We start from the raw sequence: 144,179 nt of genomic DNA, 5'->3' as shown, positions 1-144,179 counted from the left end.
CGAGCTTAGTTTTATTGCATTCCTCCCAACATCTGTGTAGTGCAAAACAAAAGCATTTTCATACGACATACACTTGTGCTTCTAGCATTACCGTATTGTTTTGCACAGAGCGACTCAGTGCGCAGATTGTACTACATACGTCCTCGCAATGCTGCTGTACGTTGAAGCCAATGCAGTTTTTGTACACTATTTTTCTTAAATGTTTTCTTGACTGAGGTTTTTAGCGCACGAAAAGGGACGAAAGACAAAACGAAAAACCTCAGTTATGGAATACCAACACGCCCTAACCTACGCTCTTTCATGTTTTCTTGAGTCAGTTAAGGAACGCATTGTAAACCAATAAGTTTTTGTTAAAAATATAGCATAAAACATTGCAACTTTTACTCTCACATCACATATGTGAAAACATAAATATAATGGCTCTCTCTCTCGCGCGTGCGTGTGTGTATGTGTACGAATGCGTGCGACACCAGTTAGTGCGACACACATGGCACACTTGAATGTTGTACATGTGTGCCTCCCTGTGGTTTCTTGCGCTAAAACTCACGTTTGTGTGATGCACCAAAACAAAGCTCACATCACAACCTTGGGCAAAGAGCAGGGACGCTAACCGGAAGCCAAACATCAGTTTGCTACCCTGCGCTGGTCAGGGAAGGGGATGCAAGGTGGTGGATCCGCACGATTCTGGGTAGTGCAGTGGCTAATTGCGCGATCAAATACATGACAGTAAACAGTCTGAAAAGCAACATTGAGGCATTCTGCTTTTATTAAAGGGCTGGCTATCCAACTTCAAACCTGAAGTGTATGTAGTCAAGGCAAGTTCCAAAATACGCACTAGGAAATATTGTGTGTAGGGGGGGGGGTGCTGCTTTCTGCCCCCTCCCCACCTTCATCATCACTTCTCCTGCTGGGTCTCTTCTGGAACGGTGAAAAGGAAGGCACGCACCATAGATGTGATGGCCAATGCATGCACAGGGAAGCACCGGATGCACTTCAAAAATTCCCGCCTCTTGGTTTACGGCATTATGTCATCGCCAATAGCCAACACATGTACAGGACGTATGCCAGATTATGTTTGAACTATATCAACACTGTTGCAGTCGGCTGATGTGCCCGTCAGGTTTGTCATGGGTTACAGGATGGCATGGTGACGGGGACAGCAGGGTCAGCAGCCAGGCTCAAAGAACCTGATTCAACAGCATTTACATGAACTCGTGCCTCTCGAGTCGTGAACGCGTCCGGTTAATCGCTGCTGGATCCGAACCAACGATCCTACCCGTCCGCATTTACATGTGTGCAATTCCAATGTGTCAGGCTGGGCCAAATGATCCCGTGCAGTCGACGCTCGCTCCGCCCGACTGGCTAGCATTTACATGAGTGCGACAGGCACATCTTAGTCCAACAAGCGGACTTTAGCTGTTCCCATCGGTTTCATGTAAACAGCCCTATTGTCACCATCCGTCATATTGTCAGATTCTGTAATGGCATTTTAGACTATCAGATACCTTAGCATCCCTCTGAGCTGACAAGAGAGACATTTATTATAATAGAAAAGCTGAAAGGTAGGCCCTAATGAAAGTTCTCACCTGCTAATCAGCTTTCGGGAATGGGAGTAGGAATAGACACAAGTGTTGAATTTTCGCAGGAGATTGATGATGAGAGGAATTGAACAACCAAAACTCTTCAAAACCTAAAATCCAGACCAGTTTCATTCAAGAATTGGATGACAGCCTGTAGAATATCATGCTGATGACAATTAAGTGTCTGGCCAAGGTCCCAACCTTTCCAGGCATAGGCTGATTGGTGAACTCGGACAACTGTGCCAATGATTGTCTTTGCACAGCTTATCGCGGGCAGATGCACAAGACATGTTCTGTAGTCTCAAGGCGTATCGCACTCCGCGCAGTCGAAACTGCCTGCAAGGCCAATGAAGTGCAAGTAGCACCGAACAACTGTCATACCCAGTTGCAACCAGTGCAGCAAGCTTGCGTTGCTTATTTTGATTGTGAACGGTAACTTAATTCACTTGTACGTCCGGGTCGAGTCTGTGAAGGTGGCCATGACGGTGACTTGCCAATGACCAGTACATTCCAGCATTTTTGTGCAATAGCGCATACACTAGAGCATGAGTGTCTGGTTGAGAAAACAGGATGGACACTTGCGTGACATACTGTAGGCCATCCTTGCCTCTTCATTGGCGCGCTCATTTCCATATAAGCCACAGTGCCCTAGAATCTACTGAAACATTTACAATGGCCAGGGCGAAATCGTATAAATCGACCGCATTTTGAGCACGTAGATAGTCAGGTTCTCATTTAAGGGCAGAGTCAATCACTTATTGTAGCGCTGGTTTTGCATCACAAAATATGGTCTAGACTTGAGGTGATTCTATCAATACAAAACGAATTTCTTCACAGATAGCTACAACCTTTGCTGCCATTGATGTATTTGGTAGTCGAGCCGGAAGCACCTACTCATCATCAAATTTGGTATTACAAATGCTGCGATGGAAGTAGTTGGAGACACTGACCCGTGCGTATATAAATGCATAGAAGCGGCACATTCTGCAGGGATATGTGTTCAGGAAATTTGCCTAAGGCCACATGAGTCCGTGTGAGTGATTTTGGCGATATCCACAATAGTACTCCTGGGTCACAAAAGAAGGCCATCACCGACTTTGACATTTGCGATAGCTCTTGCCACAATTTTGAATGCACTCTAAATTAGTAATGATGCATATTTTTTAAGTATAGTAAACTAAAGGAAACTCAAAGGGACTAAAAAATGTGTTCCATTTATCTGAAGTTTCATTTAAGCGAAGACACAAAAATGACTGAAAATCATTTTAGTCAAGAAATGTTCTGTTTTGATATTAGTGTAGTGCAATAAAGAAAGAGACCTTACTGTGCTCCAATTATAATATTAAAGCTTCTTCTGTACATGATTTGGTTATGTGCAAAAAAAAAAATTCCCAATAACTCTGCACAGTCCTCGCATTCAAATAGTTGTGCAGACTTTCAAGTGCACTTCATGCCATCAGGTCCAAAACAGTAATGCACACAAATAACCACCAACTAGCCCAGCTTTCTGCCTTAAATACTTATCTATGCCTCCGTCAATAGAATCAGTCTGCACCAAGAAGTTCAACAATTTTAATTTCATCAGTTTCTTCAAACCAGGTAAGGAGGGCACTATATGATGTCTCTTATTCCTAGCAGTGTGAACAAAGCAGTAGTGGCAGCCAGACTGCATGGTTCTACCTGCTCCATAGAGCTTTCTTCCTGCTGAGGGATCATGAGAGCGAATCTCTCATGATGGAAACACCGCTACAGTCAGTCAGTCAGTCAAAAAACTTTATTTCGAATCAGAACGATTCGCGTCTGGCGAGTTAGTGGGTTTGGACACCCGCCGAGGTTACGGCCAAAGGTTCTTGCCTCTCGGCGGCTTCCTTGGCCCGCTGGACTGCCCAGAGTTGGTATACCAGGTTCGAGCTGAGCAGCGTGGCTTGCCATCGCGTGCGGAAGCTGTCGATAAAGGCTGCGCTCGTATTGTCCTGTATTAGTTCCTGGCATTTCCATAGCATGTGTTCTAGTGTGGCTCTGGTGCCACACACTTTTCATCAATCTGTTGTGTATATGTCTGGATAAATAGCATGCATTAGTATCGGGCTCTTGTATGATTTGGTTTGTAATTGTCGCCACTGAACAGCTTGCAATCTGGCGAGTTGTGGATGGGTTGGTGGATAAGTGCATCTTTGCATCTTGTAATGGTTGGTGATATTGTTGAACCTGGTCGCTTTGTCTTCCGATTCCCGTACCTCGGAGGGCCCTGTCGAAGAGGCTACGTTGTGTGCCGCCGCATTAGGGTTGTCCTCTTCCGTTGAGTCGGTGGTGTGGGCAGGTATCCATAGGATTTGGACGCATCTGTCTTCCCTTGTTGGTTTGCCTTTTCTGAGTATGTTTAGCACCTCAGCTGAGATCCGGCCGTTCGCGAATTTGCATACTGCCATCTGGGAATCGCTGATTATATGGTACGCATTGGTTTGTGCTATGGCTAACGCTATAGCCACTTCCTCTGCCGTTTCGATGCGTGTCGTGTTTTATATATAGTCAAGCTTGTGCAGCAGTGTCTGTTGTGGTTAAGTACTGCTGCGACAAACTGCGTTTGTGTTTGTAACATGCAGCATCTACAAAGACCGCATCCTTGTTCCTTCCGTAGTTCTTCGTCATGTTCTTTGCCCTGCTTTTTCTCCTGCCCTCGTGGTGCACAGGATGCATATTCTTGGGTAAGGGGGGTACCGTGAGTTTGGCCCTTATTTCCTTGGGTATGTCTTGTTTGTGTCCGTGTTGTGTGCGATAGCGGATCCCTAATTTATCTGGGATGTGTCTGCCCGCCGTCGTCTTGGAGAGGCGTTTGTATTGTGCTATACATTGCGCTTCTATCAGCTTCTCTACAACTTCAACATCTTTAATTTGCATAAACTTCCATGCAGCTACTTGATGGACTGCATTTTCTTGTTATTTATAGCATCAACACAGGCACGTACCCAAGGGGGCCCGGGACCCCCCCCCCTCCCCTATATTAAGTGGCGACCCCCCCCCCCCCCCGGCCCCACCTACACCACCACTTCTCACACACATTCCTAAAGCGCTGACAGATCAATCTATTCGGCGATCAACATTTCGCTGCCTTTTACAGCGAGAGCTGTATATGACTAACATAGTTTTTTCGCCATCCGTCAACAGAAAAAATCATCATGTGGACCGATCCTGGTGATAGTGAAAAAAAGGACCAAACTCAATGGCACATATCCCTGTGGGCTCGGGAACCTGCAACGCGCCCTTCGAAATCTTCGGGATGGACCCACGTATGCGGAGCGCTCAACGCCTGCTTCACCTCCGCCGCGGGTGCGCCCGGTATTGCACTATCTTCGGGATCGACCCACGTAGGGGGAGTGCTTAATGCCTGCTTCACCTCCGCGGCGGGTCAGTCTGGCATTGCACTACCATCAGGCCGACCCGCGGTGGAGGTGAAGCATTTTGCTTTTCGTTTGAGAGCTTTGACTGTCGTCAGCTCTCGCTGCCATTCCATCTTCACAGAGTGGAATGGTTGTCAATGTTTTCAGCTCCTTTTGGATGGCGGTAGTTATCGGCATCTCCTGGGGTGAGAAGGCCAGTTTTCTCATCGATTCAGTGCCCGGGCGATTAACTCGAGATGAGTTGTCACCCCCTATTCAACGAACACGCGCATCGCTGTTGCTTTAAGTCAACCTTTGTTAGGCTGATCCAGGGACCAGGAAAGGGATTCAGTTCGTAGTCAGCTGGTCTGTATGCTCATGGAACGTGTTCTGGCCGGAGGAACACGTTCCTCCGGCCAGAGGATTTGCGTTAAAATTTATCCTTTTGCTTCATTATTTCCTCGAGTGGCGGCTCGCCACGACGCTGGCAGATCCTCGGAAGCACATACCCGCGATATGGATTAGATAAGATGGAAAATAAAATAATGCGAGACAGCGTCCATCATCAGACCCTGCGATAACCGTTAAAACCATAAGCAATATGATTGTCACGTGTTACCTCGTCTGGATTTTCCCTAATTGAACAGCACTATTTGTGAAAAATTTGCAACTGGAAAGAAGTGCCGCAAAGAGTTGAGAAATTAAGCGATCTACTAAGGGAGAGAGCCAAAACAACAGTCAAACAGCGAGGAAAAGCGAAAATTAACAAATTTAACCATTGTTTGTGAAAATACTTAAGAATCAACATCTCTTTATTTAAAAAGGAAGTATAAAAAAAGCCGCTGGAAGTGGAGAATTATTCCTTGTGTCTTGAATCATGCTTCTACAGTTATTAGTCGAGCCGCCTGACATAGCCACTTTTCTGCTGTGTTAATGTTAGTGTTTTTCTAACCTTCTGCGGTGGGCGCAGTATACGTCTAGAACCGCAGCCACTAGGAGGTCCCGGAAGAAAACTACAAAAAAGAAATTAACACCAGGATCAGGTACATACACATGCAAGGCGGTAGAAAGAGAGCGAAGTGGTTAGAAATAGAACAGCAGTTAAAACACGAAGAAGTAGGTGTATGCGTGCTGTGCGAAACACATCTCAGGGATCTAGAAGACCCACCATTTATTGATGGCTACGTCTGGGAAGGCAGCAACAGAACAACAACGGAGAGGAAGGGAGGGAGTGTAGGTATGCTGATGCATCAAGGAACAAATTGGCAAAGAATAAAGTCAACTTGCAAAGAACATGTCTGGGTATCAGGTGCAAATGCCGGTAAAAAGACATGGCTAGGAGTAGGTTATTTAGGGACGGGGGACAAATACAGGCAAGAGAACAAGGATCTAGTGAAGTGTCTCAATGATGATATAAAGTAAAACTGCTTGGGCTAGTTGGTTCATGCTTGAAGTAGTGAAGGCAAGGCGCAGAAGACCAGGACTGAAGAAGAAGAACACAAACGACAGGACTGGCACCACTCACAACTAAGTTTATTTCTGCAACAAGTCTGCCTTATGTAGGTTATTCATGCCGAGTCACGCACGAAATTTTAGAAGTAAAAAACAGCAATCTCTCAACCACACAGGACTCGTATCTGGCACATAATATCGAATGAGCAAACAAGAACCACCCGTGGATAAGCACGGGAGGCAATTGATCTAGTATAGTCTTTTCCAAGCCAACGGGGACAAAAACCATACATAAAAAGTACCGTCTACGCTTTACTATCAAACTATCCACAACATAACACACTTCAAACGCCTAAGGCCCAGTCAATGATAAAACCCGCACGACTATGGGAATAATGACCAATGAAAAAGGCGTCTAAGTACAGCGTCTGCGTCAAAACTAAAATCTCTAATAGTCACTTACCTAAAAAATTGATCAAACATGTGACCGCGCGAAAAATGAACCACGTGACAAACAATGAAATGGACAGAAGAGTTGAACGATAAAGGTCTAAAGAACAGCGTCTGCGTCAAAAAAAAATGCAACAAAAGCTTAAGAGCCAGTAGAAAATAGTCAACAAAATAAAAACTAGTTAAATAAAAGGAAGACAGACGGAAAAACCAAACAAAATCACTCTAACATGATGCCTAAATGAAACCTTCTAAAAAAGTCGTCTGCTTGTCACTAAGCACGATGGACGGCTGCTGACGCATGCGTTCCCCTCTTTCTTGATGAAATAGGCTTCCACGATTTCCCGCTCGAACCTGTCTTTTTAAAACTTCAAAAATTTAGTTTTGTGAAACTGAGGGCGGCAATTAGTGCAGTCTCTGCAATGCTCTGCAAGGAAACTCCCTTCATTGTTACGCAGATTACGACAATGTTCCATTGCACGCTCATTGAAACATCGACCTGTTTGTCCGATATAGCTGCGACCACAGCTTAGAGGGATTTGGTATACGACACGTGTCCTGCATTCAGTGAACTTCTGATGCTGAATTGAATAAGCCAGGCGTTTCTCTCGGTTCATGGCACAAAGCTTAGACAACTTGCAAGGCGCCGAGAAGACAACCTGAACGTTATGCCTACTCGCCACTTTCTTAATGTTGTGCGATACCTGAGGAAGGTACGGAATTACCGCAACAGAACTGCGTGAAACTGGCTCCCTGATAAGAGGCGGGTGCAGCTGGGCCGTCCATCGTGCTTAGTGACAAGGAGATGACTTTTTTAGGTTTCATTTAGGCCTCATGTTGGAGTGATTTCGTTTGGTTTTTCCGTCTGTCCTTTCATTTAACTGGTTTTTATTTTGTTGGCTATATTCTAGGGGCTCTTAAGCTTTTGTTGCATTTTTTTTTTATGCAGACGCTGTTCTTTAGACCTTTACCGTTCAACTCTTCTGTCCATTTCATTGTTTGTCACATGGTTCATTTTTCGCGCGGTCAAATGTTTTATCAGTTTTTTAGGTGAGCGACTATTACAGATTTTAGTTTTGACGCAGACGCTGTACTTAGACACCTTTTTCATGTTTCTTCCGTGTTATTGGTTGGTCATTATTCCCATAGTCGTGCGGGTTTTATCCCTGACTGGGCCTTAGGCATTTGAAGTGTGTTATGTTGTGGATAGTTTGATAGTGAAGTGTAGACGGTACTTTTTATGTATGGTTTTTGTCCCCGTTGGCTTAGAAAAGACTATACTAGATCAATTGCCTCCCGTGCTGATCTACGTGTGGTTCTTGTTTGCGCATTCGATATTATGCGCCAGATATGAGTCCTGTGTGGTCGATAGATTGCTGTTTTTTACTTCTAAAGTTTCGTGCGTGACTCGGCGTGAATAAACCACATAAGGCAGGCTTGTTGCGGAAATAAACTTAGTTGTGAGTGGCGCTGGTCCTGTCGTTTGTGTTCTTCTTCTCGAGTCTTGGTCTTCTGCGCCTTGCCTTCACTACTTCAACGACGATATAAAGCAGTTTGGAGAAGGTGTCGATATTTGTCTGCTGGGTGACATGAATCGCCACATCGAGAATCTGGATGAATACACAGATTGTAACGGGAAGTTGATGCTAGACTTCTGTGAGCGACACAACCTAGTTATAGTAAATAGAGAAAATAAGTGTGAGGGACAAATCACGTGGGAATCTCGTAACAGGTAAACGACCATTGACTACTGCTTAATGTCGCAGGGGATGTACAGCAAGCCCGCAATAATGGAAATAGACGAAGAGGGGAAGTCAGTTGGGAACCCTGCTCAAGAAAGAAATGCAGGGAAGTCAAAAAGAGTAGGCAAAATTAAATAACGAACAAATAGCGCAAATAGCGGCCGGCATAGAGGAAGCAATAGAGAAACATCCCATGGAATGGTGGGATTATAATCAGTTAGAACTATTCATTACTGCAAAAATAAAAGAAGTAAAACGAGTAAACCACTGGAGAGGAAAGAGGAATCCACGAAGTTGGTGGAATAAGGAAATTAGGGAGGCCATCGAACGCCAGTTGGCATCACGTGAACACAAAGAAGCAAAGACGGTGCAGTTATCTGAAGAGGAAATAGGCCTAAAATGGGAATCCTGTAGACAAAAGAAACATTAAGTGCAGGTCCTCGTCCAAGCTAAAATAAAGCAGTCCTCTGATCGTTGGCTGGCTGAAGTTCGCGATGCAACTAAAGGGGGGTCAAGAAAATTCTGGAACCATATAAGCTGGCTGGGTAAAGCGAATCACAGAAAGCAGGAACAGATTCACGATGCCGAGGGAAATTGTTTAGAGGGTGATGACGCTGTGAACTACATTGGTTCAGTTATAGCAGAGTCATTTAGGAAAGACGATAGGGTAATCGCCCCAAATGAGGGAGCAACACAGGATAGCACAATAGAAAACAGCTTAGAACTGACCAATCTTAACTGGAAAAAGGCGGAAGCAAATGTTCCAAAATGCACGTCCGCAGGGATAGACGAAATATCCCAATCAAGTTAATTAATGAACTTGGCCCAAGAAGCAAGGAAACGCTGATAAAAGCATTGGAGGCAGTCATAACAAATAGGCAGATTTCACACAGCTGGAAACGGAGTAAAATGAATTTGATTTATAAAGGGAAAGGTGATAACAACATAATATCCTTCCGACCAATTACATTAACATCAGTTATATATAGGCTGGCAATGCAGGCGGTGAAATTAAAAATGCAGTCGTGGGTAGAAAGTAATGGAATACTCGGAGAACTTCAGAACAGGTTCAGAAGCGGTAGGCGCTTAGATGAGAGGCTGTTCGTGCTTACCCAGTGCATAGAAATAGCTAAGGCAGAAAATAGACCTCTGCATTCAGCCTTCCTGGGCATAAGCGGTGCATACGACAACGTAAACAGGGAACTCCTATGGAACATATTAAAAGATGAAGGTCCTGAGGTAATTAATTTTCTACAGGAAATATATCGAGAAAGTAATGTTGAAATGACATGGGAAGGAATTAAGAGTACAACTGTCGAGGTACACAAAGGATTAAGGCAAGCTTTTCCTCTATCACCGCTGCTGTTCATGCTTTATATGGTAAGTATGGAAAGAAGGCTACAAGAAAGCAATCTAGGGTACAATCTGTCGGACAGATTAGGCGGAAAGGTTGTTGAGCAACGACTACCGGGTTTAATGTATGCGGACAATATTGTGCTGTTAGCACACAGCCAGGAAGATTTGCAAACTCTGGTTAATTGCTGTGGAGATGAAGGAGACAGTCTAGGTTTCAGTTTTAGTGCAGCTAAGTCCGGTGGGATGTTTTTCAATGATACAACTGATCAGGAGCTTACAATACAAGGCCATGAAATACCTCAAGTGGCCGAATACAAATATCTCGGGGTATGGATAAACAAAGGGCAGAAGTACACGGAAAAGCACGAACAGTCTCTCATAGCAAAAGGGCAAAGAGATGCCGGAATAATGAAACATAGGGGGGGAGGGGGGTACAACAGGTATGAGGTACTGAGAGGTATTTGGAAGGGAGTAATGGTGCCGGGGCTTACTTTCGGGAATGTGGTCCTGTGCTTAAGGGCAGAAGTTCAGTCGAGACTAGAAGTAAATCAGAGAGGCGTTGGAAGATTAGCACTAGGTGCCCACGGGAAAACCACAAACGAAGCAGTACAGGGGGATATGGGCTGGGCATCGTTCGAAGCACGGGAAGCTCAGAGTAAAATTCTATACGAAAAACGCCTGAGGAAATTGGACGATAAGAGGTGGGCAGCTAAGGTATATAAATACCTATGTCCTGTGCGTATCCTGTGTATCCTGTGCGTATCATGGCCACGCACGCTTATATCGCCTTTCGTTTCTCTGCCACGGGTGCGCTTTAAAACCACGGCGCTGGAATTTTGCTTTCCTTCCTTCTTCTCCGCCTTTAAACTGGCCCTCTTAACTACTACACGCATAGCCAAAGCAACAGCGCACGCATTAGATCCCATAGATGAGATGAATATTTACAATTATTATTAGGGTTATAATTATATTCGAGTGCTGATTGCTGTGCTATCGTTGTTAACGAAGCTTTCCCTCAAGTCTAAATATGTTAAGGCAGTTTGTTGTGTGCGTATCATGGCCACGCACGCTTATATCGCCTTGCGTTTCTCTACCACGGGTGCGCTTTAAAACCACGGCGCTGCAATTTTGCTTCAGAGACTTTCCTTTCCTTCCTTCTTCTCCGCCCTTAAATTAACTGGCTCTCTTAACTACTACACGCAGAGACAAAGCAACAGCGCGCGCATGCGATCCCATAGATGAGATGAATATATATATATATATATATATATATATATATATATATATATATATATATATATATATATATACATATATATATATTCATCTCATCTATGGGATCGCATGCGCGCGCTGTTGCTTTGTCTCTGCGTGTGTGTATATATATATATATATATATATATATATATATATATATATATATATAGAAAATTATCAGTCATAGCTCTCGTAGTATAGCCCTCTGGGCCGTTTCGTTTTTTTTTTCGAAAATAGTCCTATTAGGGTTATTATAATTACACGAAGGTATTTCGCCCTCGTCAGCAGCAGTCCCTGAGATAGTTATTCTGGCGGCTAGCTTCCCATGCTATGCGTGCCGCCCTCGCACCTGTTTAAGCTTTTCCTAGACGCTAGAGTTATACTAGGTCTGCGCAACCTTGAGTGATTGGAAAGCGCGTTTTCCCCTCTTGGCCGGCGGAGAAGGGAGGCTTTGTTCCGGCCGCAGAGCCCTCCCCGTCTCAGTAAGGTGCCTGGTGGTGGTCTCGCGCGGACGATGCCCTCTCGGTGAGCGCTTATTCCCCCTCATCTTTTAAGAGGTTCAATACTTACAAGCATTTGTCTCGCAAACCATATTTATTTCAAGGGAGTTTTCCACGTCTCAATAATTTCTCTCGTCGTATTCGAGTGCTGATTGCCGTGTTATAGTTTGTTAACGAAGCTTTCCCTCAAGTCTAAATATTTTAAGGCAGTTTTCCTAGTCTCTAAAGCCGCTCAAGTTTGCTCTTCTCCTCAGGCGGCCATTTTTCCAAGAAACTATGCCTTCCAACTAAGCGACTATCGCGGACAACATCGGTCCCTTTCCACGTAAGTATGAGGCTCGGAGCAGGAGCTATGGAGCTTGAAAGTAACTTGGGCCTGACGAACCAACCGACTGAGCTATCTTTCCGAGCAACATCCAAGGGTCACGAGTTCAAATCACCTCTTATGTTCCTTTTTTTCCCCCAAATTTTTTTCTTTTTAATGTCTTTTCCTTTATTTTATCACTGTACGGGAACCCTCCTTCAAAAAAAAAAAAGATATATATGGTCAATTATATATGGCCACACATGTGCAGGTCATAAATACCAGGTTCTCTAGCCGAGTGCCATCCGTGCGGTATAACCGAGCTCAGATTGGTCCACCTTGACTGATCAAATACGGCACAACTGTAGGCGAAATGAGGCGCACAACTCCTGCGGGACCCGCCGTGGTTGCTCAGTGGCTATGGTGTTAGTCTGCTGAGCACGAGGTCGCGGGATCGGATCCCGGCCACGGCGGCTGCATTTCGATGGGGGCGAAATGCGAAAACACCCGTGTACTTAGAATTAGGTGCACGTTAAAGAACCCCAGGTGGTTAATTTCCGGAGTCCTCCACTACGGCGTGCCTCATAATCAGAAAGTGGTTTTGTCACGTAAAACCCCATAATTTTTTTTTTAATTTAACTCCTGCGGGGACGGTAGAGTATCCGCCTCCCATGCAAGAGGACCGTGGTTCAAATCCCGGTGCCGCGCAATTCTCCACCGGAAAATACAAAAAAAAACGTGTGTTGAGAAAATTGCACAAACAGGCCTGGAGTGCGGCCTGATCCCGGTGACCAGAACCGGTAACGCACTCTCTCACCAGAGCAGGATTGGCCACCCTGGTGCAGTACTTGGCCACAACCTCCTATATGAATACAACAATCAAACCCCGGCCCTCAGTCCCCAGCAGCCGCGAAGCAACTGACCACGGCGGCGGTCAGATCTGTGACGCTGCAGAGGGTGCTAAGAATACCTGGCTCCGGACAGGCCGCCATTGGAATCTGAACCTGGCAATGTTTAAAGTTAGAACGTTATCTAGTGAGGCGAGTCTAGCAGTGTTATTGGAGGAATTAGAGGGTAGTAAATGGGATATAATAGGGCTCAGTGAGGTTAGGAGGACAAAAGAAGCATATACACGTGCTAAAAAGCGGGCACGTACTGTGCTACCGGGGCTTAGCGGAGAGACGAGAACTAGGAGTCGGATTCCTGATTAATAAGGAAATAGCTGGTAACATACAGGAATTCTATAGCATTATACGAGAGGGTGGCAGGTCTTGTTGTGAAACTTAATAAGAGGTACAAATTGAAGGTGGTACAAGTCTATGCCCCTACATGCAGTCATGATGACCAGGAAGTCGAAAGCTTTTATGAAGACATGGAATCGGCGATGGGTAAAGTCAAAACAAAATACACTATACTGATGGGCGACTTCAATGCCAGGGTAGGCAAGAAGCAGGCTGGAGACAAGTCAGTGGGGGAATATGGCATAGGCACTAGGAATAGCAGGGGAGAGTTATTAGTAGAGTTTGCGGGACAGAATAATATGAGGATAATGAATACCTTCTTCCGCAAGCGGGATAGCCGAAAGTGGACGTGGAGGAGCCCGAACGGCGAGACTAGAAATGAAATAGACTTCATACTCTGCGCTAACCCTGGCATCATACAAGATGTGGACGTGCTCGGCAAGGTGCGCTGCAGTGACCACAGGATGGTAAGAACTCGAATTAGCCTAGACCTGAGGAGGGAACGGAAGAAACTGGTACATAAGAAGCCGATCAATGAGTTAGTGGTAAGAGGGAAAACAGAGGAATTCCAGATCAAGCTACAGAACAGGTATTCAGCTTTAACTCAGGAAGAGGACCTTAGTGTTGAAGCAATGAACGACAATCTTGTGGGCATCATTAAGGAGTGTGCAATGGAAGTCGGTGGTAACTCCGTTAGGCAGGATACCAGCAAACTATCGCAGGAGACGAAAGATCTGATCAAGAAACGCCAATGTATGAAAGCATCTAACCTTACAGCTAGAATAGAACTGGCAGAACTTTCGAAGTTAATCAACAAGCGTAAGACAGCTGACATAAGGAAGTATAATATGGATAGAATTGAACATGCTCTCAGGAGCGGAGGAAGCCTAAAAACAGTGAAGAAGAAACTAGGAATTGGCAAGAATCAGATGTATGCGTTAAGAGACAAAGCCGGCAATATCATTACTAATATGGATGAGATAGTTCAAGTGGCTGAGGAGTTCTATAGAGATTTATACAGTACCAGTGGCACCCACGACGATAATGGAAGAGAAAATAGTCTAGAGGAATTCGAAATCCCGAAGGTAACGCCGGAAGAAGTAAAGAAAGCCTTAGGAGATATGCAAAGGGGGAAGGCAGCTGGGGAGGATCAGGTAACAGCAGATTTGTTGAAGGATGGTGGACAGATTGTTCTAGAGAAACTGGCCACCCTGTATACGCAATGCCTCATGACCTCGAGCGTACCGGAATCTTGGAAGAACGCTAACATAATCCTAATCCATAAGAAAGGGGACGCCAAAGACTTGAAAAATTATAGACCGATCAGCTTACTGTCCGTTGCCTACAAAGTATTTACTAAGATAATTGCAAATAGAATCAGGAAAACCTTAGACTTCTGTCAACCAAAGGACCAGGCAGGATTCCGTAAAGGCTACTCAACAATAGACCATATTCACACTATCAATCAAGTGATAGAGAAATGTGCAGAATATAACCAACCCTTATATATAGCTTTCATTGATTACGAGAAAGCGTTTGATTCAGTCGAAACCTCAGCAGTCATGGAGGCATTACGGAATCAGGGTGTAGATGAGCCATATGTAAAAATACTGGAAGATATCTATAGCGGCTCCACAGCCACCGTAGTCCTCCATAAAGCTAGCAACAAAATCCCAATAAAGAAAGGCGTCAGGCAGGGAGATACGATATCTCCAATGCTATTCACAGCGTGTTTACAGGAGGTATTCAGAGATCTGGATTGGGAAGAATTCGGGATAAAAGTTAATGGAGAATACCTTAGTAACTTGCGATTCGCTGATGATATTGCCTTGCTTAGTAACTCAGGGGACCAATTGCAATGCATGCTCACTGACCTGGAGAGGCAAAGCAGAAGAGTGGGTCTAAAAATTAATATGCAGAAAACTAAAGTAATGCTTAACAGTCTCGGGAGAGAACAGCAATTTACAATAGGCAGCGAGGCACTGGAAGTCGTAAGGGAATACATCTACTTAGGGCAGGTAGTGACGGCGGATCCGGATCATGAGACGGAAATAATCAGAAGAATAAGAATGGGCTAGAGTGCGTTTGGCAGGCATTCCCAAATCATGAACAGCAGGTTGCCGTTATCCCTGAAGAGAAAAGTATATAATAGCTGTGTCTTACCAGTACTCACCTACGGGGCAGAAACCTGGAGGCTTACGAAAAGGGTTCTACTCAAATTGAGGACGACACAAAGAGCTATGGAAAGAAGAATGATAGGTGTAACGTTAAGGGATAAGAAAAGAGCAGATTGGGTGAGGGAACAAACGCGAGTTAATGACATCTTAGTTGAAATCAAGAAAAAGAAATGGGCATGGGCAGGACATGTAATGAGGAGGGAAGATAACCGATGGTCATTAAGGGTTACGGACTGGATCCCAAGGGAAGGGAAGCGTAGCAGGGGGCGGCAGAAAGTTAGGTGGGCGGATGAGATTAAGAAGTTTGCAGGGACGGCATGGCCACAATTAGTACATGACCGGGGTTGTTGGAGAAGTATGGGAGAGGCCTTTGCCCTGCAGTGGGCGTAACCAGGCTGATGATGATGATGATGATGATGATGAGATGTGTGCGTTAAGAGACAAAGCCGGCAATATCGTTACTAATATATGGATGAGATAGTTCAAGTGGCTGAGGAGTTCTATAGAGATTTATACAGTACCAGTGGCACCCACGACGATAGTGGAAGAGAGAATAGCCTAGAGGAATGCGAAATCCCACAGGTAATGCCAGAAGAAGTAAAGAAAGCCTTAGGAGCTATGCAAAGGGGGAAGGCAGCTGGGGAGGATCAGGTAACAGCAGATTTGTTGAAGGCTGGTGGTCAGATTGTTCTAGAGAAACTGGCCACCCTGTATACGCAATGCCTCATAACCTCGAGCGTACCGGAATCTTGGAAGAACGCTAACATAACCCTAATCCATAAGAAAGGCGACGCCAAAGACTTTAAAAATTATAGACCGATCAGCTTACTGTCCGTTGCCTACAAATTATTTACTAAGGTAATCGCAAATAGAATCAGGAACACCTTAGACTTCTGTCAACCAAAGGACCAGGCAGGATTCCGTAAAGGCTACTCAACAATAGACCATATTCACACTATCAATCAAGTGATAGAGAAATGTGCAGAATATAACCAACCCTTATATATAGCTTTCATTGATTACGAGAAAGCGTTTGATTCAGTCGAAACCTCAGCAGTCATGGAGGCATTACGGAATCAGGGTGTAGATGAGCCATATGTAAACATACTGGAAGATATCTATAGCGGCTCCACAGCCACCGTAGTCCTCCACAAAGAAAGCAACAAAATCCCAATAAAGAAAGGCGTCAGACAGGGAGATACGATCTCTCCAATGCTATTCACAGCATGTTTACAGGAGCTATTCAGAGACCTGGAGTGGGAAGAATTGGGGATAAGAGTTAATGGAGAATACCTTAGTAACTTGCGATTCGCTGATGATATTGCCTTGCTTAGTAACTCAGGGGACCAATTGCAATGCATGCCCACTGACCTGCAGAGGCAAAGCACAAGGGTGGGTCTAAAAATTAATCTGCAGGAGACTAAAGCAATGTTTAACAGTCTCGGAAGAGAACAGCAGTTTACGATAGGTAGCAAGGCACTGGAAGTGGTAAGGGAATACATCTACTTAGGGCAAGTAGTGACCACGGATCCGGATCATGAGACTGAAATAACCAGAAGAATAAGAATGGGCTGGGGTGCGTTTGGCAGGCATTCTCAAATCATGAACAGCAGGTTGCCGCTATATCCCTCAAAAGGAAAGTGTATAACAGCTGTGTGTTACCAGTACTCACATATGGGGCAGAAAGCTGGAGGCTTACGAAAAGGGTTCTGCTGAAATTGAGGACGACGCAACGAGCTATGGAAAGAAGAATGATGGGTGTAACGTTAAGGGATAAGAAAAGAGCAGATTGGGTGAGGCAACAAACGCGGGTAAATGACATCTTAGTTGAAATCAAGAAAAAGAAATGGGCATGGGCCGGACATGTAATGAGGAGGGAAGATAACCGATGGTCATTAAGGGTTACGGACTGGATTCCAAGGCAAGGGAAGCGTAGCAGGGGGCGGCAGAAAGTTAGGTGGGCGGATGACATTAAGACGTTTGCAGGGACAACATGGCCAGAATTAGTACATGACCGGGGTAGTTGGAGAAGTATGGGAGAGGCCTTTGCCCTGCAGTGGGCGTAACTAAAGCCCCTCCATACACGTTTCCGCCGACCAGAAAGCGGCGGTGGCGCGTGGATGTAGGGGCTTTACATAGAGTTTCCTACAAAAATTACTAGAGGGAACTCTGGCGCTGCAGTCGTTGTCCTACCATGGGAATGATGGGAAGTACATGGATTTGTCTGATCTTCGTGCTTGTGGATTCAGACGTTCTTGTGGCTTTGTATATTACGCTGTATAAATCTTATTGTCGTATATATCAGCGCAATCTATATTCTTCGAAGTGCAGAAGACGCCGGTAACGCGTACAATTGCTATTAATTGCAACGATTGAGCTTGTCCAGGTGGCCAAATCGAAACGCGCCAGGCGTCTCAAGGCACTGTCATGCCTGCGATAAATTCATAAGGGCGTTTCATTCGCTTTTCGATACAAGCGTCCGTGGCTTAATGGTTTCAATATCAGCCTTCTGTGCTATAGTCCCTTTGTGCGAATCCTGCCGTCGGGCAATTTTAATAATGTTTATTTAATTATTTATTACGCAATACACTGCTGAAAATGACGAGTTTACAAAGTCACAAAGCCGCGTTTTAAGCCAAAAGGACGAAGTTTAGGCAAATCCATGTACTTCCCATAATTCCCATGCTGGGACAACCGCTTCCATGCATTGACGACTGCAGCTCCCGTAGACACTAGCGCCAGAGTTCCCTCTAGTAATTCTTGTAGGAAACTCTATGGGGCTTTAGGCGTAACTAGGCTGATGATGATGATGATGATGACAGACAGAGCGTTGACTCACAATGGCAGAAAAGAACTGGGAAGCTAACTGGGAAGCTTAAAAACGCGAAAGACAAAAATTAGATAAATTCAATGGAAAAGAAGCATAGTGTTGAGTTATATCGATACTGGAAACAGCTGATCAGGAAGGAAGCGTTTTATGATAACTCAAGAGGCAGTGCCCTACTCTTTGAAGTTAGGTCAGGATGTGTTAGAACGTGCAGCTTTAAAAAGAAATTTAACGAAGAAGAAGACAGATGTATGTACTGTTTGTGGTAAATCTGTAGAAGCAATAGAAGACCTCATACTAAAATGTGGTGGTATCCATCCCGATGTCGATGTGAGCACAGTCATAGAGTTTTCTAGGAAACTCTATGGGCACAGTCACGCTTCCCGAGGCCCTAGGGTTCAGAGATAATAGTCGTGTAAATAAATATGCGATGGAAATTAGCAAAAAGCGATTGGAGGTTTGGTGGCTCAAAAGCAGAGAGGTTACATAAGGTTAAAAGTGTATGAAGACGTATTTAAAGAAAATGGCGAATTTTAATAACTTCCAACACAGTTAAACAAAACTAAAAAGCTGAGCATGGTGGCAAATGCCATCACCCCGCTTCAAAGGGGACGCTCCTACCTTCCATCCATCGCAGTGTCCTGCGCTCTACGCGGTTATACGGTACTGGTATAGAGGCTAGAAGGTTCTATAGTACTGGTGACCACGCATCGTTACCCAACTTCCCTAATAACATGAGTCGGTTTTGGCACTTAAATTGGTAAAGCAGTAAACGAGGGATTTAAAAGAACTGTGGTTATTCCGCAAACATATATTTCTCTGTAATTCTTCCTGGGGTAATTCAAAAAACGCTACTAGAAATCTTTATTTTATACTTTAGCTTGTTTACTTGTTCTTGGCAGCGTTCTTCCTGCGCTTCTGTCATGCGCGAGTCCATTTGATGTGGTTCCTTGTTTGCCAAATAAAGGAAAGGTGTATTTGACAGGCGTACCTGTGAGGTACACCTTATTTCAATTCTCTTTTGCGGGTTTACGCGTCTTTATGGTGAATGGTGGGCATTATATTCACATTTGTACTAGTAAAGCTACCCACCCCCTCATTTGCAGAAAGAGTTACCTTGGGTTCCTCAAATCCTGGGTATGTGCCTGCATCAAAATTAGACATGTTCGGCAGACTTTCGCTGTTCCATATGCTGCTGCTGTAGGTGATAGTTCTAGTTAATGTTCCTTTTAAAGGGACCTTACAAGAAGATGGGTTCTGTTTAACCAAAGTTTGCCAACAATGAGCCTGCGGACAGCCAACCAAAGTGATACCATTGTTCTATTTATCTGGCATTTCCGTTTAAGCGAGTTCCATTTATTCAAATATCACTGTATAAACTTCACCACGTGCTTCTCGCACATGTGAATATGGCAGTTAGCAAATACGTGTATGACTACTGCCTCAAACGCTGGGCTTGGTGTCGCTGACAAATGTGATGTCGTGACACAGAATAAAACAATGTTATTGGCTTGGCAAAATGTATGTACAAAGTATTTCACTTTCAACCAGAATGCGGGAGAAAGATATCTTGCATGTCCTTGTATGCTGACACTAAACCAGGCAAGAAAGGCTGAACTATGAAAGGTAAAACCGAAGGACAAACTCCACTTAACTTCTCTTCAACCTAAACGGCGGCACTGATGGCATCATTGGAGAAACATATTGCGATTTTCTGTGGCTACAGATAGGGCAAACTTACCTGCTCATTAATTACATCATCACTGTTTCAGAAGATGCCAGGAAATAAGAAAGCCATTTCTTGTCACCCAAATAAGGTCAAGGCGCAGACGAAAGGTGTTGCTCAGCAGCGTGTAAGGATCCACTCCACCTCCATTCAGTCAATAACAAGTGCCCTGATATCATCAGCAGCAGCAGCCTGGCTACACCTACTGCAGGGCAAAGGCTCATCTGCCCACCTAACTTTCTGCCGCCCCCTGCTACACTTCCCTTCTCTTGGAATCCAGTCAGTAACCCTTAATGACCATCGGTTATCTTCCCTCCTCATTACATGCCCTTCCCATGCCCATTTCGTTTTCTTGATTTCAACTAAGATATAATTAAGTTTAGCGTGTTCCCTCACCCAATCTGCTCTCTTCTTATCCCTTAACATTACACCCATCTTTCTTCTTTTCATAGCTCGTTGCATCGTCCTCAATTTAAGCAGAACAATTTTCGTAAGCCTCCAGGTTTCTGCCCCGTAGGCGAGTACTGGTAAGACACAGCTGTTATACACTTTTCTCTTGAGGGATAATGGCAACCTGCTGTTCGTATCTGAGAATGCCTGCCAAACGCACCCCAGCCCATTCTTATTCTTCTGTTATTTCAGTCTCATGATTCGGATCCGCGGTCACTACCTGCCGTAAGTAGATGTATTCCCTAACCACTTTCAGTGCCTCGCTACCTATCGTAAACTGCTGTTCTCTTCCGAGACTGTCAAACATTGTTTTAGTCTCCTGCAGATTAATTTTTAGACCCACCCTTGTGCTTTGCCTCTCCAGGTCAGTGAGCATGCATTGCAATTGGTCCCCCGAGTTACTAAACAAGGCAATATCATCACCGAATTGAAAGTTACTAAGGCATTCTCCATTAAATCTTATCCCCAATTCTTCCCGATCCAGGTGACTGAATGCCTCCTGTAACCACAATGTGAATATCATTAGAGAGATCGTATCTCCCTGCCCGACGCCTTTCTTTATTGGGATTTTGTTGCTTTCTTTATGGAGGACTACGGTGGCTGCGGAGCGGCTATAGATATCTTTCAGTATTTTTACATACGGCTTGTCTACACCGATTCTGTAATGCCCCCAAGACTGCTGAAGTTTCAACTGAATCAAACGCTTTCTTGTAATCAATGCAAGCTATATATAAGAGTTTGTTATAGACCGCACATTTCTCTATCACCTGATCCATAGTGTGTATATGGTCTATTGTTAAGTAGCCTTTACGAAATCCTGCTTGGTCCTTTGGTTGACAGAAGTCTAAGGTGTTCCTGATTCTGTTTGCAATTACATTAGTAAATACTTTGTACGCAACTGACAGTAAGCTGATTGATCTATAATTTTTCAAGTCTTTGGCATCCCCTTTCTTATGGATCAAGATTCCCGTACGCTCGAGGTCATGAAGCATTGCGTATGGCCAGTTTTTCTAGAACAATCTGCACCATCCTTCAACAAATCTGCTGCTACCTGATCCTCCCCAGCTGCCTAGCTCCCAAGGCTTTCTTTACTTCTTCCGGCGTTACTTGTGGGATGTCAAATTCCTCTAGACTATTGCCTAATCCATTATCATCAGGGGGGCCACTGGTACTGTATAAATCTCTATAGAACTCCTCAGCCACTTGAGCTATCTTATCCATATTAGTAATGATTTTGCGGGATTCGTCTCTTAACACATACATCTAATTATCGCCTATTCCTAGTTGTTTCTTCACTGCTTTTAGGCCTCCTCCGTTCCCGAGAGCATGCTCAATTCTATCCATATTATACTTCCTTACGTCAGCTATTTCACGCTTGTTAAAAAAGTTCTGCGAGTTGTATTCTAACTGTAGGGTTAGAGGCTTTCACACATTGGCGTTACTTGATCAGATCTTTTGTCTCCTGCAAAAGCTTACCAGTCTCCTGTCTAACGAAGTTACCACCGACTTCTTTTGCACACTCCTTAATGATGCCCATAAAATTGTCATTCATTGCTTCAACACTAAGGTCCTCTTGCCGAGTTAAAGCCGAATACCTGTTCTGTAGCTTGATCAGGAATTCCTCTATTTTCCCTCTTATTGCTAACTCATTGATTGGTTTGTTATGTACCAGTTTCTTCCGGTCCCTCCTCAAGCCTAGGCCAATTCAAGACCTTACCATCTTATGGTCACTGCAGTGCACCTTGCCAAGGACATCCACATCTTGTATGATGCTAGGGTTAGCGCAGAGTATGAAGTCTTATTTCATTTCGTCTCGCCATTCGGGCTCCTCCACGTCCACTTTCGGTTATCCCGCTTGCGGAAGAAGGTATTCATTATCCGCAAATTATTCCGTTCTGGAAACTCTACTACTAACTCTTCTCAGCTATTCCTAGAACCCATGCCATATTCCCCCACTGATTTGTCTCCAGCCTGCTTCTTGCCTACCCTGGCATTGAAGTTGCCCATCAATATAGTGTACTTTGTTTTGACTATACCCATAGCCGATTCCATGTCTTCATAGATGCTTTCGACTTGCTGGTCATCACGACTGGATGTAGGCGCGTAGACCTGTACGACCTTCAATTTGTACCTCTTATTAAGTTTTGCAAGACCTGCCACCCTCTCGTTAATGCTATAGAATTCCTGATGCCCTGATATACATATTTACAATAAGTGACTTACTCGAGAGATGACTTCATGCACAACATGTTTGCCACTGCTTTGAAAAAATGAGGTCGAGGCAGACTCAAGCTAAAGTGAAATACTAATTCAGTTAAAGTTGTTACATTGACATTTCTTTAAAAATTGTTTCATTCAGATGAAGGATGCCACAATTATTGAGAGAAGCATTGTCAGTGCACATGCATATATGCAGATTCACACCTCTTTATAGTGTCACAGTTTATGGTGTCTGGTGGATAACTCTGGGAGCCTCCAGAAGCTGTTCAGCTAGGGAAACAAGTACATGTTAGCCAGTATCTTTATGCACAACTTGATCAGCATGCCAGCACATTTTTTTTTTCCAGAAGCATTGCGTTTTGTATATGTAACTGCAAGGCAAGAATATAGCAATGAAAATACACTCTAGCATACATGGTGCTGTGCTCAAGCTAGCCATTGAATCTGCAGTCGTTAACAAAGCACAAGCTAGGTACTGGCGAGAGCGTGAATGGCAGATGGTGCAGAGCAATGATAACATTCAAAAGCTAGAGAACACAGACTAAGCAATCACTAAGGTGAACATATACCAACTTTGTTTACACAGGTCTAAAGGACACTGCCACATTACTTTCAAGCCAACATGTGACAGAGTCCACTCAGTTTCTCATATACGCAAGAAGTGCACTGTCACTGCACAATGTGACTGGTGTAGAGTGAATGGTTATAGATTTAGCAAGGAAAGCTGATCAGTTATCAATACACTCCTGTAATGCCGCCCATATGGGACTTTTTCGTTGCATACTGCATCACCATTCTCTAAACGAACAAACTCATTTTCCCTCCCCATTGCATGTCATCTCGGCTAGACCATCGTCGCAAGGTTGGAACTCCAATCACGCAAAACTAACGCTTTCTTTCAGTCGTTCCTACCTTGAACATCTGAACAGAATCACTTTCGGGTGCACATTGCCACCATATTTTATAAAGAACACTTCAAGAATTGCTTAGCTAACACTGTATAACAAAGTAATTTTAATGTTCTGAAACAGAACAGCGCGGTTTTGACGGGGACAGCAGGGAAAATGACACGGACGAGCACCAGTTTCACTGCATACTTTTATTTTTTTTACTGCTTCTTGTACTTATGTTCCTTTTTGTACTAACTGTTACTCCCCACTGTAATGCTGTTTCGCCCTGTGGTTATAAGTAGAACAATATCATGGAACATCAGTGGCATGGCTGTACTTTGCACAGTAGTGCGGAGTTGAAAAGCTTTCCTTCAGTGGAATAATTGTACACAGTTTGCTCAGCTAAATAAATTTATGAATGAACATTTTCTTAACAATTACCGATTAAAGGGAAACTAAATAGGAATGTTTAGATGGATAGGTGAATCATGCTTCAAAATACCAGAAACGTCGGTTTGACTACGAGCAGATCCAAAAACAAGGCACAAAATCGAAACATTGGCTTGAGTTTCCCACACTAGATCCCCATAACATGAGGTTTGCACAGAATTTGCACAGGACTAGTTAATAGATAATCAATATGCATTACGTTAATCCTAAACATATGAAAGACTTACCCTAGTGAGTTTTTGAGAGCTTTCTCTGAGCTAACTGAACTAACATCTATGTTCTACAGAGTATTCACACGTCTGTGGCTACCTCCATGTTCTTAAACTGCAGCAATAAGTGCCATCGCTAGAGATCAGCCACTAACAGCATAGTATATATATCTGTTGGTGCACTACGGGTCCATATTCACCATACACGTGGTCATCATTTTTAAATTATCCCGAATTTTTAAACACCACTTGCGGCAATTGAAAGGGGACGTCGAGTCCACAACCAAGTCTGTTTCCACAGACCTCAAGGTGGACGGGATGGACAGTCGTCTCACCCACTTCCTCGAGGCCAAGGCTGCTCTCCTGGGCAGGTGGAAGGGGCAACTGCTCAATCGTACACTCCGTAAGAGGATAACTGAACTCAGTTGCACCATTGAGGAACACTGTTGCGTGCTCGCTAAGCAGCAGTAGGACGATGTTTATAATTCGGTTGATGGGCACATGCACAATGGAGGCAAGTTGAACCTCCTGAAGCAGCTCCTAGACGAATCGACCTCCAAGTTCAACCAGAGACTAGCGATGGATAGGGTTTTGCACGAAGCCAAACGGGAGGGCTCCACGGTGGAGGACATTATCCCGTCGTTGGCCGACAGATATCTAGGCGTCGCGGATTACCCCTGCTACCGGGGCCTCGAGAGGGAAGATCTGGACACTCCTTTCTCTAAAAACAAGGTCAGGGAAGCCCTTTTTAACCTTAACGGCTGATCAGCCCCAGGGCCGGACGGCATTTCGAACAGGCTACTGCGCAATCTCGGCGAAGAGTCCATTGCCACGTTAATGGATGAGATCAATCGCATGTGGTACTCAGGGGACGCCCCGGACGATTGGGAGCTCGCTTTAGTAGTTCTCATTCCAAAGCCAGGTCGGATCCCCAGCCTAAACAACCTCCGATCAATCTCGCCCACTTCGTGTGTGGGATAGGTCACGGAAAACGCCTAGGTACATCTAGGTACATCGAGAAATGCGAACTCTTCCCATACAACATGGTGGGATTTCGCCCGTTCCTGTCAACTCGGGATGTCATGAAACTCGTCAAACACCACATCATCGTTGGGGACCTAGCACTGGATCTCGAGAAGGCCTTTGATAACATTTCGCATAGGCACATCCTTGACTCAGTTTCGGACATAGGCCTTGGGTTCAAGTTCCACGGGTTCGTCAATTCGTTCCTTTGGGGCAGGTGTGCCATTCTCAAGGTGGGCTAGGTAAAGTCTGATCTCTTTGAGCTGGGGCGAGGGGCACCCCTCAGGGGTCGGTCATCTCGCCAATTCTCTTCAACGTCGCCATGCGCGGCCTCTCCGCGCGTCTCCAAGGTGGACGGTGTTAATCACGCTCTTTACGCTGACGACATCACGGTGTGGTGCGACGGCAGCAGTGAAGGCAGAGTTGAGGAATCACTACAGGCGGCCCTGGGCTGCATGGAGAAATTCTTGGCAGGCACGGGGCTCCGGCTCTCCCCGTCCAAGTCCGAACTTCTTTTGTATCGACCAACAAGGAGGGGGCACATCCCCAAAGGGCAGGTCCCTCACAGCAAAGTCAACATGTCCATTCGCACAACCATCGGGCAGGTCATTCCCAGGGTAAAGGTCATCCGCATACTTGGTATGCTGATCGAGGCAAACGGTAGTAACAGACAACATCGTCAGGCTTATCACTAGGGTCTCCAACAGTCGCGGAGGGCTGGGGGAGGACAACCTTGTTAGGTGGTGCCACGCTTTCCTAACGAGTCACGTCACGTACGTGGCCGCCGCGCATCGCTGGCACGGATACAAGAGGGCAAAGCTTGAAGCGCTGATGTGCAAGAGCATCAAAAAGGTGCTCGGCATCCCCAAGGGCGCCAGCACAGAGAAGCTCATGCAGCTGGGGAGTCCACAACACCCTCGACGAGGTTGTCGAGGCACAGCAAACAGCCCACGTTGTCAGGCTCTCTTCCTCACCTGCGGGGAGGCGGATCCCGAAGGCGCTGGACTACAACCCCACTGCTGTCAGGGAAAGGCGGTGCGCGCTTGACGCGAGGATGTGGGAGGCCGTCATGGTCTCGCCACTCCCGCACAACGTACACCCACAACACTATGTAGGCAGACGCCGCGCCAGGGCGGCCTCTCGGATCTGTCGTCGGCAATCCACAGTCGGTCGCGTTCGTCGACGCCACTCAATACTGTTCATCTGACCAGTTTGTGGCGGCCGTGGTAGATCACAGGGGCAACCTCCTTAACGTCGTGTCGGAGCGGGGCTTGTCTCCGGCACTGGTGGAACAGGTCACGGCAGCCCTCGCCCTCCGGGACGGGAGCAGACCGCAGGTCTACACGGATTTTCGGTCAGCGGTCAGGGCCTTCGTCACGGGTTCAGTCTTGAGGGAGGCAGCCACCCTGATTTGCGGCAGGCGTGTCGCCCCCCACGTCATCACTTGGTTCCCGGCCCATGCGGGCCTCGCATCTCCCCCGTCGTTCCCAACGCCAACGAGCTGGCCCATGCCCTGGAGCGCGAACTCACCCACCGCGCCGGGGAAACGCCACTCACGGGCATGGGCGCAGGGCTCCACAAGGACTCTCACCATATGTTCGTGATTACACGGCACTAGCTCAGTCTTCCACCCTTCGCGTGCTGCAGACTGGGTCTTATCCCAGCCTAGCCAGGGTCAGCAGGTACACGGACTCGTTCGAGCCCGATTGTGGAGATCCTTCCTGCACTTTAGAACAGATGTTCTGGCGGTGTCCCTCGTTACGGGACCATGATCATCTGACCACGGAAGAAGAGTGGGAGAAGGCGCTCAAGAGCTTCAACCTTACAGCTAAGCTACGGGTCTTCAAGAGGGCCCGCGGTGCGGCATTCAGGCACGGCCTGCCAGTTCCTACGTGGGAGCGGCTTGCAGCGGCTCCTCCCTTGTAAGGGTGTTTCGGAGCTGCTCCTCAGGACCTAAATAAAGTTCACTGCCTGCCTGAGCTGGATTATTCGAAGAGGCAGACATTACTAGCACGAGAAATCGAAGCACATATTCAATTAACTTTATGGCACATATTGCAATTTACAAATTATAGCTGCCGAGCTTGAAAGACATATTCACTTGAAATGAATCTCCAGGATGACACCAGTTTCGAGATATTTCCCAAAGTTTGGGACGAAATACGTGGGTGTTCCAGTTACCTTTGCGCTTCAGTGCATAAAAGAGAATTTTGTTAAAAAGCAAAAGGAACAACGGTGCACTTTTATGACAATTTTGATGCCGCACATATCTAAACAGGTGTCGTTAATTCATTCGAAGTGTATACGCCTTGCAAACTCACTGGCTACAATTCATAAACTGCAATATGTGCTGTAAACTAACTATGAAGTTGATTAGTTAAATCTTTTTTTATTATTTGATTGTGTGTCTCGTGCAAGTAATGCCTGCCTCTCTGCATAACCCAGCTCGAGAACTAGAGCTATGTTATCTTGCAGACACCTTAAAAATGATCACCCTGTATATCCAAGTTCTCTGACCACCATCTTGCTCACTTGCCAGAGGAGAGGCCCATGGCAGCATTTTCCAGAGCAGTTGCAGCTAACCAGCACTCTAAGACATTGAGATACTCTCCCCCAACAAGAGTGCCATCTTTGCAATGCCTGAAAAAAAGCCTCCTGTGTGCCTTGTATGAAGGCTAGTATGACATCTGCAGCTCACACACAGATCACATTGGACCTTTTACATATTTCTTACCTCAACTGCATGCATGCTTCCACGGACAGTTTGGTCTCAAGAAATTGAATGGGTGCCTTGGTTATCCTGTCTCAAGGGGTCATCATTAAGACTTTGTACCTCACCTCATGACATCTATGGGCTCTGAACTCGCTGCTCTTTGCGCCACTGTGGAATATATTGAAAAAGAACCACCTTGCAAATGGGCAATATTCTGCGACTCTAGGGCAGCCATTAAAAAAGCATGTGAAGTTTAGGACGTGGAAATCGCAACCATTTGGTGTCCTAAAACAATCAAATTTATTATTGCACCGCTGATAGTGGACACAATATAATCTTTCAGTGGTTGCCGGGACCTTTTGGCAACGTTGGTAGCCACCTCGCCACTGATGCTGTCCAATGGGCCCACACAGAGGTGATGTTGCTCCTCTTATTCTTATAAAAAATGAATGCTGTAAGAGAACTTTGCCATCTCACGTGCACTATCATGTTGAGTCATAGCAGTATCCCGCACTACTGCAACCATCGCCTATACAGCCTTGATCCGTGATTGCAACTGCAGTTACCACCAAACCTTTCACTACGGGATGCAACACTGTTGTGTTGGCTGCGAGTCGGAGTAGCCTACGCTAATTAGCTCAGCTGTCACCTAGCAATGGCTTACTCACCCATGTGCACTAAGTGGAGATGTGAAGAGAACATCAATCATCTTCCTGTGCCATTGTTCCTGCTTCAGTGCCGAACACCAGATATAATCACTGGGCACCTTAGCAGGGTAGGTGTCTCAGGCACCCAATGTAGCCAATGACTTTTTATTAACAGGTTTTGTTACAACAGATATAATTACAGGGCACCGTAGCAGAGTAGGTGTCTCAGGCACCCAATGTAGCCAATGACTTTTTATTAACAGGTTTTGTTACAGTTCACAATTAGAAACATCTGCCTTTGTGACTTATGGGGCTCTTTGCTTCACATGTTAAATTTCAACCAAAGGAAACTAGCATATGACCAACACACACCTCTGTTGTTTTTTTTGTGACGTTTCTGGAGGAAGTAGGAAAGAAAGCAAAGGGCACAAAAAACACATCCACCAACTTTGACCCGCATGACTTTGTTCACTCTGAAAAAAGCTCAAGTTCTTGGAATCCAGCTGTGTGTGTCCTAGTGCAAGCAACACAGATGTGCTTTCCTGATGGGTTACACCTTATATGTGCTAGCCTTCATGTAGTAGTAACACACATGTTCCTCCACATATTCTCGGACGAGCTGTAGTGCCTTGTTTCTGCATCTCTGAAATGCCGTGCTGTTATGACTAACCCTGCTAATCACGAGCTCTGCAAAAACTTGGGATTACTGCATGCAACACCATGCAACAGGGTTTAGGTTCCACAGTATTTGCTGCAGCCAAGCATTTACAAACAAACAAACACAAATCTGCCAGAAAGGGCAAATTCTCTCTTTTTTTTCTTAAATCAGCATACGTAGTGTGCACACAAATATAAACGATATGTTTTCTAATACAGTAACAAAAACACAGTTATGGGTTGTTTTAAAGTGCGTGTGTTGTGCACTCCTCCTTGGACACCCTCATCATAGGATGACACAAAACGCCACCAGGTGAACTGGACAGTCTGAGCGTTCCTTTCACTGACACCTCCCACTTGTGCACCGCTTTTGCAGTGCACAAGCTAGAAACCCTTGCTGCAAGCTGGCACACTAGGCCACTGCAGTGTCAGAATGGTTGTTTAAAGTGAGTCTTGTGCAGGGCTGGCTCAGTAGAACTGGACAGTGTGCAGGATGGGTCTCTGCGCCTTAGCTTCAAACTCCTGGATCAGTTCGTCGATGTCATTGTCCAGATCCTCAGAATCACTCATCTGCAACAGGCAAGAAGAATCAGGGACACCGACAGAACTTGGCTTTGAGTGCAAATGTGTGAATATTTGAGATTTTGTAACAACAAATTGAATGGTCATACACCAATATATTGTTATAAAGGGTCACAATTGTAGGAGCAACGTTGACCTCTTCTTTCTCTTCTCTTGCTTCTCACATTTTCCACTGGTAGTGACCCTTTGTAACAATATAATGAACAGAGATAGTTAATCAATTATTAGAGCTGGGCAAATATCAACCATTTCAAATTCGAATTAAATATGAATATGAAATATTGAATAGAATATTGAATACTCAAATGCAGATGCATATGTGTACAGCAGGAATATTTATTTTGGTTAATTAGGTATTAAAATAATGACCAGTGAAAAAAACAGCTAACTGTCAGGGACAATTAAAATCAATTTTAAACATACAATCACAAATTGTCATTAATAAAACTGCACAAATAGCCTCTCAACATCTGTGGAGGAAGATTGCAAACAAGTTTTCCAAAAATGAATGAATGCTGTATGACCAGACATCTAAAAACACTAAATAAGTTGCTGCCAAAAAAATGTGACAAGTTGGAGAAAAAATAAAATGATCCTGAAGGACTTGTGTGCTGTACGCACATATAGACGGACCGTTGCAAGAAAAACATCACTGGTTGTAGCATAAAAGATAAAACTGCTACTGACTAGACTGCCAGAAACACTAAACGACAGACCACAAGGCAAAATCACAGGTTGTCTTGTAGATCTCTGCTATGAAACCGGAAACGAAGCTTGCATTACCCTTTTTGTTTCTGCATTGCTTCGAAAACTTTTGCAGTTTCAGTTCTTATAATTTGCAATAGTTTGTTTAGCATACAGAGAACAGTCATCATCATCATCAGCCTGGTTAAGCCCACTGCAGGGCAAAGGCCTCTCCCATACTTCTCCAACTACCCCAGTCATATACTAATTGTGGCCATGTTGTCCCTGCAAACTTCATAATCTCATCTGCCCACCTAACTTTCTGCCACCCCCTGCTACGCTACCCTTCCTTTGGAATCCAGTCCGTAACCCTTAATGACAATCTGTTATCTTCCCTCCTCATTACATGTCCCGCCCATGCCCCATTTCTTTTTCTTGATTTCAACTAAGATGTCATTAACTTGCGTTTGTTCCCTCACCCAATCTGCTCTTTTCTTATCCCTTAACGTTACACCCATCATTCTTCTTTCCATAGCTCGTTGCGTCGTCCTCAGTTTGAGTAGAACCCTTTTCGTAAGCCTCCAGGTTTCTGCCCCGAATGTGAGTACTGGTAAGACACAGCTGTTATACACTTTCCTCTTAAGGGATAATGGCAACCTGCTGTTCATGATCTGAGAATGCCTGCCAAAGCACCGCAGCCCATTCTTATTCTTCTGATTATTTCAGTCTTTCCGATTACTACAGAGAACAGTAACCAGACTTTAAAAGCCAGTTCTTGCAAAATCTTTGGTTAGTTTCAAACACAGTAGAACCTCATTCATATGTTCTGAAAGGTAAAATAACACATACTAACCGTGAGAACATACAATCCGAAGTAACTAAAAAATTTGACAGACTCGATAGTATTTGACATCTGCGAAATGCAAAGCATTGTGAGAATTTATGGTTATATCCCGCTCAGTTTTACACAGATAATATTAAGTGAAGGACGGGACGTGGACGGACGTAGCGCAAACTACCAACTGTTTAATACTGTTAAAGAATGCGCTTATATACAAAAAGATATGACGCGATGGGGGGGGGGGGGGAGATATAAAAAGATGTGACAAGGTGATGACATGGAATCATAGTTCAGGTCAGGCATACATCGTTCTGCACCCGTTCGCCCTGGCAAACTCGACCTCAGCACTTCGATAAGCGCTGAGGTCGAGTTGATTCAAAAATGTTCCTTCACTGAACACTTCACCTCAACTTGAGAAAGTGCATGGCAGCGCTATCCCTAGATAAAAGTGATCACTGTGCTTCACTGACACCCCATTGTAATTCTTGTAAATGATAGTGTCTTCTTCAGTCCATGTGTGGCATTGTGCTCAACCCGGTGGAGTGGAGGTACCAGAAATTCTGAATATTTGCCCCCCTCTACAAATTATTAAGCACAATGAAGTAAACCCAAAATGTTCTTTGTCAAAATCAGCACATAAGGAATACACTGTCATGGCTCACTTGAGACAAGAGTGGAGAGCGGTATTTAATCGAAACAATTAGAACAATTGCTCAGTTCAAGCTTCTTTTCTAGCACCTCGCTTGCACACTCGACTCGAGGTCAATGTCTTCGTCCTCAGTGTGGTTGGGCACAGACAGCGTTGTGCCATTTGCCCTCCTCCAGAAGGAGCATCATCCCGATGCTCGGCGGGTAGCACTCGGTGTCCAGCAAACCAGAGAGTGTCCATGTCATTCAGAAAATTAAGGTTTCATGAGCACCACATGCACAGTCTCAGGCAGGATCGGCTGTCAGGAACGACTTCATAGTTGACATTGTTCAGGCGTCATAGAACCTTGTATGGTCCAAAGTATCAGCGTAGAAGTTTCTCTGCAAGGCCTCGGCGGCGTACTGGAGCTCAAGTCCAGACTCATTGGCCGGGCTGGTAGATGACACATCGGTGGTGTTGATTGTAACGTCGGGCATCACGATCTTGCTGACTAGTTATGCGAACGCACGCGAGCTGTCTTGCTTCTTTGACGCGCTCTGTAAAATCTGCGGCGTCAAGTCTCAGAATCGCTGGAATCATGAGGAAGCATAGCATAGTGATAGCATAGTGAAGCATAGCATAGTGATAGGCTGTCCAGCATTGTAGTCACTTCTCGAACGTGGAGGAGACTGAATGGCATCATTCTTGTTGTTTCTTGCTGAGCCGTATTATAAGCAAACATTATGTAGGGTAATATTTGGTCCCGGTTCTTACGTTCCACATCGACATACATGCACAGCATGTCTGCGCGAGTCTTGAGGCGCTCCGTAAGTCCATTGATTTGCGGGTGATAGGCTGTCGTCCTTCTGTGTGCCGTGCCACTGAGCGTGAGTACAGTTCGCAAAAGTTCAGCCGCAAACGCGGTTACCCTGTCAGGTACAATGACTGCTGGAGCACCGTGCCTCAGGACGACATTTTCGATGAAGAACTGGGCGGCTTCGGCTGCTGTGCTCCTCGGAAGTGCCTTGGTTTCTGCATATCGCGTGAGGTAGTCTGTCACAACTATGATCCACTTATGTCTGGCAGCAGATATTCGGAATGGGCCCAAAAGGTCCATCCTAATTTGTGCAAACGCCGTTTCCGGCATTGGAATGGGATGTAATAGTCCGGCAGGTTTCGTAGGTGGCACTTTTCGTCACTGACAGTCAAGGCTCATTCGAACGTAGTGCTTTACCTGTCCTGCGAGTCGTGGCCAGTAGCACTTCTCTTTGATCCGTGCTAATGTTCTTGTGCAGCCTAGGTGGCCCGAGGTAGCTTCATCATGACAGGCCTGCAAGATTTCATTGCGGAGAGTTTTAGGGACGACTAGGAGATATCTCTTCCCTGTTGAAGAGAAGTTCCTCCTATTAAAAACACTGTTGCATATGCAGAATGATGACAGGGCCCTTGAGAACAATCCGGGCTTGTTTGTAGTGCGGCCTTCTAAGAAATCAATTAGTGAAGTGAGCTCCTGGTCCTCTTGCTGCCGCATCAACAACTCCTAAAACCTGCGGATTCGTCATCGTCTCCGCCCGACGACTCCATCGGCGATCTGGAAAGGCAGTTAGCGTCCAAGTGCTGCCTGCCCGATTTTTTCCCCGAGTGCATCACTCTTTTCCCTCTTCACTTCTGCCTTTCCCCTTATATAAGGTATCCGTCTTCTGTGAATAAAATTTAGTTGACAGTCAGCGCTTGTGTCTCGTCCTTGTTATTTGTGGATGCATGTGTTTGTGCTGTTACAATGTTTAAGTCAAGTATGCACCAACTCGCCCAGAAAGAAGTTTTAATTATAGACCACTGTCATGTCGTACTCTTGAATCCGAAGGCTCCAGTGTGCCAAACGTGCAGATGGATCTTTCATGTTGGTCAACCAACAGAGAGAATGGTGGTCACTTACGACTTGAAATCATCATCATCAGCCTGGTTACGCCCACTGCAGGGCAAAGGCCTCTCCCATACTTCTCCAACTACCCCGGTATTGTATTAATTGTGGCCATGTCGTCCCGGCAAATTTCTTAATCTCATCCGCACACCTAAGTTTCTGCCGCCCCCTGCTACGCTTCCCTTCTCTTTGAATCCATCCCGTAACCCTTAATGACCATAGGTTATCTTTCCTCCCCATTACATGTCCTGCCCATGCCCATTTATTTTTCTTGATTTCAACTAAGATGTCATTAACTCACGTTTGTTCCCTCACCCAATCTGCTCTTTTCTTATTTCTTAACATTACGCCCATCATTCTTCTTTCCATAGCTTGTTGCGTCGTCCTCAATTTAGGTAGTACCCTTTTTGTAAGCCTCCAGGTTTCTGCCCCGTAGGTGAGTACTGGTAAGACACAGCTATTATATACTTTTCTCTTGAGGGATAACGGCAACCTGCTGTTCATGATCTGAGAATGCCTGCCAAATGCACCCCAGCCCATTCTTATTCTTCTGTTATTTCAGTCTCATGATTCGGATCCGCGGTCACTACCTGCCCTAAGTAGATGTATTCCCTTACCACTTTCAGTGCCTCGCTACCTATCGTAAACTGCTGTTCTCTTCCGAGACTGTTAAACATTGCTTTAGTCTCCTGCAGATTAATTTTTCGACCCACCCTTCTGCTTTGCCTCTACAGGTCAGTGAGCATGCATTGCAATTGGTCCCCTGAGTTACTACGCAAGGCAATGTCATTAGCGAATCGCAAGTTACTAAGGTATTCACCATTTACTTTTATCCCCAATTCTTCCCAATCCAGGTGTCTGAATACCTCCTTTGAACACTCTGTGAATAGCATTGGAGAGATCGTATCTCCCTGCCTGACGCCTTTCTTTATTGGTATTTTGTTGCTTTCTTTATGGAGGACTACGGTGGCTGTGGAGCTGCTATAGATATTTTTCAGTATTTTACATACGGCTCGTCTACACCCTGATTCCGTAATGCCTCCATGACTGCTGAGGTTTTAACTGAATTGTACGCTTTCTCGTAATCAATAAAAGCTACATATAAGGGTTGGTTATATTCCGCACATTTCTCTATTCCCTGATTGATAGTGTGAATATGGTCTATTGTTGAGTAGCCTTTACAAAATCCTGCCTGCTCCTTTGGTTGACAGAAGTCTAAGTGTTCCTGATTCTATTTGAGATTGCCTTAGTAAATACTTTGTAGGCAACAGACAGTAAGCTGATCAGTCTATAATTTTTCAAGTCTTTGGCATCCGCTTTCTTATGGATTAGGATTATGTTGGTGTTCTTCCAAGATTACGGTTCGCTCGTGGTCATGAGGCATTGCATATACAGGGTGGCCATTTTTTCCAGAAGGATCTGCCCACAATCCTCAAGCAAATCTGCTGTTACCTGATCCTCCCCAGCTGCCTTCGCCCTTTGCATAGCTCCCAAGGCTTTCTTTACTTCTTCCGGCGTTACTTGTAGGATCTCAAATTCCTCTAGACTATTCTCTCTTCCATTAGCGTCATGGGTATCACTGGTACTGTATAAATCTATAGAATTGCTGAGCCACTTGAACTATCTCATCCATATTAGTAATGACATTGCCGGCTTTGTCTCTTAACGCATACATCTGATTCTTGCCTATTCCTGGTTTTTTTCTTCACTGCTTTTAGGCTTCCTCCGTTCCTGAGAGCATGTTCAACTCTCTCCATATTATACTGCCACGTGGTCGTGACGTCAAAGAACACAGTAGCAATACTGTGAAAGGCAAAACTAGCTTTTATTGGGCGAACCTGTGCCCACAGAAACAGGCTACACTTAAAGCACAACGAGAGCGGCGAACACAGTTGGCGATCGTCGAAAATCTGATCAGCGGGTTCAGTACGTCGGCTTTTATACAGCAGTCATCGAATATTCCAGACTAATCGTTGGGACCCGCATGCCTTCCCCAAAGTTCTACACCATTCGCGTCACGCGATGAAATCAGATAACACAAGGATCGGAGACAACAGACAGCGGATAGAAGCATCAATAACTTTCCAGAAACTTCCGATACATGCAGGCGCGTCCCGCGCTGTGCGATAACATTTGTTAGGCGGCGAAACGTGGTCGCCCGATAAATATAAGTACATGTGTCAATACCCCCCTCTTAAATAGCATCGACCCGATGCTGCAAACAAACGAAAGTAATAAAGAAAAGCACTCGTAGCAAAGAAACCAAAAATAAGGAAGTTCGTCAGCGTGCGTAAAAGGGCTTCAGACGCACTACATGGACCACTTCAGATCGTGCCCGGCGCTGCTGTGACTGCGAAATTCCGTCTGGCACGACCTCATAGTACAGTTCGCCAACACGTCGGATGATCTTGTAGGGTCTGAAATAAAGTCGCAATAGTTTCTCACTGAGTCCTCGTCGACATATTGGGGTCACCGGGTTGGTACTCGACGAAGCGTCGTCGGAGGTTGTAGTGTCGGCTGTCATTACGCTGCTGGTTCTTGATCTGTAGGTGGGCGAGCTGTCGGGCTTCTTCGGCGCGCTGGAGATGGGTAGCGACGTCAAGATTCTCCTCGACAGTGACGTGCGGCAGCATGGCATCGAGTGTCGTCGTCGGGTTCTTGCCGTAAACCAACTTGAACGGCGTGATTTGTGTTGTTTCTTGCACAGCCGTGTTGTAAGCGAAGGTTACATACGGCAGGACCGCGTCCCATGTCTTGTGCTCAACGTAGACGTACATTGCTAGCATGTCGGCGAGGGTCTTGTTCAGGCGCTCCGTGAGACCATTAGTTTGCGCATGGTAGGCAGTTGTCGTCCTGTGGCTTGTCTGGCTATATTGCAGAACGGCTTGGGTGAGCTCTGCTGTAAAAGCCGTTCCTCTGTCGGTGATGAGGACTTTTGGGGCGCCATGTCACAGCAGGATGTTCTCGACGAAAAATTTCGCAACTTCGGCTGCGCTGCCTTTTGGTGAAGCTTTAGTTGCAGCGAAGCGGTAGAGATAGTCCTTCGCCACGACAATCCATGTATTCCCGGATGTTGACGTCGGAAACGGCCCCAACAAATCCATCCCAATGGTCGACGAGGAGGTTCGATCGGCTGTAGTAACCCTGCTGGCCTTGTCGGTGGTGTCTTGCGTCGTTGACAGTCTTGGCATGTCTTGACATAACGAGCGACGTCGGCAGTCAGACGGGGCCAGTAATTCCTTTCCTGTATCCTCGACAGCGTTCGGGAGAATCCGAGGTGCCTGGCGGTTGGATCGTCGTGTAAGGCGTGCAGTACTTCTGGACGCAGTGCGGACTGGTGAGAAGTTCTTCACAAGCAGGCTGTTTTGTAGCGTGAACGAAGACAACCCGCGCTTAAATGCCCTAGGGACAACGTCGGTGTTCCCTTCCAAATACTCGACGAGGCCTTTTAGCTACGGGTCTGCTTACTGCTGTTTAGTGAAGTGAAGGAGGCGTTGTCCTCGTCGTCTTGCGGCGGGCGATCGATGGGGGCACGTGATAAGCAGTCGGCGTCAGAGTGTTTTCTTCCGGACTTGTATATTACGGTGGCGTCATATTCTTGTAGTCTGAGGCTCCACCGCGCCAGCCGTCCTGAAGGGTCCTTTAAGTTAGCTAGTGAACACAAAGCGTGATGGTCGCTGACGACATTGGCCTGCCATAGAGGTAAGGGCGGAATTTAGCTGTAGCCCAAATGATGGCGAGGCATTCCTTTTCAGTCGTAGAGTAATTGCTTTCCACTTTTGACAGCGACCAACTAGCATAAGATATAACCCGTTCAAGTCCGTCTTTCCTCTGGAATAGGACGGCACCGAGGCCTAGGCTACTGGCGTCAGTGTGGATTTCAGTATCGGGGTCCTCGTCGAAGTGTGCAAGTACCGGCGGCGACTGCATGCATCGTTTGAGTTCTTGAAATGCGTTGGCCTGCGGCATTTCCCACTTCAACTCGACATCTCATTTCGTCAGATGTGTTAGCGGCTTCGCGATGCGTGAAAAGTCCTTGACAAAGCGCCTATAGTAGGCTAATATGCCAAGGAACCTGCGCACTACCTTCTTGTCGATTGGCTGCGGGAACTTTGCGATGGCAGCTGTCTTCTGCGGGTCGGGGCATACCCCAGATTTGCTGATGACGTGGCCTAGGAATAGAAGCTCATCGTAAGCGAAGCGACACTTTTCCGGCTTCAGAGTGAGCCCTGATGACTTGATTGCCTCTAATACTGTCGCAAGCCACTTAAGGTGGTCGTCGAAATTTCCGGCGAAGACGATGACGTCATCCAAATAAACAAGACAGGTCTGCCACTTCAATCCTGCTAAAACCGTGTCCATGACGCGCTGAAACGCTGCAGGCGCCGAGCACAGTCCAAATGGCATAACCTTGAACTCATAGAGGCCGTCTGGCGTGATGAAGGCGGTCTTTTCGCGATCCCTTTCGTCGACTTCTATTTGCCAGTAGCCAGACTTGAGGTCCATCGATGAGAGGTATTTAGCATTGCAGAGCCGATCCAATGCGTCGTCTATCCGTGGGAGGGGGTATACGTCTTCGTGATTTTGTTCAGTCGACGATAATCGACGCAGAAACATAGGGTTCCGTCCTTTTTCTTCACTAAAACAACTGGAGACGCCCCGGGCTTTTCGACGGCTGGATGATGTCGTTGCGCAGCATTTCGTCGACTTGTTGTCTTATAGCTTCGCGTTCTCGTGTCGAAACTCGGTATGGGCTCTGGCGGAGTGGTCGAGCGCACTCTTCGATTATTATGCGAAGCTTTGCGCCTGGTGTTTGTCGAATCCTCGATGACGTCGAAAAGCAGTCTTTGTATCGTCAAAGCAGACTTCTGAGCTGCTGCCGCTTAATCACGGGGAGACTTGGATTTATGTCGAAGTCTGGCTCGGGAACTACGGTCGTTGGGGTAGATGCGACAGAATCCGAGAGGACAAACGCATTGCTGGTTTCCAGAATTTCCTCGATGTATGCGATCGTCGTGCCCTTGTTGATGTGCTTGAACTCCTGGCTGAAGTTTGTCACTAACACTTTCGTGTTTCCTCCGTGCAGTCGAGCGATCCCTCTTGCGATGCAAATTTCACGGTCGAGCAGTAGACGTTGGTCGCCTTCGTTGACGCCTTCTACGTCAGTGGGCGTTTTGGTGCCGACCGAGATAACAATGCTGGAGCGAGGCGGTATGCTCACTTGATCTTCGAGCACACTCAAGGCGTGGTGACAACAAGGGCTTTCCGGCGGTATCGCTTGATCTTCTGACAGTATTATTGACTTAGACTTCAGGTTGATGATTGCGCCGTGTTGGTTCAGGAAGTCCATGCCGAGAATGACATCTCATGAACACTGTTGCAGGATAACAAAGGTGGCAGGGTAAGTCCGGTCATGAATGGTGATTCTTGCCGTGCAGATTCCAGTCGGCGTGATGAGGTGTCCTCCAGCGGTCCGAATTAACGGGCCTTCCCATGCAGTTTTTAACTTTCTTCAAATGGGCTGCGATGGGTCCACTCATGACGGAGTAATCGGCTCCTGTGTCTACTAAGGCGGTGACTGCGTGGCCGTCGAGCAGCATGTCGAGATGGGTGGTTCTTTGTCTTGCGTTACAGTTAGGCCTTGGCGTCGGATCACGGCTGCGTCGCGCTGACCTGTGGCTGATATGTGGCGTCGTCAGGTGGTCTTTCGTCGGCGTATTCTTTGCTTCCAGTCTTCGTCGGGACGGTGGCGTCGTTATGTCGTCGAGGCAGTCTCTTCGTAGTCTTCGTAGGCGGCGGAGGATCTTTGTCAGTTCGACGAACAGCAACCGCACCTCCATCAGTTGCTGCTTTTAGTTTTCCGGATATGGACTCACGGATCGGCCCCTGGGCTGGGCCAGTGTATGCTCGGCGCTGCGGCGACAGGTAGCCTGGTGATGGCGAACGCGATGGTCGTCGAGAGCTCCACTGAGTAGCGGTGAGGTACAGTAGAACCCTGCTGTTACGTTCCTCACTGCTGCGTTCTCCCGGCTGCTACGTCGTTTTCATCCGGTCCCGGCATAGCTTCCGGCATGTATAAGGAACCCCTCTGTCACGTAGTAGCTGTGAAAACGTTCCCGCATGATGCATCGCAACCCGAACCCGCCTGGGCTAAAGTAGGCAACGCGCTCCAACCGCCATTTTGGTTTTGGACGAGTTTTGACCGGGCTTGGCCGGGCTTGGCTATGGAACTGGCTGCAAGAAGCCGCACGCCAGTTCGAGAGGCCGCCAATAGATGGCCATACGTGAAAAATGCTCTGACTATCAATGTGATTACGGTCACCACATGGTTTGTTGGACGCATAGAGTTTCATATTGGTTGGACGGGTCGACTCACGGAGGAAGGAAACTCAGGAGAGGCCCTGACGTCACTCTTTGTGAAGCTATAGCTAAAGGGAAGCCGGAAGTTGGCGTTGCTCCGCCTATCGGGCCAGCTCTCATCTCTTGTTTACATTTCTCGCGAAACCACGCCGCGCTGCGCGCAACTGGGCTGCTCGGTCGCGCGTGCAGCACAGCAATACTAAACAATTGTTCGCACGTTAGCATGATTACGCCAAAGAGGGCAAAATTGCCCGCGGATATTCCTTCGTCCGTTGCCATTGCCGTGGTGCGGTGACGACGAGGTGCACGAGCCGCACGATGCCGGGGAGTTGCCAAATCTTAGCTTTGCAGAAGCCGTCGCGGCTCTGGACCTCCTCCGCAGGTACGTCGCACCTCACAGCGACGTTGACAGCAATGCGGCCTTCCAGGCTATTGAGAAACGTGTGGTGATTTCTAGCGAGCAAAAGAAACGGCAAGTAACCATTCTAGACTTTTTTTAAAGTTCTAAACGCACTCTGTGGAAATAAATTCTCTATATTTGAAGCTGCACTTCTTTTATTCATTTTCGGAGCTTTCCTCACTGTTGCGTTTTCCCGGCTGTTACGTTTTTTTTCCTCGGTCCGGTGAAAAACGTATGAACGGGGTTCCACTGTAGTCGGCGATATCGCGAGGGCGTTCACCTTGCTGCGGGCGCAGAGCGTTGACAGCGAAACCTCGCAGTCCCATCTCCCGTTATGGGCATCGTCGGTAGACGTGGCCGGCTTCGCTGCAGTGGTAGCAGAGCGGGCGGTGGTCGGGGGCGCGCCAAATGTCCGTCTTCCTCGCATAGGTGCGCTGGGCGACGGGTGGTCATGCTGGCGGCGGCGGCGGACGACGGAACTGCGGCGTGACAGGGCCCTGGCGCGGTCGTGGAGGGGGACCTTGACGGCGTGCAACGGCGGCGTAGGTCATCGCTTCTGGCTGGGGCTGCGGTAATTGAGGTTGCACCTCAGGAGCTCCCAGCGATCGCTTAACCTCATCTTTCACGATGTCAGCGATCGAGGCTACTTGAGGCTGCGACGAAGGCAAGACCTTGTGGAGTTCTTCGCGCACAATGGCCCTTATGGTCTCTTGGAGATCAACGGAGCCCAGCGCTTGGATGGTGCACTGAGGCGTGAGCACTTGGTGGTTATATTGCCTAGTGCAAATTTCTAACGTTTTCTCATCGTCGTAGCCTCTGTCAGGAATTCAGCTATGGTCTTCGGTGTGTTTCGGATTAGTCCGGCGAAAAGTTCTTGCTTTACGCCTTGCATCAAGAAACGCACTTTTTTCTTTTCGGACATTTCCGGGTCGGCGTGCTGGAAGAGATGGGTCATCTCTTCTGTAAAGATGGCAATGGTCTCATTGGGTAGTTGGCGTCTGGTTTCCAGCAGAACTTTGGCACTTTCTTTTCGGACAACGCTCGTGAACATCCTCAGCAAGTTACTGCAGAACAGGTCCAATGTTGCTAGGGTGGACTCCCGGTTCTCGAACCAAGTCCTCACGGCATCTTCCAAGGAGAAGTACACGTGTCGTAGCTTATCCTCAGAGGTCCAGTTATTGAAGGTCGAGATCCTTTCGAAGGTTTCGAGCCAGGTTTCAGGATTCTCCGACATAGCTCCACGGAAGGTAGGAGGATTTCTGGGTTGTTGAAGTACAATGGGTGACACTGGGGCAGCCATTGTGGTTGTCTTGGCCACAATCTTCTTGGTCTTCTCAGGTAGAAGTCCGTGCTCCGGGGGCAGCTGTTGCAGACGACGGCTTGCTCGATGGTCCGTTACTACATTGGTGCTCTCTTTACCATCCGGGCTTGATCACGGCTTGTCGGGGGCGTCTGGTACATGGACGAAAAGCACCTCCACCAGATGTCACGTGGTCGAGACGTCAAAGAACACAGTAGCAATACTGTGAAACGCAAAACGAGCTTTTATTGGGCGAACCTGTGCCCACAGAAACAGGCTACACTTAAAGCACGACAAGAGCAGCGAACACAGTCGGCGATCGTCGAAAATCTGATCAGCGGGTCCAGCACGTCGGCTTTTATACAGCAGTCATAGAATATTCCAGACTAATCGTTGGGACCCGCGTGCCTTCCACAAAGTTCTACACCATTCGCGTCACGCGATGAAATCAGATAACACAAGGTTCGGCGACAACAGACAGCGGATAGAAGCATCGATAACTTTCCAGAAACTTCGGATACATGCAGGCGCGTCTCGCTCTGTGCGATAACATTTGTTAGGCGGCAAAACGTGGTCGCCCAATAAATATAAGTACATGTGTCAATACTTCCTTATGTCAGCTGTCTTACGCTTGTTGATTAACTGGAAAAGTTCTGCCAGTTCTATTCTAGCTGTAGGGTTAGAGGCTTCCATACATTGGCGTTTCTTGATCATCTTTCGTCTCCTGCGATAGCTTACTGGTATCCTGTCTAACGGAGTTACCACCGACTTCTATTGCACACTCCTTAATCATGCCCACAAGATTGTCGTTCATTGCTTCAACATTAAGGTCCTCTTCCTGAGTTAAAGCCGAAAACCTGTCCTGTAGCTTGATCCGGAATTGCTCTATTTTCCCTCTTACCGCTAACTCATTGATCTGCTTCTTATGTACCAGTTTCTTCCATTCCCTCCTCAAGTCTAGGCTAATTCGAGTTCTTACCATCCTATGGTCACTGCAGCACACCTTGCCGAGCACGTCCACATCTTGTATGAAGGCATCAAGTGCCTCATAAATAACCTTAAGCTATCTACTTCAGTTGGTATTGATCGCATTAATTCTAAAATATTAAAAAATACCATTTTTTTAATTTCACATTTTTCAGCAATCCTTAACTTCTACAATACTGCCCCCTGACTGGAAGATAGCTAAAGTAATACCCATATTTAAAACTGGAAACAGAACCTCAGCTGAAAATTACCGTCCTATATCTCTTACGTGCATTTGCTGCAAAATGCTAGAACATATAATTGCATCTAATATTCTCAGTCATCTTGAGCACAATAAACTATGCTAATCAACATGAGTTTAGAAAGAATCATTCCTGCAAAACACAGTTATTTGAACTAACGACTGACTTGCATTTTAATATGAACAATAACCTACAAATCAATTGTATATTTCTTGACTTCGCCAAAGCCTTTGACCGTGTTGCCCCCCCCCCTCCACTGCCGCATGATTTCTAAATTATCATCACTTCGTCTAGACTTGTTAACTTTATCATGGCTTCGTAACTTCCTTTCACATCACCAACAGTCTATACTTGTTAATAATCTGTCCTCTAATCTTTCCCCAGTTACCTCCGGTGTGCCACAGGGCAATGTAGTTGGTCCATTATTATTTCTTATTTATATAAATGATTTACCTAAGAACATGTATTCCTGCATGCAAATTTTTGCGGATGATTGTATCATCTACTGTCCCATTAAACCTGCTAATGACCACCTGGCACTCCAACCTGATCTTCATCCTATTAAAGAGTGGTGCAAAACATGGTTAATGACCCATAACATATCGAAATGTAAAGTCATCTCATTCAGCCGCAAACATAACAATTCTAGTTATACATACCATATTCAAGATGACTTACTGTCTCACGTCTCCCATAACAAATATCTCGATGTTAACCGTTCCATCAGATCTTTCATGGTCATTTCATATCACATCCATATGCGCCGTCGCCTGTAAGTCTTTAGGGTACCTACACCGTAACCTCAGAAGTTCCCCTGCTAATATTCGCAAACTAGCCTACCTTACTTTTGTTCGCCCACGACTTGAGTTTGCTTCCTCCATTTGGTCTCCTTATCATAACATGGTCACCACTTTAGAATCCATCCAAAATAGGGCCGCAGGATTCATCTCAAGAAACTATAACTACCATTCAAGCATCACTCGGATTAAAACTGATCTTTTTCTCCAATCTTTAGGCACGCCGTGACATCGCTCTACTAACAGTATTTCACATGTACGTAGACTCCAATAGATCATGTTCCTTTGACCTCCATGTCCCATCTCGCATGCCCAAAAGATTGCACAATCATACGAGTCTTACATGGATCTATGGTGACACTTTAGCTTTTAATTCATCAGCACTTCCACGAGCCATCAGATTATGAAATAATCAACCAGACGGCATCGCATCTCTGTCTAATCCTGATACATTCCATCACTAACTTATTACACATCACTGAATCCATTGTTTAGCATATTTCATATTCATGTTTCAGTTCATATTTTGAAGTTAAGCATTTCGTTTCCCCTTTTGCTATGACACGCTTGATGAATTGCGCTCTTATTCATGCGCCATGCGCTTTTTGTGTTATCGGGTGCTTTGAACTATGTACTATATTTCTTCTCGTTATTTCCGCATTGCGCATTAATAGCTTTACTGCTATTATGTGCAAAATATTATTTACCACATATTGTACTCTTTATTTTTAATCTGACTGTGGATGCACTGGTGGGATTTTCACCCCCCCCCCTTACAAAATGCCCTATGGGCCTGTAAGGTAGTTAAAAAAATTTGGGGGGGAATACCGTACTTTGCGAATATTTCAAAGCATCAGCTCCGTCCAAATAAACAGAAAATTGGAGCAAAAGTACAGTACATTTTCACCGCCACAGGCACAGTAGAGACATAAAACATGAAAATTTGTGTAGTGCAAAAGGCTACGTCACTTAGGTAGCCATACTCTCAGGCGGTACAGCAATCATTCCTACTCTCTGAAGAGCTCTGTGCATGTGAAGAAACTAGTCGAATCTCGATATAACAAATCAAGCGGGACATCCATAAATCATTCTTCTTTCTGAAAGGTCGTTATAGTGAAAGCCCCAAAATTAACCATTCCGCCCATCAATCCATCAGTTCATAAGCTGTCACCGTTTGAGCTATCCAGGAGATGTTGCCGTTGGCTCTCAGTCCTCGCTGTTGCTGTTTTCCATAAGTTCCGCCACCACACACCACCGAGGCACGTTATAGTAAGAGTGATGCGCACAACGCCCATGCTGACGCTGAGAAAACCACTTACAAAAAGGAAGCTCCATATTACTTCCAAAGTGCAATGTTTCTTGTTTGTTTGTTTTTACATTCCTTGCTGTGAACACCACAATTGTCTCACTCGAGGCAGACACCTGAACTATTCCAAGGCGCAAGCGCGTATAAATGACACCGTCCAAAGAGTGCGGCCATGTGGCATCCCTGAGAATTACATTTCTCCCTGCATGTAGCTAGTACGGCTGCAGAAAGAGGTGTGTGCAGAAAGAAGAAAGATACATGCTGTCACTGATAGGGGACATTTGCTTGGCCAGAGCATGCGCTTGCTAAACCCAATGTGTTGTTGCCTCTGGAACAGATTAAAAATAAGAAGATTCTCTCCCAATTTTTTTTATTGAGCAGATTTTCCAAACTCGTGTGCCGCGGCATCTGCTTTCTGCCCCTTGTCGTCGGCTAGCCTACTGTTTCAGCTGCCGTGAAAATTACACAGAAATCTAAGAATCCCCAGATCTCGAAATATTAGTTCGTAGTACTGAGGCCGCCAATGGAAATTGACTCTGTCAACCTTTAACGCCCGAACTCTGTCGAGTGAGGCTAGCTTAGCAGGACTCTTTGAGGAACTATCAGACATTTTTTGGGATATCATCGGCCTTAGTGAGATTAGAAGAACTGGTGAGGCTTACACATTGCTGAATAACAGTTATGTCCTCTGCTATAGAGGTCTCCTAGATAAGAAGCAACATGGGGTACGATTCATAATCCATAAGGACATAGCGGGCAACATTAATGAGAGGGTAGCTTAGTCGTAATCAAACTTAATAAGAGGTATAGATTAAAGGTAGTACAAGCCTATGCTCCAACATCCAGTGACGACGATGATGAAGTAGATCAGCTTTATGAAGTTGTTGAATTAGTGATGAGAAAAGTGCAAACTCAGTATACTGTAGTAATGGGCGACTTCAATGCAAAAGTGGGGAAAAAGCAGGCTGGTGAACAAGGAATTGGCAACTACGGTGTCGAATCTAGAAACGCTAGAGAAAAGATACTGGTTGGTAGAATTTGCAGAAAGGAATAAGCTTAGAATAATGAACACCTTTTTCAGGAAGCATAGCAACCAAAAGTAGACCTGGGAAAGCCCTAATGGTGAGACAAGAAATGAAATTGACTTCATACATTCTGCTGATCTCAGCATAGTGCAGGATGTAAGTAGGGTAAAGTGGAGTGATCATAGGTTAGTGAGGGCTAGGATTCACCTCAATTTGGAGAGAAAGAGTAAAATTGGTCAAAGAGAAACAGGCCAACCTAGAGGTAGTAAGGGTAAAAGCAGACACATTCAGGCTGGTACTTGCCAACAAATATGCAGCCTTAGAACAGAGAAATGAAGATGACATAGAGGCAATGAGTGAAACCATAACTAGGCTGGTTTCAGAGGCAGCAATTGAAGAGGGAGGCAAGGCACCAAGGCAACCAGTAGGCAAGCTCTCCCAAGTAACAAAGGACCTAATAAAGAAATGACAAGGAATGAAAATGTCCAACTCAAGAGATAAGATACAATATGCGGAACTATCAGAATGGATCAACAAGGTGAAAATAAGTGATATTCGAAACTATAGCGTGAGAAATACTGAAGAAGCCGTAATAAATGGACGCAGCCTGAAATCAGTGAGAAAGAAACTTGGCATAGGACAAACAAGATGTATGCACTGAAAGATAAGCAGGGTAATATCATCAGTAATCTCGATGGTATAGTAAAAGCAGTGGAAGAATTCTATACTGACCTGTACAGTACCCAGAGGAGCCATGATAGCTCCATTTGAAGGAATAATCAACAGGTTGGAGAGACTCCTCCTATGTATGACCTAATCGCTAGTTAGCGATGAGGTCAGAAGGGTCTTGCAAGACATGAAACGGGGGAAATCGGCAGGAGGAGGTGGAATAAGAGTAGATTTAATCAAAGGGGGCACGCCGCTGCAACGAACACGGTCATGCAACCGCTCCTTCTTGCGCAGGCTTTCCTGTTATGCACCCTTGCTCCGCTACATTTCGGTTTCGGTCTCATCGATCCTGCCACCGCTCGTCAACCCGATGACGCTGCTACACAGCCTCCTGTGGATAACGACAGAGCAGCAGAAGACAGGCTGAATCCGCCGCTTCCAGCTACAGTCGAGTTCTTCGCCTGACAACCATGCAGTACTGCCACCTCAGCAGCTTTGCCTTGCCTACAAATACCGCTTACATTCTGGGGCCATTCGTGGCACGCCGCTGCGACGAACGTGGTCATGCAACCGCTCCTTTTTTGCACAGGTTAGTTACATCCCTCTTGCTAGTTGCCTCCAAACCAGTAGTCCATTTCTGGTCGCAGTGTCGTGCCCCTCTGACCTGCTTGATTGTTACGGTAGATTGTGTTTTTCATGTTATTTTTGCCTCAATGTCCATTTGGTATCTCTCTTGCTTGTCAAGTCGGGGGATGTGGAATTGAATCCCGGACCTTCGAACGGCAACGAACTTGTATCGCTTGTATTTATTTCACACACACTGTCTCACCTGGAACAGTCCCAAACCATTATTCTCGCAGAACTTTTGCTAATCCGTGCTACCCAAACTAATATAGAAGGTCTGGTCGGCCGCCTGTCTTTGCATGTCGATGCAATGGAAAAAGTTTTCAAGAATAATCAACCGAACGACTCGTCTTCTAGCACCTTGAAAACAAGCATAGAGAAATTCTCCACAGAAATCAAAGCTCTTACCAACAAATGTGATGACGCTGAGAATGGCCTTCGCCGGTCAAATTTGATTTTTTTCGGAATCAAGGATAATAATGGCGAAACCTGGACCCAGATTATTTCCTTTTGCTCAGAGAAACTTGGCGTTGCCATAAATCCTGACGACATTGAGCGAGCGCACCGGCTGGGACAATTCCAGGCAGACGAAAAGCGCCCTATAGTTGTAAAATTCAGGCGTTTCAAAGTTAAATCAAACATTCTATCAGCGGGACCCAAGCTTAAAGATACGTCTTACGCAATTCGTGATGATTATTCAACAGAGCGAACAGCCCGAAAAATGCTTTTCACTTACGCCCAAGAAAGGAGCACTAACTTTAAGATCCGATTCGACAAGCTCACCATGAAAAACAATTCATATCCAATTCCGAAACAAATTCTGTCGAGGAAGTGCAATTATAGCAATCGTCACCCGCTTGCGGGTCACCGCCACGCCCCCGGCCGCAGTCACCCTGCGTGAGATACTTCGCACCGACTTATCATAGTTTGGCGGTTCTTCTAGCCAATATTCGCAGCTATCTGCCGAAGAAAGACGCTGTTGAAGCCTTCCTAAATGATAGCAGTACAGACATAGCAATATTTACCGAGTCCTGGCTAACTTCTGATATCTCAAATGATGAGTCGCTACACAATGTGCGACCTTTCACGGTGTACAGGCGCGACAGAGTGGGACGGAGGGGTGGCGGTGTGCTTGTTTTCGTGAGGTCGAGTGTGCCCTCTTTTTGTGTCTTACCAATCAGTAATCATGAGATTGTTGCTCTGAAATTAACACTTCGTTCCAGCACAATCATTTTAATTGCATGCTATCGTGCCCCGGACGCCGACATTTCATTTGTTAACCAACTGTATTCAATCCTACTGGAACTTCAAGCCCGCTATCCCCGCGCGAGGTGCTTACTTTGTGGTGATTTCAACTTCCCTGACATTAACTGGCTTATCGGCGCACAGTGGCCAATCGAAAGAGTTTATTAATTTAGTTCTTACCTTCAATCTTACACAAACAGTTGACATGTCAACCCGCCAAAACAATACTCTTGACCTTGTTCTTGCTTCGAACCCTGAATCCATTCAGTCATTATCATGCATTCCCGCTTTCAGCAATCATTGCTCCTTATTGTTCAAACTGTCCATACCCATCCCTACTCGTCAACCATCTGTCAAATATATCCGAGACTATAAGAAGGCTGACATTCAGATTATTATCATCGAGCTGGACAAGTTTTTTCATTACTTCCGCATGTCCTCCACTTCCAGAACAGTAAATGACAATTGACTGCTTTTCAAACAAAAATTGTTATCACTCGTTGACCAATATGTACCCCTTGTTTGCATTCGAGGCGATGCCAGCAGACCCTGGTTTTCTAATGCCCTCAGATAACTTTCAAATAAAAGCGGGCAGCAAAACATTCGGCTAGCGCTTTGTGTTGGGAAAGGTATTTCTCTTGTCTTCGCGATTACACAAAACTTTTGCGATACTCAAAAGGAAAATTTCATCATCGGGATCTACAGGACATTATTCGCTCCAATCCAAAAAAATTCTGGAAACTTTTAACTCCCGGCATTAGGTCATCACATAATATCTCATTGTTTAGCAATAACGGTTCTGATGTTCCACCAGACAAACGCAGTGATGTAATGAATTCTTACTATTCCTCAGTTTTTACTAATGAATCGACCTTAGATATCCTTCCCCTATCTAAGTTTCTGTTTTCACAGAAGCCACCCATTATCATCACTACACATGGTATCATAAAACTTGTTGAAAGGATTAAAGTTTCAAGCGCCCCGGGACCTGATAATATATCATCTAAAATACTTAAATGCACCAACGACATATCAAGCCAGTTTCTGCAAATAATATTTGTGCAATCGATTGCTACCGGCTCAATTCCAGACGACTGGAAGCTGAGCAAGGTAGTACTGGTTTTTAAAGCAAGTAACCGTTCTGATCCTTCTAACTACCGACCGATTTCACTAACATGCATTGCTTGCAAACTACTAGAGCATATAATATACTCACAAGTTGCATCTCACCTTGATTCCAACAGCTTTTTTCCCAACCAGCACGGCTTCAGATCCGGTTATTCATGCGAAACCCAACTTTTCCATTTCACAACCGATCTTCACCTGAATTTAGATTCCGCATTTCAGACGGCCGTCATATATCTAGACTTCTCGAAAGCTTTCGATCGTGTACCCCATGAGCGCCTTTTAGCCAAACTTTCATGCTTGTATCTTGATTTGCTGATATTAACATGGATTCGTTGTTTTCTATCCGATCGTTGTCAATTCACTGTTATCGATAATGATCATTCGCCCACAACTGAAGTTCTTTCTGGTGTCCCGCAGGGCTCGGTGCTCAGCCCACTTTTGTTTTTAATCTTCATAAACGATCTTCCTTCCAGCATTTCATCGTGCATTCGTCTTTTCGCAGATTAAATACAGCTTTTTCCCACATACTGTTGAATTCTGGAACTTAATTCCCGGAACAATTAGGTCACTGCCATTAAACGATTTCCAGTTAAAAATTTAAATTAAATTATGTGGTTTTACGTGCCAAAACCACTTTCTGATTATGAGGCACGCCGAAGTGGAGGACTCCGGAAATTTCGACCACCTGGGGTTCTTTAACGTGCACCTAAATCTAAGTACACGGGTGTTTTCGCATTTCGCCCCCATCGAAATGTGGCCGCCGTGGCCGGGATTCGATCCCGCGACCTTGTGCTCAGCAACCCAACACCATAGCTGAGCAACCACGGCGGGTTCCTGTTAAAAGTTAACCACACCTGATTTTATGTATTTTCTTGTTGTTACAGTGTATTGACTCATTCTCATTTTTGTACTGACTCCCAGTGTTGCTGTTATTTTGAGTTTCATTTGTGTCATCTGCCTTATTTCTTGTGAATTTTTAATATGTTATTGTTTACTTGTTCTTCTTGTATGACTTCTTTTGTCTAACCCACTCCTGCAATAGCCCCATAAAGGGGCTGCAGTATGTATAAATAAATAAAATAAATAAAAGACTGCGTCTTGTACCACCGTATAACCACATACAATGATCAGTTGTTGCTTCAAAATGACTTGGTCAGAATTGAAGACTAGTGTTTGACATGGCTAATGAAGCTGAATGTATCAAAGTGCAAATACATGCAGCTAACATGCAAGCGCACTGACCTCAGCTACGCATATTCGTTGTACTCAACCACCTTTTCCCATGTTGAATCTTACCGTTATCTTGGAATTCACATCACCAGCAAACTCACCTGGTCTGAGCACATCACGAAGATTGCAGCTTATGCATCGAAATCACTTTGGTTCATTAGACAGCACCTCAGCTTCTGCCCCCCCCCCCCCCTCTATTCACAGTCTAGCTTACAAAACTTTTGTCCGAACCAAACTAGAATTTGGCTGTCCAATTTGGAATCCACATCAGGCTTACCTAATCGATAGCCTAGAAGCCATTCAAAACCGTGCAGCCCGATATATTTCATCCGACTACGACACCCACTCCAGTGTTACCAATATAAAATTATCGCTTGATATCGAGCCTCTGACGCACAGACGAAAAATCGCCTGTTTGTCATTTCATAAGCTATACTGCTGTTTTCCTTCGCTTCGGGACTCTCTCCTGCATCCACCTCTCCGAACATCACGCCGTCTTTTCAACTCCATGAGCATTCTACATCTGCATGGCTCTTGTAACACATTTAACAAGTTACTCCGACCTCTTGCGATTCCAGAATGGAATTCATTACCGGACCATATTGTAATAGAACACGATCCATATAAGTTCCGGCAGTTGCTGACATCCTATTTGAAAACATGATGTGAGAATTCTTGCCTGCTTCTGTTTGCATCGTTTACTGTTGCTGTTTTTATACTTGTTAATGCTTACTTTAAGGGGTATTTTCGTACTTTTTCTTCTGTGTATATCCTGCTGATCACTGACTGTGACAATGTTTGACAGTGACCTACATTGCTGTGTTCGACGTTCCCCCCCCCCCTTATGTAATGCCCCTTCCAGGGGTCTTTAAGGACCAATAAATGATGATGATGATGTGATGGAGGAGACATAATGCTTGTAAAACAGGCGACTCTCTCTATGAGGTGTCTATCGACTTCAAGGGTAACAGAAAACTGGAAGAATGCAAACATTATACTAATCCACAAAAAAGGAGATGTTAAAGAATTGAAAAACTATAGGCCCATTAGCTTACTCCCAAGTATTATATAAAATATTTACCAAAATAATCTCCAATATATTAAGGGCAACACTGGACTTTAGTCAACCAAGGGAACAGGCTGGCTTCAGGAAGAGATACTCTACAATGGATCACATCCATGTTATTAATCAGGTTATTGAGAAATCTGCAGAGTATAATAAGCCTCTCTATATGGCTTTTACAGATTACGAAAAGGCATTTGATTCAGTAGAGATACCAACTGTCATAGCGGCATTATGTAATCAAGGAGTACAGAACGCTTACGTAAATACCTTGGAAAATATCTGCAGAGGTTCTACAGCTACCTTAATTCTACACAAGAAAAGCAGGAAGATACCTATAAAGAAAGGGGTCATTCAGGGAGACACAATCTTGCAGCAAGTATGTGACGCCCCCTCGGGCATAATCTTAGTTCGCCCGCCAAGCTCGGTGGCCTGCTAAAGCTCGGCAGGCAACATTGGTCACCGCATCACAATTTCGGGAGCCAAGACGGAGCCGGGACGGACGGATGCCGACAGCTAAGTTCTATTTCTATTTTTATTTCTAATTGCAGCGGCGGGAAATCTGAATGGAGATAGGGCCAGAAACGTAGGTTGCAGAGAATTGGAGCACTGCGAAGCCAGGCAAACACTTAGCCGAAGTAGGGCGATAAAGTAGGTCGTGGGCCAATACATAACAGTTAGGACTAAAAGTTTAATAGTTAGGGCTAAAAGTTTTTTTTTCTTTGTCCTTTTTTTTCTCTTTTGCCTTTTCCCCTTGGTTATTGGTTTGGTTATTTTACTAGCTCTCTTTGTTCTTCTAGAGATTGCCAGTGGTCTTTATTATAGTTAATTTTTTTCCCTCGCTTTTACACTGTTAAATAACAGTAGGACAAGAGAATTCATCGGACGGCCGGCTAGAAAAGCCAAGGAGGAAGGCGGGGACCTCGTCCAGTGTGAGAGGTGTGAACGATGGTGTTATCTGGATGAAACGACATTCAAAACCGTGGCAGAGGCGGAAGGGAACGGCTTCGTGTGCAGGCTGTGTAAGGTGATTGAGAATTTGGAGAAGCAGCTAAAGAGTGAAATGGCGAGGACAAAGAAGGAACTCGAGAAAGAAAAAAATGAAACGCGCAGAGTTTGAGGAAAGGATCGAGAGGGAGTGGGCCTCAAGAATGGAGGCGTTAGAACGGAAACGGAGTGAGGAGTGAGAGAAAGGGCAGCAATTGGAAAAACAATTGAAAGAGATGAGAGAGAGAGAAGCTGAGAGGGAAGCACAGCAGGAATTGAAGGAAAAGGAAGCGGGAGGATCACCCAGTGGAGCAGAATGGGGGGCGGACACGTTAACGTGGGGACCGCGGGAGACACAGGTACAGAGGGATGAGACGACAGGAGGCAGAGAAGGCGAGGAGGCAGGGAAGACCCAGCCGACAGAGACAGGAGGGAGGCAAGATTTGCTTGAAGACAGAAAGGTCTGGGTCGTTGGAAGCTCCAACGTATCACGAATGCAAAAAGCACTCCTCAGAACAGTGCAGTATGACAGATGGGTGAAGGTCGAATGCATGCCGGGGGTTGAATTCGAAGCTGTGGCGGAGAGAGCCAAAAACAAACTGAATGAAAACAGAGAGGGAAGAAACCTGGCAATTTTGCATGCTGGGGTGAATGACGTCCTGCAGAATAGGGGGCGAATGTTGGCTAGACAGATTCAAGAGGGAGTGGCGAAATTAAGGGCGACCTCTGAGGCGGTGCACATTGCCCTGTGTACTGTCCCAGAGGTCAGGGGACAGGGCCCTTTCATTGAAGAACAGGTAGTGGAGGCCAATGTAATGATTAGGGAGTTGGGGCGAGCCCTCAGGTTTGATGTGGTGGAGGTGAACAGAATGATCGGGGGGAAAAACTTGCCCCCTTTCGGCCTGGATGGCATTCACTGGTCCCGCCTACATGTGGATTTTGGGGGACCCTTCAAGGGCCATTACTTCCTGGTGGTGGTGGACGCCTTTTCAAAGAGGGTGGAGGTTATACCTGTCACCACTCCATCAGCAGGCGCGACCATTGCAGCTCTACGACAGGTCTTCGCTGCCCAGGGGTTGCCAGATGTCATCGTGTCCGACAATGGTCCTGCTTTCGCCAGCGCAGAGTACCTGGCCTGGCCGACGAAAAACGGAATCCGCCGGATGATGGTTCCACCGTTCCACCCTGCTTCAAATGGTGCAGCCGAGCGGGTGGTGCAAACCATCAAAGACAAGCTCAAGAAGAGCCAGACTGGGGATTTCCGGACGCAGATTGCCCGGATACTATTTCAGTACCGGACTACGCCTCACTATGTCACTGGCCGTGCCCCCTGTGAGCTCCTGCTGGGTCGGATGGTCAAGACACCCTTGGACGTCTTGCATCCGGACCTCTGATCCACAGCGCTTTTGAAGCAGCTGAAGCAGAAGCTGGCTGCTGACCAAGGGTTCCGTCCCGGGCTTTTGCCAGAGTCGGGAGCTCCAGTTTTCGCCAGGAACTTCCATCCTGGCCCACCCTGGTCTGCCGGACAGGTGGTGTCTCCTGCCAGCGCCTCATCACTGCTCGTGCGCATGCCAGATGGGGCCATGTGGCACAGACACGCCAACCATGTCAGGCCTCGCCTCGGGACCTGGCAAGCACCCTCGACTGCCACTGAGTTCCAGCCCGCAGGAGGACTAGCGGCAGCACCAGTCGCTTCCAGCAGAGTACCATCCACCTCGGAGCCGGCAACCGTAGCCAGTGGTGCGGCACCCGTTGGACCTGTGTCGAGCACGGCACCACTCGCAAGGCCGACTGCTACGAACCCTCCGGATGGAGCAAGGCTGGTCCAGGCAGCACCCGACGTTGCCACACCCGACCCATCAACATCGGTGCCCAGGCGGAGTACTCGACGGCGGAGGCCACCGGACCGTTACTCGCCTGAATAGCAGGCACCGTCGACCCAGCTAGGGTGGAGGCAAAGCCTCATAGTGTAAGCATGGACGTTTGTTTTTCATTTAACAAACTGGGGGTAAGGGGGTGTAGCAAGTATGTGACGCCCCTTCGGGCATAATCTTGGTTCGCCCGCCAAGCTCGGTGGCCTGCTAAAGCTCGGCAGGCAACATTGGTCACTGCACCACAATAAACACCGACGAGCACGGCTGCTCGCCGGTCAGTCATCGTTCAGCACCACCACGCTGCGGAGCGTCCGTCTATCGGAGGGTGCCACAAGCCCTCCCTTGTTCACGAGCCCGGGTGGATTGTGACACTGGTGACGAGGATGGGATCCTCGTGACAAATCTCTCCAATGCTATTCATTGTGTGCTTAGAAGTATTCAAGCTATTAAACTGGGAAGGCTTAGGAGTAAAGATCGACGGCAAATATGTCAGCAACCTTCGGTTTGCCGATGACGTTCTATTCAGCAACAATGCAGATGAGTTACAACAAATGATTGAGGACCTTAACAAAGAGAGTGTAAGAGTGGGGTTGAAGATTAATATGCAGAAGACAAAGATAATGACGAATAGCCACGCAAGAGAACAAGAATTCAGGATCGCCAGTTAATCTCTAGATTCAGTGAAGGAGTATGTTTACCTAGGTCAATTAATCACAGGAAACCCTGATCATGCGAAGGAAATTCATAGAAGAATAAAAATTGGTTGGATTGCATACGGCAGACATTGTCAGCTCCCGACTGGAAGCTTGTCATTATCATTGAAAAGGAAGGTGTACAATCAGTGCATTTTACCGGAGCTGACATATGGGGCACAGACTTAGAGACTGACAAAGAAGCTTGAGAACAAGTTAAGGACTGTGCAAAAAGCGATGGAACGAAGAATGCTAGGCATAACGTTAAGAGACAGAAAGAGTGTGGTTTGGATCAGAGAGCAAACGGGTATAGCCGATATTCTAATTGACATTAAGAGAAAGAAATGGAGCTGGGCAGGTCATGTAATGCACAGGTTAGACAACCATTGTACCATTAGGGCTAGAGAATGGATACCAAAAGAAAAATGCAGTCGAGGATGGCAGAAGACTAGGTGGAGCGATGAAATTAGGAAATCTGTGGGCGCTTGTTGGAATTGGTTGGTACAAGACAGGCCTAACTAGAGATCGCAGGGAGAGGGAGGGAGTCTATTTTATGTCCTGCAGTGGACATAAAATAGACTGATGATGATTATGACTGAGGCGTTAACATGACACGAAAACTGAATAATGATCGTTATTCTGAAAAGTTCGTTATTCTGAACTTAAATATTTTTACATCGAAACCATAAGAAGTCAGCTGGGGATTTCTGAAAATTTAATTAATCTGCAAAGCTTGTTAATGTGGTATTCATAATAACAAGATTTCACTGCACTTGTTTGCTCCTAATGCTCCATTTGTGCTTTTAATAAGCAACACTTCTTAACGTACTGTGTAATGACAGAAGCTTGTTAAATTTAAGAATAGTGGGATGTGAACATCATGTTCTATTGTTATAACGGCTGTTCATTATTTGAAAACTATTTGAAAGTATTCGATTCACTTTTGGCACTATTCAACTTGTATTCAATTCAGTCTCAGGAATCACTATTCATGCACCCCTAGTTTTTAGCAAAACGTATTTTGGCATTATAAATAGAAAAAGGCAAAATATTTCAAAATAACAACAAAAGTTTTATACTACCTCTGTATTAGTAGTACCTCAACACTCAACTTGTAGCCCAAAATATTGTGAACATTTCCAATTTGCGAAACTGAAAAATCACATGTGCTACCATCAGCAACAAATATTCCTGGATGGCTGTGGTTACAAATCCATGCCAGCTCTTTCGCCATCGCCCACAGAAAGAGACCTCATCTAGAGCAGAGAGCCCTTCTTCACATCGCCGACAAAGACACGCTTTTTGCGCTTTTCCATGCGAGTGACACACTGTTTGGGCGTTCCGTGGTGCCACAAACTACATACAAATTTGCACAGGACCCAGCTAAGGACAGCACAGGCAGCACTGAAAATCGCGGCGTCAGCAGTGTTCTCTAGACCTGCGATATCGTGATCACACCTATTGTATTGTTCACAATTGCGACAATCTTAAGGATTGAGGAGGAGAATCACTGGCAAATAACACATAGAAAGTGATAAAATCCGTAGATGCTTTGGTTGGTAACGTTTGGCGATGATATGCCAGAGGTGCAGCATGTACAGATATGCGAACACTGCAAGTGCTTGGTATGCACTTTACTGACAGCCTCCGGCATTATCAATGAGCTTAGGCGTAGCAGGCCCAACAGCTCAAGGCGCGTTACCTGCACTCAGGACCAACATGTCACCCTATGGCTCCTCTGTGACTGTCGGTGCACGTCGTGAGTGCTGCTTCGTCGTGAGATTCAGTACAAAGAGATTTCACTCTACTATGATGTGAACTTCATTTTATGTTAATGATTTAAATGAACTTTCTTTCTTCCAAAGCTATTTGAAAAATACAGTATCCTATCCGATTCATCTTTGACACTATACCTACTCAATTCGATCTTGCAAATGATTATTTGCACACCACTAATACTGAGAAGCAACCATGTGAAGCCAATGAAGATAAAGAAAGCACAGGAGCAGCAATTATTATAACTATATTTTTTCAGCTTTTTTTCAGAATTATTTAAAGATGGTGAATTTGTGATAAACATACTATTCATAATAGACAAAAACGGTAAGTGAAAGTAGATGAACAGACAACTTTTGCTGCCAATGGGAGACAAATGCACAGCCTCCCCAGGATGCAAGCGGTGCTCTATCATTTGCAATTGAGCGAAGGCAACAGCTGTCCCTCCATCCACTTCTTTAGTTTCCTGTTTGCAGCTGGCCACAAACGTCTTTACATAACAGAACGCACAAATAAGACATTTTCTTTTTAAACTCTGAATTGCCCGAAATTGAGGTGACTAAAGAAGTGGTTGTATGGGGAAGTACTCACTGTGCCTTTCAATTCAAGAATGAATTCATTCGGTTCACTGCTCTGAAAAGTTTAGCTGTTAGGGGTATTGAAGTTGAAGTTGATTTATTTCCTTGTTGCAGAAAGAGGAGAGAAGAGCTAAAGGCCATGTGGTCTGATAGAGGCTCTTGCTCCTAAGTGCGTTCGGCACACAAGATAATTATAGATATTGCATGTACTAGTTATAAACCAGCCATGGAAGGGCTAGCTAGTTTAAAAGTACCTATCCAGAGCCATTCGTGGCCACAATGGCAGAAGAGGAATATCCTGTAAACCTCAGGCGCCACACAGTGTGTGATCTTAGAAACAGGCCACTGGCAAACAAGCTCAGGGATGGCTTGTTAAAGGGGTGCTGTACCACCCCTCGGGTTTGGTGAAAAACCAGCCCACAGATAGCATGCACGGCTGTGAACATTTCAGTGAAATCTTACGGTCATGCGCGGCGTGCGGAGCTCAAAGTCACCCTTTTCTTAAACGCTCTCTTTTCAACAAAAGCCTGTTCCTCGCTCTTCCTTGGACACTTTATTTGGTAATTATAGCAGATTTCCATACGTGGATGCTATTGGCCAATAGCTGACATCAATCAAGAAGGGTGTTTGGATCAGTGCACTTCTTCCTACTGTTACTGTGTGTGTGCGTGTGTGTGTGTGTATATATATATATATATATATATATACGAAATTTAATAAACAGGCTGACATAAGAAAAAATCTGCTTTCGAATTTCAATAACAATTGCGTACTTCTGGACAAAGCCAACTATAGTCTGCTAATGCTCCAACGTGGCTGCCTGCGTAGGAATCAAACTTTGGCCACCCTGCTTATAGCTGTTATAGCCGTTGGGTCTCGCAAATTCCGACTAGTTTTGAAAACTCAACTAGCCTCAGACCATGAAAAACTTAGGGTCGAACCACATCCATGCTTGCGAGCATGCGCACACTCCTGCCCGCTCCTAGAGAACCAACTCTGGGCAGTCCGGCTGGCCGGCGAGACTCAAGGGTCTGAGGAAGGGCAGCTCTGGTGGGGCTAGTCTCGTGGGCCCTGCCCTTTACCTCACCCAGCATTTCATAAGGCTTTCTCTCTCTGCTGGTTAGAAACCTTGGCAGACTTGCTTCGTATCGAGCTATTGATGCACATCACAACGCGCAAGTCGGGTGTGGCTACTATCCGTTGGTCAAGCTGGTGCAGGACAAAGCCAGCCTGCACCCCGTAGCATGGCTGGACTGGAGCATTTGAGCACGAGCGCGCACTCAAGCACTGTGGTGCACAAAGCAAAACGCTGCGCATATGCAGTGCATGTTGTGAACATACGCTACAGTTGCAAACATCCAAAATCACATTTGAACCGCATGTCATGGTTCAGTATATTCAGTAGGGGGAGTGTTGCGGCCACGCCTCGCTGCGCCATAGCCTCTGCAGTGCAAGTTAAGGAAGAAGGAGCAGAAGCACCGTGTAGGGGACACTTGATTTTTAATAACTGCACTTCTGCTGAACGCATTGAAGTACTACTTTTTGCAGCAAAGTATTTCTGAAAGTCTCAACTCCAAATGCGTTTCTCGACTTTCACAAAAAGTGGTTCAGGGTCCTTTTAATTCCCTGCATGTTCATTGCTGTATAAGAGCAATCAGAATCCAAGCAAATTTAGTAACTGTGCTGCAGGCAGGTTCTACTGTGACAGCAGCTAAGTGTATGAAGCTAGGTTTGCTTTGTCTTTGACACAGCAGCTTATGCATGGATGCAGGCGTACTGTGCATGCCAGGTAGGAAACACTCAAGCAAGCCAAACAAAATGGCACTCTCCACAATAAGAAAATACTGCTGTCACACTGGATGAGCTCAGAGCTAAAGGAAACACTGAAGTACGCTTTCCTTTGTATTAGACATGAGGGCCTTTAGGTATAGTGAGAAAGAAAAGGGGAAAAATATAAAAAAGGAATATAAAAATACGTACAACACTGCCTGCATGAAGAAACTTACAGAATCTTTACTTTTTTTTATACCCGATATAAATTGTAGAATGAAAAGAGGTCAGAGGTCCATGTTGCAAACGTGTAGGCCTATCGTATGAGAGAGTACAGCGAAACATGTTGTCATGTCCAAAATGAGAGATAAAGCCAACATTTGCAAAAGCTAACACATTGAAACACCATTTTTCTTTTTACTCGTGCAAATGCTTCTAGCTAAAATTCAATCTCCAAGCGAGGCTGTCTTTTTTTGTTCTATTTATATTGTTTTCATTATTCTTGTCATTCGTGCTGTTATTTAATGCATGTTATTTGACAATGGTCTTAAATATGTGTAATCATGCCTCTGATGAAGTAATCTGGTCTGTGCATACATAAGTGCGGATAAGATTTTGTTTAGTGTTCTCGTTTTTGCTGTTGTGTTATTTTTTACGTGAAGCTGTCACATGTGCTATGAATTGTTTTGGATTGCCTGTTGCTGCTGCTCTGTATAAGGGCCCAGTCAAGCTGTTTATGATGGCTTCTTCTGCAGCTCCCCTGTGTGTATTTATAGGAGTAGAAATGAACTATTATGCTGCAGGCAAACACACTTCCAAGGTCACCTCTTATGTGTCTCAAAGGGAGTAAGTATGCAAGCACAGCATGCAAGCATGACTGCCTGTTCATTCAAAGCCCACAAACTCTAAGCTGCATCATGGGACACCTGCAATGTGGCGCAGTGGCAAACTCTGTCGTTGATGTAACTGTGGTTGCCTGGCCTCCCAACACCCTGCCAGAGTGACAGCAGTGCTTCCCCAGAGTGTACTGCGCCCCAGTTAATCCTTATTAAAGTGCAACTCTGGCGATTTTTCGATGTGAACGAATGTTGATGAAATTCATTGGGTACGTTCCTCTGAACATTTCCGTCATGTCCTCAAAAAAGCAGGTTTGAGAGTGGCACAGATTTTTTAGAAACGAATTTAATTATTTGCCTCGAACACCCCACCTCACCTCTTCCTCAGTTACAGGCCACATTGTGTATGACGTCGGAAGTGTTCCATGCAGAGCATGCCAGGATCATGCAGATGACAGCGACGACAGTGTCAAGGCGTCGACTATCGTGAGCTAGTGCATGGCGTGAAAAGTTGCTGTCACGAAAAACTGCATTTCCTGTAAACAGGCAAGCGATGGGAGGAAAGTGGTGTTGCGTTGTTGGCTGCAAGAACTTGAGCCCTCGCCATCCGCAAACGCAGTTTGTGCTGATGCCGATCATGTTCAGCTGAGGTTAAACCTATGTGTGACAGTCGTGTAGTTAATGTGTCTACTGGTAGCAGACCTGAGCGACTAACCTGAAGCCAATTAAGCCATCAGGATGACGAAAACTCCTTCCGTTTTCACCATATGCATTTGAAATAAGCCACTCCTAATTTCATACAGTGCACACACAAAAAAAAGGGAGAAGCGACGACATCGGTGCATTTTCGACAGAAAGCTGCCAGCCGCACTCACCGGCACTGCCCTAAATTAAGTGCGACTATGAACATGAGTGTATTTTCATGTATTGTCATGCAGACTCGTTATTTAGCTTCCAAGGTGCACTGCTTGCCTTGTACCCCAAACAAGCAGCAAGCTTGGGCCCCTTGATACAACAGCGTAAATAACCGCCTCGTTCAGCTGCCAACAGTGTCAATATTGGCAGTGGCGTTTCCGAGATAAAATTATGCATTCTTTAAATGAACAATTTTACGTGCAAAGTCCTCATCTGTGTCTACCTTACGGAACATATTGTGCGCCTGAAGAGAATATGAAGAATGATAAGTTGGCAGCATAATAATGCTCCCGTACTACGGTCTCCCACTCGTTATTTTTGAAGGTGTGTAGTCGCTCATATCCGCATGATTCAGAGTGATGCAACGGTGCTTACATGCACAAAATCTGCCTGTTTTGATATATTCCGACATTAATTGATGTCAACGATGCGCAGCTAGCATTATGTATCTCAAGCGAACGACAAGTGGTCATTGCACCTGCCGATGTAAACAAATGCACCGGTCGGTGCTTTGGACTGTCAGCGGTGTTCTTGCTGGATACAAATGTATAAAGTCGCACTGCACGTCTTACAGTGAGCATGCGAAGCAATTCCCTGAGAAGGGGCAAAACACCTAAAATAGCAAGCAGCAGGTATAAAATCAGTGGTTAGGGCTGCCCTTGGTCTTATGTTGCAGCACGATATGTAGCGCATGGGTGTTGGCTCTCGTGATGGCAGGTCAAACGTGAACAGCAATTCGTGGCTATTGAATTCGTCAGAATTATAACTGTCAATATTTGACAGATCCGAAGAGCTGGTTCACCCGACATTGTCAACCAAAGGTCCAGCGCAGTCACGAATCAGCTGAGTGTCTGCTCTTCGCTAGTTTCGTTCGCCCAGAGGGCGAAACCGGAATGCCTTGCATGCCTTCCCCGCTGGGGGCACTCGTGACATCACACGAAGAGGTTTGCTTGGTTGTTTAGTCAGGTTTCGTTCTTGCACATTTTCGCTTATTTAAAATTATTTTGAAATTTACAGAACAATTCTACTATCAGATGCATGACAGGGAGGTTTCGGGCACCAAAATATTCCATTACCTTGACATGGTCAAAAAATTGCCAGAGTTGCCCTTTAAATGTGGGGTAACTTACCATTTGAGCCATCTCACAGATGAGGAATGCACCAATTGTGGCTTCCTCGTGGTTATCCTGGATGTCGAGGTTGATTATGTGCACTGGAGAGTTGTCGCAAGGTAGCCGGCTGGACAGCTCTGCATATTGTGAAACAGGTTAAGAAATCACCGTCAGTTTAACCACATGTGATGAGCACAACATGAAAAAGAAATAAGAACCCACTCGTATTAATTCAACAAAAATTGACATAGAAGAATACAATCAACCACACTCAACGACAGAGAAATCAGCACACATACTCTGCGCAATGTGCAAATCTTGCTTCTCTCTCCAACTTCTTGAAACACTTCATGAGATCTCACAACAACTCAAACTAGACCTGTGAGCCCTCTTATGGATAAAGAAAAGATAATTTTTCATAGTGTGCAAATCACATTTAGCAGTGTCTAATGAACAAATGCTTCATTGACTAGAAGATAGTCATGAACCATCATGAACACATGCGTCAGTCTGTTTTGCTGTTATTTGTGCAGCTGACGTGTTTGCACTATTTTAACCGAATGAAAAAAGCCCCCCTTGGTTATTTGTCCACGTACTCCTCTATTAATTTTCTGTATTTTTCTATGTGTTTGAAAAATAAAGCATTTTTATTGATTGACTGCTTCATTATTATATGAACTGAAAGATAGGCGAAGTTAACAGAAGTTCCTCCAACAGTGTAAAACTGCAACTAGCAGTTAGCAAGAGCAATAAAATCATTGCTGCATATATCCTTTAATGATGACTGGTCACATTAAAGCTATTAGTAATCTATCATATGGCTGGTGTGTACTTGCTAATGATACAGCTACAGAAAAATGTATATTTAGAAATTGTTACTACAGTCGAACCCAGCTATATCAAACTCGCAAAAAAACGCCTATCAGTCCAATATAGAGCATAATTCGATATAAGCCTGCTAAAGAATTGGATGTCCTAAAAGCACATACCATTTATAAAATCACTTTATTGATGAAACAGTTTAGTTTCGCATGAAACAGTCCTGTATTTTCTTCTGCTTGGGCAGTTTTGCTGCCTGCGACACATGCACTTCTCCACATTGTCCAAGGAGTCGGAGCAACTAAGGCTGCAACCTTCCACATTTGTGCAAAAGCACCGGACTAGTGCACCAATCACGTCGAAGAATGTGGGCAAAGGATCGTCGTTGCTTTCCTCATTGTGTCCACTTTCACTTGTACTCGGTACGATGTCGGTAATGTAGTCTTCATTTTCAGGCTCTCTTGTGGTTGCGACACCATCATCTGCACTCACAAACTCGTCGACCGTCAATTTGTCAACAGCTTCCGGAAATTCTGACAGCTCGGTCCAAACTTCGGCAACACCAGCAGCGGCTTCGTGGCACTCATCAGAATTTACAGTCACCACCGGGCACGCAGAAGCCGGCACGTCTGAAACAATTTCGGATGAGCCATTTGTACACGGCCATGCATACGCGTTGAGCGCCGCAGGCACTGGGTCGTGAGTTTGTACGCTTTAGCCCTATCGTCATCATCATCAGCCTGTTTTATGTCCACTGCAGGACGAAGGCCTCTCCCTGCGATCTCCAATTACCCCTGTCTTGCGACAACCGATTCCAACTAGCGCCCGCGAATTTCTCAATTTCATCGCTTCATTATGCAAAAAAGAAATGAGGTGTGCAGACAGGACACAAGAGTAGAGAAGTGGACAACACGAATGCCGACTATCAACTGAAGGAAGCACTCAGGCGAAAAAAAAAAAGACAAAACTTATCTGCGCATGCTCAGGAATGGTAACACCACGTGTCAGTCGGGTACACGTGCCGGTCTACGTGAGAGATAACTGTTAAGGCACTTAATCTCTTCCTTATGTAAAGTAACCGAAGGCTGACTCACGCATGCACTTCCACCAATATAGATATGCCATGCCTCTACCATAAGACGCGTATCTTCATTCTTATGCTTGTACAATATCGCGCATTCATCTAACTCTGGTGTGCAGTTACAATCTCGGCAATGTAGCGGAAGATTAGAAGGCGATCTACCGGTTAACAACCTTTTATGTTCCATTAGCCTCTGATTGATACATCATCCAGTTTGCCCTACGTAGAACTGGCCACAGCTAAGGGGAATTTTATAAACCACACCCATACGACAGTCAGTAAAACTGTTGTTCTTATTGTGCTTCACTGGACAAATATCTGTTCGTTTTTTGGCTTTTACCAGCTCCTTTTTATTCTGTACGGCAGCGCATATCTCACCTAGCTTATTGGGAGCAGTGAAAGCAACATTAACATCATATTAACACGTGTACTTATCTTTATCGGGTGACCACGTTTTGCCACCTAACAAATGTTATTGCACAGCGCGGGACGCCCCTGCATGTATCCGAAGTTTCTGGAAAGTTATCGATGCTTCTATCCTCTGTCTGTTGTCGCCGAACCTTATGTTATCTGATTTCATCGCGTGACGCAAATTGTGTAGAACTTTGTGGAAGGCATGCGGGTCCCAACGATTAGTCTAGAACATTCGACAACTGCTGTATAAAAGCCGACGTGCTTGACCCGCTGATCAGGTTTTCGACGATTGCCGACCGTGTTCGCCGCTATCGTTGTGCTATAAGTGTAGCCTGCTTTTGTGGCATCTGGCATCTCCGACGCCAGTTTTGCCGGAATGGTACGAAGCCCACCAAAGACAGTCGACGAGTTTCTTCGCGAGGCCATCAGCATTGAGAAGACACTCGAGATGCGAAACCAGCAATTCGCCCGCCGCCCGAACTAGACAAGCTACGCGGGAGTTCAGTCACTGGCCACCGACGACCAGCGCGAGACTATCCGAGCGGTCGTGCGGGAGGAGCTCCAACAACAACTAAAAGTAGCCCCTGAATTGCCGCAGTCTCAGCCGCAAGCGATGACATACGCCGCTGTAGCCCGCCGTCACGTTCCCCCTCCGCGCCCACAGCCGGGCCCAGTGACGACACAGTTCCGTCGTCCACCACCACCCCCGCCGCCAGCACGCCAACCTGTCAACCCACGCGGCATTCCAAAGAAGACTGATGTTTGGCGCGCCCCCGACCACCGCCCGCTCTGCTACCACTGCGGAGAAGCCGGCCATGTGTACCGCCAATGCCCATACCGGGAGATGGGACTGCAAGGTTTCGCCATTAACACGCCGCGGCCACAGATTGGCGAACGACCTCGCGATATCGCCGACTACCTCGCCGCCACTCAATGGAGCCCTCGACGACCTTCCCGTTCGCTGTCACCAGGCCGCCACCTGTCGCCGCAGCGCCGACCTTACACTGGCCCAGTCCGGGGCCGGTCCGTCAGCCCATATCCGGAAAACTAAAAGCAGCAACCGAAGGAGGTGCGGTTGCTGTTCGTCGAACTGACGAAGATCCTCCGCCACCGACGAAGATGACGAAGAGACCATCTAGACGACGTAATAACGACACGCCACCGTCCCGACGAAATCAGGAAGCCAAGACTACACCGACGAAAGACGACTTGACGACGCGACGTTCCAACTTCAGTTCAACACGACGCAGCCATGATCCGACGTCAAAACCTAACTGTAACGCAAGACAAAGGACCACCGACCTCGACATGCTTCTCGACGGCCACGTAGTCACCGCCTTATTAGACACAGGAGCCGATTACTCCGTCATGAGTGGACCCATTGCCGCCCAGTTGAGGAAAGTTAGGACTGCATGGGAAGGCCCTCAAATTCGTACCGCTGGAAGACACCTCATTACGCCAACTGGGGTCTGCAGGGCAAGAATTACCGTTCATGATCGGACTTACCCTACCACATTCGTTATCCTCCAACAGTGTTCACGAGACATCATTCTCGGCATGGACTTCCTGAACCAACACGGCGCAATCAAAGACCTGAAGTCAAAATCGATAACGCTGTCGGAAGATCAAGCGATACTGCTGAAGAGCTCTTGTAGTCACCATGCCTTGAGTGTGCTCGAAGATCAAGTGAGCATACCGCCGCGCTCCGGCATTATTATTTCCGTCAGCACCTAAACACCCGCTGACGTAGAAGACGTCATCGAGGGCGACCAACATCTACTGCTCGACCGTGAAATTTGCGTCGCAAGAGGGATCGCTCGACTCCACGGAGGGCAAGTAGAAGTTATACTAACCAACTTCAGCCGGGAGTTCAAGCACATCAACAAGGGCACGACGATCGCATACCTCGAGGAAATTCTGGAAACCTGCAATGCCTTTGTCCTCTCGGATTCAGATGCATCTACCCCGATGAGCATAGTCCCCGAACCAGACTTCGACGTGAATCCAAGTCTTCCTATCAGTAAGCAGCAACAGAACAGAAGTCTTCTCCGACGATACAAAGACTGCTTTTCGACGTCATCGAGGATTTGACAAACACCAGTTGCAAAGCATCGCATAATAACCGAAGAGAGCGCTCGACCACTCCGCCAGAGCCCTTACCGAGTTTCGAGGCGAGAACGTGAATCTATTAGGCAACAAGTCGACGAAATGCTGCGCAACGACATCATCCAGCCATCAAAAAGCCCGTGGGCCTCTCCTGTAGTCCTGGCGAAGAAAAAGAACGGAACCCTACGCTTCTGCATCGATTATCGTCGACTGAACAAGATCACGAAGAAGGATGTGTACCCCCTTCCATGGATAGACGACGCATTGGATCGGCTCTGCAACGCTAAATACTTCTTGTCGGTGGACCTCAAGTCTGGCTACTGGCAAATAGAAGTCGATGAAAGAGATCGCGAAAAGACCGCCTTCGTCATGCCAGACGGCCTCTACGAGTTCAAGGTCATGCCATTCGGACTGTGCTCGGCACCTGAAACATTTCAGCGCGTCATGGACACAGTGTTAGCAGGATTGAAGTGGCAGACGTGTCTTGTTTACATGGATGACATCGTTGTCTTTGCCGGAAATTTCGACAATCACCTTAGGTGGCTTGCGACAGTGTTAGAGGCCATCAAGTATCAGGGCTCACTCTGAAGCCGGAAAAGTGCCACTTCGCTTACGATGAGCTTTTGTTTCTAGGCCAGGTCATCAGCAAATCAGGAGTATGCCCCGACCCACAGAAGACAGCTGCCATCGCAAAGTTCCCGCAGCCAACCGACAAGAAGGCAGTGCGCAGATTCCTTGGCATGTGGGCCTACTATAGGCGCTTTGTCATGGACTTTTCACGCATCGCGGAGCCGCTAACACATCTAACCAAATGTGATGTCGAGTTCAAGTGGGAAACGCCGCAGGCCAAGGCATTTCAAGAACTCAAACGACGCATGCAGTCGCCGCCGGTACTTGCACACTTTGACGAGGACGCTGATACCGAAATCCACACTGATGCCAGTAGCCTAGGCCTCGGTGCCGTCCTAGTCCAGAGGAAAGAAGGACTTGAACGGGTGATATCGTATGCCAGCCGGTCGCTTTCAAAAGCGGAAAGCAATTATTCTACGACTGAAAAGGAATGCCTCACCATCATTTGGGCTACAGCTAAATTCCACTCTTACCTCTATGGCAGGCCATTCAAAGTCGTCAGCGACCATCACGCATTGTGTTGGCTAGCTAACTTAAAGGACCCTTCAGGACGGCTGGCGCGGTGGAGCCTCAGACTGCAAGAATATGACGTCACGGTAATATACAAGTCCGGAAGAAAACACTCTGACGCCGACTGCTTATCACGCACCCCCATCGATCCCCCGCCACAAGACGACGAGGACAACGAAGCTTTCCTTGGGATAATAAGCGCGGAAGACTTCACTAAACAGCAATGAGCAGACCCGGAGCTAAAAGGCCTCGTCGAGTATTTGGAAGGGAACACCGATGTTGTCCCTAGGGCATTTAAGCGCGGCTCGTCTTCGTTCACGCTACAAAACAACCTGCTCGTGAAGAAGAACTTCTCACCAGTCCGCGCCAGCTACCTTCTTGTTGTACCATCAGCGCTGCGTCTAGAAATACTGCACGCCCTACATGACGATCCGACCGCTGGGCACCTCGGTTTCTCCCGGACGCTATCGAGGATACGAGAAAGGTATTACTGGCCTCACCTAAACGCCGATGTCTCCCGTTACGTCAAGACATGCCGAGACTGTCAGCGAAGCAAGACACCACCGACAAGGCCAGCGGGATTACTACAGCCGATCAAGCCTCCTTACCGACCTTTTCAGCAGATCGGGATGGACTTGCTGGGACTGTTTCCGACATCAACTTCCGGAATTAAGTGGATCGTCGTGGCGACGGACTATCTCTACCGCTTCGCTGAAACTAAAGCTCTACCAAAATGCAGCGCAGCCGAAGTGGCGAAATTTTTCGTCGAGAACATCTTGCTGCGACATGGTGCCCCAGAAGTCCTCATCGCTGACAGAGGAACGGCTTTTACAGCAGAGCTCACCCAAGCCATTCGGCAATACAGCCAGACAAGCCACAGGAGGACAACTGCATACCATCCGCAAACGAATGGTCTCACGGAGCGCCTGAACAAGACCCTCACCGACATGCTAGCAATGTACGTCGACGTCGAGCACAAGACGTGGGACGCCGTCCTGCCGTATGTAACCTTCGCTTACAACACGGCGGTGTAAGAAACAACACAGATCACGCCGTTCAAGTTGGTTTACGGCAGGAACCCGACGACGACGCTCGACGCCATGCTGCCGCATGTCACTGACGAGGAGAATCTTGACGTCGCTAGCTATCTCCAGTGCGCCTAAGAAGCCTGACAGCTCGCCCGCCTACGGATCAAGAACCAGCAGCGTACCGACAGCCGACACTACAATCTCCGACGACGCTTCGTTGAGTACCAGCCTTTCGACCGTGTTTGGGTTTGGACCCCAATATGCCGACGAGGACTGAATGAGAAACTTCTGCAATGCTATTTCGGACCCTACAAGGTCATCCGACGTACTGGCGCACTTGACTATGAGGTCGTGCCAGACGGCATTTCGCATTCACAGCAGCGCCGTGCACGGCCTGAAGTGGTCCACATGGTGTGCCTTAAACCCTTTTATGGACACTGGTGAACTTCCTTATTTTGTTGATTTCTTTGCTATGAGTGCTTTTCTTTATTACTTTCGTTTGTTTGCAGCATCGGGTCGATGCTTTTTAAGAGGGGGGTATTGACACGTGTACTTATCTTTATCGGGTGACCACGCTTCGCCGCCTAACAAATGTTATCGCATAGCGCGGGACGCGCCTGCATGTATCTGAAGTTTCTGGAAAGTTATCGATGCTTCTATCCACTGTCTGTTGTCGCCGAACCTTATGTTATCTGGTTTCATCGCGTGACGCGAATTGTGTAGAACTTTGTGGAAGGCACGCGGGTCCCAACGATTAGTCTGGAACATTTCACGATTGCTGTATAAAAGCCGACGTGCTTGACCCGCTGATCAGGTTTTCGCCGATCGCTGACCGTGTTCGCCGCTATCGTTGTGCTATAAGTGTAGCCTGTTTTTGTGGGTGCAAGTTTGCCCAATTAAAGTTATTTTTGTCTTTCACAGTATTGCTACTGTGTTCTTGAATGTCACCACCACGTGACAATATCTACTTGCAAGTTTTTTAAGCCTGTGCGACTCTGAATGAATATACGGAATATCCACTACTCTTTTTTTTTGCTATTACTGCTTTCTGTAATCACGTCCGTCTCTCTTGAAACAAACTTATTTAGGCGCTCAGCCACAGTGGCCACCGCTACACTAGGATAACCTACTTCTAATAGGCGCCGGACCTGCGCATTAAAACTGGCGCTCATTTTGTGCATGCAGGATCTGGTGAGGGAAGACTTAAGGCACGACATGGCAATTCCAGATCCTGCATGCACAAAATGAGCGCCAGTTTTAATGCTCAGGTCCGGCGCCTATTAGAAGCAGGTTATCCTAGTGTAGCGGTGGCCACTGTGGCTGAGCGCCTAAAGAAGTCGGTACTTCAGTACTAATGCATGTACTTATGCATTAGGAGTCCTACACCGTATTGCTTCTCATCTAGGAGACCTCTACAGCAGAGGACATGTCCGTTATTCAGCAATGTATAAGCCTCACCAGTTCTTCTAATCTCACTAAGGCCGATGATATCCCAAACAATGTCTGATAATTCCTCAAAGAGTACTGCTAAGCTAACCTCACTCGAGAGGGTTCGGGTGTTAAACATTGCAAGGGTCTGTTTCTATTGGCGGCTTGTCCGGACTCAGGGATTCTTAGCACCCTCTGCTGCGGTACTAGTCTGACCGCCTGCTTGGTCAGGTGCTCCGCAGCTGCTGGGGACTGAGGGCCATTGGGTAATTGAGTGAGCCAATCGGGAGGGGGTAACCGAATACTGCACCAGGGAGGCCAATTCCTGATCTGGTGAGGGAGTGTCTTGTTGAAGCTTTTTGCGCCTTCCTAATTTGGTTGCATCTGGATTAGTATAGTCCCACTCGCTCTTGGCATCTTTTGGCAGTGACATGCGTCACTCCAAGCCTGCAGAAGTTGTGCACTGGAGGAGGTGAATTTCAAGCTCCTTATCAAAGACAGAAAGAAAGAAAAATCTTATAGCGGGATTCGAACTTCCGACTATGGCAACCGAGCATTCTCCATAGCTCAGTCAGATAATCCCGCAGGCGGGAAGGATACCTTATCACCGACGAGTACACCCCCGAGGGCCCTACTGCCTAAAAACTCCTTTGATTTATCTCCGATAGAAGTAATTTCCTGATTGCGATGGGTAACTCAATTAAAACAATTTCTAAACGGTTCCGACCTCGTAGTTCCGGAATCGCATGTGAGCAGGTGGCATGGCCTAGTATTTCTCAATGGTTCAAACATCATGGTTTCAGTCACCTGTATGCATGCGGCCATGAATGCGGCTAGATATACAATACATTTTCAGCAAACTTGAATAATACTTAAATGTAGTGTAAAAAAAAAAAGAAAATGAGAAAAAAATTAAAACTTTCTGCGCTTACCGGGAATTCACTATTAGTGTGTTCAAGGGGTACACCAAACAACTCACGGTCTCGGCTGTCTGTCTCACACATCTGAGAAGTCATTCCTAATGAGGTGGAACTGATACTGAATTGCCTCCCAAGACTGAGGCACCAAATGAGAGAAGGATGCCTAGGTAGAGACCTTCGCTCAAAGGGCAAATCCTCAGAGAGGGGAGATGGGCCACTAACAATGGTGCCGAGCCGCGTGTAAGAAAGGCTTCCTTGGAAGGCGGCCTTTCTCTATGGTTGGAAAGTGCCTACACATCGCCTCCTTCAAGCTGCAGCGCATGCGTCTGGGGTCGGTTAGACATTGTTCGTACAGTTCGGGCTAGGAATCTATTGAAGTGCCTATTACCGCCGCACTTGCAATACTTGTAATTTAGCATTTGCATGCTCGTGATCTTCATGAGTACAAACGAAAACATACGAAAACTAATATAAGTGCGAACGTAGAGGAAATAGATGGGTGTGAACTACGACCTTTTTTTTACATGATGAAGGTCTGTATTGTGAACTTTGCTACTGTTGTCACAACATTATATTTTTTATCTAAGCCCTAATCTCCCCCTTATTCTTCAAGATTGTGCTGAGAGTGCTCCTCGGAATCTTGCACGCTGCGGTGCATCCGACTGCTCACCGCATTCAACTCGATTTGTGGTTTCAAGCTACACGGCGAAAGGCGAATTTTGCCGCTTCATCACGGCAACACTGCGGGAGAAGGCCCACAAGGCGCAAACACAATGAACACGAAAAGTAGTGAGACAACTCACACTTGTGCCATCTTGCATGACGAGGGCACATGAGCCTCTAATTGGCTGTCTGAGCAAGCGCTGCGGGAGGGCCAGGATCATTTTTTGCAGGGGGGTGTGATGGCTCGCTCGACACAGCGCGGTCAAAGTAGGGAGAGCGGTTTGATGGAGCCGCACCGTCGGATTTCCCCGCCACCGCGAGAGAAGGCTAACTTCTGGGGGCACTTTTCCGACGCTTGAAATACTATATATTGGGAAGTTGCTGCTATTTTTGTTCAATGTAAGCCTAACTTTTGCTATATGTACTTATTGCAACTATACCGTGTTCAGAAATTGTTTGGTATAAAGAATAATTCAATGTAAACAGGTTCGATATAGTTGGGTTCAACTGTATATACAGGGTTATAACAGGCACAAGAAGAGGCGACAGATGCAAGGCTTTTGTGTGCCTCTGGCCACTTCTTCACCACCACCTTCGTCCGACTGACAGTAGCAGCCTCTTCACTGTCTCGTGGCACTACCAACCCCAGGTGAGAGCATCGACTTTGTACTTGTTATGAAGGACCAGAGGGGCCTGTGACGTGCGGCTTAAATCTCACAACACGCATGATAGCAGAGGGCACTAGTGTGGACAGTGCTGGCTTGAGGAATGGTTCGATTTCATACATAATGTTAATGACTTGACATAGCACACTCTGTAAGGACCATCACAGTGGTACAATAGCTTTTCAGAGAGGCTGATGCAGTGGGATGAATACCACAGTAACATGAGGGCACCTGGAGAGCAACAAACGTCTTGTGGCAACTTTCGTGCAGGGCTTTTTGGCAAGCCTGGAACACTGTGAGCCGTTCACGAGTGTCCTGGCAAGCTGTGTTGGTGCGCACTGGCATCCCGAACATACGTACATGTAGTGGATGAGCTTAGAGCAGCAGGAAGTAAAGCAGTGAGAGGCAGAGAAGCTTCATGTCCATACCGAAGATAAAACAATGAGTAGCCAGTGGTGTCACACCGGGACGAGTTGCAAGCGAAAGTAACATGCAGCAAAGTAGTGTCCCAATCGCCGTAGTTGGTAGAGACGTACATTGAAAGCACATTGGTCAGAGTTCGGTTCAGGTGCTTTGCGAGCCCATTTGTTATTTTTTTGTGGGTAATAAGCAGTTGTGAGCTTGTGGCGGGTAGAGTATGAATGAACAATGTCCTCAATGACGCAAGACAAAAAGAACCGGCTTTGATGGGCCAGAAGCTGTCAAGGAGCACCATGATGGAAGGTGATGTCATGAAGAAGATAATCGGAGACATCCATAGCGCAGCTGGTTGGGATGGCATGGGTAATGGCGTATTGTGCCACATAGTCAGTCACGACGGCGACCCATTTGTTGCCTGATGTCTAAGTTGGAAAGAGACCAAGAAAGTAGAGCCCAACACAAAATAAAGTTTCAGCGACAATGTCAATAGGATGAAGCAGACCAGGAGGTAGCATAGCTGGTCACTTGCGGTGCTGGCATTGGTCGCAGCTAGCGACATATCGTTGCACGGAGCAGTAGAAACCAGGCCCAAAGAAAAGGAGCCTGACACGATCATAAGTGCGGGTGACACCAAGGTGACCAGCAGTGAGCTCATCGTGAAGCTGGTGGAGGACAGCTAAATGCAGATGGACAGCCACGACGAGGAGGCGTTCAGGGCCCTTAGTGCATTCATAACGCTTTCGCCAGGTGCGAAATTGGCACCTGGCAGCACAATGACTGTGAGAAAGCTGGAAACACTCAGGGGGTCATCGACGGCTAACACAAAAATATTGCATTCCTGCAACAACGACACGGTGGCGAGCTCGATACCGGCAGGCAGCACATGAGTAGAAAGTCTAAAGTTCAAAAGAGGCAGGCAGGTTTTGTTTTCGCGTACAGTGACCACAGTGTGTTGGAGGACAACAGAGAACGTCAGGACCACATAAAAAATCAAGGTGGTGGTGGTGGTGGTGGTGAATTGTAGCAACAGGCGGGTTTAGCCTGGCGAACAAGGCCGGCAATTGCTCCGCCCGAGCGTCTCGCACAATACCGCTGAAGGGTTTCACCATAGGTCTATCAAGCCAGTCTCTCTTAAGAATTCGATGAGTAGACATGAAGTTTCTTTGCGGGATATAAAAATCAAGGAAAGAATGTATTCACCATTGCACACAGGAGAGAGGGACTTAATGGAATGTACGTCGTGGCTTGCAGTGGCAGATGGAGGGACTCTACAGAACATAAGTGGCTGGGAGTGTCGGATATTACGTGGGCATCAAAAGGAAGTACCAGTTGAAGCACACCTGTGGAGCAGTTGATAAGGGCCGAGTGTGTCGAGAGAGTCTAGGCCAAGAATCACGCCATGAGGACACTGTGCAAGGACGGCAAACAAAACAGTGGTCTGATGGCCAGCAATGCACACTCGTGCATTGCACATTTAAGAACAGCAGGCGTGCTGCCATCAACGACCTGTACTGTGCTCTGAATAGTAGAGATAATAACTTTGCGAAGCTGAGCACGGAGAGCAGTGCTCATTATTAAAATGGGTGCTCGAATGTCCATGAGGGCCGTAACAGTAACGTCGTCCACTTGAATGTCCAGTAGGTTTTGGCACATAAGTACAGCAAATAGAGGAATTTTACATCGGGTCACCGATGCAGTGTCACCTCCGGGAGCTGTACGGCTTAGTTTTCCGGAGCGTAGGTGCCAGGCAGGGCAGGGGACGAGGACTGGCATGTTCGTGGCGATAGAGATTGACGGCCTTGTGGAGTGGTGAGTGGCTAATCCTGGAATGTGGAACGACGGCATCGGAAGCATGTGGGTCAGAGCAAGGGAGAAAATGTTGAGTGCTGCATCCAGGATGTCGCCAAGATCCACGGTTCCAGTTCGAAGGCGATGACCAGCTACTGCGGCAGCGATAGGCAATGTGTCCAATGTGAGAGGAGCAGTTGAAACATATGGGTCCGTCGTCTGCCGTCCTCTAGAACGACAGAAAGCTGAGCTAGTTGGCAAGGATTCATTATGCAAAAAAGAGGTGAGGCATGCAGACAGGACACAAGAGTAGAGAAGTGGACAACACGAACGCCGGTGTTCGGCGTTGTCCACTTCTCTACTCTTGTGTCCTGTCTGCACACCTCACCTCTTTTTTTGCATAATGCTATCCTCTAGTCAGGTTTCTGTAGCGCGAAGGGTAGACCTGGTTCTGGGCAGCATTTGCAAGAGTACATTTGGGTGCATGGATAGAATAGATGGCGGATGATAAACCCAGGTTAGCGAACTCCTGGAGGACGACTGCTTGTATGAGCGACATGATGGGCAGGTTGGCTGATTGAACGTCTGGAAGAACAGCCATAGGAGTCAATGCTTTGAGTTCGCGGTGGACAATGTGAGTTACATCTTCCGACGCTGTAGACTGCGCAGATATCAGTGGGTCCTCGCATGATGATGTGGTTGCAGTGTTAGGCAGTCAAAGGAACTGACAAGTGATGCAGTGGCTTTTTGCTTCTTCAAGGCGTTGACATTCCTTAACTATGGCTTCGACCATTGTACAATCCATGAATACAAGTAGATTAAATGTGTCGTCGGCTATTGCCTTCAATATGTGCGAAATCTTGTCAGCTTCGGTCATTTTTGTGACAGCTTTTCGATAAAGGCCCAGTACGTCCTGTATGTGTGAAATGTACAATTCAGTGGGCATCTGGGCGCGGGATCCCAGCTCCTTTTTAGCCGCCTGCTGATGGCCAAATGGTCTACCGAACAACTCACACAGCTTCGCCTTGCAAGCATCCCAACTTGTAAGATCTCCTTCATGCGTCCTGTACCACACACATTTAAAAAAATTATGGGGTTTTACGAGCCAAAACCACTTTCCAATTATGAGGCACGCCGTAGTGGAGGACTTCGGAAATTTCGACCACCTGGGGTTCTTTAACATGCACCTAAATCTAAGTACACGGGTGTTTTCGCATTTCACCCCCATCAAAATGCGGCCGCCGTGGCCGGGATTCGATCCCGCGACCTTGTGCTCAGCAGCCTAACACCATAGCCACTGAGCAACCACGGCGGGTTACCACACACATGCCTTTTCCTTCAGGTGGAATATCACGTTGGCTAACATCAGCGTGAGGTCCCACCTGTTGTAGTTGCTGGCATGCTTGTACTTGTCAATCCACTCTGACATCCAAGCCATTCATGACAGAAAAGCTTCCCGAGTCTTGTGGATGTAACAGAATCACAGAAGCCGGTGGCTACGACACCATTGTCACTTCACTGGTCATCGCAGAGCAACCAATATGGCTACCGCTTCGAAGTTCCGGGCTTAGTTAACAGAGCCGGCATCCTGCCAGGTTTAGGGCCGATTTACGCTCGAGCCGCCCATCGCTGCATGTCGCACCACAAGCGAGCGGTCCGCCAGTAATGGCCGACATGATGTCACAAGAGGCAGTCATAAACTTTTGCCTCCGTGCGGCGACCGCACAAACATGGCACTGGTTTGAAGCGAAGCAGAGAGCAAGGCCTAGGCGCCTAGGCTGCAGCAGCAGTTTGTTTTTTGTGTGGTTTATTGTGATCATTGCAAGAGCTCTTCAGCACCTGCAAAGTTACTTGTCGAATGCAACAAGCCACTGTACTCTTCCTGACCTCTTCAGTAGGTGCGATCGCCAAAGGAAACAGACGGATGTGTGTTGTGTTGTGTTGCAAGGGTCGGGAGGAATGAAGCTGCCGATTTCATGCGTTTTAGGTCGTTTTTTTTTTTCATTTCACGCATTACAAACGCCAAGGCCATTGAATACACCTGAATTCTAAGCATGACACTAGTTTGGTACGCGCCAAAATGAAAAGCTTGTGATCACCCACCTCAGTATATGGTGTTCGTAGGTGTTGTGTGCGCGCTTCATTGATACGAAGATTGTAAGTTTGTGCAGTGTTCAGAACTGATGACACGATGTGTAGCGATGAGCTTCATTGTCGTGTCATCACTGTCATTTGTAATGTGCTGTTTGTGTCTTGCTTCGAGTGAGCTATGCTGCGGGCTGCAATGCGCATTGGTGACTGCAAACACGTATAGAACGTTCGAGCGCTAGGGTTCTTACTTTTACGAAGCGTAAGTGTACTGTGATATGTACGTGCAATGTGTCACAGTGGTGCTAGGCGTATAAGTGTTCGTTTTATGTAATATGCATATGTTCTGAAGTGAACCATGCATAAGCATTGCGGGCGAGTTTTGGTTCTGGCCCTTTCTGCTTCATTCACGTATGTTGTGTGTTTTTCAGAAGTTATTTCTGTGCTATGAAGGTGTTTTAATCGGTGAGGGCAATATAAGGAACAGCTTAAAAGTTACATGAGTACATGCGCGTTGTCGTGAAATGTGGACGCACTTATGCACTGTTCTCATGAACACAAATTTCAGGCACTCTTCATTTTTGCCATGTGGACATTGGTGTGAACAGCCGAAATCCTGAGGCATATTTCTAGATACAGTATACAGTCTTATACTGAGGGATGTGAGCGCCTCATGTGGAAGAAATTCAGCTGCTTGTTATTAGTGTACACACTGTGCAAACACCAGTGGCACGGCATGATGAGCATATAATCTGTGAAAACTAGATACTTCCTATTGATTCTTGACAAATTTGAATTTTTTCATAACACGCCATATGCACGTAACAAAGTATGAAGACGACAAAAATAAGCTGGTATGGTCAATACATGATTCGACGATTGTAGCAGCAGAACTTAAGGAACACGGACACAGAAGGAACGACTAGACGAGGATGCAGCTGCACTGTCAACTGATTTCTTTATTGAAATTCCCACTCTTATTTCGCCATATCTCTTCTCTTATCTATCTGAGGCTGCCTCAAAAAAGTGACTTCCTTTCTTGTCAAAGCGACTGACGGTGTGCTTACACATTGCCCTCCTGCTTTACTTACTTCAAATGCCTCAAGAATCTCCCGAGTTAGCCTATCGTTGTTCCTTTTCAGGACTTGTACTTCATGAAATTTAGGGGTGCACATGCTAACTTGGCTATCTGGTCCGTTCTTGTTCATTTCGCAAGGTTTGCAATGCAAGGCCACATTTTATAATAATACAGTCGACTCCCGATAATTCGAAGCCGCTTAATTGGAATTTTCGGTTAATTAGAAGTGAAGTGCTGGTCCCGTCAGTTTTGCATGTAATCCTATAGAAGGTATCGCTCGATAATTCGAAGTGCTCATCCAGTAATATTGTTTAATTGGAAGTTAATTTTCAGCCGGGATCCTCGAGGTGACCGTCATTCTTTGGTAGAATGTGCAATTTTTCAAGTGTTGCAACAGTTCCGTGCTCCGCGTTGGTGTCATCGCCACCGCAGCTGCCCGCAAAGCCATCCTTCTTGGAGCGGCGCGATTATTCATTGCTCTGTACGTGGCCTCCGCGATCAACTCCGGCGGGAGGCGAAGCGGCTCCCGCCGGAGGCCACGCGCGGCCGGAGCTGATCGCGGAGGCGACGCGGGTGCCATAGGTGCACGCAGCGCTGCATACTGGCAGTGGCGAGATTGTGCGAGATTAGTCTTGCAGCGTGCACAGCTCGAGGCGTGTGTTCGTCGAGCGCCTTTGTGCAGGAAACTCGTAGGCTAGGTAGTTCCACGAGTGATTCGGAATTGACTGTACCTAGTCGCGCAGTTTATAGCCATGGCAAACCGTGGCTCTTATTGCACGCTCGACCTGGCAACAAAAGTCGAGGTTTTAAAGGAAGTTGAGAAGGGAGGTGCCGCCAAACAAAACATAGCACGGAAGTACGGGATCAAGCCGAACACGCTCTCTAACTGCATCAAGAACAAGCGCACAATAATGGATGCATTTGAGAACGACAAGTTGAAGACTTCTCGGAAGCGAATGCGCACCGGCGCTTACCCAGAGTTGGAGAAGGCTCTGCTGGTTTGGATTAGGGAGGCCAGGAGCAACAAACTTCCTCTCAGCGGAGACATCGTTGCAATGAAAGCCCGAACGCTTGCAGCAATGTTGGGGATCGATGACTTCGTTTCGTCAGATGGATGGCTGACGCGCTTTAAAGATCGCCATGACCTGGTTTTCAAGAGCGTGTGCGGTGAAAAGGCGTCCGTTAACCAGGAAACATGCGCCACGTGGAAGGACGGAAAGCTGCGTGAATATCTCGCCGAATACAGACCGGAAGACATCTTCAATGCAGATGAGACTGCACTCATTTATCGGCTTCTACCAGAGAAGACCCTGACATTCAAGGACGACGACTGTGCTGGGGACAAACGCAGCAAGGAGAGAGTGTCGGTGCTGATCGCGGCAAACATGACTGGCACGGAACGATGTCGGTTACTTGTGATCGGGAAAGCCGCGAAGCCGAGATGTTTTAAAGGCGTGAAGACGCTGCCTGTGGCCTATGAGGGGAAAAAAAAAGCGTGGATGACGGCCGAAATCTTCAAGAGCTGGATAAGCAAATTGGACCGCAAGTTTGCTGCTTCGAACCGCAAGGTGTTGTTCCTTGTCGATCACTGCAGTGCTCACGTGAATGTGCCAGCCCTGAGTGCAATACGCCTCGCATTTTTGCCTGTAAACACAACGGCTGTTTTGCAGCCAATGGACCAAGGCATCATCAAGAATGTTAAAGTCCTGTACAGGCGGCACCTCCTCGAGCGCATGATTTTGTGTATGGATAGCTCCACAAAGTACGAGGTGAGCCTGCTTAGTGCCATCCACATGTTGGCGCGAGCATGGGATCGTGTGAAGCAAGAAACAATCGCAAACTGCTTCAGGGCTTGCAGTTTTGTGGCAGCTTCTTCGGAGGATGCCTCTGAAATTTCAGCGGAGGAAGAAGCGTCAACAAGCGAGCTTGACGGCACTGATTTTGGTGAAGCTCTCGGGGACGTCAATTTTGAAGATTACGTCACCGTAGACGAGGCGGTCGAAACGTGCGGTGGGCTGAAGGATAGCGAAATTGTAGAGATTATTCGGCCCCAGGAAGCCACCCAGGAAAGCGACGATGACGTTGAAGGCGAGCCGCAACCTAATGGTACGTTCACACTGAGGAATCCGGCGTCTACAGCGAATGGAATTCTCCTGCCGCCGAAAATCGCGTAGTTCACACTGCTTGCGGACCGCGCTGCCGGAAAGACATACAGCGCCATCTGCCCCATAAAGTGCTAACCTCCAATCAAGCGCGGGATATCCCGGGTGTTCGCGCGGCTCGAAATTGCGCAGTTGTCTCCGCTCGCGTCGAGTTCGTGTGTTTATGTTGCGCGTCTCCACCATTACTTGGAAAGACAATGATGAACCCCGAGCAAGAAGAGGCAGTACTGCTCGGCCTGTTGGCAAGCACCTTTCTGGCGATGCATGACGCGCAGAAGCTTTCGCCGAAGCTCGCGACCGATCTTGTGCCACAAGTCGTCCTTCAGCACGTTCTCTTTGTGCTTCAAGTGGCGCTTATCGTAGAGGACTGGGTGGTTGCGCACCAGTTCGATGAGCATTTCGGATGTGGACGTCGCGGTGGACTTTGATGACTGCGACAACTGCGACATGACGCGAGACTCGGCCGCCATCTTTGGAAGTTCTGTTTCGCGCTCCCCGATTGGTCAGCGCCGCGCGGCGGCGAGGCAATCCGGCGGCAGCTGCCGCAAAAATCAGTACGGGAGCGATCGGCGTGGAAGGGGCTATTCCGGCGGATCTCGCCGCCGCCGAACTGGGCGCCGCCTCCTGACGCCGAATGTCTCATGCCCCGTTCACACTGAGACATTCGGCGTCTGGAGCGGCGCCCAGTTTGGCGGAACCCAGTTCGGCGGCGGCGAGATCCGCCGGAATAGCCCCTTCCGCGCTGATCGCTCCCGTACCGATTATTGCGGCAGCTGCCGCCGGATTGCCTCGCCGCCGCGCGGCGCTGACCAATCGGGGCGCGCGAAACAGAACTTCCAAAGATGGCGGCCGAGTCTCACGTCACGTCGCAGTCGTCGCAGTCATCAAAGTCCGCCGGGACATCCACATCCGAAATGCTCATCGAACTGGTGCGCAACCACCCAGCCCTCTACGATAAGCGCCACTTGAAGCACAAAGACAGCGTGCTGAAGGACGACTTGTGGCACAAGATCGGTCGCGAGCTTCGGCGAAAGCTTCTGCGCGTCATGCATCGCCAGAAAGGTGCTTGCCAACAGGCCGAGCAGTACTGCCTCTTCTTGCTCGGGGTTCATCATTGTCTTTCCAAGTAATGGTGGAGACGCGCAACATAAACACACGAACTCGACGCGAGCGGAGACAACTGCACAATTTCGAACCGCGCGAACATCTGGGATATCCCGCGCTTGATTGGAGGTTAGCACTTTATGGGGCAGATGGCGCTGTATGTCTTTCCGGCGGCGCGGTCCGCAAGCAGTGTGAACCACGTGATTTTCGGCGGCAGGAGAATTGCATTCGCTGTAGACACCAGATTCCTCAGTGTGAACGTACCATCAGTGTGAACGGGGCAACGGCGGAACCCAGTTCGGCGGTGGCGAGATCCGCCGGAATAGCCCCTTCCGCGCCAATCACTCCCGTACCGATTTTTGTGGCAGCTGCCGCCGGATTGCCTCGCCGCCGCGCGGCGCTGACCAATCGGGGAGAGCGAAACAGAACTTCCAAAGATGGCGGCCGAGTCTCCCGTCATGTCGCAGTAGTTGCAGTCAAAGTCCGCCGCGACATCCACATCCGAAATGCTCATCGAACTGGTGCGCGACCACCCAGTCCTCTACGATAAGCGCCACTTGAAGCACAAAGACAACGTGCTGAAAGGGACACTAAAGGTTACTATTAAGTCAACGTGGACTGTTGAAATACCATCCCAGAAACCTCGAAACGCTTGTTTCGTGCCAAGGAGAGACTTATTTTAAGAGAAAATGCATTCTGAAGCGTCCGCGTACCTCTAGCGAGTTCAAATCGCCCGCCCTCCGATCGAGGAGAACTGACATCATGGTCTCATAGTGACGTTGCGCCATCGGTGAGTAGAACGGGGTCCGCAGACGGCGCTACGGCTTTTCTGCGCAAAACGCGAACGCGCGGCCAGAAACAGAGCCAAGACAGAGCCGACAGCAGAGCGAAAGCGGGAGTATGGTGGCTAGCGGAAGGAGGAACGAATTACGTCCCACGTTACGTCCCACGGCACACGGAGAGTCAGTTTTCGTTAAACTATAGGCTGCAGCGAGCTCGCAGCGTGGTCGGCGTGGTCTATGAGAAGCGACGAGCCTTTTCGCACTCGCAACAGGGCATAAAAATGTGCGAATCGACACAAAACTCGGCCTAGAAACGTGCTTCGCCACAGCCAGGGCTCAATACGACCCAAGCTGGCACGACCCAGATGTCGTTTCCCGCACCGCCACCAGGCGCCGCTACTATACCTCACACTCCAGCGCAAGACGCCCATAAGCTGGTACTTCATTCTATGACGCTAACTTCGACGCTCGTCGCAATGGACCCTGACACCGACAGATTGGCTCGCGATGGTGGGCTCAACTTCAGCGATTTGAGCACCGACGAGCGCGACCTGCTTCTGAGGGCTCGCACTGCCGGCGTCGTTGCGTACTACGACGGCGGCCTCGACACCGGCTCTCCGGAGCGGGAAAGCAACGAGGGCTTCCCACGACATCACATGGACGTGGCATTCTCGCTGCTTGTTCCAAATGAAAGTTTCGCGAGCAGAACCCTCACAGCACGACGCGATAACGAAACTACTGAAACTCCAAAGCGTGCGCGGCGCAGAGTCGAGCGAAAACGAAACCTTTCGAACACCCATATTACTGCAGGGTAACGTCAAAATGTTATTTTTTCCTAGAATCGAATAGACGTAGACAAGTAGCATTTTTTCCGGCTTATAATCGAATGAAATGATATTTTTAATACGAGTAGTTGAGTATTAGTAACACAAATTATGAGGAGACCTTTCGTCATCGGTCTAGTACCGGAATGTCGCTGGGGGGTCTCAAATCGCGTCATGCATTTACCTCAATTTCTCGGTTACTAAAGCTCTGTTTGCGATTATATTGACGCCTTAGACGTTCTAGAACATTGCTCTACCACTTTAACTTGAGTTTCTGGTAACCTTTAGTGTCCCTTTGCTGAAGGACGACTTGTGGCACACGATCGGTCGCGAGCTTCGGTGAATGCTTCTGCGCGTCATGCATTGCCAGAAAGGCGCTTGCCAACAGGCCGAGCAGTACTGCCTCTTCTTGCTCGGGGTTCATCATTGTCTTTTCAAATAATGGTGGAGACGCGCAACATAAACACACGAACTCGACACGAGCGGAGACAACTGTGCAATTTCGAGCCGCGCGAACATCCGGGATATCCCGCGCTTGATTGGAGGTTAGCACTTTATGGGGCAGATGGCGCTGTATGTCTTTCCGGCGGCGCGGTCCGCAAGCAGTGTGAACTACGCGATTTTCGGCGGCAGGAGAATTCCATTCGCTGTAGACGTCGGATTCCTCAATGTGAACGTACCATAAGGCTGCCGATGTAGCTGCGGGCCTTGCTCTTGCGGAGCGCTTCTTTGCCGCTGAAGGTAACGCGGAAGAAGCGTTCCGCCACATCTACAGCCTGCAGAACTTGCTTTCAGCAACGCGATTCGGCAAGAAGAAGCAAAGCAAGATGACCGACTATTTTTCTTAGAGAAAATACTCGATTTCGCCACAAATAAAGTGCTGTTTTTTGTGTTTTGTGCTTAATTGGAAGTTCGTTTAATTCGAAGTTTTTTGCGGTCCCCGTGAACTTCGTATTAACGGGAGTCGACTGTATAATAATAATATATTTTATTTCATGAAAATTTTACACATTCAGAAAACCGGTCAGCCCAAGCCATGAAGGCTTGTCGGGCTGTACGCGGATGTCAGCGACAAGTACTAAGAAAAAAAGAATAAAGCAAGGTTAGCAAGCTATAAACTGAAGCAATTTACATAACAAAAGCAAACTACAACGAAAAAGGAGGCTACAACGCAAAAGCAAAGTACCAAAAACAAAATGTGAGCTACGAGCAAACGCAAGCTAAAAAGATATAAAGTGAAACAAACAAGGATACACACCAATCTAGACCAAACGAAACTGATCCAAACTATAGCATGGGCTCTAATGACAACTAAACAGAAGAGCAATTGGTTTTGAGGTACAGTTTGAGTGTCCGTTTTGATGAGATAGAGTACAGTTCCGTGGGTAAAGAATTGAAAACGTTAGGAACATAATATTTTTTTAGATTGCTGCCAGGGGTCCCTGAAAGTGATGATGCGTGCTCTCTTGTTCAATTATTAAGGCATTTTCCTGTTTGCCCTATGTATTGTTTTCCACAGGACAGGGGGATGGTGTACACTACTCCTTTGACGCAATCACAGTATCTGCTCTGGTGCGTGATCTGACATTGTGGTTCCTTTTTTTTTCCTGGTGCACTCGTGCCCACATACTTTTTCCCTTGTTTGGAGCTGAGCACACTGCTCGGATGCCATGTCTTTTACCAATCTTGATGAGATTGTGGGTCAGTCCATGCACATATCGAATTTTTTCAGAATTATTTTTGGCATCCGCAACTTCAGGTCAGCTTTTGCTTTCTTGTTTCCTTTTAATCTTCTTGTGAGGCCTTCAGCTATGCTCATAGCATTGACACGGGGTACCCTGCATTTTTCAGCCTATCTAGTTGCTGCTGAAACCTTTGTTTTTTTGATGCTGGCATGATTTCTTTAGTGCTAAACTAAACGCTGCACTTGCTATTGCCCTTTTTACAGTCTTGGAATGGCTTGACGTGAAGGGAAGAAATTGTTTCTGGGCTCGTGCCCCCAGCATAGATGTCCTGGTTGAAATTCTAGTAAAATGTCAAGGAACTGCAGGCAACTGTGCTTCGGATGCTCATAAGTGAAGTTCAGCTCTGGGCACATTGTTTGAAAGGACTCCAGTACGGTGTCCTTAAGTTGTTGGGAATCGACTGCATTCTCTGTTTGGTACAGTATCAAGAAGCTGTCCACATATCGATAGATCCGTGCGACACGCCTTTCCTTGATGGATCCTTGAATTTTCTTGTGGCATGCTGCCAAGTACAAGTCACTCAGGATTGGTGCTATTTCTGATCCAATGTAGACCCCTCTTTTTTGAACAAACAAGGTACCATCATGATGAAGAAATTGCGGTCACTGACCAAGTCAAGGTGAAAATAATACAGAGACGTTTCGGGACCCGTACGGGCTCCTTGATCGCACTAAAAGCGTGCAAGAGCCGCAAGTCGTTTTTGTGCCAAAATGTAACGTCACATTTTGGCACAAAAACGACTTGCGGCTCTTGCCCGCTTTTAGTGTGGTCAAGGAACCCGTACGGGTCCCGAAACGTCTGTGCTATTTTCACCTTGACTTGATCAGTGACCGCAATTTCTTCATCATCATGTTACCTGACCAGACAAACTTTCGTCGAACTCTTGACTATAAGGTACCATCATGTACAGCTATTGTGGCAACGAGATAGACACTCAACAGCTACAAGAAGGTTTCCACAGACATTCCTACCGAGTTTTGAAATGGAATGGCTCCTTGCTCCTTGATGTACATTCATAAAATCCGCTTACAGTATTGAATAACACATCTTCAATGTCAATCAAGAACCCGTACCAATAATTAATTTTGTATATTCTTATCTCGGAGGTTAGTTCTTGAGAGTTCCTAATCATGAACGGATCTTCTACCCCAACTTAGGAAAGTTGCCTGAAAAGGTGTACCGAAAGCAGCGATTGCTGCGTGTCTGCTTCCGATAAAATGGCATGGAATGGGGTACCATTCTTATGGCTTTTTCCACTGATGAACACCGACAGCGTAGTAGTTTTTGCTGCTTTAACCTTGCTGCACAGCTGGCTACCATTACTTGTTTCTCCTAGAAACATCTTGACCTTTCTTTTCGCTTCCTTTAGGTCTTTGTTTTCTTCCTTGTGGAAGTTCTTGTTGATGGCTTCTAATGCTCTTGTATTGTAGCTGCTGGCATCGAATACTACAAATCCCCCTTCTTTTTCTGAAAGGCACAATATGAAGTTTTCTTTTTTCAATTCCTTTACAGTTTTAACGAAACTGTGCACATGACATTTGCATTCTTTGGACGAGCCAGTTCATCTACTCCTTCAGCAACAACTCTGCTAGCGTCCTCTTCGTTCACTTTTGCTGCGACTCGTCTGATAATGGCAAGCTTTCCTGCTGCGTCTAGTCTCGGGGGAAGCGCACATTTTGGACCGAGTTCCAATACTTCCTTAGAAGGTTGTGAGAGCTGCACCTGTCCTACTGTGACCACTGGGTTCTTGCTTATCTTCTCGTACTCTTTTTGACCTTGTATTGTTGACTTCAAAATTGGCAGGAGCCACTTATTCCACATGTATTCAGTGCCAAAACTGCCGCTGGCCAAGTGAAGGCGATATGATTTTTTGCCAGAGGATCTCGCCGTAAGGAGTCTGTGAGTAGGCAAATCTGTTTCCACATTTCAGCTGCAGTACCCTTACAATTCTTCTTGCATGTCCTTGGGAAGGCGACAACATCTTGAGTAGCAACCTAACGTCTTTCGCCGAAACATTCTTCTTGATGCATCATGAGAATAAGCAGGCCCGGCAAGTGAAGAAGGCAATGTGAAGACATGTTTGTCTTGAGTCAAGCAGATGCAGGAAACATGTAGAAACATTCAGAGTGCTGAAAATGAATGTTAAAAGGGTGTTTAACTGGGCTAGTTGTTTCGTTCTTCGAGGATTGTAACAGCAGAACTTAAGGAACACGGACACATAAGGAACGACTAGCCAAGGACGCAGCTGCACTGTCAACTGATTTCTATATTGAAATTCCCTCTTTTATTTTTTTCATCGCCATGTCTCTTCTCATATATTTGAGGCTGTCTCAAAAAGGTGACTTCCTTTCTTGTCAAGGCCACTGACTGTGTGCTTACACATTACGCTCCTGTTTTACTTATCTCAAATGCCTCAAAAATCTCCCGAGTTAGCCGATCGTCATTCCTTTTCAGGACTTGCATTTCATGAAATTATGGGGTGCACATGCTTACTTGGTTACCTTGTCCCTTCTTGTTCATCTCTTGATCTAGCAGATTTATCTTTTATGTGACAGGTCTGTGCTGTTTTCCTTGCGACAAGTGTTTTTACATGTGTCCGCAAAACATTGGTCCTTCATTAGGTTTATTTCTTCTACAACTTCCATGTTTTTTGGTAACAATTTATTGTGCATTTTTGGAAGCTCTTCATACAGCAGCCATTATTTCTTGGAAAGCTTCCTTGCAACGAGCCTCTAAAGTTGTTGATAGACTATTCAAGTAGTTTTTCTTTAATATAACAATTAGTAGGCTTGCATTTAAAACTTATCCTTTGTCCCCAATAGTTACCTTTCTTTTGCACTAGTTGGTTAAGAGGTAGTACCTAAATATACGGAAATAAATATTGCTACTACAAGTACCTACATTGTTGTGTCACAATTCAATATTTGATACTTACTATTTTTGTTCAATATGTGTTTGAAAAAAATTCACATTCGCCCACCTCTACTTCTTATACAATGCACAAAATGCACCCAAGCCATATTTGTGCTATCTGAAGTCTTACTTTGCTGCATATAATAGTGGCAAAAATCAGCTTTTAAGAGAGAACTTGATTTTGTTGTTTTGTGTATTCTGTTCTTCTGCCATGAGTATAGTGATATGATAACTATATCACACACAAATACACAGCCTCTCAATGGAAGAAACATTTAGTTGATACACATGAATTCGCACCCTGTTCATCTAGATTTCAAAATTATGCTGATTGTGGCCAGCCTCTAGTATCTACGGAAGCATGTCGACGATGTGGTCTGAGGGTACAAGTGCAGTGCTACTGTGAAGCTCGTTATAGTTCTCATAGCAATGCACCAAGTAAGGTTGTTGCTTAATTGTTATAAAGAATGACAGCCTCAGCCAGGCTGTAAGGGCAACAAAAATGATTTGTGCAATTCACCAAACATACATACAGAATATGACTACATGCCACATGCTAGTTAGTATTTCAAGTGATTAAGAGAATGATATAGGGGATGTTAGGTTAATCTGGTTTATTTGTCATGTTAAAACATAGGCTGTGAAGTTAACTTCAACATGTCTAAGTTGTCAATATGCCTACGTATTTACGAAATTGGGGAGGTGGCAGTGAGACTCCCTGGAGAAGCAATACCTCAGTTGTACTAATGGTATGGCTTGACTATATAATTTCATCATTGCTTGTTTAGAAATATTGCTACGGAACAATATGTGCGATCACGAAAGGCGAGCAGTGTGAAGACGACGACGACGATTAGAAGCTAGCGTGGGCTGTTGCCTCTTGGCCAAGCGAAGTGTATTGCCTTGTAAATATACTTGTAAATAGCTTTTCGTCGGTGTCTTCCTACGTAACATATCTGGTGGAGGTGGACGTTCCCTGTACCTCGTCACGGAGCTTCGCAGCGGACGGTACGTCGAGCCTTCCTTCATGGCTCCCGGCGACGACAACCCGACTCCGCCGGCTCCGACACCTGCTGCCACTTCGATGACCTACATCACTCTCCCCGCTCCCCGTGATCCTGGCGTATTCTCAGGCAACGATGGGGAAGACGTCGATGACTGGATCAGCCTGTATGAACACGTCAGCCGCAATAACCGGTGGGACCCTACTATTATGCTCGCCAACGTAGTCTTTTACCTCGGTGGCACACCTAGAGTTTGGTATCGCACGCACGAAGATGAGCTCACCAGCTGGGATTCACTTAAGACACAGCTTCGAGACTTGTTCGGCAACCCCTACGGTCACCAACTTGCCGCGCAGAAGGAGCTTTCCGGCCGTGTGCAGACGTCAACAGAGAGCCCTATGTCACGTACATTCAGGACGTCTTGGCTCTGTGCCGCAAAGTTGACACCCACATGACTGAGTCAGACAAGGTTTCCCACATCCTCAAAGGCGTTGCCGATGACGCCTTCAACTTGCTCGTTTGCAACAACGTAGTGACGGTGGATGCTGTTATAAAAGAGTGCCGCCGCCTGGAACTCGCCAAAAGCCGATGTATTGACCAGAAGTTTGCCCGTCTGCCCAACATCCCCGCAACATCTTCCTGTGCCGACGCTCCTCGTCCCACCAACACTGCCGATGTTACCAGGGTCGTCCGGCGTGAGATCGAGGCCGCCTATCCGGCTGCCTTCGACTCCAGTCCCACCAACACATCTGCAGTCACGGTCTCACTGATCCAGGCAGTTGTCCGCCAGGAGTTCGAAAACATGGGTCTTCACACCATCTGCTCGGCCCAACGCCCTGATACCCGCCCGGCTTCTTCCATTCCGCCCCGTCCCGCATCTTCTTACCCACCACGTTTCCGCAACCCATCTGAATGGCGCACTGCTGACGACAAGCCCATTTGTTTCTACTGCCATCGAATCGGGCACATTTCTCGGCACTGTCGCAGTCGCTGGAGTTCCCAGATCCGGTCTACTTATACTGCCTACTCTCACTCCCCAGGTGGCCCTTCTCGTCCCTATGCCGCACGCTTCGATAATGCCGCCACTGATTCTCCTGCAACGAACCGCCCCTATTCTCGTTCGCCTTCGCCCCAACGACGACAATCTCGCTCTCCCCAGCCCCGTCGCTCCTATTCGCCGACTCCTTTCGGACGCCGCTCCCAGCCGGAAAACTAGACGATGCAGCGCCTCGAGGTGACGCTGCATTGCTCCCTACGCCGCCAAATCCTCTACTGACGTTGCCCACTCATCTGAACCTTCTTGACGTGCAAGTCGACGGTGTTTCAGTGTCTGCACTCATAGACACTGGGGCGCATTTGTCCGTAATGAGCGCTGACCTTCGTAACCGGCTCAAGAAAATTATCACGCCCGCCACGACGCCTGTTGTCCGTGTCGCCGATGGCGGAACAGCCCCCGTAATTGGTATGTGTACCGCCCGCGTCTCCTTCGCCGATCGCTCAACAATCGTGCTACTCACAGTCATCGCCCACTGTCCCCACGACATCATCCTCGGCTTAGACTTCCTCTCCGCACATTCTGCTCTCATCGATTGTTCCGCCAGTACTCTCCGCCTTGACCTGCCTGTTCTGGATCCTGCTGAACCACACCCCAGTCGCCTCAGTTCCGCTGACTTTGTTCGCTTGCCACCTTCGACACTGACCTACGATGACCTAGTGTCTTCCCCACCAGTCCCCGACGGTCACTACATCGCGGCTTCTATGCAACACGTCCTCCTTACACACGGGATCACAGTACCTCATACAGTTTTATCTATTACGGCGAATTGCGTCTGCCTGCCAGTGGTCAACTTTGGCTTGACGAAACAAGTGCTGCCACGTGGGATGTCTCTGGCCCACCTTTGCTCATTCGAGGATCACTCAGTAGCATCCATTGCAGCAGACGACACTTCATCCGATACTCCTCTACCATCGCAGTCGGCAAATTGTACCATCGCTGACTTGCATAAAATGATTGCCCCCGACTTGCCGTCCGAGAACGCTCGTGAACTCAACCGCGTTCTGTTTTCCTACCACGATATTTTTGACTTTAACGATCGTCCTTTGGTCCAAACTACAGCTGTCAAACATCGCATTAATACCGGCGATGCCCCTCCTATACATCGCCGCCCGTATCGAGTGTCACCAGCTGAGCGTCAAGTTATTCACGCAGAAGTTCGCAAAATGCTTGCCAAGAACATTATTGAACCATCATATAGTCCATGGGCGTCACCTGTAGTACTGGTCAAAAAGAAGGATGGCTCATGGCGCTTTTGCGTGGATTATTGACTGCTTTTGTCACACCCGACGGTCTTTATCAATTCAAAGTGATGCCGTTCGGTCTATGTAACGTCCCTGCCACTTTTGAACGCATGATGAACTCCCTTCTTCACGGATTCAAATGGTCCACGTGCCTGTGCTACCTCGACGACGTTATCGTATTTTCCCCAACGTTCGCTACGCACCTCGAGCGCCTCTCAGCAGTCCTGGACGTTTTTCGTCGAGCCAGTCTGCAACTCAACGCATCCAAGTGCCAATTCGGCCGTCGCCAGATTACCGTCCTTGGACATCTCGTTGACGCGAACGGAGTGCAACCGGACCCAGGCAAGATCCATGCTGTTGTGCACTTCCCTGTTCCGCAGTGTGTCAAGGATGTGCGCAGCTTCATCGGCCTTTGTTCGTACTTCCGCCGTTTCGTGAGAAATTTCGCCGCCATAGCACGACCACTAACCGAGCTTTTGAAAAAAGACGCACCTTTCCAGTGGGGCGATAACGAGGCCTCTGCATTCTCACATCTAATCGACATTCTCACAACGCCTCCCGTTCTGGCCCATTTCGATCCTTCTGCGCCTACCGAAGTCCGTACTGATGCCAGCGGTCACGGAATTGGCGTGGTACTGGCCCAACGCCAGTGTGGCCACGACCGGGTTATCGCTTACGCCAGCAGGCTCCTCTCACCCGCGGAGCGCAACTATTCCATCACTGAGCGTGAGTGTCTGGCCTTAGTTAGGGCGGTTGCGAAATTCCGCCCATACTTATATGGCCGATCCTTTTCCGTTGTCACAGACCATCACGCGCATTGCTGGTTATGCTCACTGAAAGATCCTACAGGAAGACTTGGTCGCTGGGCCTTACGCCTCCAAGAATCTTCGTATACTGTCACCTATAAATCTGGCCGACTACACAAGGACGCTGACTGCCTGTCTCGCTACCCGGTCGACGAGCCTGACGACGCCGACAGTAGTAGCGCCAACGGCATTTTCTCTCTGTCTGCCTTCGCTAACATCGCCGATGAGTAGTACCGAGACCTATCGCTGCGAGCACTTATCGAGCGTCTGCGCTCTACACCTACCGACGCATCCGTTCGCCGATATGTCCTCCAGGGCGGCATTCTGTATCGAAGGAACTTCCTCCCTGACGGCTCTGACCTTCTTCTTGTCGTGCCAAAACAGCTATGACAGACTGTGCTCTTTGAAATGCATGACGCACCCACCACAGGACATCTTGGGGTAACCCGCACGTACGAGCACGTCCGCCGCCGCTTCTATTGGCCTGGTCTCGCTCGCTCCGTTCGACGCTATGTTGCTGCCTGTGATCCCTGCCAGCGTCGGAAAACACCTCAGGTGCTACCTGCCGGTCATCTCCAGCCGATCACCGTCCCTGTGGAACCATTCTTTCGTGTTGGATTAGACCTGCTCGGTCCCTTTCCCACGTCATCCTCTGGGAACAAATGGGTAGCCGTCGCGACTGATTACGCCACCTGATACGCTATCACTCGGGCTCTCCCTACCAGTTGCACCACTGATGTCGCGGACTTTCTCTTGCGTGACATTATCTTGCTTCATGGCGCCCCGCGACAGCTCCTTACTGACCGTGGTCGAAACTTTCTCTTGAAAGTTATCGCTGACATTGTGCGTTCCTGCTCCATTCAACACAAACTGGCTACCTCATACCATCCTCAAACCAATGGCCTGACAGAGCGGTTAAACCGTACTCTTACCGATATGCTGGCCAAGTACGTTTCCAAGGACCACCACGACTGGGACATTGCCCTTCCTTACGTAACATTTGCGTACAATTCTTCCCGGCACGACACCGTTGGATTTTCTCCCTTTTATCTACTGTACGGTCGCGAACCTACCTTGCCCTTAGACACGGCACTTCCTCCTGCTGCGGTCTCAACAAGCGAGTATGCGTGCGACGCCATCGCCCTCGCCGACCATGCACGCCAGCTTGCCTGTGCTCGACTGACAGCCTCACAAACCACTCAGCAGAGCCAGTACAACGCCCGCCATCGTGACGTACAGTTTTCGCCTGGTGCGCTCGTGCGCCTGTGGTCGCCCACTCGTTACGTCGGACTTTCAGAGAAGCTCCTTTCGCGATACACAGGGCCCTACCGCGTGCTGCGCCAGGTGACGCCTGTGACTTACGAAATTGCTCCTGTGGGTTCAACCTCGTCCTCTCCTCTGGCATCTAGTGATGTCGTACACGTCAGTAGGCTCAAGGCCTACTACACTGCTTCCGAGTCCGATCTTTAGACGCTCCAGGACGGCACTTTTGCCGCCGGGGGTAGTGCTACGGCACAATATGTGCGATCACGAAAGGCGAGCAGTGTGAAGACGACGATTAGAAGCTAGCGCAGGCTGTTGCCTCTTGGCCAAGCGAAGCGTATTGCCTTGTAAATATACTTGTAAATAGCTTTTCGTCGGTGTCTTCCTACGTAACAAAATGACGGTGGGTTAGAACCTATGAAATGCCACAAAAGCAAGGCTGAACATCCATCCTTACGTCTCAGAGGCTTAAAGAATGATAAACAGTTATGCGTCAGAGAATATTTTGGTAACAAATATATGCCATGTTCATTTCAGTGGAATGGAAAGAGGTGATTGAGCACAGCCATGCTATTGTAGCATGCTTGAAGAAATACAGGAGAGCCTGGGGGCTAATATATGTTAATAGAGTGAACAAGCAGCCGTGACTTGGTAAGATTATTTTACCCCACAGAGGATGCTGCAGTAAGGTTCGTGCAACTGTAAGCAATACGAGAACGGGTGAAAGATTACTTGTAAAATATAGATTTGTATGACAGATGAGAATGTGCACCCAATTTTCCACTACGCATTTTTCTATATTATGTTCAGCACAGAGTGTGAGTCACTATGGCTTCTTAAGTGCAAATTTCTGCATTCCGTTTCACAGTGCTTATGGGGCTATCTGCATTCATTTGACTACTTAAGTGTTTGGATAATAGAACATGTCCACATTGCAGATTTACACAGAACATATTATTAGGATGTCATCGAGCGATGCTCAAGGGACAAGTTGCCGCGAGAACAATGACAAAGTGGGTCTGTGCTCTTGGTGCGAGCGAGTGTCGGCCTGGCGGTCTGGCTCCAGTGTAAATAGCCTGTATATAGCCTCTTTCATCTGTGTCTTTCCACATGTAACATTCTGGTGGAGGTGCAGGGTAACCCCGTCCCCACCACGGAACTCCGGAGTGGTCAGTACATCGAGCTTATCACCATTCCTCCCGGTGACGAGACCGCCTCTGCAACGGCTTCGGCTTGTCCGACTGCTCCAATCATCACGGTTGCCCAACATCGCGACCCTGTTGTGTTCTCTGGCCTGGAGGGAGAGGACGTTGACAAATGGATCAAGCTCTATGAACACACCAGTGCTAATAACAGGTGGGACCCAACGATCATGCTCGGCAATGTCATCTTTTATCTCGGCGGCACCCCACGCGTGTGGCACCAAACGCATGACGACGAGATAAACAGTTGGGACAGTTTCAAAGAAAAGCTACGGGAACTGTTCGGCGACACCATTGGGCGCACAAGGCTGCCACGAGAAAGCCTCTTGCGTCTCGTTTTCAGACATCTACAGAGCGTTACGTTTCATACTTCGACATTTTGGCTCTCTGCCGCAAAGCTGACAATACTATGTCTGAAGCACATAAAGTGTCTGTGACGATTCTTAGTGTTGTACTGCTAGTGCCACCAGCTACTAGCGCCACCTACTGCTTCCAGCAAAAGAGGCAGCAACGAGGTCAGGACTGGGGAGTTGGATGACGCAATAAACAGTTCATTTTGAGTTCGCTGGAAGCTCGGGTCTCGGCTCCACTTCTTCCGGCAATATGTGACAAACTGGCGACGAGGGTGCACCGAACCGCATGAGCAACCATGCCTACCTTCGGTAGAATTGAAGCATTCGAGGGGGAAGGCGACACTTGGCCTGCTTACGTGGAGCGCGTTCAAGAGTTCTTCGAAGCCAACGACGTCATTCCAGCAAAGAAAAGGTCAATATTTTTAAGCTGCTGCGGGCCTCGTACCTATGCACTACTTCGCAACCTTGTAAAGCCGGAAACGCCCCAAGGTAAACCACTCGACAAGATACTAGCCGTACTTGGCCGGCAATACGTCCCCACCCCATCCGTCGTTGTGCAACGGCTTCGCTTCAATTCAAGGGCGCATTTCGAAGGAGAAGCTGTCAGCGACTTTGTTGCGGCCCTGAAGTGTTTGTCTGAACACTGCAATTATGGAACCGAACTCAGCAACATGCTGAGAGACCGAATAGTATGTGGCATTAACAACGCAGCGGTTCAGACGCGACTACTCGAGAGTTCTGACCTCACATTCGAGGACGCAGTGAAAACTGCCCTGGCGATGGAAGCCGCTAAAAAGGATGCCGGTGAACTGTGTCAGGCAACTGCAAGTAGTTTACCGGGTTTGCCGACTCACCAGGTAGCGTCCACGACTAAGAGCACGGCATGTTACCGCTGCGGCGACAGAAGTCATTTGGCGTCGGAATGTAGACACAGCAAGTCGCAGTGTCACTACTGCAAGAAAGTGGGGCACTTGGCGGTCGTCTGTAACTCGCGGAAGGCTGACACATTCGTGAAGGAAAACACGTCTGCTGTGAGGACTGTTCCGACACGATCAACGCGTACCGCGCAGGTAAACGCTGCTGACGACGCCGACGTGCTCCATGTTCCTCGCGGCGCTGACGTTTTTGACATGTGGCACCTAAGCGGCGAGCCGAATGTGCCGCCCTTCCTTGTCACCGTGGAAATGTTCAGGAAGCCGTTTCCGATGGAGTTGGACACCGGTGCAAGCGTCTCCGTAATGCCAGTAGACAAGTTTCAACGTGCCTTTCCAGAAGTGAGTCTAGAACATTCAAACGTATCTTTACGCGGGTTTAGCGGGGAGCTCGAGCAAGTCAAGGGCAAAGCAAACATTTGCATCGGATACAAGGGGCACGAACGGGCCCTTCCGTTGTACCTCACGAGCGGCACTGCTCCAACATTGCTCGGGCGCAACTGGTTCCAAGCTTTGGACATTGGCGTCGAGGGATTTAAACAAATTAACCAAGTTAGTGATGTCAGCGAACTGATTGCTCGTTTTCCTGAGGTGTTTGCAGAGGGCATTGGCACGTTCAAGGGATTTTCTGCCAAAATTCTTGCGCCTCCAGATGCAGTGCCGAAATTCTGCCAACCACGCCCACTTCCGTTCGCGTTGGTGGACCTTGTAACGCAAGAGATCCTGAGGCTGCGGCGTGAAAACATTCTCATTTCTGTGAAGACAGCTAAATGGGCAGCGCCGATTGTGCCAGTTCAGAAAAAGAACGGCACAATAAGAATTTGCGGAGATTTCAAGCAAACAGTCAATGCTGTGTCGCTCATGGAAACCTACCCAGTTCCGCGGGCTGAAGAGCTGTGGGCAGCCATGTCGGGAGGTCAGAAGTTTACTAAACTTGACCTGCGAGATGCCTACCAGCAGATAAATCTGGATGCAGAAAGCCGTGAATATGTGACCATCAACATACACATCGGTCTCTTCCAGTATACACGCTTACCTTTTGCTGTCTCTACTGCCCCTGCTATCTTTCAGCGAGAGATGGAAAATCTGCTTCGTGGTGTGCCGAAAACAGCTGTGTACTTTGACGATATTGTTATTACAGGCATCGATGACAAACACCACTGGGCGAATCTGACGATTGTGTTGCAGAAACTTCGGGAAGTGGGCCTTAGGTTGAAGCTGGAGAAGTGCGTTTTCTTCGCTCCCTAAGTGGAATACCTGGGCCACATTATATGCAAGCAAGGTCTAAAGCCCGACCCCAAGAAGGTAGAGGCCACTATCAATGCACCAGAGCCGCAGAATGTGAAGGAGCTTCAAAGCTATCTTGGCCTGCTTAATTTCTACAGACGGTTTTTGTCAAACATCTCAACAAGATTGCGTCCCTTGCATCAGCTGCTTCGCGAAGGAGAAAAGTGGAGCTGGGGGAAAGAGCAACAGCAAGCATTCATCACTAGCAAAAGGCTCTTGTCAAATGCACCTGTTCTCGTTCATTACTGTTCTGAGAAACCACTTGTGCTCAGTTGTGATGTGTCACCGTATGGTGTTGGTGCAGTTTTGGCACAGACCGAAGCAGATGGAACCGAAAGACCTGTAGCTTTTGCTTCACGTACTATGCTTGCTGCTGAGCGGAACTATAGTCAGACTGACAAGGAAGGCCTTGCTTTGGTATTTGGTGTTCGCAAATTTCATCAGTACCTGTGGGGAAGACTATTCACTGCTGTAACAGACCACCAGCCATTGCTAGGACTCTTTGGCTCAAGTCGAGGTGTGCCAAGCCTGGCGTCACCGAGGGTCCTGAGGTGGGCACTCACATTATCAAGCTATCAATTCAAGCTCGTCTACAAGCCAGGCAGTATGCTAGGCCATGCTGATGGACTCAGCCGGCTACCTCTTCCCGCAACTGAGGTTCAGGACTCTATGCCTGCCAATGTCTTCATGTTAGAACAAGCATACCCAGATGTCCTGTCACCTGCAGTCGTAAGACGGGCTACAGCAAGAGATCCCATGCTGTCACAAGTGGCTGAGACTGTCCTGACTGGGAGTCCTTTTTCGGAAGGGGGAGACTGGGGCCCTTATGTTACAAGGACCAATGAACTTAGTCTGCATGAAGGATGCCTCTTGTGGGGAGCCCGTGTCATAGTTCCCAAGTCCCTGCAACCCCAAGTACTTAAGCTTTTACATGCTGGCCACCCTGGAATTGAGAAATCAAAGATGATTGCTAGGTCACATGTGTGGTGGCCTGGAATCGACAATGACATGACGAATCAGGTGCGGAACTGTCCTGTTTGCCAAGTGCACCAGAAGTCTGGCCGGAGGATACCAGTTATGCCATGGCCATTTCCTGAAAAGCCATGGTCCAGGATCAATGTTGATTTTGGAGGTCCATTCATGGGACACTACTTCCTCGGGATGGTGGATGCTTTTTCCTAGTGGGTATAAGTTCACCCTGTTCCATAACCATCTGCAGAGGCCACAATCTCTGTGTTCAGGACTGTCTTTTCTCAATATGGTCTGCCAGACATCATTGTTTCCGACAATGGGCCAGCATTCACCAGCAGTCAGTACGCTGACTTCCTGAACAGGAATGGTATCCGTCGCATGCTGGTGCCTCCATATCACCCTGCTTCCAATGGAGCTGCAGAGCGGGTAGTGCAGACTATCAAGGATAAACTGAAGAAAAGCACAGCGGGTGAATTCAGGACACAAGTGGCCAGGGTGCTCTTCCACTACCGCTCAACGCCTCATGAAGTAACAGGCCGTGCACCGTGCGAGTTGCTCATGGGAAGAAGAATCAAGACACCCCTGGATGTCATGCGCCCAAGTCTTCGATCGTCTGTTGAACTGAAGCAAATAAAGCAAAAACTGCATGCGGACAAGGGTTGCCGCAGTGCGCCAATAATGGACCCGGGTGCCCCAGTGTTTACCAGAAACTTCCGGTCAGGTCCACCATGGGTACCTGCTTCTGTTAGCAGTCCTACGAGCTGCGTTTCATCTGAGGTTGTATTACAAGATGGAACTGTGTGGCACAGACATGGGGACCACATTCGCCCTAACTTTGTACAGCCACCACCATCTGCAAACACTGTGCCTGTAGATCAGCCAACTGAGCAACAAGCAACAGAGCCTGTGGAGCCTGCAGGAGATGCTGCTTAGCCAGAACAACCACACAACAGAACTGGGCTGCCAGCAGCAGTCATCCTATCAGGAGAAAGCCCTGTCGCACTGCGAAAAAGTGCTTGGACAAGACGTCCTGTGAACCGGTATTCGCCATGACAAGAACTAAAGGGGGAAGAGTGTGACGATTGTTAGTGTTGTACTGCTAGTGCCACCAGCTACTAGCACCACCTACTGCTTCCAGCAAAAGAGGCAGCAACGAGGGCAGGACTGGGGAGTTGGATGACGCAATAAACAGTTCATTTTGAGTTCGCTGGAAGCTCGAGTCTCGGCTCCACTTCTTCCGGCAATATGTGACAGTGTCACATGGGCTAAAAGGCATCGCCGACAATGCTTTCAATTTGCTTGTTTTCGGCTACGTCTCGACTATCGACGCCATCATCAAAGAATGCCGTCGCCTTGAACAAGCTAAGAGCCGCCATATCACACATCACATCACGCGGCTACCCAACACTGCTGCTACGTCGACATGTGAGGGTCAACCGCGTCAGACCACCCCCTGTGACGACGTAACCTGTATTGTTCGCCGCGAGCTCAAGGCCACCTGTTTGCCAGCTTTCTCCGCGACGCCTCCCGATCCACCAGCAACCACGATTGCGATGATTCAGGCCGTCGTCAGACAGGAATACAAGAACATGGGTCTCAACTCCGTGTGTTCATCGTTTCCACCCATGGTTCCCCAGTTCTCTAGCAGCCCTCCTCGTCCCCGCCAGTCCTTTTCTGCCACATCTCGCTGCAACCCATCCGAATGGAGTACCCCTGATGACAGGCCGATCTGCTTCCACTGCTGTCGCATCAGCCACGTCGCTCATCATTGCCGCAACAGATGGCCACCACCTCCTCGGACATACACCGCCGCTCATTCCCGCCCCTTTGGACCCTCTGTTCCTATGCCACCCGCCATGAACCCGTTGCCACTGATGCTTCTGCCCCGAACCTTCGCTACAGCCGCTCGCCCTCACCTCGACGTCATCAGTCTCGTTCGCCCCAACCCCATCGCTTCTCTTCGTCGCCTATCGCCTCCCGGATCCAGCCGGAAAACTAGGCACTGCAGCTTCTGGAGGTGAAGCTGCGTTGTCCACCCTGCCCTCAAATCCTCCGCTCACGTTACACAGGAACCAAAACCTTCTTGACATTGACGGCTATCCTGTCACGGCACTCATCGATACAGGTGCACATCTTTCCATTATGAGTGCTGCCTTCCGACGACGACTGAACAAGCTCCTCACCCCAGCGTTGGCACGCGTCGTCTGCGTTGCAGATGGCGGTACTGTGTCTATCATCGGCATGTGTACGACACATGTTAGCATCGCCGGCCGCCACACTCCTGTCCTCTTCACCATGATTGCTCATTGCCCCCACGGCCTCATTCTCGGCCTTGATTTTCTCTCCGCGCATTCTGCTCTTATTGACTGCTCTGCCGTTGATCCAACATTGATTGTCTCGGCGACCACCACGTGGCAGCTTCGTCGACCGATGCTTCTTGCGAGCTTAGCAGGCCCATCGTGCCAGCCTCGGCCGCCGATCCCAAGATAGAGAAAATGGTTGCGACGGACCCGTCTTCTGCACAGGCTGAAGACCTTTAGCATGTATTATAGTCCTACAGAGATATTTTCGACTTCGACGATCACCCTTTAGGCCAGACGCTCGCGGTCAAGCATCGGATTCTTACTGGCGATGCTACTCCTATTCACCAACGACCGTATTGAGTTTCTGCGTCGGAACGCCGAGTAATTCAAAGTGAAGTGAACAAAATGCTAGACAAAAACATCATTGAGCCTTCTTCGAGTCCCTGGGCGTCACCTGTAGTGTTGGTTAAGAAGAAGGATGGCACGTGGCGCTTCTGTGTAGACTACCGTCATCTGAACAAAATTACTAAGAAGGATGTCTACCCTCTCCCACGTATAGACGACGCCCCTGACTGCCTCCGCGGTTCCAGCTACAGTCAACGACCGATTTTTTGGACCCTCTAGGGAACGTAAAAACGTCAAAAAATTCAGGCAGTCCGAAAAAATGAATGCATGCAAAAAAATGCACTTTTTTTCTCGGATCTAGAGGTAAAGGGCGAAGTACCAGGCTTCCGAAACCCTGCCAAAGCATCAGTGAAGTGACTATAAAAAGAGGCGTTCAAAAACTGTATGCAGCCGGCTGACTGTTTATTATGTACATGTGCATCGTCGGGCAGCCGATGTTATTGCTGCAGTGACTTGAAGAGCTTGTTGATTGTTGTTTGGACAGCGTTCCGGTTGCATGCGATCATATTCAGCTCGATCTGAGCAAGGGTCATGTCAGCACTGCACACCGATGAAAGAGCCAACAGTGCTCGCGTCAACTCGGCGCTTGTAGGCAGCACAGGCATTGGCTCCTCATTTTCAACATCGGAGTCTTCTGAATCCCCCATAACCTGAAGAACTATTTCCTCGTCAGTCAGTTCTGTGCCGGTACTAAGCGACGGTACTGCTTTCCGCGCTTCGATGCCATCGGCGAGGACGACGAAGACGGAGTGGGGGCCATCGAAGGCAAGCGAAATCCTCAAGTTGCGAACAGTGGAGTTCGCTCACGAGCGTCGAAGCACCTAGGCCTACCGTCGCAGAGCACACTTGACACAACAGCCAAACCACACACCACGCTAGCCAAAACGTGGCCTGCACAAACAAACGAGATGGCACCACTCCGGAAACTCCGCCGGAGGCGGAAGTGCGGTGATAAACATAGCCAGCATGGCCAGACCAAATCGGTGTGTGTGACGGCTAGATTCGGCTAGTTGTGGTTCAAAGCGGTGATATGCTTAGGCTGCAAGTCGATTTCCTTCGCAAGGGCGTGGCACAAGGAGCCAAAGCACCTTCTGTAGTGTCAGAAAGTCCGGAAAATTGGACGGCAGGGTGTTCGAGCGTCCGAAACTTCAGATGTCCTTATGCATTGATTCTATGGGGCTCATGGCGGTGCCGCGAAGACGTCCGAAACATCAGGCATGTCCGAAAATTTGGGCGTCCGAAATTCAGTCGTTGACTGCATTTCTCTTCTATTGATCTTCGTTCTGGATACTGGCAGATTGCTGTTGACGATAAGGACAGAGAAAAAACCGCGTTCATCACACCTGATGGCCTGTACCAATTTAAAGTAATGCCATTTGGATTATGCAATGCCCCTGCCACCTTTGAGCGTATGATGGACTCCTTGCTCCGACGTTTCAAATGGTCCTTATGTCTCCGCTACCTCGACAACCGTCATCGTCTTTTCGCCCACGTTCGACACTCACCTTGAGCGTCTAACAGCTACACTTGATGTATTTCGAAAGGCGAAGCTGCAACTTAACTCGTCCAAATGTCGTTTCGGCCGCCGCCAAATTACTGTTCTGGGCCGCCACGCTGACGCTTCCGGAGTACAGCCTGATCCCGACAAAGCTCGCGCTGTCCGAGACTTTCCGGTTCCGAAGACAGCCGCAGACGTTCGAAGTTTTGTAGGGCTATGCTCGTACTTTCATCGTTTTCTTCAAGATTTTGCGGCAATTGCTACACCCCTCACTAATCTTTTGAAGAAAGGCGTACAATTCTCATGGGGTACTGCAGAAGCCGCCGCCTTCTCTCGTCTCGTCACTCTTCTCTCCTCACCACCCATTCTCGCCCACTTCGACCCTGACGCCCCTACAGAATTGCGTACAGATGCCAGCAGTCATGGCGTAGGTGCCATCTTAGCCTAGCGTCAGCATGGCCAGGATCGCGCCAACAGCTTATGCGAGCCGCCTCCTCACACCATCTTTTTTTTTTATGTTGAATGAGGTTTTATTATTAATAGACAAGATATAGTACAAGGCAGTAATATACAGGAGGAGGTCGCAAGGTCAAAGACTGTAATGGGACCTCCAATCGGAGTGCAACTATTCCATTACAGAACGAGAATGCCTTGCTGTAGTCTGGGTGGTTGCAAAGTTCCGTCCTTACCTTTACGGTCGCCCTTTTTCCGTAGTCACTGACCATCATGCTCTCTGCTGGCTCTCATCGCTAAAAGATCCTACAGGCCGGCTTGGTTGATGGGCTTTGAGGCTACAAGAATTTTCATATTCCGTGGTCTACAAGTCTGGTCGCCTGCACCAAGACGTTGACAGCTTGTCGCGTTACCCTGTTGACGACTCTGACTCCTCCAATATTACCAGTGCTGCTTGCATATTCTCTGTGTCGCAGCTGCTTCATTTCGCCAACGAGCAACGTCATGACGCCTACATCAGAGCACTCATTGACTGTTTTGAACACTCTCCGGCTGATGCCACTCTATGCCTCTTCATCCTCCACGACGGTACACTGTAGCATCGTAATCTTCATCTGGACGGCTCTGAGTTCCTACTTGGCATACCTAAACACGTCTGCTCAATCGTTCTAGAAGAGCTTCACGATGCACCAACGGCAGGACACCTTGACGTATCTCGAACCTATGACCATGTACGTCGCCATTTTTTCTGGCAAGGCCTTGCCCGTTCCGTACGACGTTACGTCGCCGCTTGTGTACTTTGCCAACGACGCAAGAAGCCTTCCCAGCTCTCCGCTGGTAACCTGCGGCCGCTCGACACCTCTGCCCAGCCCTTTCATCGTGTCAGCTTAGACCTTCTCGGCCCATTTCCGGAATCTACATCAGGAAACAAGTGGGTTGCAGTCGCGGGGGACTACGCAACCCGCTACGCCGTAACCCGCGCTCTTTCGACCAGTAGCGAAACTGATGTTGCAGACTTCCTCCTGCATGATATTTTGATTCATGGTGCTCCTCGTCAATTGCTAACAGACCGTGGCCGTACGTTCTTAGCCAAAGTCATTGACGACATCATGCATGCCTGCTCAATACAGCATAATTTTACCACCTCCTACCACCCCCAAACGAATGGCCTCACTGAGCGTTTGAACTGCACCCTTACAGACATGCTATCCAAATACGTTTCAGGCGACCACTGTGACTGGGACCAAGCGCTACCTTACATTACCTTTGCGTACAACTCTTCCCATCTCGAAACTGCTGACTTTTTGCCTTTTTACCTCTTGCATGGCCGTGAACCGACGCTACCACTGGACACTGCTTCCATCCACCAAAGCTTCAACTAGCGCTTATTCCGGTGATGCTATCGCCCATGCTGAGCTGACCATGCTCGCCAACTTGTGCGCGCTCGTCTACAAGTCTCTCAAGGCAAACAAAAGTAACGCTACGACCTCCATCACCGTGATGTCCATTTTTTGCCCGGCACCCTCGTGTTGCCTTGGTCACCATAGCGAAAGTGGGCCTTTGTGAAAAACTGCTTTCCTGCTACACAGGCCCATATCGCGTGCTTCGCCAAGTGACCGATGTCACCTACGAAATCGTTCTAGCCACGCCCACTACGTCCTCCGCTGTGACAACCAGTGACATTGTCCACGTCGCCCGACCTCAAACCCCACAACTCCCCATGCGCCTTGGATATTTAACAGCACCATGACAGCGCTTTTGCCGCCGGGGAGTAGTATTACGATATCATCGAGCAATGCTCCAGGAAGAGCCACTGCGAGAACGACGATGAAGTGAGTCTGGGCCCTTGGCGCGAGCGAGTGTCGGCCTGGCGGTCTGGCTCCAGTGTAAATAGCCTTTATACAGTAAAACCTCGTTAAACCGTACCCGCTTAAACAGTAGTTTCGTTTTAAAAGTAGTAAAGTCAAGTCCCCGACTCAGCGGCCATTGAACATAATGTGTTTCGTACCCGCATAAACCGTACCAGCTTACTGCGTACGCATCGGTTAAAACGTAGCGTTTGAACTTTTCGTCACGCAAACACGGCGCTGCGCCGTCTCCATCGGGCGGCCTGGCAGAACAACACGCCTCAGAGACCGGAACGGCCTCCAAGCGCCCTGTGCGTTTGCGCGTGAAGCCACATCAACATCAACATCATTTCGACGCGGTGCCAGAGAGCGTTATGGCGTCGTGCAAGCAAGGACTCGCGTCGTTCCGAAGCTTGGATAAAAAAGACGCCGGGTGCTCAGCATAGAAGAAAAATTAGACATTGTCCGTGCTATCGAACGTGACACGAAGAAGTCGGCGCTGACACGCAACAGGGATCTGCTGTTGACTACAGTGTGTGGCATTTGGAATGCGAAGAAGTTGCTCGGCAGTGCTGCTGCGACCGCGAAGATATGTCGGCTACGAGGTTCGACTTTTCACCATCGTTGCCTCTGTTGTTGCCGAAGTGTCGACTAGCGACAGTGACGAGGACGACACGGAAAGCGATAGCACGGGCGATTCAGGCCCGACAGTGGCATAAGCTGCGTGTTGCGTCAGCCTCATGAATGCAATCGTCGCGACGACAATAGGGGCGCGATAACGTAACTCTATTCCAAATGAAAATTATTCCAAACTCCGGCACCCGTAATGAAAAAGGCGCCCCCGGGACTTCTGCAGCACTACTGCGCACGTGCACGGTGAATACGTAACGCCAACGAGGAATCTGCCATGCGAGTGTTTGCCGAGAAGAGGGGGCTGGCTGAAAAGCTGGCACGCAGCTTCAGTAAGTTTGAGGCCGCTGTCGTCGGCGTGCTAGGCCGCCGCGGCATCAAATGAAAATAACGCTTTTGTCGCGCGAAGCGAATAAATACTGCATGTTTTTTCCCCTTTCATCGCACTCTCTCTGAGTTCCGTTTTCGACAGGTAAGTGGGCGATCTCATGCTATTCGGTTAAACAGTACTACCGTTTAGTACGTACCTTTCCCGAGCTCCGGCCAACTACGGTTTAACAAGGTTTCACTGTATAGCCTCTTTCATCTGTGTCTTTCCACACGTAACAATATTATGAATTTGTCGCAAAACTCCACCCAAGAAACTGTCTGTTGGTCATGAAAATAAAGAATGGAATAAAAATTCCCTTACTTTCTTGTGCTGCCCCGCACACGGCGCTAATGAACTAACGTCTACAATGCAGACATTCTGTGCTTTCATTAGAGGTAGGTGCAAGTTGCACTGACACAATGAACATGCATTCATTGCCTAAAAGCTACTGCATGTAGGAACTGGTGTTACAGCAGGCATGGCAAATGTTCTCCCCTACTTGTGTCTTGTGCACCATATGAGCCAGCATTTCATTCCATTGTCATATACCTGTTTAAGCTGTTACTGATTAAGAAAGGCAAATATAAAACGACTTACTATATCAACCATTTTGCATGCAAGATCACTGCACTCATTGCAAAGCTTATTAGAGAGTTTTAGATGAGAAGGATGCAATCGTTGAGGCCCCAAGTACTAGGGCGCCTCAACAATTGCGTCCCCTTAGTCTAGATCTCTATAGTCGCTTGATAATTTTGGTTTGCTTTGAGATAAAATACAGGTACTGTGCACCTGTTTGTTAGCCTACACACTTCTCTTTCTTTTTATTGTGGCTGTGCATTAGCTAGCTAGGTTGTCACTACATGAATGACATTTGAGCCATGCCCAATGCAATCAAATAAAATTACTTTGCTATAGCTCACTGACTGTGCAAGCTTCTTTGTTATCTAGGGAAAAGAATAAAAAGAGAATGCATGCATAAATGATGTTGACAGCAGCGAACGGTCTTAAGGCAATCATCCTTGATTGTCGCCATTGCAGAGAGAGTAAGCATTCCTGCATTCACTTTGACCACAGGCTGTACATTGTTTAAATGCTGATAGAGGAATGGATAAAGAGTGAAGGGGCAGCAGATTGGCCACCCAAGCCTTTATGCATGGGCATTGCTGCCTTGTGTGTCCCCGTAAACCTCTGTCATCTCTTAAGGCATGAATTACATAACACTACTTCTATTTGCAGGGACATCTTTAGCACCAACAAGAAACGGAAACATTACGTAAATTCACACCTATATGGGGTGTCTTTTCAGCAATATGAACTAATATTTGTTTTCAAGCAAACATTCTTCTCTTGAAATCATATCTGACAAGCATCTCTGCTGAACAAGTAACTAAGATATGTACATATCCCTTTTATGTCTGTCATAATTGTAATCAATTGCTCAAGACGTGCTGGTGGGCTAGTTGGTTAGTCGTGACTTAATATGGCAGTGCACTTTGAAACAATGACGTAACATAGGATGAACAAATACTAGCTCTGTGTGTGTCGCACAGCGCTCCTGTACGTTCGTTCGGTGTTACATCATTGTTCCGAAGTGCGACGCCTTTTTACATCACATAATCATTTGTAGGCTCACTATTAACTTGGCAGCTACTAAAGAGACCTCAGCAGCAAAGTGCAACTAAATCAACAAGCCATTGTTGATTCACACGCGTGCTCAGTGATGAAGTGACTGGTCAATCAACACAGCTGTATTCCGTGATAATAGGACCATCTGTATAGGAGTATGTTAATAGATATGCTGCGGCGCTTCAGCGTGCTATGATATTGCTGCGACAGATCCCTTGCTCATTGGCTTAGATACACCTGTGTGTTCATGTATGTGCGTTCTTGCAAGCTGTTACGTACAGGGTCTGGCCCCATCCGTGAAAGGAATGCACATTGGTTGGTAGCAGAAAACGGAGTTTATTTTCTACAAGAGACGCAGATGAGAGCCGCATATGTTTGAGGGAGCAAACTCTCGGTCTATGTCCAGTGGCTGAGACGCTCGGGGTGATGGAGAATTCTTGGAACTCAACTAGCGGTGGGGTCGCTTCCTGTTTTGTCCACACTGGTGCTTTGTCCAGCCGAGGAGCGGTGGAGCATCACTTGTACACAACACTTTCCTCCCTTCTCAGATGGAGTCGCCGTAGTGATCCGGAGGCCGTCGTTCCCGCTGCGGGCATGACTCTGCAGTCGTGTTTGGCACGGTCTCAGGGGCAATGCCAATCTTCGGTTTGGTCACCGATGATTGCGAAGGCTCCAGCGTTCTTCAGAGAGTGGCCTCTGACGACGTGGAGTTATCTGCTTTTATCCCAAGAATAAATGGGAGCGGGACACTGCTCGCAGTTAGCATACAGCCCTTATCCTCTGTCGCCGAATCTTCTGTGGAGTGTCTCAAAGCGCCGGGCTTGATGTGCTCACACTGTCATCGCACTAACCTGTTAGGGCCTTTAATGAGCCACGATCTGTGGCCTAGCTTTTCCAAAACCGTTCCCTTCGTTCAGATCGGGTTCCCTCCGTTCAGATCGGGTTCCCTCCGAAGTTTCGAAAGAAAGCAGCTTGTCCGACAGCGACTACTCTAGACATTGTGTCCCTGTTGCAGTTGGTATGGATTTTGTTTGCTTTTGCTTAGGGCTGGATGCATGTGAGAGCTGTATGCAGCTCACGCCTGAGCACAAGAAGAGCTTGCATTTCGCCCGTTGATTTGCAGATGGTGTGTTGAATTAGCAAAAACTGGGCCAGCCTACACGCGAATGTGCCGTCCTTGTTTTCGGCTCATGCTCGTTTTGTTTCAAAAACCATCCTTTCTGCTTGGCCATTCGTTGTAGGATGATACAGTGCGCTTGTTACATGGGTCACCCCATTTTTCCTTAGGAAGGTCTCAACTTCTACTGAAATGAAGCCTGGTCCATTATCAGTCACAAGCTTTTTGGGGAGCCCAAAAGCTGCGAAAAGGTTCCGGAGTTCCTCAATCAATGTGGCAGACTGTGTATTGCACATGGAGCACACTTCCAACCATTTGCTGTATGCGTTCACAAGAATTAGCAGCATTCTGCTTTCTACAGGACCAACGAAGTCTGCATCCCAAGGCGTTCTTGTGCGTTACCATTTGGGCACTGGTGCCCTGGCTGGTGCCCTTTGGTGTTGACAACAGGTTGCATAGTTTCTAGCGAGCTGTTCAATATCTGCGGCAATGCCTGGCCACCAAAAGTACCTTCGTGCGCATGCTTTCATGGCCACAATTATGTGGTGGTTTGCAGGTGCGAGTTTAAGAAGGTAATTTCTCACCTTTGTTGGAGTTACCATCCGGGAGCCTCTAACAAGGCGCCCTTCCTGCGCTGAAAGCTCCATCTCCAGTTTCTGGCACGATGAAAATTGTTCTTTTGGCAGTTTATGAACTTCACCGTTTGAGACGGCCTCCAGCACTTGGGACAAAACCGAGTCCTCTCGAGTCATTCATGCTAGTTGACGCAGTGAAAGCTCGAAGCTGGGCATGGTAGCCAACATGAGCACATCCCCCGGGGGATAAGGCTCATCAACTTGTGCCAGTAGTGGAAGTCCGCTTAGAGTGTCCGCATTTTGGTGCAGCAGGCCAGGCCTGTACACCAACTTGTAATCGTACGTTGCTAGTTTAAAGTACCATTGCGTCATCCTTGATGAAAGGACCTGGGGTACTTGCTTTGCTTCACTCATGATTCCAATCAGTAGCTAGTGATCTGTTATTATGGTCACATGCCGGCCAGCTATGTACTTATGAAAATGACTGCTGTAGATTACTGCTACGCTTTCTTTGTTGAGCTGGGAGTAGTTCTTTTCGGTGCTTCCGAGTGTTCATGAACGGAATGCAATGGGCGCCTCTCTGCAAATAGCACCTTCCTGAGCGAGGACGGCACCAACACGCCGTATGGCGATGCGTCTACGGGCAAAGAAGGGGCTTCATCTCGTCGCAGTGGGCGAGCACTGTAGATGTACGGATCACCTCCTTAAGTGTCTCAAAAGTGGCTTGATGCTTGCTCTTGCACTTTCAAGGCGTGTTTTTTTCTAGGAGCCTACACAATTCCCCCACGACCATCGCTCTGTTCTCCAAAAAGCAGTTGACAAATGAAATAAGGCTCAGAAAAGCCCTTAGGGATGTCTTGTCAGACGGTTTGGGTGCTTGAAGTACAGCCTCAACCTTTTTCTCGGTGTTGCGAGCACCACTGGCGTCACTTTGATGTCCCAGAAACTCAACTGACGTAATTCCGAACCTGCACTTTTTTTTCATGAGGCGTAGGCCTTTCTCAGTTAGCCTCGATAGAACCTGATTCAGAAGCTGTGCGTGCTCATTTGCACCATTCCCGTTGACAATGATGTCAAGGCAAACACTCACGCCTAGAATTCCAGGTAACATTGTCTCCATCATGCACTTGAAGATAGCTGGTGCAGCGGAAATTAAGAACGGGAGGCATTCCACCCGGAATAGTAGTTTTGTGGTGTTCACTGTGAGCAGTGCTGCTGTTTCTTCATGAACTTTCAGTTGTTGATGTGCTTGATAAAGATTCAACATTGAGAAGAGGGTTCCACCATGTAGGTTTGCAAACACTTCATCTGTAGTTGGTAGCGGGTATGATGCCTTCTTCGCTGCTGCATTAACAGTACTCCTGTAGTCCCCACAGACACTGAGTGTACTATCGGTCTTCCGAACAAGTACCAATGGGGTTGCCCATTTGGCATGCTGCATTGGTTTTAGGATGCCTTGGCGATGTAGACGATCAAGCTTATGTTCCATAAGCGCCTGCAGCACCACTGAAATTGGATGAGCCTTGCAAAACTTTGCTGTGCAAATGTCTTCCTTGAAGACATCTGGGTGTCATCCCAGTACCTCTGCAATTTCTAGTGCTGGCTCTCCGTGGTTGATCCCCTTCACCTGAATGTGGAGTGCTAAAAACCAACCTCTTCCTAGGGGGCTGCACCTGGTGCCCTTCATAACCAACAACGGCAGCAGATAGTCCTTTGATCTCAACCTCACACGAACTTTTGCGGAGCCTAGGACGTGTAATTCTTTACCTGACTATGTGCGCAAATCGAGCAGCTCGCATGAAAACGTAGTGTTTTTCTTCCACATTCTGCAGTCCGCGTCCTTGCTTATCAGGGAGCATGCCGTACCTGTGTCCACCTCAAAGTGGACTGGCTTTCCCTCCACTCTCAAGTCCACGAGGAACTTGGGGCAGTGTGTACGTACACTCACTGTGTGCAGCTTGCAGCAGGATTTGCTGACAGGTGGTGGGTGGGTTGGCACCGTGTGCCTGTAGCTGCTTGTTGTCGGAGCGTGGTTCCGTGTTTTCCTTTGAGATGCAGGCACGCTCGACGCGACCTTCCTTGGATCAGGAACGGCACTAGGCTGTCTTGAATTTGCACTTTTTAAGGTCATGAAAGCCGTCGCATCTATAGCAATGTCGTGCTGACGTTTGCTTGCCTCCTGGCTTGATTTGCGACATCCTGTTAATTTCCCCCGAGTTTACCACTCCCTTGATATCTCGCTGATGCCTTGACACACTTTCCGCTCACAGGGCTAAGTCCACAGGGCGTTGAAATATCAGGATTTTTCTGCGAACAGTCTCTGCGGAAGATGTTCGTCCCAGACACCGCAGACGAACCTGTCCCGGAGCATCACATCTTGGGGCGGCATAGTTGGGTTCGCTGCTGAAGCGGCCGTTTCGGTGTCAGGTGACGTCGTCGATATTGTAGCCGAAGGCAACGCTCCGAAGTTGCAGTCAGCTGTCAAGGTTCCGAGGGCCGCAGCGTAGCTGCTGATCGACTCGTCCGGCCGTTGGTCGGGTCTTTGAAACACGTACCGGCTGTAAAGCTCTGATGTCCTGGTGTCGAAGTGCCGCCTGAGAAGTGTCAGAAGTGTCACTAAATCATTGAAGTTGACTTCTCCCGGGATCTTCGGCACTATCAGCACGCACAAAGTGTTCGAAAATGTCGGCTCCACAAAGCGCGGGCAGAAGTGCCTGCTTCTTCGCTTCGTCACTGACATTGCTCGCCACGAAGTAAAAGTCGAGGCGCTGGATCCATGATTCCCAATTGAGAAAGGCTCTACAGTGCCATGCATTCGTCCTGTAGCCATGGCCTTAACTTCGAAAACTTACCTGCTTCGCAACTCCTGCCTCATCACCAGTGTCACGTACGGGGTCAGGCACCATCCGTGAAAAGAGCGCGCATCAGTTGGTGGCAGAAAACAGACTCCATTTATTTTTTGCAAAAGATGCTGGCGAGAGCTGCATGTGTTCGAGGGGGCAAACTCTCGGTCCCTGTCCGGTAGCCGAGACGCTGAGGGCGACGGAGGATTCTCAGAACTCGACTCGAGATGAGGTCGCTTCCCATTTCTTCCATGCTGGTGCTTCGTCCAGCCAAGGAGCGGTGGTGCGTCGCTTGTCCACAACACAAGCTTTCGCTCGCACAGCTACAAAAAGTGCGCCATCGCGCCGTACACAACTGAGCACATAGTGACGTATATGCTGTCACAACATTATGCGGTAGCAATAAACAAATAAAAAAAAACGGCACAGGTAAGACGACTGCACAGTGTTCCAAAGGTTGGTCACCACGTCAACGCCACACATGCAGCACAGAATGTGGCAGTGCAAGAGTCGCGTTTTCACCATGACACGGAAGCTTCAACATACATCGACAAAAATATGCCAGTGTCGTCTGCTGTTGGCGATAGTTGCTGACTTCAAACAGCGTTGCTTTGCGCACTGCCAAATGTTTGCCAGCTTTCAACAGACGTCGAGTCTCCAAACCGAAGTGCGGATGCCGGCACATGCGAACCGCTCGAGCTAATTAATAGAGAGCAAACGTAATAACAAAATCCTGGCACGGCGCGAAATTTTGCTGGTCGCCAGCACACAAGACTGCCAACTCGCTCATGCATGTTGCCAATAACTTGCTACCTATTTGGAAAACCAGAGGGCGCATGCGAACCCCACCGCATCATGCGGTTTCAGCGTAAATGCAATTTTATGACCGATCGCGATGATTGCCCATTTTTCAAGAACCGCCTGCGTGCGGTGCGGCGTGCGGCGATGGGCGGTTTGAGCGTAAATCGGCCCTTACTCAGCACTTCCACTAAAAAGGATGTTATGGGAATAACATGTATTTAGAAATTATTACTACATACAAGGTTACAACAGCCACAAACAGCAGCAACGAATGCAAGGCTTTTGCATGATTCTGGCTACTTCACCCCCATTGTCTTCGACCGACAGTAGCAGCCCCTTCGCTGTCTCGTGACAATATGTTTTATGTAATGATTATTATGAAAGGTGGCACATAACCAGTGACACATACTGAGTGCCCCTAGTTGGCATCAAATAGTTTCAGTGAAGAGCAGCACAGAGACCCAAGTTGGCATCAAAGAGGTTTATTGAAGTCTTGCACACATAGAGTTACATTCCCAGTGGTTGGCATCAGAGGTTTACTGAAGAGCAGTACATATTCTGATACACCAGTTGGCGTCAAAGAGGTTTATGGAAGTCTGGCACATATACAGAATGGAATGTAATGGAAAACTTTATTGGTTCTTTAAGATATTAGCGAGTTGAGGACGAAGTCTTCATTCTTGAAAACTTTGGGTCCTCTTCAGCCTTGGGTGGGCCCCAAGTCCAGGGCCCCACTGAGTCGGGCCACCTCGCTTGCGTGTGCTATGAGGGCCCTTTGGACCCCTAGCTCGCAGCTGGTGAGCCGGCTCTCCCATTGCTCCGCACTTGGTGTTGTATGTTTGTGGAATGTCTTGTTTCTCTCGCATTCCCATGTGATGTAATATAGTTGGCCTTGCTCCGCACCACGGGCATACGGCGCAATATTGTGTGGGGAACATCCTGCTTAGTATGTAAAGATTTGGAAAGGAACCCGTCTGCAGTCTACGCCATCCTGCGGCTTCCTCCTTCGTCAACGCTTTGTGTGGTGGGGGGGTATTGGAATCTTCGCCCCCTATATAGGTTTAGCAGCTCTGAATATCTGTCCCTGCAAGTAATCTGAGGCTCTCCCGGGGGGACTGAGGTGCCCGCTCGGATGGTGAAGTCTCGAGCTAAGCTGTCCGCCCCTTCATTGCCCCGAATCCCTGCGTGGCTTGGTATCCAGATTATGTTGTATGTAGGTTGTCCTTCATAGAGCGGTGCTCTACTAAGGATCTTGAGTGCTGTGCTGCTTATTCTACCCCTGATATAGTTTTGGCACGCCTCTTGTGAGTCTGTTAGGATGTTGAGGGATTTTCCTATCCTGTATCCTTCCTCTGCTGCCAGTGCGACAGCTATTTCCTCTGCTTCGGTTATGTCTGATACCGCTGCCGTGAGACTCGCGATTAGTTTGCTTTGATTATTAGCTACTACCGCTACTGCGTGTTTCCTGTGTTCTTTTGGATAGATGGAAGCATCTGTGTAGACTGTGTTGTCTCTCTGCCCCATCGTTCTTTCGTAGAATTCTGCCCTAGCCTGTCGCCTGCTGGTATGGAGATTGGGGTCCACATTGCGGGGGACAGGTTGTATACATAGTTTCTTCCTTAGCAGGTCCGGTATTATTGCCCTACTACTTTGCGGTTTTTGTATTTCCCAACCCAACTTTGTCAGGAGCGCCCTTCCTGTTGTTGTGTTACTGAGCCTTCGCGCTTGTGCCTTGAGCTGGCATTCTTTTAGTTCTTCAAACGTATTGCTGATTCCCAGTTGCATCAGCTTGTCATTGGATGTGTTTCTTGGGAGATGAAGGGCTGTTTTGTATGCCTTCCGAAGGATTGCTTCGGCTTGTTCTCTTTCGGCTTTGATGGTTACATGGTACGGCAGAGAGTATGTGACCCGGCTGACCACCAGGCTGTCGACCAGCCTGAGGGTATCTTCCTCTTTCATGCCGTATCTCTTGTGCGCAACTCTGCTGATCATGCGGCCCACTTGTCCAGCTGCTCTACTCAGCAGGCAGAGGGTGTGGCTGCACCTCCGGCTGCCCTGCAGCCACATGCCGAGGATCCTGATCATTTTCTGTTCCGGAATTTTTTGGCCTTCGAGTTTTACTTCGAGTGGGGCATCTGTTGGGTGCCTTCCCACTCTGAGGAGCTCAGACTTCTCCGTGGAGCATCTGAGGCCTCTTTGCTGCGTATATTCCTTGATGCAAGCCGCGGCTTTCTGTAGCGCTTCTTGCTTGTTCCCTAGTGATCCTTCGGTGGTCCAGATGGTTATGTCATCTGCATATATGGCATGACTGATGCCCTGGATTTCGTTGAGCTTCTTCGCAAGGTTGACCATGGCGATGTTAAAAAGTATCGGCGAAATCACCGAGCCCTGCGGAGTGCCCTTGCATGGCGTTTGAAAGGTGCCGCTCCGCAGGTCTCCGAGGCCTACTGTCGCTGTTCTATCTGTGAGGAAGCTTCTGACATAGGCGTGTACTTTCTTCCCGCAGTTGGTAGTGTTGAGTCCTTCCATAATGGCAGCGTGGGATACATTATCAAAGGCCCCTTTGATATCAATGGCCATGACGACGTTCTCCCCGTTTTTCGGCATTGGTTCGAGTACCTCTTCTTTTAGTTGTAGCAGGATGTCTTGGGTGGATAGGTTTGCCCGGAAGCCGAACATGGTGTTGGGGTACCACCCTCCGTCTTCTAGGTGCGTTTGGATTCGTCGGGTCACAATTTTCTCAAACAGCTTGCCGAGGCACGTTGTGAGCGAGATTGGTCTGAGGTTTTCAATTTGTAGTTTCTTGCCGGGCTTGGGAATCATGACCACCACGGCGTGTTTCCACTCCGCTGGGACTGTTCCGTCTTCCCATAATTTGTTGAGGTAGATGGTGAGTTGGTCTACTGCTTCTTCACCTAGGTTTCGTATTAGCGAGTTGCGAATCTTGTCTGCTCCCGCCGCCGTGTTCTTCGTGGTTGCTCGTATGGCTTCGACAACTTCTTCCCTTGTGATGAGCCGGTCTGTTGTGGGGTTCTCCTCTCCTTGGTAGTCGCCTTGATAGCATTCCACCGAGTCTTTCCCATAGCATTTTTCTCGTACTGCTTGCAGTAGCTGGTCTTCGGTCCCTTCATATTGGTGAATTAGTCTCTGAATAGATTTGCTGCTTTCTGTTTTGCTTTTGCTTGGGTCCATTAGTGTTCTGAGGATCTGCCATGTTCTAGCTGTGCCGAGGGTGCCATTCAGTGAGGTACTAAACTGTTGCCACCCCTGTCTCGCTAGATGCGTTGCATATTCCTCTGCTTGCTGTGTTATTTCAGCAATTTTCTTCTTTAGTTTCCATACATACACATACATACATACATACATACATACATACATACATACATACATACATACATACACATACAGAGTTACATTCCCAGTGGTTAGCATAAGAGGTTTACTGAAGAGCGGCACATACACATACATACATACATACATACATACATACATACGTACACATACATACATACATACATACATACATACACATACAGAGTTACATTCCCAGTGGTTGGCATAAGAGGTTTACTGAAGAGCGGCACATACCCATTAACCCAAGCTGGTGTGAAAGAGATTCACTGAGAAGCAGTATACACACAGAGACACAAGTTGGTTAGATGGTTGGTTGAACCCAATTCATTCAACACAGCAGAATGATGATTTGGCCATGAATTGCGTAGTGACTCAAGTTGGTGGGAAAGAGGTTAGGTATGCTCACACATACCAAAAACGGGGTAAAATTTCCTAAGAATATGAACAGCATTAAAGGTGAAATCTGACTAGAATCTCCGCTAAATAAAAGTGGGGCACATCAGGAGCATGAGCATGGCCAAAAAAACATTCCAGAAAGCTAAAGGTGCCCATGTTCCCAGGGCAGCCTCAACTGTGGGTCATTTATTTATTGTATTTATTTATTTAGTCTTCGGTCACCTAGTCTTCATTGCTAAATTTGCACACAATAAATTGTTACCTGCTGTCAGTGCCAGATGGCACTGACAGGGTTGGTTGTTGTCAGCTGCCCACCCTCTTGACTGCATGCACTCAAGAGTTGGCAACCCCAGCGTGCCTGCTGATTGGTCATGTTTGAAATATTCGGCGAAGGCCAATTATAGGATTTAAATGAAAATTTGGGCCCATCGAAATGGCCAAAAAGTAGGAAGAAACAAACTGCCCACATTGGCAGAGAATGCGCAAGGAGGAAGTTTGTTTGTCTAAATTTTGCGGGTCATTTGTGCCTCAGGTGTGTTCTTTGCTTGCAGAACATCGTCCTGGCTGCTCAGTGCACCCCTAACTCTATACACTTCTGCAGTGGCGACATGAGACATACTTACAGTACATGGCAAGCTTCTTTACTTTTGCTTATGCCTTGGATATATATTTTACCATGGGGAAAGCAAAAACACAAAATCTCAGCTCATTCTGGAACTGTTTTTAATATCAAAACGTAACAGTGCTCACACCAGCAACTAGCCTGCAACACTCTACAAAGGTGAGCAGGCATTCTTCAAGGCCAGTATATAAGGCATGTACTTTCCTTTCTGCTAACCTTGCTGCCTTTTTGATGAATAAATAGTAAGAGCTTGTGCTCGTTTTATTTTGCACAACTTTTATCCTTCCAGAAAATGTTGCAGGCAATTAGCCTAGCAAACAAGCGATTTTTTCAGACATGATGTCAGCTCAAGCAAAGTTCAGTATCGCTCTACGTCATGTACAAGCAGGGACACCACTCTGCGCACACATTTCAGCTGCGCTGTGTGCCAAGGAGAATCACCCTAACCATCCAGCATGATCGTTACCTCACGTGATCCTAGATTGTGGAAAGTATAAATTGAAGTAAACATTCACTTGCTAGCACCATGCATGTTTAATGCGTGGTGTCATGCCCCTAAACACTCATGGTCACAATGCTACAGTGATGAGGAGAGCTGGCAGCAGGGAGCACACAAGCTCGTCCCAAAGCAAAGATACTGTGCTCTCTTTACCATTTCACTGTGCCTCCAACTCAGCAGATCACTAGCCACACAAAAGAGTAGCACATCGAGGCACTAGCCTTCTCAGCCAGCCTTAGCAGCCATAGCAGATCCCGTGACCTCCAACATCTGACGCGCAAGCACAGCTGGAGGGCCCTAATAACTGCTATCACAATAAAATTATCTTCACCAGAATGTGTCTGCCTGGATTTCAGACCAACTGCCCAACAGTACGAAGACATCGAGAAAGCCCAACAGAGCATGTGTTACTCACCCTCGACAACCTGGTCGTAGACTCGCTCCTCCACAGTGAAGATGACATCAAACTTGTCGTAGCAGCTCTGAAAGCGTTCCGGGGTGGGCTTGATCCGCCGGTTCCGATCCAGCATGTGCAAGATGCCATTCTGCGTGTACCTGCAGTCGCACACCGTCAAGGCAGCTATACAGCAGGAGGTGGCTTTCAGAATGCAGTCACATACTTTCTTGGTTAAAGTTCAACTGGGGTGAGGTCTTTGAAGTTTAACATGATAGGTCAGTTTATACAGACAGAGAAATCTCTTCTGGGACATCCAACAAATTTGTCAATGGGTACAAACTTCTCATTTTGGGAAAATAAATTTTGTGGCAGGAAATACATGTTACCGCATCATGAAATAAAAGCAGCAAAAAGTAAAAAAAATGCATACAGTAGCAATCAAAAATTGTACACACCGATAATGAAAATGGCGGAACTATTCTGCATTTACAGCATGACAGCACTCTGTAATGTTGCATAAAGCTGAAAAGTTATTACTTCTATGTTTCAACAATGCATCCAAAGTTGTTTCAATTGTTTGGTTACTGTTAACGCCATTCCAGACTGATATGTTTACAAATACTAATGTGCACTACTCATAAACAAAAAGAGAGCAATTCCTTGTGCTGGCACCCAGCATTGAGCATTGCATCAAATTAAACACATTCAACCCCTGGAATGTTTACAAGATGCTGATAAGCCAACTAATTGTTAAGTGCATGAGAGCAGAGGGGGCATTTTGCAATGGTATGCTTCATTTTACATTCTTGTCATTCGTTGCACCAAGTGGTTGAGCCCGACAATAACGGTGGGCCAATGTCAAAGGGTGGAAATAATGGTCGTGACAGGGCAGGATGTATGAAACCTCTGTGTAGCAAGGCAAGCACTTCTCTATTTGTGTTCAGCACTATTAGCACAGAATAAATTATGCATTAGTGTATGCCTTTGACCAGCACACAGTGTGCACAGAAAGCAGATTTTGGTTACACCAAGGTTACAGCACTGAAGTACAATTCCAGAGTTCTGAATGACATGGTCAGAGCTAGCAGCACTGTGTGCCACCACATTTCAGCCTAAGTAGCCTGAATTATCACTCAACCTTCTTTATAAACTAAACAGTGTAACATAAACTTATACAAAAAAATGTGCTTCGTTAAGATGACGATTACTTAGATCCATTAGTGTGTTATAACCCATTTTGTTATAATGAGGTTTGACTGTACGTATATGCTTGGGGCTGTAGTGAGCAAGGATACAGGGCTTTGTCCTTTTCCATTAGGTCCTGGTACATCTGCTCATAGGAGACACCAAAGTCGTACACATTGGGCTTGTCCGGTGCTGACCCAGGCAGCTTAACCTGGGCACCCGAACCAAACGATCGTACTTTGAAGCCCTTCTTGCTGCAGAGAGAACAGAAAAGAGCCAGGTTAAAAGCCAACAGAAGCTGAGTTTGGCCATCAGCCTCAAACTTGTGCCTGCTATTTACAATGTGCAGGCCTGGCCTAGCTGCCCTTCTATCTTACAAGATGACAGCGAGAACACAAAACACGGACCATAAGCTGTTTTCAATCTTGGAATTGGCAAATATGTACTAAAACACACTAAAAATATCAGTTTATATATTGTCACGTGGTGGTGACGTTAAGAACACAGTAGCAATACTATGAAAGACAAAACTAGCCTTTATTGGGCGAACCTGTGCCCACAAAAACAGGCTACACTTATAGCACAACGATAGCAGCGAACGCGGTCGGCGATCGTCGAAAATCTGATCAGCGGGTCAAGTGCGTCGGCTTTTATACAGCAGTCGTCGAACATTCCAGACTAATCGCTGGGACCAGCGTGTCTTCCACAAAGTTCCACACCATTCGCGTCACGCGATGAAATCAGATACCACAAGGTTCGGCGACAACAGACAGCAGATAGAAGCATCAATAACATTCCAGAAACTTCCTATACATGCAGGTGCGTCCTGCGCTGTGTGATAGCATTTGTTAAGCGGTGAAACATGGTCACCCGGGAAAGATCAACATGTACACGTGTTAATACCCGCCTCTTAAAAAGCATCGACCCGATGCTGTAAACAAACAAAAGTAATAACCCGTAATAAGAAAAACACCCGTAGCAAAGAAACAACAAAATAAAGAAGTTCATCAGCGTGCATGAAAGGGTTTAAGACGCACTGTGTGGACCACTTCAGATCGTGCCCGGCACCGCTGTGACTGCGAAATGCCGTCTGGCACGACCTCATAGTCCAGTTCGCCAACACGTCGGATGATCTTGTAGGGACCGAAATAATGTCGCAATAGTTTCTCACCGAGTCCTCGTTGACGTATTGGGGTCCAAACCCAAACACGGTCACCGGGCTGGTACTCGACGAAGCGTCGTCGGAGGTTGTAGCATCGGCAGTCGGTACGCTGCTGGTTCTTGATCTGTAGGCGGGCGAGCTGTCAGGCTTCTTCGGCGCACTGGAGATAGGTAGCGACGTCAAGATTCTCCTCCTCAGTGACGTGCGGCAGCATGGCGTCGAGCATCGTCGTCGGGTTCCTGCCGTAAACCAGCTTAAATGGCGTGATCTGTGTTGTTTCTTGCACCGCCGTGTTGTAAGTGAAGGTTACGTATGGCAGGACGGCATCCCAGGTCTTGTGTTCGACGTCGACGTACATTGCTAGCATGTCAGCGAGGGTTTTATTCAGGCGCTCCGTAAGACCATTCGTCTCCGGGTGGTAGGCAGTTGTCCTCCTGTGCCTTGCCTGACTGTACAGTCGTGATCAAATTGAAGGTGATTGCTCGAGCTGCGACCGGCGGGCCTTCCAAGCAGCATAGCGGCCGATTTCGGAACTGTGAAGATAAAAATTGCGCTGCCTTCTTCCCCTTTTACGCTTGTCCAGGCTGAAACTGTCACCCCCAAGTCTAACTTGCCACATTTTTGTGCTTGTTACCCTTTCATGGCAATGATGTGTGTGCGTCCCTGCCTCATGCATACATTGGCTAACAATGATGCCTCTGTGCAATAGCCGATACGGCAGTCGAAATGAATTCACAGGTTATCTCGGGAACGGTGACGAAAACCTTCGAGTTGCCAGACGGGAGTGACAGCTGCTCAGCGAACAGCAAAAGAGAGAGAGGGAAGCTATCTGATGTTTCACTCTTGACTGACGGTGATGACGTAACGTGGCGCCGCTCCTAGTTTCGGTCGCCGCTCGAGCGATCACCTTCAAATTGATCACGACTGTACTGAAGAATGGCTTGGGTGAGCTCCGCTGTAAAGGCCGTTCCTCTGTCGGTGATGAGGACTTCTGGGACGCCATGTCACAGCAGAATGCTTTCGACGAAAAATTTTGCCACTTCGGCTGCGCTGCCTTTCGGCAGGGCTTTAGTTTCAGCGAAGCGGGTGAGGTAGTCCGTCGCCACGATGAACCACTTATTTCCAGACGATGTCGGAAACGGTCCCAACAAGTCCATCCCGATCTGCTGGAAAGGTCGGCAAGGAGGCTTGATCGGCTGTAGTAATCCGGCTGGCCTTGTGGGTGGTGTCTCGAGTCACTGACAGTCACGGCATGTCTTGACGTAACGGGCAACGTCGGCGGTTAGGCGCAGCCAGTAATACCTTTCTTGTATCCTCGATAGCGTCCGGGAGAAGCCGAGGTGCCCGGCGGTCGGATCGTCATGTAGGGCGCAGTACGAAAAGCACCTCCACCAGATGTCAAGTGGTGGTGACGTTAAGAACACAGTAGCAATACTAGGAAAGACAAAACTAACTTTTATTAAGCGAACCTGTGCCCACAAGAACAGGCTACACTTATAGCACAACGATAGCGGCGAACGCGGTCGGCGATCGTTGAAAATCTGATCAGCGGGTCAAGCGTGTCGACTTTTGTACAGCAGTCGTCGAACGTTCCAGACTAATCGCAGGGACTAGCGTGTCTTCCACAAAGTTCTACACATTTCGTGTCACGCGATGAAATCAGATACCACAAGGTTCGGCGACAACAGACAGCGGATAGAAGCATCGATAACATTCCAGAAACTTCCTATACATGCAGATGCGTCCTGCGCTGTGCGATAGCATTTGTTAAGCGGTGAAACATGGTCAGGCGAGAAAGATCAACATGTACACGTGTTAATATATAGAATGAGAAGCTGTGCATTGTCAGGATTAACTGCAGTTTTACGTTAAAACAATCCACTTTCTAAAATGTGCCCAGGCCATGTTATTGGTTGTACGAATGGATGTGCCTGCTGTCAGCCGCTTTTGAGAGTAAACAGCTATGCGGGATGCCAGCAAAACCACGAAATTCGGCAATGACGACTCCAACGACACAGCAGTCCAGACTGCCCAGTTTGTGTTCACGCAGAGGGCCACATACAGATTATTGTCTCTACGGAACTTCATTTTTGTGAAGGACTTGTCTCTATGCTATGTGGGGCACTTAGATGATTTTCAGACATAAATTTCAGCAAGCTTTACTTGAAGCAAGCAAAGCTTCTCTCTGAAACAGTGATGATGATGTATGGGGTTTTATAGCACAAAAGCCAATGGTGACCAAAGAGTGCCAGCTCTGAAACTGTGAAAGTGACCCGCTTTTCTTTGGATAAAAATTTTCAAATCTTTTTCTTGATTTGTTTTTCTGTAACCCACTTATGACATCAATTATCAGAATACATTATCCTTGGCAGTATAATATTGTATAAATGGATTGGACTATATTAAACAGGTTAGAAAAACTAAACATCCAGACAAACCAGCATGAAAAATGTGCAAGTTCCTTTTCATGTGAAGTCCTTAATGGTACACTCGCACAACCCATGCCTTTCTAGTACTAAGAACTTGACAGGTTTCTTATGTGTGTTGATTACAGAAGTGCTCTTACAGTGCCACTTTACCAGACAGAGGGCGACACCGCTACACACAAAAACATTTACAAATTGTTACTGGTTCGCATTCTCATAGTGTTAGTGCACTCTCAAAGCCTGTAGTTTACGCAGTGTCCCATCTGTCCCTTGTGAGATCTGTTACTTTTATGCAGAAAATATTTAATTAAAAAATTAAACACATTTTCAGTCAGCCCCATGCGTTATCTCTCCTTGTTATCCCGCTTCGGTGCTGTTCCTGCGCACAATAAAAAATGCTGCCATGTGGCCATCGGTGTTTTTCAGGTTGCATACTACACTGTGGTAGCAGCCTTGAATTGGATGGTGAGTAGCGACAATAAAATTGGTGAGCTAGTTTTGTTTGTGTGGCAGAATATAAGGCTACATTAAGGACCACATTTGACCAGAATAACAGCAAAACAGAAACATCATAAGAAATCTTATCAGTTCTATTCCCATACCATTTATCTTTGAAAAATTGCCGACGATTACGTTACTTCCTAATGCGAAATTTGAGCGCAGCAAATAAGCTGTTTCACCTTTTCGATAGATTGAGGCAAAGAAATCGAGCAACACATGTATGCGCTATCACAGAATTTTTTTTTTATTTTTCACACGTATTCCTTTAACAAAGACTCCACTAACAGTTCTTGACAGTCATGAAGGAAGCTTTGTGGTCGGAGAAATAGACTGATATATGTTCGACTTGGTACACCAATGCTTGATTCTCAAAGACGAGATCTATACAAGTGCCTCGCGAGGTTGTCACAGCCGTGGGACGCGTTACGAGCGAGAGGAACGGGATGTTCTCCCGCATAAGTGTTAGGAAATTGCTGTTTGTCTTTATGTCAAGCCGCCACCGATCTGGCTCTCTGATTGCCACCGCACAGGGCGAACGGCAGCGGCAATTTCGGCTCGGGCGGTGCACATATACAGATCCGCCGCCACCGATCTGGCTCTCTGATTGCCACCGCACAGGGGTTGCATTGTAGGAGGAGCGAAGAAAGGAATTAAGTTCGAGCCGGCGCTTTGACAACCGGAGACTCGCAGGAAGAGGGGGGAGGGGGGCAGCGTGTACACCCAGCGGCAAACGATGGGGGCAGAAGCGCGCGCAGCAAGCGGACAACACGATAAAGGGAGGAGGGAAGAGATAGCAGCGACTGACTGATGCCGCTGACGCCGATAGTGAGTCAACCCCAGCTGCGGAGTTGGTTTCAGGGACAACGAATAACCGGCGCGTCGGCAACTGAAGAGCACCCTATCCGCCACACAAGAACAGGGGGGGGGGGACCCTTTCCTCCTCTTTCTGCATGGCGGCGACGGTGTTCTATGCAGTCACGTTATCTTGACTCTCTAGCGGCGTCAGCGGCATCCAGCGGTATCAGTCGGTCGCTGCTAGCGCTGGGGGGATGAAAGGGGGGCGGAGCTGGTTACGAGGCCGACGCCGACGCGAAACCCAGGAACGGACGCCAAAGAGCTGCGCTCTAAAAAAGAAAGTCTGAAAGCTCGTACAAACTGGCCACAAATGTCATCCATTATATTTCGTAACTGTAACGACTACTTAGCTCATATATAAAAATTTACTCAGCATTTTAGCTAGGTCCGCTAAGTTTTGAGTAGGATAACTACGTCTCTCAGTCCCAACAGCAGCCCCCCCACCACCACATCTTTGTCAATTTCCCATAACTTCTCATGGCAGCCCTCGCATGCCATCTGCGCTTCCTTTGCCCCTATCTACAGGAACATTGTAACCCTGGCAATGACGGTTACTTTAATAATGGCTTGAGCTATCCAGGCACTAAATTGTGTCCCTACCTCTACCTGCTAGATGTATTTTACTGAATGACTGACTTCTGCCATGAAATTACACAATGAGTCATACTATGAGGCACAGTGTAATCCTGTACTGCTTATAATGGCAGCATTTATATAGCTAATTCTCCCTAAACCCCTAGAGAGGGAGAAATAAGTGGGTGCTTATAATAAGGATAAATTCCACATGTTTAAAAGTGGCGAGTCTTCTGGATGAGGATGTGAGGAACAAACAATGGGGGAGGGGAGGAGTTGCTTTTTTCTCCTACCCTCATTCAACCTTGTGCACCTGCTAATTCTCCTCTTCCTTTTGGGAAGGGGGAGAGTGAGCTACTTTACCATCATCGTAAGATTATACAGGGTGTTTCATGTAATTTCAGCCGAAGAAGAAGAAGAAACTTTATTGAAGAGTGGTCCGGCAATTTTTGTTGTGGTGGCCTCAGGTGGCAGCTCAAAGTCCTTACTTTAAAAATATGCAAATTCCACATAGCTTGAACGAGCCAAGGTAATGTTTGCCGTTGCTCGGAGATACTCAGATTATTTTGCACTCTGCCTAATTAGATAATTAGCCTTAATTATTTAATCAACTTCTCAATTATTATAACGATGAAAAGTGTCAATGAGGAAATGGTACAGCAAATGAGAAACTCCCGATACAGCTTTCTGTTGCTCAATACATACTACGTAAGTGTTTTTCTAAGCATAAAAGAAGCCCATGAATAAGCGCAAAATTGCCATGCGATTGGCCGCTCGAGGCACTTTGCGTGTATTTGTGGGCTTATTTCGTGCTTGGAAAAACCCTTATGTAGCATGTATTGAGCAACAGAAAGCTCTATCAGGAGTTTCACATGTTGCTCTTCAATTTTCTCATTGGTGCTTTTCATATAACTATAAAAATTGAGAAGTTCATTAACTGATTAAGACTAATTATCTAATTATGCAGATTGCAAAAGATAATCTGAGCATCTCCAAGCAATGGCAAACAATGTTACCTTAGTTCTGTCCAGCTACATAGCATTTGCATGTATTTAAATTTTGGCTCAAGTGAAGTGAAACACACTGTATATGACTGCTTCAGGACGATGGTCTCTCCCAGCAATTTACAATTATCATTGTCTAGCACTAGCCGATTCCATCTAAAGCCTGCAAATTTCCTTATTTCATCATGCTCCATAGATCTATGCAGTCAACTGCACTACCTTTCCCTTGGCACCCATATAACTCTGTGACAACAGCAGACAAAGGTCAGAAAGACATAACACTAATAGACCATCAGTTATCTGCACTACGTATCACATGGCCTGCCCAGCTCCATCTTTTTATCCTAATGCCAACTAGAATATAAGCTGCCCTCCCGTTTGCTCTCTAATCCACATTGCTGCCTTCCTGCTTCTCAAGGTTATGGCTAACATTTTTTGGATTCGTTACTCATTTTGTGGTCCTTAACTTTTCAAGCATCCTTGTTAAACTCTGAATTTCTGTCCCACATGTTAGTAATGGTAGAATGTTGCAATGGCAGTACACTTTTCAAGGATAGTGGTAAGCTGCCGGTCGTGACTTGGTAATGCCTGCAGTACATGCTCCAACCCATTTTTATTTTTCAGTAAATTTCTTTCTGATGACCAGGATCCCGCCATTCAGACGAGTGGCATATATGAATGCTGCTAAAAAGCAGTTTTTTTTTTCTGATAAAGGCAAATCCCCTTGTTGAAATGGCTCCAGCAACGTTCCTCACTTGACCAATGTTCATTACTTGAAGCCTCCATGCTCCTGCAACCTAGCATCTTGTTTGGCTCACATCTATGAGAAGCTAAAAAAAAAATGGTGGAGGCTTCAATTACTCTTGGCTACTTAAAATTGTGAAAACAAGAATTTCATGGGAACAAGAAACATGACCATCCAGGCAGCAGCCTTGCCACGCTGAACTGACAGAGCCCCATTTAGTGTTACCTAAATGCAGAACAGATTCAGTACTCTCTTTGCCTAAATAACTAGTGCAACAAAAAATTTGTGCACAGGTGCTGCCAATAACACACATGCACCGGTGGATCAACCATGGTATGGCACGCTGCACCTACAGCAAAGCATAGCTGTTAAGTGGCACAGGAATGGCAGTATGGATTAGGGAGAAAAGTAGCCAATATTACAGGCGAGGTTAAAAGAAAGAAGTGCAATGCATAGAGAAGTTAGGTGCTGGACGACTTGCACAACACAATGCAGATGGCAGAGGATGGGGTAGCGTTACGAGTAGGAAATATGCATGCATGTTGTCATTAGCAAGTCGAGTTGTCGATTCATGATCTTTGAAAAAAAAATGCAAACAGACAGCACCACGACAGAAAACTGAGCTAGTTGGTAAGGATTCATTACGCAAAAAAGAGAGGTGAGGCGTGCAGACAGAACGCCAGAGTAGAGAAGTGGACAACACGAACGCCGACTATCAACTGAAGGGAGCACTCAGGCAAAAAAAAGAAATGAGGACACAAAACTCATCTGCGCAAGCTCAGGGATGGTATCACCACGTGTCAGTCGGGTACATGTGCCGGTCTACGTGAGAGATAACTGTTAAAGCACTTAATCTCTTCCTTATGTAAAGTAATCGAAGTCAGACTCGCACACGCAGTTCCACCATTATAGATATGCCATACCTCTACCAAAAGGCTCGTATCTTCATTCTTATGCCTGTACAATATCTCGCATTCATCTAACTCTGGCGTGCAGTTACCATCTTGGCAATGTAGGAAAAGATTAGAAGGCAATCCACCAGTTAACGACCTTTTATGTTCCATTAGCCTCTGATTGATACACTGTCCCGTTTGCCCTACGTAGAACTGGCCACGGCTAAGGGGAATTTTATAAACCACACCCATATGACATTCAGTAAAACTGTTGTTCTTATTGTGCTTCACTGGACAAATATCTGCTCTTTTTTTTTGCCTTTTACTTGCTCCTTTTTCCTCTGTACGGCAGTGCATATCTTACCTAGCTTATTGGGAGCAGTGAAAGCAACATTAACATCACATCCACTTGCAACTTTTTTAAGCCTGTGCGACACTGAATGAATGCACGCAATAGCCACTACTCTTTATTTGCTATTACTGCTTTCTGTAATCATGTTCCCGCCTCCCCCCTCAAAACAGACTTCTTTAGGTACTCAGCCACAGTGGCCACTGCTACACAAGAATAACCTGCTTCTAATAGGCACCGGACCTGCGCATTCAAACTGGCGCTCATTTTGCGCATGCAGGATCTGGTGAGAGAAGAGTTAAGGCACGACATGGCAATTCCGTGTTTTACTACTCTGGAATGCTTGGATTGAAAGTTTAGCAACGGCTTCGAAGATCTTGGCGAGTACTGCCAACAAACGTGCTTTTGTTCGAAGACCAAGGAAATGTCAAGAAACTGAATTACACGTCGCTGAGGAAATTCCTTGGGAAACTTTAATCCTCCTCCATAAAGTTTAAGTTGCTCACTTACTGAGGTAGCAGCGGAATCGAATTCTTTCCTATTGCAGAAAATCAGGTAATCATCAACGTAACGAAATATTTTGATAACGCTGTCACCTAAGGCTTTCTCTAAGCAGCTGTCAACCTCACTCAGGTAAATATTGCTAAGAATAGGGGGGCAACCTTTGAGCCAATACAAATGCCAGATTTCTGCAAAAAAATGCCACCTCTCCACCCAATCAGCGTCCACTTCAAGTACATTGAAAGAATTTCTAGAAAAGCTCCCGTGGAAACACTGCATCTGTCAATAAAAGCCGACTCTTGCACTTGTTCTTCAATGCACTCATTTGCAGAATTTAGCAACCCTTCATGCGGCAAGGAATAATACAGGTCTTCGATATTCATACTAAAAGCTGTACAATCACCAGCATTTTCCCCTCTCAAATACTGAACTAGTGCCTGAGAATTACGCAAGCAAAAGTGGTCTGAAAAAACTTGTGAAGCTAAGCAGTTCTGTAGGTAACTAGCGACACAGACCTGCCACGTCCCTTTCTCTGACACTATAGCATGAAAAGGAATTTTTTGCTTATGGGTCTTCGCCAAGAAAAACAGTTCCAAGGCGAGGGATTTTGCTTTCTTGACATTAGAGACAACCCTATCAAGATGATGTCTTGACAAGAGGTCAACCGCACGTTGTGTAACTTCTAAAGGCTTGAGTTTTACTGGCTGTAAATTCTTTCCTATGGTTGAAATCGCTTTTTCTGAATACATATCTGGTATAATTACGAAATAACCTTCCTTGTCAGATATTACTGGCCTAAGTTTAGGCTCGACAAGGTAATCAGACAGGGTCAGACATCTTAAAATGAGAATTTGATTGTTTAATGCTAGCAATGCAATCTGAAATACTGTACGAGCGTTCTTCTTCCGGGACGAACCTGGTTATGCAGCGCGGTATGCTTAAAACGTCAACGGGTTTTATGTTAGGCTTAAAACAGTGCTTAGGACCTAAAGCGAGGGTTTTTCTATGGGTATGACTTACGATGGCATCTCCAAGAACCAGTACGTTATTTGACGGCGAATTATTAGAAAGGTATTTCCTCTTACTTTGTTAAAGCTCCGGAAGTTTCATCCTCCATAGGAAGTTCGCGTGTTGCACGGCTAACCTATTCCAATCGGTGTAGGGGCGGTTCCAATGGGGGCCGTCTCCCAGGAGCAAGTAAAAGGCAAAAAAAAGAACAGATATTTGTCCAGTGAAGCACATTAAGAACAACAGTTTTACTGATTGTCATATGGGTGTGGTTTATAAAATTCCCCTTAGCTGTGGCCAGTTCTACGTAGCGCAAACGGGACGGTGTATCAATCAGAGGCTAATGGAACATAAAAGGTCGTTAACCGGTGGATCGCCTTCTAATCTTTCACTACAGGGTCGAGATTGTAACTGCACGCCAGAGTTAGATGAATGCGCAATATTGTACAGGCATAAGACTGAAGATACACATCTTACGGTGGAGGCATGGCATATCTATAATGGTGGAAGTGCGTGTGTAAGTCAGCCTTCAATTACTTTATGTAAGGAATAGATTAAGTGCTTTAACAGTTATCTCTCACGTAGACCGGCACATGTACCCGACTGACACGTGGTGATACCATCCCTGAGCTTGCGCAGATGAGTTTTGTGTCCTCTTTCTTTTTTTTTTGCCTGAGTGCTCCCTTCAGTTGATAGTCTTCGTTCGTGTTGTCCACTTCTCTACTCTTGTGTCCTGTCTGCACGCCTCACCTCTTTTTTGCATAAGACAGCACCACCAGGAAAGAAGACAAAAGATAAGATATGGCTTCGACTTGCAAGTGAACATTTTAATTGTGCCCACTGTTATGCTTAAAGGAATATTGTTTGCACTTGGTGACAGCATGTTGTCCTGATGCTGTCACATGTGTCTGTAGGTAGGCAGTATGCTTGTACTATTGGAAAGTTTTGTGTAGACTACTTCCTTGTATTGGATTTTTTTTATGTGTGCGTTTTGTCAACAGGAGTTTGAGCTGCAAGTCGGCACTAAGATTTTTGCCTTTGTTAACATGGTGCTGTTTGTTAGCAGTTTTTTCCGAAATGGCAAAAGTTGGAATTGGCTGACACGAGACATGGGTAACTGGAGATCACTGGAAGATGCCTTCATGCTGCAGTTGACATGAATAGGCTGATGATAATAGCTGTTGCAAGGTCTGCCACTGCAGCTCCAGCTGCATTTTTCATCATGTCATGCATATCACCTGCTTTTCATCAAGGTCAACTGTGTACAAGCCCCGTAGATTTTCCCAATGAATAAGATCCGCTAACCAGTAAGAGCACAGAGTTGTATATGGCAGCACACTGTAACAATTCGCTAGCACCGACAGCATTTACAAATGTACAAACTGAGAGCTTGCACCAGAAAAACTGCTTGGGGCAAGTTGGTGTGAAGCTTTGTTACACATTATCCTGCTTGGCACAATGTTAAGAACATAAAATCAGCGATAGAGTACATTGTGTACAAAACTCTTGTCTACAGGAGAAATGTACAGGGACTCTTTACATACAGAGACAGGAAAGCTGTCTGTAGTCTTTGTTTACTTCATTTTATCCATCTCAGCTGCTCACACTTCTCATTTCCCAGAATGAGCACTAAGTTTGTGTTGCAACAAAAGTGCCCAGCAATCATAATATTATTCTTCCTTCGTTAACCATGCTAAGCCTTGGATGAAATACTCCTTGCTTAGTGTTCTCCAGAGGCAGACCTGGAGCACATAACATCTCGTATAACCAAAATTCCTAGGTTAATGCCTAGGAAGCAACAGGTCGTGATCCCAGTCATGGTGTGCAAGTTTCAGCTGTGCGTCACAATGTGTATTGGGGCTTTGACAGATGACAGTGTGCATCATTTACGAAAGCAAAGACTGCAGCTGTGCACCAGGTTAAATGTGGTAGTTGTTTTGCAAAGCAGACTCCTCATTAGTCGGTAATATTACTTGTTATTCTGGCCAGTATTCTTTTGTTTCTAATTGTAGTGAGACTTTTTCTTTACTGCTGATCATTAAAATTTGAAACCTCACGATATCAAAAAGACCTGAGCAACTGGAGCAGTATCGGGAGTCTTATAGCCTTCTGTAAACAAGGGGGCAGAATTTTTTTTAAAAGCACTGGGCTTGCTCGCACATGAAACAGGCCCTACAGGTGCACAATATTTATACACTGGTGCTGTTTGCAGATGATTTCTACATTTCAATCGAGACTGCAAAATTACTGCACATGCCAAATGACACCTATTGTGGTTCACATTGTGGGGGTCCTTGAAAGCCATTCTGGAGGCACAATGTTGAAGAACATTACCAGCCGAAAAAAGATGACTGACAAAACATATGTGGAGGCCCACCAGTGTGAAGTCACAGATTAATGTAAACTGAAAACAAGAAACTAAGTTGACGTTCGACAGCTGGAACACAACCCGACACTAGCATCATTGCTTCTAGCAAGCTCAGACTCCATTTGCACTCTTTTCACGCTGGCCATGGACTTCTAGTAGCATACAAAGCACCGCACATGTTAGTGTCATAGATTAACACAGCATAGATTTAACATAAAATTGTGGGTGTGACGGAATCCTGACAGGTCAGGATGGAGCATGGTGAAAGAAAACGACACACTGACCACAAAAGGTTTAGCGAGGTAAACATTTAGCTCTCACACAGGAGCCTTGTTCGCAAATAACTTTAATTTGTGAACAAGGCTCCCATGTGGGAGCCCTACGAAACAGTTAACCTTACTTAACCTGTTGTGGTTAGCATCTTGTTTAATTTCACCAACATACATTTAGTAATGGCCGAAAATGGAGTTAGGTCTTTAAAACAATTATCTTCCTGCAGCAGTGCATCTACAATTGTGCATGCCAAGATACCCTATCATCATAAGCACTAGCAAAAACAGCAATTTTGCTACATACATCTCAGGACATTACCGATTAGACCTGCGTTTTGGGGTTGGTTGTTATGCAAGTATTGTGTCAAAGGCACCGAAAGACAGACACATAGGTGCTTACTAGCAGTGGCATTATGAGGCCACATAGCAGTGCCACTTTTTCTGTTATTTTTAAGGGTAATGATTTATATCCAGTGAACTTCTGAAACGAATGGATGTTTCTAAGTACACTGCATACGAAATTGTTTTTCTCCCATCAGTAATGCATACAGACGTCAGTCATGGAATCCACCCCATTTATATGAAAAATAAAACTAGACGAAAAATTCTGCATTCTAGGTCGGTTCTTAATTATGCTTTAGCATGTAAATCTGGCAAGCATATAGTTTCAATGTATGTCGGTGCCTCGCCGCCGTTATCAGTACTCTTAACAGCTTTATGCGCCTGCATTTGTGCACTAAACTTATATTTTGGCCCCTCACGCGTACTTGTTGGGGCGTTTCGTTACCCCGGGTAAGCCTTAATCTAGATATCAACTACTCCGAATCACATGAACAAGTCCGGTGATGAACGGCTCAGTCTGCGCGGATAAGCCACTGCTTTTGATTACGCGGTTACGTGATTACGAGGTCTGCAGTGAATACACCTCTTCTGTCATACAAGTATGCGAACCGCGTCCAATACGACCCGGATGTCATTCATTCGCACCTCGCATGTTCTAGATTTTCTTTCCTTACACCAGGGTTTTGCGTTGTTCCCTTCACCACAGCCACGATAGGCTCAGTATTATGGTAGTTCCGTTATGCGGCTCGGTGAAAAACACGAACTGATGACCAGCGCCGCAACAGGGCGGAGCAGCGCCAACTACACACCTCAAGAATGCGTGAGCTTCCATGCTTCGGTTTTGGTTGCTGGAGCACACAACGGCCAGCCGAAGTGATCCGGGCATGTCCGCGGTTGCGACCGACTGTCCCGAGGGATTCTCAATGGACCACAACAAAGACGAACGGATTTCGTTCTACGAGAGACTGGCAGCGATAAGCAGCAATGACCATACCCACGCAGAAGCAAGGCGCGATCACACGACGTTAAGAAAATGAACGGTCAGTGAAGACTAGAGAGATTCCTGTCTAAAATTGTTGTCATCTGGCCCAGGTGGCTACAAGGAAAAGGTGCGCACACATGACAGCACAAGAAGGGACACAGCACCACCCGGTTATGAATCTGAAATGACACGCATAGCCACATGCAGCAAGTAGGCCCCGCCGTAGAGTTTCTAAATAAATACCCTAGAGGGAAATGTGGCGCTAGTGTCTACGGGGGTTCTTATGAGCGTTGCCTCAACTACAGTGAACTATTCTAGTTCACTGTACCTCAACCAATGCCTCCTTTTTCCTCAACCTACATGGGAATGATGGGAAGTACAGGCTTCGGATTGACTTCGGTCTTTAGGCTAGTGGCGTTTGCTTGGGGCACAGGAAAGTGTCTGCGTTCACCCGGTCGACGGAACGCAGGCGTTAGGTTCACCCAAACGTCACGTCCGGGATGTCGCATTTATTCTTTGTTTTTCGCGTCCGTGATGTCACATCCGTCTTTGGTTTTTGGCGCCAGAATGGCAAGCTCAAAGGTGAGCTACGCTCAAACAACTGGACAAAGATGTGGATCGTTTATTTTTTGGGGCTTGTGCTAGCGTAAGCTATCGTAAGTACTTCACTTTTCCATTCGATGTGCCTCTACTATGCAAACCTACGCTTTCGGCTGCCTGATACTTCATTTCCAGGTTCCTTACCAGCTTATTTTCCTTGTGACGCATCCCGCGGACCGCCGCACCGATCAGCCAGTGCTACATTGTACTGGTAAGAGCCTTTTTCACAATCACTTAAACGTAACATTACCTGGTTACGGTGCTGCTACACGGCAGAATGTGTAAATGGCAGATGACCCAAGTGCGTCATGTGCGCGCGCACTTGTTTAGAGAAAATAAAGAGTATTCATCATTTATCTCGCAATGTAAACGCACATTCCTGACACATTGTTCAGGTCTGCCGTCCGCCGACTAAGGGCGGTAGTGAATGAAGTCGCTAAATGAGTGCTTTGCGGCGTCATTGCACGCGCGGGAAACAGCGTTCGTTTACATAGTAATATGAGCCTTTACATAGCAATATCGCTGCGCTGTCAACAGCCATTCTCTGGTAACCTTTCTCAGCAGCGTAACGCTCGAGTGCTCTGTGCAGATGTGACAAAGGTTGTGTATGCGGTCGGTATTTGTGATTTTCTAGAAAGAAGCTTCATTACAAAGTGCATGATCAGGCTCCGTGGTCGTCCATTCTACTAGAGCGGGACAATCAATAAACGATACAAGCATGGACATACACATGCTGTTGCCAAATAACCCTTATGGTGGGTCCATTTAATACTGGTGATTTAATCGTGGATGAAGACTGGGATGTTCTCTTTATGTGCTTGCTTCAAAGTAGGATAAATCGAAACGTGGCCAACAAATTTTACTAGTGTTATAAGGTTTTGTGAGAAAGGGTGTTGTGTATTGCTTTGTAACGAGTGACTTTTAAGAGTGTGACATTGTCTCCCATCGCACGTGTATATCCCGGCTGGAAGTTATGTTCATGTGCTCAACAGTGCTTCAGGAACCCTCTGAGCGCTTACAAGTTGATATTACAGCCACTTGTGAATTCTGGTCCTAATGTAAGCATTAAGGGGTTTTAGCACTCCTCTTAGTGATAACCTTAGACGTTAATTCTATAGTGTATATTGTTAACTGACAAGCTGGGTCTGGTAAGTTTTACATCTTGACACTAAGAACCTGTGGCATGATGAGTTTGCGCAAAAGAACAGTGTAGGTGCCATCATATATACATTCATTGTCATTCACGCAGACTATTGGAGGGACTCCAATCTACATTAAGTACAGCGCAATCGGCGCCAGTACCAGTGGTTGCTCAATGTGTGGTTTGGAATTTACGCCAGTGCAATAATCAGTACCATCTTCAATCACGCATTGACTGGACAGCGTTATGTGAACAATATCCTTGAAGGAGTGGTTGATGAGTTTCTCAGCAAAGTCCCGCTGTCACATCTTCCACTTCTGCTGTATCAGCAAGATGGGCCACCTGCATGCAGCAGCAGCCGAGCACGAAACTGGTTGGGTGCTACTTTTCAAATAGATTGGAAGGCACGAACCTGTAAATAGGCCGGCTAGGTCACCTGACCTCTCTCCGTTAAGTTTCTTTCTTTGGGGTTATGTGAAAGATTGTGCCGGACGTCAGATTAGACGAATGTCACATTAGTTCAAGGTAAGGATAATGGATGTCTGCCATAGAATTCCGGCATCGGTCATCAAGAAAGCCACTAAAGGTGTGATAAAATAGACAGTACTGCGTAGCTGCAAAAGGAGACCTATTTGAACACGTCCGCTAGGCTGATGTTCAACGGGGCTTACGAATTAATAGATAGTAAGAGCACACAGTTTTTTTTTCTCTGTGTGTGTGTGTGTGTGTGTGTGTGTGTGCCTGCATTCTGATTGCCAGTTCGGCTCATAGAAGCGGTATATTTAATTTCGTGAACGCAAGGGTTTTGCCTTTTCTCCACAAGTTGGTCGCTTTCCAGTGTGTTTATTTCGCTTTTATTTGTTGACACGAACCTGTTTTTGCAGCACGTATACACTTTCATGAAAAATAAGACGCTCACTTTATATTGGCTTTGGTCCGAAGCAAGTTTCTGGTGTGAAATATAACTTCGCCCGCACTCTTTCGATGCGGTGCGAGCAAAGTCTGGATTTTGAAACATTCTGTGCCTATTACATTGCTCTTCACATTTCGTGTGTGGTCAGAGCTGCACTTTGGCTGCGTTATCAAGGTACTTTTGTTATCATTTATCAGTCGGCCTTGAGAGAGAGATAATAAGTGTGACGTAGAGAGAAAGGAGTAGCTGCGAAGCTGCGAAACCTGCTGTTGGGGCTCCTTCCGTACCATTATCAAGGTGGTGCGCTGTCTCTTCGGGTTCGCGATAGGCAATGCAGTTACTTTCAATCAGCTTATTTGAGGGCACTGCTTTATGATGCGGGTGAGAGTTCACTCACATGGTGTTTTTCATAGTTCGTGAGGTTATTTTCCAGTCGGTAAAATTGTACGCAATTAGTATGTGGCTGAAAACACTGCAGTTAGATGTCATTTTGGGGTGCCAACAAATGCCTCATTGACACTTTGAAAATTATGAGAGTACTTCTTGAGTTAGATAATTGTAATTACCAAATTAAATCTCAGTAACGAAAGAATTACTGGCTACTACTCCACTTTACTGGAAACAATATGCACTAGGTTTTCTTCGAGTAACGGAACTGTTTTTTTTTTTTTTAAATCTTAGTGCATGATAGCTGTGGAACACTCTCTCTCTTCATCCCTATACCCCTTTCCCCAGTGCAGGGTAGAAAAACGGACATGTGTCTGGTTAACCTCTCTGCCTTTCCTCTCTTCTATTTCTCTCTCTCTATAATTCACTCAGTAACCGTAATGAAGCCAAGCCAGATTCACTCGAAATCAGAATCAACAGCAGTCATGTGCGGCAGCACTTATGCTCGGACTAGCAGAAAAATAAGAGAGGCTGCAGTTTTGCAGAAAGGCGAAGCAGTGTTAGTGATAGCCAAGGATGCGACAATTACACGGAGGAAGATTACACCAGCAAGGGGACTCAGGCTGTGAAATTGAACTGTCTCCTACTATGAGGTCTTGTATATACTTAGCGCCGTCACTTCAGTGCTCAAGTCTTCAAGGTCAAGCGAAGTTTCTTGAAGTGCAAGAAATATATATATATATATAATGTATCGTAAGGAACTGCTTTATTCCAGCCAAGCTCGGACTGCTACCTCGAGGATTAAACTGTGCTGCTGGTGATGATATATGCAGATGGAAAAGATGTGCAGATGATGAAGTTGAAAGTCAGGCATGTGTTGTGCCCATGCTAATTCTCTCTCGCTGTGGAAGCGGCCGCCTGGCAGCGCGTAAGTACTATAAAATGCGTCAAGTATTTGATTTTAAGCGGGAGACATGCACTATCTCTGTGCCACAGCAATGGGAATCGGGTGGCGTTCTAACAAGCGAGACATGGTAATTGGCAGGTGATGTCTGCTCAATGACCGTGGAAAGTCGAATAAAACACGAGAAATTTTTTGCATAAGCCAGGAATGCACACAGGAGTCCAAAGAACTTCGTCACCAGGAGAAAAAGTCGCAGCACAGTGGGTCCAGTCATAACGAAACTTGCGAGCGTCTTGGGAGACGCCGGTGTTAAGCGGGGCGAGGCGTCTGCACTCTGCGAGGCGAGACACAAACTGTTCCAAGAAAGGAACTGATGGGGGTACAGGAGTCGAAAGGAATGATACATCAAGAATGAAACTTGGTGAACAGCCATAGATGAAGAAAAAATGTTAAAAGCCAGTAGTACGTTGCGTAGCCATGTTATAGGCGAATGTCATGAACGGCAGGATTGCATCCCCGTTCGTGTGGCCAGGGTGGATGTACGTACATCGCAATCATGTCAGAGAGGGTATGGTGAAAACACTCCGTCAGCCTTTTTGGTCTGCGGATGGTAACTGGAAGTCGTCTTGCAAATTGTGTTAGAGGCGCACAGAACTTCGGTAAGGATAGAAGAGAGGAAGACTGCTGCGGTCACTGAGGAGAACGCGCGGAGCGCTGCAGTGTAAGATAATGTTGTGTAGGAAGAAATTGGCGATTTCAGCAGCAGTCCCGGATGGTAGAGATGCTGTCTCCGCATAGCGTGTTGGTCTATGGCCATTGCAATCCAACAATTTCCATGTAAGGTCATGGGAAGAGGACCGTACAAGTCTATTCCAACTACTTCAAAAGGCGAAGCAGGACAATGCAGAGGTTGTAAAGAGCCAGAAGGAGCTGTTGGGTTTGCTTTGACAATGAACGCAGGGTGCAACATACTTCGCAACGGCTGAAGATGGGCCAGGCCAGGAGCAGCGACTTCATATTCTGTTGTAAGTCTTGTGGTAGCCTAGATGACCAGTCGTCGCATGATCGTGAAAGGCTTCAAGCACCTCACATTGCAGAGAACATGGTATGACCGGGACCCATTTGTTGCCATCGATCTGATAAATGTTACGATGTAAAACCCCATTGCGCAGCTTGAATTGATTAAGTTGTCGACGAAGTCTGGCATTTGGAGGCGACGAAGAATCTTCCATGCGTTGGAGAATAGTTCAGCAGTATGGGTCGACGCGTTAGTGGGACACAAGGACAGATGGGCTGTCGTGTCTTAGCCATTCGAGGGTTACAATGGGTAAAGCCGATGAAGAGGACTCGGGACGTACACAATCATGGAGAGGTTATGGTGAATCGTCATGATTCGGCAGAGGGTAGCAAAAGAGAACGTTGGTGTCTTGATGCTTCTTTGCAGCCCTGTAGGTGACATTGAAATCGTACTCCTGTAGGTGAAGCACACAGCAACCCAGGTGACCTGATAAATTCTTTAGCAATGAAAGCCAGCACAGTGTGTTATGGTCGGTAACGACTGTGAAATGGCGGCCATGAAGACATGGGTGAAATTTTTGCACTGCCCAACAACAAGGCACTCCTGCTTGGTTATGGTGTAGTAACTTTCTGCACTGGTTAGTGCACGACTAGCATAAGCAATTACTCGTTCGCGGAATGTGTTGTCACATTGCAGTAGAATGGCACCGAGACTGACTGCTAGCGTCGGTGTGAAAGATGGGCGCGGTCGGATCAAAGTGGCACAGTACTGGGTCTGACGTCAGGGCATGTTGCAAAAGCAGGAAAGCATGTTCACATTCGTCGGACGAAACAAAGGGCAACGAAGTTGCATATGAAGTGTCGGAAGAAGCAAGTCCAGGAAAACTGTGCATGTCTTTTTGACGCAGTGGACACAAAATTCGAGGATGGCAGTAAGCTTCTCGGGGTCCGGTCGAATACCTTCTTTGCTGACTATGTGCCCCAGAACTTTGATGGCCTTGCTGGCCAAACTGCATTTGTGTGTGTGTGCGTGTGTTTGTGTGCGTGCGCACGTGTGCGTGTGCTGAGCTGCAAACCAGCATTTGCAAGACAGGCAAGGACTTCATCAAGATGTTGCAAATGTTGTGAGAACATGGTTGAAAACACAATGTCGTCGAGATAGCACAGACAGGTTTTCCATTTCAAGCCACACAAGACTTATCGATCATGCGTTCGAATGTGGCAGGCACATTGCAGAGTCCAAAAGGCATCGCACTGAACTCGTAGAGCCCATCAGGGGTAGCAAATGTCGTTTTTGCTTTGTCGGATTTGGACGTCGGTATTTGCCAGTAGCCTGGTCTAAAGTCAAGGCTAGAAATATATTCAGCACCGTGGAGTGAATCTAGTGCATCATCCATCCGTGACACGGGGTAAACATCTTTGCGCACGATTTTGTTCAGCGCACAGTAATAGACGCAAGAACACACTGAGCTGTCTCCGTGACAATTGCAACGACATGAGTGTCAACAGCTCAAGTGACAGTTGACCCACGAGGCAACAGTTGGGGTTCGATTTGGTTTATTGCAGTAAGCAATGCAGACCCCTCAGAGATGCGAATAAGGCCAGGGGTAATCAGAATTGCTCGAGATAGGGTATGGTCATAGGGTAGAATGAATACGCCGCCATCCACAATGTTACAGGAGTTGACACCTATAATCTCTTCTCTAGGTGGCCAAAGAACGCAATCGGAAGAGGTGATAAGACAAATGCGTTCTTCGAGGTTAGGAAGAGAACTGCCAGTGGCATCCAGTTGTGTGAGGTGCTGACGACAAGAGATAGAAGCGAACGCCAAAGATAAGAAGTCCCACCCCAAGATGAGTTCATGGGTCACTCACGAAATACCGCAAAAGCAATGTGGTGAAGAATTTAGTCTATGGACACACGAACAGTACACGGTGCGATTGGACGAATAATAACGTTGGCCGCTGCACAAAGAGAAAGGCCGGAGTAAGGCAATTCTTGTGTTTTATAGAGTCCTGAACAGTCACATGGCAATAATCGCCAAGCGTCTTGTAACAGGGAGCCACCTCAGAATTGCACCAAACAAAGATGATGGATGCAGCCAGTCTTGCCAGATAACTACATTTTGACTATTCTGTATTGTTTGCATTTTTTGTGCAAAAGGAATTCTCGTAGAGAGTTTTATCTTCAGTGGCCTTCACTTGACATCATCTGCTACAACTAGCACATAAGTTAACTCCATAGCACCACTAGGATGGAGACATTGTGTCGTGGGATGCTTCCTTAAAAGTGGACAAGAAGATTCTAAAGGAAAAGTGTGAGATGGTCACAGTAATAACCAAGGCATTTGGCATGGGAATGACCCAGCTATGAAGGTATTATCAGATGTGGACAAGCATATAATACTAAATGGCGCCTTGCACGAGCCCCAAGTGTCAAATGTAATGAGTATTGTGCATTGAAAGGGCCAAAAATGTTTTGTACATGCAAGGGAACACTATGGGCATTTGATAGCAGTTGCTTAGATGTACTACATTAACAGGAACCAAACAAACTCCCTTAGACATAAGCATGCAGCAAATTCAAGGACTAGATGAAGCTTCAAAGAAGTAACTGCATTTCATGTAGGATAGGTGTGAATGACCTTTGTGCATGAGATCAGTGACAAAAACACTAAATGAATGCAGTACAGTGTCTGTATCATATCTTGTGCAGACCAAACTAGCCTGGCGTTTCAGCGTTCCTTGTCAGTTCATTTAAATAGGCACTACATTGTTCAAAGTGCAATATTGTTCTACAAAACATAATATGCAAGATGTAGCATGCTAACCCTCGTGGCTCAACAACTACTGAACCGAAACCTCAATGAGCAGTGAAGCTTCCTTGTAATTTTCATCGTAACCATACTTTTGCTCTTGAAAGTGAACCTCTTTAGTGAATTTGCTTGTGTATTAATTTTTCTTTAGGCAAGTATTTTTTATACATGTTAATGTCTCAATCCTGCTTTCTCTTTCCGGAGCTAAACAAAATGCCTCTTATTTCAATTTGATCTTTTGACCTAGGAAGCCATCATCTGGTGCTGTGTACAGCAAGCACATGCTTCGGGCAAGGAGGGAGCCAGCACCATATCTACATCAGCAAGAACCTCGGTGCTCAAAATAAACATTTTCTGTGCAAATAACTGTCTTTTTATACTTCCAGCATGAATTAATAAAGTTTCTTTTGCCTTCACATGCAGGAAGGTTTATAGGAATAAATAGTGACTGTTGAATGCCCAGGAAAAGCCTTGAAGCCATTTTACTTGTACAGTGATAAAGTACATGTGTACTTGAACTTGATAGTACAGAAACGAAAGGCAAAGTAACAGGCAAAATGCTTGGGGCAGCAGTCGTATAAATGGTAGATGAACACAGCTAATTGTGCTGTCCAGTTTCATTCAGTTTGACCAAGTGTTGCAAGAATTGCCTTCAGTATGAATCATTCAGTTTAGCCAGCCAAAGTCGAACTCGTACAAACTTTGGAATGTCTGCTGAGAATTTTAGCATAAATGGTATGTGTGCATCCTTCAGCAGCACTACAAGCCCAATAAGGTTTTTGCGTTACTGTCCCCCCTCCCTTAGGGTTATGGCAGTGTCTACTTCAAGTGCTTGAGGGTATTATGGAGAATGACTCCAATTTGCTATAAATATGTGCAGTGTTGATGCAGAAATGAGAAGGCTATATAAATATGCAGGACAAGAGCTCGTAGGCCTGGTTATAAGCATGAATTAGAAATTTATAGACCAAAGGCAATATGAATACAATATGTTAAATTACATCCATTTGAGGGAACTGCCCACATGAAAGGAAAGAAAGTGCAATACTTGCAACCTACCAACAGAAACATCAGTCTAGGGAAGGATTCTGTAAGGATCCACTAAATGGACTATTTCAGCACACACTGATTAGGTAGCGCTCTAAGTTGGTAGAGCAAGCAGCAATCGTCACCGTGGGCTCTTGTGCTCTATTCATTCAGCGTGTACTGGAATGGACAGTCCACTTAGTCAACACTTACAGACTAGCCCCCTAGGGCTGTGGAAGCACGCAGTATATTAAGCTTAAGTCTGGAGTGCTACCTCCTACTTATGTGGCAAGTCCTCCTGTTTACCTGTTCCTTTCAACTGAGAGCTGAGCACCGCCTAGGTTATGTCAGAAAAAGCAACCAGCGTCCATAGAATTCAAACTATTACTATTTGCCCTATAAAAGGGGACAGTGGAGCCTAAAATGACACTTGACTTGGGCCATATTTTTCCCGATATGCCTGAGAATATTGGGATTTCCCATCAATTTTACCCTTCCTACATCACATAGCGAACAACCTGAAAACTTAACACTGTTGCGCAGAGCGATGAAGGGTCAGGATTTGAGCGAGAAAACAACACGACACCTGAGCACAAACTATAAACTGGTTTACTTTTCTGCAAATGAAGCGTACATAAAGCCTACATGCATGCACAGGAGTCTTCTTCCCAGTCTACCTACCTATTGTCAGCGATTATGCTAGTCTGTTTATTGCTGATTGAAATAGACGGCACACTGACACATGAGCCCTGAGGTACATCTTGATGTTGTATGCTTCCACGACTTCTCTTTTCCTTTGGTTCCTACTTTTCAGCAGAATCATTGTCTTGTGATAATCACCAGTTGATAGTTTGTGCTCAGGTGTCGTGTGTTGTTTTCTCGCTCAAGTCCTGTCCCTTCGTCGCTCTGCACAACAGCGTTAAGTATGTCGAACCAACTAGCCCACTGCACAATTTTCCTGATGCTGAAAACAATCGTAAACTAAAGTCTGTGAGAAACGATGAAGTGTTCTGTCGTGACATACAGATTTATGCATGATCATTTTGCTATAGAAAGATACAATTTTAGTCAATGTTAACGAAGAGCTTCACTTTTAGTTCACTTAAATAGTGTGTGTGATGCATTGTGACAGTACGAGGTCCTAGAGATGCTACTGTGGAGATATGTCAACATTGAGCCTGTTCCTGTTTAATCTATGGATAGATGCCTTCACGAAGAGTTGGAGAAACTGCACAATACAATGTTTTATATCACATGTAATAATTATGCTGTGATAAAGTGTACACGCTGAGCTTAATGGTTTAGAAAAGCTCAAGAAAAGGCTCCAGAATAGGTATGATGGATAGGCAACCTTTTATTTGGCTCTCTTCATAGTGAAGTCTGGACGCATCACCTCAGCCACACTTAGTAAAATTTGTGGGCTCGTACTGCCCATGCCTTTACTGCACAAGTTGCCTTGGTGCTCCCACTCTTGACAGGTAACACTTAAGCACCCTCTCATGCACATGTTTGTTTCAAAGCTACAGTTGCTAACTAAAGTAACTCCCACATGCGATTCTGTAACTCTAGACCTAACTGCAAAAATGCATGCAGTACTACGAGTTTGGCATGGAGTTCACATGACATGTGCATAACTTCAAATTTCGTATAGGCAACAGATAACTGGTAACCTGTTAGAGTAACAAAATGGATGCCAAGGAAAATTCACCCAAAGCCTTAGGCAGGAAAATGAGGTGTTGTGATGAGATAAATAGCAATCACATTTGATCGACTGACTAAAAGCTGGCAGGGGTATTGCATTTGACATGATTGAAATGAGCTGAAGCATGGCATGGTAACTGTGGCAACCTTTACAATGCCGCACTCTCTGAATTACACTTGTGTGCACCCATATGCTGCAGCGACCAACTGTTTTTATTCAAGAAAGCCAGGTTTGTGGTTCAGCACACATCATACGCTGGCAAACTCACTGATTAGTCAACTCCCTCAGATCATCCGATGAGTCTGAGTGAGCCCAGCTGAGCAGTATTTTGGCGAGTTTGAGCCCGAGTGAGCTCGGCTGAGTAGTATATTCTTATGAGTTCAAGTGAGCAGCTAAGTATAATTTTGGCGAGTCTAGATAGGGAGTTCTGATTATTTTGCCAACATATATATGGTCCGTGTACTTTCGAAATTCAGGTACGACACTTGCGCATAGGTTGGAAATTAAGCTTCTCGACAAGTGACTACTGCAGAAATGATCATAGAGCTAGAGAAGAACGATACGCCTTAATGATGCAGCGTGCCGCGCGGGATCCATGTGCGCAGCGTGCCAGTGGATGGGTGCGTGTTTGGGAAATTAAGGGGTTTCGACCCATCCACAGATAATT

The 144,179-nt window shown here is 47.0% G+C and overlaps 1 protein-coding gene across 1 annotated transcript; it reads right to left on the bottom strand.

The window, feature by feature from the left end:
• Window positions 1-28,742: 28,742 nt before the first annotated feature.
• Ssu72 (Ssu72 CTD phosphatase) lies at window positions 28,743-133,247 on the bottom strand. Its single transcript, XM_075687042.1, has 5 exons — window positions 132,835-133,247; window positions 119,137-119,280; window positions 117,860-117,999; window positions 62,839-62,957; window positions 28,743-29,818 (listed from the first exon to the last, which is right to left on the bottom strand). The coding sequence occupies exons 1-5, from the start codon at window positions 132,909-132,911 to the stop codon at window positions 29,717-29,719; spliced, it is 582 nt and encodes a 193-aa protein (XP_075543157.1). The 5' UTR covers window positions 132,912-133,247; the 3' UTR covers window positions 28,743-29,716.
• Window positions 133,248-144,179: the final 10,932 nt, after the last annotated feature.

Source organism: Dermacentor variabilis, chromosome 3 (genome assembly GCF_050947875.1).
Source record: "Dermacentor variabilis isolate Ectoservices chromosome 3, ASM5094787v1, whole genome shotgun sequence".
Lineage (NCBI taxonomy): Eukaryota > Metazoa > Arthropoda > Arachnida > Ixodida > Ixodidae > Dermacentor > Dermacentor variabilis.
The sequence above is the reverse complement of the archived record's forward strand: the minus strand, read 5'-3'. Positions and strand labels throughout refer to the sequence as shown.

Excerpts from the sequence above, each read along its gene's own strand:
- Ssu72 (XM_075687042.1), bottom strand. The coding sequence starts at position 132,911 with ATGCCCGGATCACTTCGGCTGGCCGTTGTGTGCTCCAGCAACCAAAAC. Across the intron at positions 62,958-117,859 it reads CTACGACCAGGTTGTCGAGG|AGCTGTCCAGCCGGCTACCT; the intron begins GTGAGTAACACA and ends CACAATATGCAG. Across the intron at positions 29,819-62,838 it reads TCTGTGAGATGGCTCAAATG|ATGAGTGATTCTGAGGATCT; the intron begins GTAAGTTACCCC and ends TGCCTGTTGCAG.